Raw genomic sequence first — 119,253 nt, forward strand, 5'->3', positions numbered from 1 at the left:
CAGCCCCTCCATGTCCTTCTGGAGCTGAGGGGCCCAGAAACAGACCCAGCACTCGAGGTGTGGCCACCCCAGAGCCCAGCCCAGAAGGACAATCCCTGCCCTGCCCCGATGGCCACACTATTGCTGGTCCAGGCCAGGTGCCATTGGCCTCCTTGGCCACCTGGGCACAGCTGGGCTCAGGTTCAGCCACGGGCAGTCAGCTTCCCAGCTGGGAGCTGCAGGGGCTGAGTGTGCCCAAAGGTACAGCCTGGCACTTGGTCCTGTGTCACCTCATGCCAGGGGTCCCAGCCCATGGATCCAGCCTGTCCAGGGCCCTTCCTGCCCTGCAGCAGATCCACCCTCTGACCCAGCTTGGTGTCATCCGTGGTTACTCTTGATTCCCTCATCCACATCATCAGTAGAGATATTAAACAGCACTGCCCCCAGTCCTGAGCCCTGGAGGACTCCAGGACTGACCAGCTGCCAACTGGATTTAACTCCTCCATTCACCACCAGTCCCTTGGCCAGGCCACCAGCCAGTTTTTAACCCAGTGAAGATGAACCTGTCCAAGCCATGGGCTGCCAGCTTCTCCAGGAGAATGCTGTGAGAGACAGCATCATAGGCTTTGCTGAAGCCCAGGTAGACACATCCACAGCCTGTCTCCCATCTCTTTGGCAGGTCCCCTGGTCATAAAAGAAGATCAGATTGTTCAGGGAGGCCTTGCCTTTCCTAATCCACCCTGGCTGGCTCTGACCCCTGGCCATGCTGTAGCTGCTGTGTGGTCACTCAGGCTGACCTGTTCCATCACCTTGCTGGGCACTGAGGTCAGGCTGGCACGTCTGGAGTTGCCCAGATCCTCCTTCCAGCCCTTCCTGGGGGTGGGATCACACTGGCACCTCCAGCCCTCTGGGACCTCCCTGCTGAGCCACGACTAACAGATAATGGAGAGCATTTTAAGCTTCCATTTGAAGGAGGCAGTCATAATGGAAACATGTCATAAGAAATTGGGTATTCACCCTGCTTTCTTACAGACTGTGGCCATTTGGTTTACATTTGGCATCAATAAATGTTACAATTGGAATGATTCTAAAGTGCTTCTTAAATACTCATCATAACCTACATATTACACATAACCCTTCTCAGGTAATATCAATCATATATTGATATCATAATCACACACCTTCATGTAAAATGTTGCAATATTTTGAGATTAAAGCAAGAGAAGCATCTTGTCAGAAAAATACTGGCCTGTAAAAACATGTATTAAATATATTTCTGTGGATAAACATAAAATAATCTTAACAGTTAATAAGCACCTTCAACAAGAAGGCTAAAACAGCCCTACATGCTAAATTTTCAATGAACTCTCCTATTTAATAATTTCAAAAGTTGTATTTGCAAGTTGATTTTCTATCTCATCAATGAGATGAAGCCAGTCGGGCCCCTTTTCTCAGAAACAATCTAAATGCATCTGTAAGTGCTGCCAGCATTATTGAAAAGGCTTCATCCCATCATGACCTGAACTCACTGAGGAGAAAAACAAAAACATGATTTTAATAACATTGATTTTATCTGAAAGCTCAGAGTGCTTCATACTACATTCATTAATTCTCCCAGCAAGTCTGTGAGAGCAGGAGGTGTTATTGTAATTTTGCAGATGGCAAAAGAGATGAAAAGTGAAGAGCAGTGTGTGCAGAGCCAAGGAGCAGCTGAGGGCCAAGGACAGGTCTGTGATGCTCAGGGCTGCTCTGGCCAGGTGCTCTTGTTCGTTGGAAATTACACAGATCACAGCTGAGTTTTTATGGATTTTCAAATACAGCCTTGCAAATAACAGTAGCATAAGGGCCAGGGGGCCTATAAGCACAGCATGCTGTATTTTAGAGCAGTTGATAATATAATTATATACAGAGTACAACTGCTTTACCTCACTGGGTATTGACGTGATGACATTGAAGATGTGGCAATAAGAAGAAAAAATTGTCAGAGGCATTTTCCTGACTCTGTGTGAATAAACATTCCTGGAAAAAAAACTTCCTTATTGTTGTAAATGCATATTATGGTATTGGCTTTTCACAAATATTAGGGTGGGTGCCATATGTGTGGTGTTGAAATGGTTTTTAAGGTATAGTTTTCTTTAGCAGTAGCACAGGCTGATAAAGTGTCTGCAGTAATGAAGTGCCCTGGCTGGATAACAGCCAGTGAAGACACTGCTACTGACACAGCAGCCACCAGCACCCACTGTCTGTGCACACTGAACACCACAGCCCAAATTAAGACTGATGAAAAAAAGAAATTAAAACCAACCACAGCCAAAAATCACACACGCTCTAAAAAGGCAGATTCAAAGAGTGGATATGTGAAACAGGAATAAGAAAAATAGTTTATAGAAAAGTTTGAAAATGTCTGATAGGTCTATGAACATACAAGGGGCTGATGGATTTAAGGGGTGTCTCCAAACCAGCAGGGCTGCTCTTGGCTGAATGCCAGGCACCCAGCCAACAGAACCTTTTGCTTTATTGTGTTATTAAACCTTTCAAAACGCACCAGCAGAGCGAGCCTCGTTTTCCGCGCTGTAAAGCAAAGGGCGGGCGGGCTGAGCCGCCGCCGTGTCCGGTGTTTTGGGTGCGCTCGGGGCGTTCGTGTCCCGGTACCGGAGCCCCCGGGCTCTGCTCGCCCCGCGCCGCTAAAACAGCGCCGGGCACAAAAAGCCGCCCCGCCGGCGCAGGCACCGCTGGGATTCGAACCCAGGATCTCCTGTTTACTAGACAGGCGCTTTAACCAACTAAGCCACGGCGCCGTGCGCTGACTGCGCCCTCAGAGCGGCATTAATGGAGCTCCGAGCGCGGCCCGGCTCCGCTGCTGGGCCCTGCCCGGCCCGGCCCGACCCGGCCCTGCCCCGAACTGCCCACACGGTTCGGCTCGGCTTCGGCACAACGCACGGAGAGAGCGAGGAAAAGGCAGAAATGTCGGTCTTTCAGACATTTATAGGCGAAAGTGCTCAGCCCTGCCTCATGCCGCAGCGCCTCGGCTGGCCGCGGTTCACGGCACGGGATACAAAGGCACGATCGGGTCTCAGCTCAGCAATCGTGTATAAATAATAATGAAAAATTAAAGGCCGATATAGACATGGACACCCCGCCGTGCGCTCCGTGATCTGTGCACACACCCCGGCACGCTGTGGAAGCGACCGTGTGCCCGTACAGGCTGAATAACCAGGAAATGTGGCTTGGGTAAGTTATTACAGAGCTGGAAGGGTGGCAGGCACAGACGCGGTGCTGCTCCCAGTGTGAAAAATGGGATAACATCACAGAATTTTTTTAAGCAAGTTTAATAGGGAATAAAATAAGAGACAAAAGTCCAGCGCTGGGGTGCTCCTGGTAAAAAACCAAAGAACACACTAGCAGTCCCTATAGTGTTATCTTTATTCTGTTACATTACTGAGGTACATGCATATTCATACAGTCCATACATTACTCAAACATTCTTGTGAACTGTTTGATATTTTGGAATTCTTCTGTTTGGTTTCTTCATACTCTGGTTTATCTGCATGCCATCCTGTGTTTCGAGTGAATCTATTTTATTCTTCCTAGTGTCTCCATCTTGTCGTTTTACATCCTCTAATAAGGATTTAGTATGTCCTCTTTAAATTTAACATGGTATTTTCTAATAGTCCTCCAGTGCTCTGGTTTGTATCACGGTTATCATTTGGAGAATTTAGTCAAGGGAGAAGGGGGGGTAACATGAGTGCCTTTCACCATTTGTTTTGGTCACACAGAGGTATTTTAACACCCAGTGTTTAGTTTAGGCCTATAATATGGTAGCAGCTAAATGAAGGTATATATGATACTATATCTAAATACTTATGATCAATATGGAAACTAATATATAACTGCAAAAGCCAATATCATATTGCAGCCCTTTTTTAACCCCAGTTCCCCCCTCCCTGCCCCAGCCCACCTGCAGTACCTGTTCCAAGCATTGGCCAGCAGAACCAGGTGGGTTTCAGCCCCTAACCCAAGAAAACTGGGAGAGGATCCTGTTGGGAATAGATCTGTGGCTTCCCAGTACCTGAAGGGAGCCTACAATAAAGACAAAGACTACTTACAACAGTGTGTAGTGACAGGATAAGTGGTAATGCCTTCAGTCTGAAAGAGAGTAGGTTTAGGTGGGATCTTGGGCAGGAATTGTTCCCTGGCAGGGTGGGCAGGGCTGGCACAGGGTGCCCAGAGCAGCTGTGGCTGCCCCTGGATCCCTGGCAGTGCCCAAGGCCAGGCTGGACACGGGGACAGTGGGAGGTGTCCCTGCCATGGGATGAGCTTTAAGGTCCCTCCCAACCCAAACCATCCTGTAATTAATCCTGTGATTACTCACTTGGACTGTAACCAGAACCTGCAAAGCACAGATTGCTGTGGCAATTTAACAGGCATATTATAGCCAAATTATAGGTGTTATTCTCCAAATAACTCCTGGAGGGAGAGCAGCCATCCTGGCTGAGTCCAAAACAGCCTTACAGCTTTCTCATTATTCAAACCAGAGTGGTACAAAAGCCAGAAAAAATGCAGCTAAATCTCCATCTTGTGAATTGTCCATAATTACCAGATTCTGGAGCAAACCTACACTGCACAGAGATGTGAGCCCGCTGCTCGCAGGTGAGACCAGTACTGAGCTGGAAAAAACTCACATGGCACCCAGGCATTGAACAGGTGATGGTAATGGACAAAAAACAGCAATAAATAAAACTTCCTGCTTTTATTAAAACCAGAATGTAAGAATTAACGGTTCTCAATTTGGGAAATTTGTTTTTTCTCAATTTGGGAAATACAGAATTATTCAAAAGAAAACTTCCAAACCAGTCCCACCACTGATTCAAAATGAACCAAACCTCTAAAAAGACACTGCTTTTTCTTCCCTGTTTCAATGGGAAAAATGGAACTTTGATTTTTCTATCTGAAAAGAATAAAGGAAGAAATAAAGAACACTTCAAATTCTGATATAAGATTAATTATTTTAGGACAATCTATTCTAGCATACAGAAATTACTTCTGTATTACTAACTACATTAAAGCCAAATCAATTAATCTATAAAACAGGCATTTTTTATGTGATCCGCTTAAAAAAAACCCCCAAACAACAACATGAGGAGCATAGACTTTTTTAAATGCAGGTATTATTTGCCATCTCAAATTCTGGGTAGTATTACTATGGCTATAGAAGAAATGAGGAGGCCTAGTTCTAAAGAGGGATAACTAAACATAGCTAGCTCATTTACAGAACTGTTCACCCAAAAAATACTGTAACATGACCCTGTTCTTTAAGCACTAGGGAACTGGGCTAAGCTTGAAAACCTCAACACCAATATTTATTTTTAATTTGCATGCTTGGTTTTTAATGTTCTGTTTCTGTGGACAGAAGTAAGCATGTAAACATATGGATACACAGGAGTTACTTGCTGAGAAGAAACTCTCTCCCAAAACATAGGTACAACTCCATCCAATGTAATCCCTAAATGAGCTTGTTCCTCAAAAGACACTTGTAAAAACTTTAACAACTGACTTGACAATGATAATACCTTTATAGCTAATTGCATAAGAATATACTTTCTAGGAATTTAAATCACACAAACCCAGGATATATTCCTGCCCATATCTAAATATCTATCTATAGCTATGATTTTTTCATATATGCCAGATGGAACTGATGCTTCCATGTAAACTCTGAACACCATGTTTCAGCTTTGCTTTGTCATATAGACTAATTTAAAAGGCTCCTTCCAACATATCAAGAATTATAAAATTCAATAATTTACAAAAAAAATGTAAACCATTTGCTATTAGTCATGCCCAATCAAGAGAGTAGTTGTTCCTTTTGGCCGCTTCTTAATATTCTTAGTTTTGTAAATACTAAAATAAATACTGAATAACACACACATGGAGCAGACACACAATGTGTCAGTTCGAAAGACGGGTGTCTGCCAAGGAAGGCGGGAACCTCCCTTGGGATGAAAAATATGACCCCCTTCCCTCTGAATTATTATAACTACGGAATCACTGGGCTTTCAGGCAAAGCTACGGAAAAGGAAGGCCAGTTTTTTACTAGAACATATATCAGTATGTGTGTAATAAGGCAAACAAGCGGCAGCAGCCCCAACAAACAATTTGTTTTTATTTGGGATCAAACCCCGAGCGCACTCCCGGCCTCTGCGGCTGCGGCGCCGCCCCCGCTGCAGTTCCGCTCGCCGCCGCCAGGGGGCGCCGCGGCGGCCGGGAACAGGGGTTTCCCGTGCACGGCCCCAGGGGCAGCCGGGCCCGCGCCGCTCCGCGCTGCAACATGGCGGCGGCAGAGATGGGAGCGAGGGCGAGCAAAGACTCCGGGGCATTGCCAGAAGCTGCGGGGTGTCGCGTTGAAATGTAGCGAAAACTCGAAGCAGAGGCAGCAAACCAGCAGGGCTGGGTGGCGACAGACGGGCTGCAGCCGGGACACGCTCCCTCCGGGAAGGGATTGGGGTCGGGATCCTCTTCCCAGTGAGCTCAAATGTTGGAAAAGGTCCCAGCTGTTATAAATGGGAGACAAAAGTCTCGATATTCAGTAAAATTTAGATTGCTTTATTTGATCGAACCTCGGTTTGCAGCCTCTTCTTATACTGGGGTTTCTCGTTGTACACAAATTCACAAAGCCTTTGGGTGATAATCAGTCACAGATAGCCATCCGGTCCTTGTAGATGACCACCAGGGAAGTTCTGGAGGTCTGGTCTTTGTAGATAACCACCTGAGAAGTTCTGGGAGTCTGGTTTTTGGGATAGGCAGTATTGATCAGACAAAGGCAGGAAGGGCATTTTGGGAAGTCCGATTTTGCAAGCTGGTAGCCGATACAACATAACATATTATAATATAACATAATACAACATAATATAACAAAGTTATCTTAATCAGAATTATTTAATCATATAATTTCCTTTATCTAGTGTCCATGCTTCACTTCAGAGCTCAGTATTCTGGTTTATACAAACCCCAATGCTTTTGTGATTAACACGAATCTTTTATCAATTGTCACACAGCTCTACAGCTGCTGTTGCGGGCAGAGCTCAGCCGCAGTCATCACCCACAGTCAGTGCAGCATGGAAACGCGGCAGTGGCAGCGAATCCTGTGGGCAGCGAGTGGCACCAAACCGAGAGTGAGGGGCTGGGCCCGGCCCCGGCCAACACCGAGAGGCATCTCCGTACTGCCCACGGGAAAACGCTCCAGATAACAGCGGCCAGCTGCACTCTTCCTCCTCCTCCTCCTCCCGGCCAAATCTTCTGTCTCCCAAGTATCATCATTAATATCTCTTAGGCAGCAATGGGAGAAAATTCCCTGAGAGAAAGAAAACCCAGAAAAATCCTACTCTCCAACACGCAACGAAATGGAAAAAAATACATAATTTTATTAACCTAGAAAATTAAGGAGATCTCTTGTTCAAAAATTAAAATACAGGGACTTTGAGAATTGTTACTTCAGCTGTGATTAAAAACAAAGGGGAGTTCTGTATAGAAAGCATGCTTTCAGGTTCAATACACATAAGCCTATCTGTATTTGTATGTCTCCAAGCCACAGGTGCCTTTTCCCCCGTAGAACTGCTATTTAGTTACTTGAGTTGCTTAACTCAACAGGCACCATTATTAAGCTGGTGGCAGCAGTTCATTCCAGCATTCAGATCTGAAGTTGCAAAAGAACACAGCCAACTACATCACAATGTAGAAATCCATGAGCCCCTCGCTGTGAAGAGGAGAGGAGCTGTTCCAGAACAGCAGTGGTTTGCAGTAACATTTATTTGTTGTGGAGGGACCAAGAGTTGTCTCTGATCCAGTCATGAAACTGGGGCATAAGAAACAGCTCCCCACTACTTCCACTCAGACACAGGTAAACTGGGTAATCTGATTATTTCTCTTTATTCATCCAAGCATCAAAGACACATCAAGTTACAGATGCTGCATTGTCTTGCTATAGAATCATAAGTATCCTCTGCTTCAAATACGGACGTTCCTGTGCTCCATCAAAGCAGCTGAGAACATCCATGACATTTTCCAGATGTGAATTACTGCCATGTATGGTCTGGGCTGTGGGTACGAACAAATACATACACATTTTCCTAATTATTACAGAACAGTACAGTATTTACTGAAGGAGGGTTTTTTTAACCAGTTAATGTTAGGGGAATATCTGTGATTACTAAGTTAATCTTCTAACGTGGTGCTGTGCTTTTACTCCATTATGTTCTTCTTACACTTCTTGATAAATGTATCAATTAAGCAAGTGTTCAAGTTGCCTCATAAAGACAGAACCCAGACCATCAACTTCAATTTACTTATTTAAAGGGACATAAATGTCTCATAGTTAAACATGTTTTCCTGCAAATGATGAATTAATTACCTGCATGATTAGAGTGGTCACTCATGGTGTATCTGATGTCCTGCAGATCAGTGTTGAGATATGTCACCCACTAGTATTGAGATATCTCTGCATCTTGGCTAAAAAGAGAGGAACTAACAGAAGCCTCAAATGCTTGGTTCAAGGAAACAGGTTCATGACATTAAAATACTCCAGTCTTCATATCTCACGTTTTTAAGTTTTTGTCCCAGGTTGCTGTGCACAAGTAATGACTATCAGCAGCAAAGCAGCAATCTGATATAGCATTACTGTCCCCTGACACACAGATGAAGAACACATGAAGAGTGAGTTTTTGTAACCAGTACAAATCTCTCAAAGAGCATCCTGCAAATTTGACATCCCTGTCTCCATCCAGCAAAGCATCAGAATTGGATTCTGAATTTTAATCACATAAACAGTTCTGTGAACTCTCTGGAGCTGCTTACAATCTCGAAGCCAGCACAGGCTTAAAGCCTTATTGAAAAGTCATTTTGCAGGACTGAAACCAAGTTATTAGGGAACAAATGATCAGGTGGTTTATCTGTTAAAAGCAGTTCAACAAGAAATTGTTTGGCAGCTACAACCCACCTGCATTTTAATACATTACAAAAACAAACAAAAAAAACCTCACCCAATTTTCTTTAAATAAAAAACATCAGTCTATGCATAAATGTCAACTCAAATATTCAAAGGGAAAAGATTAAAAAATTCTAGATTAAAGTCCAATTCTTGAAGCAATCAGAAAAGAAATCTGGATGTTCCAGAACTCTAGTTCTTCCTGAAATCTACAGAGGGGGGAAAAGATTATGAGCATCTCTTACAGGAAACAATGCTGTAGTCACTGCAATTTAAAAGAAACCTTGCAGTGTTTCAGATTGAATTTCCCATCCAAAGTAATTCTCCAATAACACTTTATATGGAGTTCAGAGTTATACACTAATGCAGGACAGCATCTGAAAAATACAAAAGCGAAAATTTAAGGCATCACCACTTAAACGTTTAGTTTTGATACAGCAGCAATGAACAGACTGCTGAAGTGCTGAGATGATGACCCACACTGAATTACTGGCTCATTTAGCCTAGAATCATTTTGGTTGGAAAAGACCTCTGAGGTGATGAAGTTCAACCAATTAGCTACTGCTGCCAGGTGCACCCCTGAACCACGTCCCTTAGTGCCACATTTACAATCCCTCCCTTTAGATCCTCTGGGGATGACACCATCACTGCCCTGGGTAGCTTGATACAAGTCTTTCCATGAAGAATTATTTTCAAATATCCAAGTTAAGCCTCCCATGGGGAAATATGAGGCCATTGTACTTCTCCATCACCTTCTATCTACTTAGCCTGTTACACACAGAGTTTAAAGTGATTTCAGGAAAAGGGTTATCTTCCTGTTCTATCTGTATGATACTCAAAATATAAGGCAGTCATAACCCATAAGTAAAACTTTGAAGTAAAGCATCAAAAGAGGCATGACAGCAGGTCAAGGAAGGTGATCCTGCCCCTCTACTCTGCTCTGGTGAGATCCCACCTGGAGTACTGCCTCCAGCTCTGGGGTCCTCAGCACAGGAAAGGCATGAAGCTGTTGGATCAGGTCCAGAGGAGGCCACCAAGATGATCAGAGGGCTGGGGCAGCTTTGTTTGTGGAAAGACTGAGGTAACTGGGATTGTTGAGCCTGGGGTGACCTAATTGTGCCTTTCCAGTACCTGAAGTGAGCCTGCAAGAAAGATGGAGAGAGAACTATTTACAAGGGCCTGAAGCAACAGGAAAAGAGAGAATGGCTTCAAACTAAAAGAGGGTAATTTTAGATTGGATATTAGGAGGAAGTTCTCTGCTGTGAGGGTGGTGAGGCCCTGGCCCTCAGGTTGCCCAGAAAAGCTGCATGCATCCCTGGAAGTGTCCAAGGCCAGGCTGGACAGGACTTGGAGCAACCTGGGATAGTGGAAGTGTACCTGCCCATGGCAGGGAGGTTGGAACTGGATCATCTTTAAGGCTCCTTCCAACCCAAACAATTCTGTGTTTCTATGAAGTTCTTTAGTAAAACAAATAAAAGCACAAATCAAAATTTAAAATTGATTATGGTGCCCACTGACTGACTTACTGACTGTAAGCATCTACCACAAAATCCCATGAAATCTGACATGCAGAGTAACTCACATTTCAGAGTATCACAGGATCCAGTCATCATATCTTCACTTAGGTAAACCATCTTCCATTTCCATGATTAACCTAATTACTTCAATCAGATTTTTGTTTGTGTAAGTACAAAGACATTTTAGAATCGGTCAGAAAGTAGGCAACATAAACTCCCTTCATGATGTCTTCTTTCATTGGTCTTCAATATGAGAATAAAATCTTGTACCTCTTAAATGCCCTTTTTGACACCAAGTGTCAGACCTAGAGCTGCTCCCTCACAAGGACTTTCCCTGGAAGGAGCTATCCTGGTAACTTGGCAGCTCTTGGTAACAGACAAAACTTGCAAGTAAAACTATTTTTCACTTCTCAGTGTGTCAATGTACTGACATCAGAATGATTAGGAATGTCTCTAAGATCAAAGTAAAAAAAAGATCAAAGCTACTGTGTGTTCTTGTTCTGTCAAAAAAGTCTTGCAGTCAGAACTGCCCTTCTAGACTTACCCAGTCTTTGTCTGCTGCATGCACTATTAATCTTTGTTTTCCAGAAGATACACAGACTGTTAGTTCACAGAGACACTGTTTGTTGTCAAGAACTTCAAATTCTTTCTCAGTACAATCAGTCATTTGGTATCTACTCTTTCAAAGAGGAAAAAAAGAAAATGCCAGAGTGAAAATTGTCAGGCCTGGCCTAGTCCCCCATGAACCAAATCCACCATAGTCTCCGGAATTCTGATTGCTTCAGCTGTTCCTGTAGGGCAGGAAATTAGGCTTGTCTTAATATATATTACATAATCTTGCCTATACATTGCTGTCAGAAAGTTCCCAATACTCAGGGAAGTACTTTTAGATAGATTCTGAAAAATAACTACTGCTCAACAACTGTTAAAGAAAACTTCATTAGATAAAAATTACAGAGATAGAATTTCTTAAACAGAAATTAGACACTTGGGGCAAGTGGCACATTATAGTCTTTTCAGCAAAAAGAATATTCAAGGATCTATACTTTAAAAAAATTAATGGATCGTTTTCTTATTTCCTGGTCTTTATTTCAGTTTACTTATACTTAAGAGAGCTGAACAGCATTTCACTGAAGACAGAAAAATAAAAGTTCCAGTTCCGAGTTCAGACAAAGCAGGAAAGTTTGGAACTGTCAATCTGACAGTTATTGAATTGTACATATCGTGACTAACACACTGAGACATTTATTTTTTATATCTCCAATCTATAATATATGCTTACAGTTGCCATGTGTTTGTTTGTCATTAAAAGATGTCTTCTTCCTTCTACATTTCCTGGTTTCTTTGAGCTAGCCATCCACAGCTCTTGGCTAACATAATGCTGCTGAGCTGAACCTTGTCTGCACTTTTTATGCTTTTGGGCTTCTTGGGCCTTTTCAGTATGCCTAGAAAAACTTCTGGTTGTAGTAGAAACGTAGCACTGCACAGCAGGAAATCAACATTTTAGATACTTTATTAAGTTACTTTATCTGAATTCATATGACATTAATGCACTACTACTCACTACCAATTCTTAGATTAAGTTATGATTGCTTAATGTATGCCAGATCTCAATGCTTAGCACAGGCACAGTCATTTGCTTGCACAGCACTCACAGGTTCACATAACTCCACAGTTTAGTCCATGAGGAGGAGTATGAAAGGAATACTTTCTTACCATAGGAGAATGTATCCTAAGTTCCAAATTCTACTTGACTGGGCAAAGTTCACATCCTTGATACTACCTTGGAGCAGATTTACCAAAGCTGGTTGAGGAAAAAAAAAAAAAGCTGATGGGATGGGGACTGTGTTTTTATTTTTCTGGAAGTTTGTTTCCAAACTCTTCTTCCTCTAAAAAAAATAATTGTTAAATCTCATTAAGTCTCTCAAGACTTTCAAACATTTGTTTCCTTGATTCTGGCCCATCAAAACACAGCACATCGAGCTCTTAGGCCACATGTTTTGGCCAAGACTGTTACAAATTTTGGCAGGTATTTTGAAAAATCTTTCCTTTACTCATTTGGGAGTTTGCTCATGACTGTCAAGCATGTGTTTGTGTGAACAGAACAAACACCAGCTGCCATAAGCATGAACCACACACAAAGTGGCAGAGAGCTTTCCATCCCCGTGCTGCCAGCAGTCCCCCAGCTCCTCATGGGCACCCAGCCCGTGCCCACCCAGCCTGCTTGCCTTTCCCAGACCACCTGAAGCCAGGCCGGCCCCCGAGCTGCTCCCCACCACCTCCAGGCAGCTCACTATTATTGCATGGTTCATACTGAAATTATTCTACAATATGACAATTGCTGAGAAAAAGTAGCATGAACAGTTTTCTTTGTAACTACATCAAACGAGGCAGTTTATAATCATATATAATCTTTTTGCACATTAGCTGCAATAATTTATGTGAAATGAACTGCACAGGGCCAGGAATTTGGCTTGATGATCCTGATGGGTCCCTTCCAACTCAGCAGATTCTGTGACTCTATCAAAGCTAATTGGTTTAGAGCTGCTATAGTAAATGCTATAAAATTTGGAGAGGTAAAAATAACAGCCAGATACTCGAAAACTGCAATGTGAAATTCTGCATTAGATTCAATAAAAATACTTGCAGCCAATAAAAATTTTACACTGCTTTAGTTTTAACTTCCTAACTTAACTCAGGTTGAAACTTACTCTCCAGCATTTTAGAGGCATAAAAAATTACCACTACACAAAACTTACTTGTAATAATAAAGTTTATTAAAATGCTTTATTTACAGAGCCTACAGTATTTCTGATTATTATACTCAGAAAGGGGTCTTTTCAATGTTCTATAATCCATACATTTTGAACTCATGAAACATCATAAACATATGCACATTTACTTTCAAAGAAATTCAATATGAATACTGTATCTATAGTGCTTCACATTATACACCACTGATCTACCATCATGGAGGAGATCAAAATTTCGAGATAAGTCACACAATACTGAAGAACACAGGAGAGCTCTTCAATACTGAAGTTGTTTTAATCTAAAAGGGAGGAAAAAAAGGAAAAAGGTAACACTAAACAGTCACACACCACATTCTTAAACCTTAGTTTCAGAGAGAGATCTGAGTTGTATTACATAAAAACATTTTTTCACTGATGAGAGACATGCAAACGTGAAGATTGAAAAATAACTGCTTGGACAAAGAAATCTGTGCAAAATGGATAAAACCAGATTTTAGCTATTCAGAAATCCAAGTAGCAGTTGGTTTTTTAATATGAAAACACCAGTACATAGCTGACACTCAGTTCCAAAGGAATGGAAGGCAGAGTCCTTTCAAATGCCAGTTGGTACCTGCCCATTCCACTGCACACCTGCACCCCAGTCACTCTGCCCCTAGACCACCTGGATGTGCTGCTATTCACCAAATGCCTTGAGACATCTTCAGCTGCTAACAGACACTGAACAGAAGCCCATACAGTGACTGTTGCACATGGCACATCTTTAAGCTGACTTTGATCTGCACTAGAGACAGTTATACTTGTTCCTACTTTACTTCAAGCAGGTGTGCAAAATATTGTGAAATGTGCTTTTCTGATTTTTCACATTTATGCTAGCACTCTCTTCAAGTCTTTAGTTAAGAAAAATGCAATACAGTGTAAATTTAGAAGACATGTACATGATTCAAGTATTGTTCTGCTTGCTTCACTGTCCCTTGCTGAAGCACAGACTAGCTTAAGCATTGGTGCCACACAACAGATCTATCTGAATGGAATCTTAGCAGACAATGTTTCTTCCAAGAGAAGCAGATAAATGAAAATATGTATTTCCACCTGTAGTAGTTCAATTTTTAATTCCAGTTCAAAATACTTTCCAAAAATAACAGTCATCTTTAATTATAATGTCTGTTAGCTTTGCTAGGCCTGTGTGTTTAGTGGTCTTTACCTTAAGAGACTTGTGTCCTAAAATTAATTATCCTCTTGATTAAAGGGTTTAATATTTGAACTCTTTATTTACCAAAGTGAGCAATATTTTATCTTCATAAAGAAACTGCCTTACTGCATTTGCTGCAAATAGGTTCACTAGAATGACAACTCATAAATTGATGTTTTAATTATTCACTGTAAAATTTGCAAGTGGTTAAGTAACCTTTCTGCTTACCTTCTCAGAAGCTCTTTAGGTGACAAGCCTGTGGTATCCATATCACTAAGGCTGTCACTGCTATCTGTAGTGTCTGAGCTGCTGTCTTTTTCTGATTTTTTATTCTTGTGTTTTCCTTTGTTTTTCTGCTTCTTATGCTTCTTTTTCTATAAAAAGAACAGAAATAATCCTTTATCTCCTTGTGAAAGACTTGGATTTTTCTGAATGTCAACAAAAGAAAGAAGTTAATTTCAGTATGGATTCTCAAAGCTTAACTGAAATAGAACACTTATCAATGACTCTTTTCCATTACTCAGACTAAGCTTAAAAAAATTACAAACCAAAATTCATTTACTCCAAACACTCGATTCTCCCTAAAATAGATGTTTCATTACAGTTATTTGTATATAAGCCACAAATGCAATTCCCAGAATGGATCTGATATCTTCTGCATAGAACATGAAATTACCCACAATATTGTACCTGTAGTCACATATGTGTATATGGAAAAAGCAGCATCACAGCAGGATAATTTTCTGGTTTCAAAAAATCAGAGAAATTCTGTTGCTTAAATTCTAGTCTCAGTATATATTATTTCTACAACCAAATAATAAAACATTTTGAAAGGCAGATCAAAGAATCAAGAAATAAAAAAACCCAGTATTTGAATTTAGTACCTTTTCCTTTTTCTTTTTGCGCTCTTTCTTTGTCTTGTGCCTCTCTCTCATTTTCCTGTGTTTTTCTTTCCTACTAGGCCCAGGAAAGGTTGCTGGCACCACTGTTTGTTCTTGCCAAGTAGTGCCTAAAGTAAAAAGCAAATGCATGAAGAATTTAAAAAAAAAAAAAGACAAAACCAGAGTAATTTGGTTATTACATTCTGTATTACTTTTAACCTAATGATAATTAAACAAACAAAACTCCTAACTTTAAAAAGGAAATTACATGTCTAAAACTCCTACCTGCAACATGCCCATTGTAATTAAATGCCTTTGCAATCTGTTAAAAAATGAAATTGCAAGGCTGTACTGTATTTTCACATCCATTTGCTATCATTACCTCTACAGACTTAAAACAAAACTGGTACACAGGCAAAGAGGTTCCTGTTGGTGGGTCACAGGATGGCAACAAAACTTTTGCTGATGCCTATTGACATAACACACATTTAAGAGATAGATGGCCTATTCACAAATGCTTTTTTTAAAGAGAGATATCATGTATTTTATATACAATTTCAACATTCAGAATTTACACTCTAGTTCTTTACAGAACCTACCAGAAGAAAAAGCTGGTGGCAACTTCGGTCCAAATTCCTCTGCTGCATCCAGTTCCTGCTTTGAAGTAGGCAATGAAGAAATGCCAGAACCACTTGTGGAAGTCGCAGTCTCTATGAAAAAAACCAAAACTTGCTATATTTGAAAGGAAAATAAGAAAGTACTTTTTCCAAGAAGTATTGAAGAAAGTTCAAGGGGGCTTTCTAAAAACCTTTAAGAAAGAAAACTGATCAGCATCCTCTATGATCAGCATCTTCTATCTTTATAGACTGCTTTGACCAACTGGGTAGCTGACATTCTGAAACATGTCAACATAATCGTAGGTTTTTTTCTTTTAAATCAAAATTTACATTTTAAACTATAAAATGACTATCAGTGCATTTGTTTGCTTGCCTTTTATAACAGTAACATTTTTCCATTGCTCAGAATGAATAAGAAACTCCAAGAGATGTATAAGGTTCAAAAACACTAAAAATTAAATGTTAGTAGAAGCATGACAGTAAGTGATTGAAATATTTTCACTCTAAGTATGTTTTTACATTAGATGTTTTGTTCTCCCTCACTGTACAACAGGCATATTCCATACAGCACTTTGTTTGTAAAATCTACACAAAAGGTACATGGCAATGCTAATAACCCTGTAACATGCAAAGCCTTATTCTCTATTTGCTGTATTTGCATTTTCTACACGACCAGCTCCACCAATCTCAGATAATCTGCACAGGAGCATAGCATTGTCCTAACACTCCAAGAATGTGTGATTCAAAAAGGAAACTTTTACAGGGTATTTATTTTATGTTGCATAAAAATTAACATCTATTAAGTACTACCTTGTAAATTAGAGGAAGAACTGTCTGGTATGTCAACTTCCTTGGTGGTTTCTGACTGTCTTTCTGAAGTAGTTGGTTGCTGTTCTTCATCACTCTCTTCCTCAGAGGAAGATGATTTTTCATCTGAGGAGCTCACAAAGATGGCCTTAAATAAGTCCATGGGTGGTCGTCCACTTTCTTCCTCCTGATTCTTATCTTCATCAGCTACCTGCTAAACAGCATCATAACAAACTGTATTTAAACACTGAAGAAACTAACAGTCTCTCTCTCATAAGGAATAACTTCAAGCATGCTGACAGGTCTTTACAAAACATTTGGATGGCACAATAGCTGTGAAATAAACAAATAGTAAAGCTCTGAAACGCTGAGGTACTAAGCCAGTGTTCTATAAAGAGTTTGTAAAAATAGATCCCCAGATATTATAAATTCTAATTCGTTAATTCAAACTTCCATTATATAGAACTAAATTTAAGCAAAAGGAAAAGCAAAAGGAAAACAAAACATGCACTCTCTCCTGTGAAAAGGAGAAATAAATATATTCTGTGCCTGTGAGCAGAGTGGTGGTAACATTACTGAATTTAGTTCCCAGACTACTGAGCTACATTTTTTCTTCTTTTAAGTTCTACTTCAAGTATAATCAGAGGTAAGCTACAAACTTCTGGCATCCCAGAGTTATAACCTCAATATTCTTCCCAGTGCCATCTCATGCCTTTGCTCATCCTGAGTTGGTTCTTGTGCAAACTGACCTGTATTAGAACAATTCAGATGTTAACCCATCTTATTTCTGGGCTGTCAAGGTTTACAGCTACTCCCTTTAAATTCAAACCCTGTTGTAAACTCACCACAGTGGGAACACTTTCAGTTGTCCCAGTTCCACATTCTTCTGTTGCTGGCGCTGGTGGCTGCTTCTGAATATCAGCTTTTGATCTAGCAAGACTAATGAATTCACTGATAGAATCTTTCTTCTCCTTCTCTTTATCTGACACATCCCACCTTGAAGATTTCTTTGGTTCTAAAACATCGAAGGAAACATTCAAATCACCTGCATGCCACATTGTTCTGCATTTCATGGCCTACTTTATTTTAAATTACTCTGCTTCTTCAGTTGGACTTTTTTTTAAATCTTTCTAATGAATACTTAACCTATAAATGTCTTTTAGGTAAAATGAATTAGCTTTATATCACTAACTTCAGTTTTTATGTCACTGAATTTTTATTTTCAATTCCTTTGTTTGGGTTTTTTAAATGAAAAAAAATCATGTGGCTAGGCTCTCAAGGAAAAAGATGCTTTTTCTGTACTACTACCTCATGTATAGCTAAATTAATAAAGTAACAATAAACTTACTGTTGAGACTGTTACTCTCTTGGATCTTTTCCTTTGTTGCTTGATTTACAGATGTGGTGGGCTCAGGCACAGTTAAGAAATTAAAAACAGAATACTTGTCTCGTTTCACTTTTGGTAAACCCACTATGGAAGAACTAGAGGGAAATAAAATTGTTTGCTGATTATTGTTTTCAACACAGAAAAGTCCTCAAATTAGCTACAACAAGCTGAAGCCCTTACAGTAGTCCTTCAAATGCATACTATTTTATCAGAGGTCACCATATTTCCTGACACAAATAAAAACTTTGGGCATTTCTGTATCACCTTGTGACACACAATAAAACCCCATCAAGCCAGATTTTCCACAAGCAAATGAAAAACTGAGAATTTATAAAAAGTTTTAAAAAGACAAGTCTCAATTCTCTTACTCAGGATACGGATCACGAACATTAAATCTTTTACACAGCAGTTTATCTGGATGCCATTCAAACGTGTCTCTTGTGAGTTTGCCAAACATCTTCATCTTCACAGCTGTTTCCTTATCATCAATATCATTCTGAAAAAGTCAAACATTTACAACTGATAAATAAGGAACAACTTAATGAACTGTTGTAAGATTAATGAGCAGGACAAATCCATCAATATTTAAATGCTGTTTAACAAATCACTACTCTGCATGCATTGAGTGTTTTCAAAAGCTGCTAAACAAAAGGGCAATAAAATATCTTCATAAGGGTTTAAAAGAAAAAGGAAGTCAGGGCTAAGGCACAACTGCAGGTCCAATATATTAAAAGACTGTAGGAAGCATGTACCTCTTGATCTCGAGGAACTTCAACTTTGTCAACATCATCTTCATATTTGGCCCGGGTAAATCTGGATGACAGTGTTGAATTTGAGGATCTGTAGAACATGGCTGCACGGCAGAACTCCTCCTGTTCTCTTCCTCGCTCCCATTCTGTCATGTTCGGGTCTAAAAAGCGCTCCAGTGTATCCACTGGAAGGTAAGGACAGAAATGCTTAGCAGAGTTGACAGTTTACTTTGGCTCAACACTTTTCAAACAAAAAATAAGGTCTAAGTAATTGTTCTTGCAAGTATTTAATGAATATTTAGCTTAAGGGTAGTTATTAATCTCAACTGTGTTAATTCCTGATAAATGGAGGTAGTTTTTTAAGACAGCAAGAATGACAGCATTTGCCAAATGCAAAATGGCTATTTTAAATAATTTTGCTTGTAAAACTGATTCCTTACTCATTGCCCTTTAAAGAATGTTCAAAATACTTAATGGCTTTAACATGTGATTAAAACAAAAAGTACAACCCAAAGCTTTATCAAATAACTAAAACATAGAAAGAAAGACTGTAAGCCTGGCTAGGCTTTTGCAACTTGCTTTCTGGTCTATAAAGTGCCCACTGAAAAATACAGAGTTTGCACACTGGTTTACAGCAACAGGTTCACTTCTTCTCCCAAAAGGAAGAGGAAATAACACCAGCAAAGCAAATACACTTACAGTAAAAAAGACCTTTTTCAGTTATTTATACATTTCTACATTTTCATCATTATGACTAAGGAGGCACTTACAGTCATAACACAGTCATAATTGAGAATACTCAATTTTACCCAGGGAAAATCCCAGTCCTGAGCAGAGGGACTATGGCTTCAAAGCTCAAGTAGCCTGTCCCAATGTGGTATCCAAGAGGCTACTGACCAGGAAATACTTATTTTATTTTATATCATGAAAAGGACTTAAAAAAAATCCCCAAAACTCCAAACCACAATTAAACAATAAACCCAGGTTTTCCACCTGTCACTATATACTTCCCTCTGTCAAGTTTCTCTGGTGCCCATTTTCTTCTTCCCTAATAGGCCCAGTGTACTTGAAAATTTGAAAAAACCCAACCCTTTTTTTAAAAGTTTATGTCAAGGCAATCTAAAGTCATGGGCTAATGATCAACTCCCCACATCAATTTCAACGTTTCATGTCTTGCAGAAAAATCACAATACTGGAGAACTCTCCACAAGGCATCATAAGTACCTAGTTTAATCTAAGATACACCACAGTATAATTTAATAGCATAAACCTAAATAAAATGGAAGGAGACTGAAACAGCATGAAAAGAGATGATGAAGGAGGTTGGATGTTTTTTGATTTTGAGTAAGAGCACTGCATGTATCCTGAGTTTATAAAGGTGTAATTTTTTCTGAGAAGAACATAAGTGACAGCAGAAGTTTGAGTATCCAAAGGACATACAATACAAGTTTTGACAAATGTGAAATACTCTGTTCACTTTAGGGTTCTTATCTTCCCCTGGTGCAGAGGGTATGGGGTTTCTTTTGATTCTACTGTTACCCAATCATCTTTTTGCCTTTATATGATCTGTCAGCTTAACTCCTCGAAGAGAAACAAACTAAATTAAAAGGCTTGTTCCACTGAACAAAGCTGAAGTGTACCTTGGCAAATGAAATAAGGGAAATCCAGGAAATGAAGTAGAACTTAACTTCTGCTACATCATAGAAGTATGAAATGTAATGCCTAAAATTAGGACTTCCTAACAATTGAGTAACTGAGCAGTTTTCCTGACATCAACATGACTAAGTATCAGTACAGATTTCTGTTAACATTAATACTGAAAAGAAGTAAAAGGAGAAATTCAGGAAGAGAACTCAGAGTGAATATAAGATGCATTGGGACAAAAAAAAGGGGGAAGAAAAAAATGTAGTCAAGAAATATTTTACCTTTTTCTCCTTGTTTAAGACTTTTCACAAAATTTTCGTATCTTTTTTGTTTTTCTGGATTTTTTGCAAATGGTTTGAAGTCACTAGAACCAGCATTGGCTAACTGCCCCTCCAGCAGTGTTCGCCATTTGAGAGCAGCATCTCCTGGGGAGGCTGACTGCAATCTGCTGTTTGATGACTGCTGAGACACTGCTTTTGCTTTCATTTGCTGTTCAGATGCTTGTTTCACTTCTTTGAGTCTTTCTCTATCTTTCTCACACAGATATTCCAAAATAGAAGGAGCTGGACCTAAAGCAGAAAAAAAGCAGTAAAAGATAAAGAGAAAGGAAAATTTACTAGAACTATTTCTTCCACTTTAGTAGAGGAAAAATCCTAACCATATTCATATACATTCAGATAAAATGCTCTTCAGCAGAAATTAACAATAAAATGGCATACATGGCAAATAAAAATTTGGCCGCTATTACATCTTTTATGGTATTTACATAGAAGTTGATAAAGTTTACTACTGCAGATACAAATGTGAGGCACCGTTACAAATTATCTTTTGAGTATATTTGCATATATTTCAGTGAAACATCATTTTATAGAGAAAGTCATCACTGCCTACTATATTCATAATGGCCACAACCCTCCCCAACAAAACACAATCCAATACATACTTTTTGTCTTTAAAATATTTAAGTCAATGAAAATACAGTTATGTCAACAGTACAACTGCTGAAATGAAACTGAACAATATCATGGTAAACTAGCTATGATAACTAGATTTGATATATTTATGTTAGAAAATAAGCACTCAAGGCCAGACCAAATTCTTACTGTTCTATAAATAAACATAGAAACATGCTTGAAACACAAGCCAAGATATGGTGACATATGTTAATACCTTTCAGCTCAGTCTCTCCTAGCTGCTCCCTCCTCTGAGCTGCATTCAAACCGTGCCTACTTTGTTGTGCTGGACCACTCTCAAGTTTCCCAGTTGACTCCTCCAGTGCCTTCTGTAAATGGCAGTTCTCATTCCCAGCTATGATCACAGGTCTGAAGTAATGGAATGGTCTGTAATTTCGTGGCAGGCTAGGTGGTGGATAAATCTGGGGGGGAAAGGGGCAACAAAATAAAAAACCCACTGAGAGAGAGAGACAACTTTGTATGCAACACTTATAAATGTGTTTCAAAAAAAGTCAGCTCAACCTAAGAATTCCTCAATTTATATCTTAGCAGTAGAAACAGATAGTACAAGCTACCAATTCCTTTAGACCCAGCCAGTAAGTGGAATTGTAATACAACCTCTGGGAACAAATACATTGACAATATATTTACAACTATGAAAAAATGTGAAAACGTGCACATCAAGTGACAGAAAAATTAACAAGAGTCTTAGGATGCACTGCTTTTATTTGAGAAAATACCTCTTAATACTGCTTTACTATTTTTTTAACTCAAGTCAAATGATTCAATCAATTAATTGGACTATTGAGTACTTCCATACTTTCAATATTTTAATGTCTTTCAAAGTGCTTTTCCCACGTTCTTCATTCAAGCTGTTATTTAAAACGTTATCTCTGTGCTCCCTATATGATGAAATTTTATATACCACACAAATACATACCTCTTCCTTTGAAACAGGACCCTGTCATACAATTGTTTCTCATTCTAATTTATTCAAATATATATGGCATGAATTATGCAAACTTGAAGACAGTTCTAAGAAATTAAATTGTCACCAAAATAGCAAAGTGGACAAAGCATGAGGCCTGATTTTTACAGAAAACTGAATGTTACCCACGAAAAATCTAGAACCAAAATACTTTTTTTTTTCTTTTAAAGTTAAATTAAACCATTCTTCCAACTTTATGGCAAGTAGCAGTGAACTGAAGTGTAGAAGGCATTTGTTCAAAGCCAGTACTCAGACAAAGTTTAAATACCTTCAGGAGTCTGATAAATTTTAGGTTTCTATTGAACAGCCCCTAGTGCTACAATTTTGTTCATTCAGCAATTTTTTCTGCTGACCAAAACATTTATTTTTAAGAACAGAAAAACACCAAGAAGCAATAGAGTCTGCACAGTTCACATGATGAATGATATTATTTTTAATATATGAAATATTGCTATCTGCTTACCTTGATTGGGGCTGATGATTTTGATGCCAAAGAAAATCCAGCCACGACTTTGCCTATATATTTAAATTCTCTTTCAGGCCCTATAAAATGGTCAATAATTAAATAATTAATTCATTAAATTAAATAAATAATTAAATCCATACTTAAAACATGCATATTTGGCAAATTTTTTTTCTTAGTATTTTCCATAAGTCACTGTTTATTATCAATCATAATTGTAGTTCATCTTCACCACCTTTCATTTAAAATTAAGGTTCTGATTCTGGATTAGTGTTAAACAACTGAGAACTGCTTCCAGAGTGATTGCTGCAGGTTGAACACGGCTTCTAGTGAAGCAACAGGATCCATACTGAGCACAGCTAACACCAACAGTGCCATCAATGTGTACAACTAATGTGAACAGGTACTCCAGAAATTACAGCAAGATTTCATGCACTTACACGGTGCATTAAAAATAAAGTGGTACAAAGATACAGTTTGTAAAAATTATCTGAAAATACAGAAGTTTATGTAAAAAAAAGGTCTCTTTTTAAGTGCTGGGTCATATTTTGTAACCGCGATTCACAATCATTTGTTTATTTCAGTGAAACTGGACGCTGTAACTCACAAAGCAGCACATTTTGTCCTTTAGAAAATACACTTTGAGGGTTTAATATACACTGGGATTAGTGGAGGACTTTAGAAATTATTTCCATAATTGAACACTTCAATACAGAAGAAGGACTAGTTGAATTTTCAGATATTAAGGCTGAAAATAAAAATATATGGCAAATAGAGACTATATTTCTTTTCTTTCCCCACCTCCCCCCCATAATACAGTTGCTCTTTAAAGAGAACCACAGTTCTTACTTTTTTTGGATTTATACTGTTTTGGTGCTGTCCAGCCATACAAGCCATCTCCAGGCTCCTCATCCTTTAGAACTGTATCATATTTTGACAGTGTGTCAGTTGCATAAATATCATCATCTTCTTCCTCTAAAGCTCCTACACCAAAAGCCTAAAATATATATTGTAAATGGGAATTCAAAAGTGTAAAAATACTTTTAAGCCACATATCAGAACACATCTACATGGGTATCTATTCATCTATAGAAAACCTACAGTACAAATATATCTATATATATATACACACACACTGAGAAAAATATACAGTTTCACCACAAAAACTGAGGTGAAAAAAACCCTCACACCTCAGTGAGCACAAAAGCAAACACATTCCACTCCCTTGGCAGGGAGGGACACCAAGTTTGGTGTGTACAAGACAAGGACAGCACACCAGTTCCACCAAAATAACGTGTGCAATCTGACTGAGAGAAGGTTAAATTCTCAAAAGGAAAAAAAAATGCCAGTTAAAAGGGAAATTAAACAAGTAGAGTTCCCAGAAAATATAAACTGACAGTGCTTCTAGATAAGAACTACAAATACCCTGGAGCAACATAAAACCTCTCTAGCTGACAGATACAGCATTACTGAAAGTGTAACAGGCAAAAAACAAACTAAAAACATACTGAATATCAACTTTGATCAAAGTAACACAGAACATTTTTCAATCCAGCTACTCAGAGTCAGATAGTTTTTATACTTGTCTTTTACAGTTTCAGTAAGTGAAGGCATTTGAGAGTTCTAAGGATTTTTCCACATCTTCAAAATAAGTTTAAAAAAAAAATCCTATTCTCAAACCACACTTAACATTTCTTACAATAATACTACAATGACTAGGAGCTTTTCACTTCAGAAAAAATAAAATGTATGTAGATTTTACTGCACTAATAATAAAAAAACAGTTAAAAATATCCTTACCTGACCTGTAATACCTAGTTTTCTTCCTTTACTGTGTCTCAGATCACCAAGTAAATTGCTTGTTTCTTCAGAACCAGCTGTGAAAAGATTGAGATGTTCTCTTCCAGATGCACCAAACAAAGCTTGTGATGGGTCCAAACCCTTGTAGCCAAGTCCATGGACATTCTCTTTGGGAGTCAAGTCTACAGGCATTACATCTTTTGGTGCAAATGTCACATTCTCTGGCTGGTATTCATCCTCTTCATCCTTGGACAAAATAAAAGTTTATAAGAGCAAATATGGCTAGAAGTTCTGTACGTTGAGCTTTTACAACATTCAGTTAACACGGGCAAGTTTGCATTTCCTGAACTGTGTATGAACTATACCTGATTACATAGGAAAACAAGAAATTTAGATATTAAAATCTTTCTTCACATTAAGCACAGAAAGTAATTATAAACACTTTCAATATTTGAAACTGCATTTTAAAATACTGTTCGAGGACATGAAAGAATTTAATGTTTTGGGTTTTTTAATCTCTTATCACATATTCTTACATAAGTCAACAGAACACTTTTGCTTGTTCAATACCTCAGAACCCTCAGACAGTCCAGGTGGTAATGCACAGCCATATATTTTCACTGTAGGATCTGTAAGAGACATCATAACATTGTATTACATTAGAAAGTTGATTTTAAACCCTCTTTTTATTAATCAGTCCATGAATGTTAACTTTCAACTAACAAGAAAGTTAATTAGCTCAGGAACTTCCCTGAACTTACCAGGTTTCTGTCTGCATGGCTTTCTTTTGACTCGTGGTCCAATTCCTTGTCCTTCTTTCCAGCCCATTTTTCTTAACAGTTCAACCCCAACTGTTATTCTAAAAAGAAAACAAAACCCAAAATTACTTCACTACTCTTACTAAACCGCACCTTTATTATCTGTTGATAAATAATGTACATGTAAAATATCTGAACTTCTGGTTTTATATCCTGCTTTAAAATAAAACCTGAATGTGTCAGTGTTTGCATACACACTACCTTCCAGTTTAAAAATGTTTACTTGGTACAAGTCTGCACGTTCAAAACAAAAATTCAGGTGGAGGTCACTCAGGAAATGTAACAATGCAGGATCTTCCAGTCTCACAATTATGGCAGTCAAATGTTACTTTTCTAAGCAATACAAGACTTCTAAGTGAAAGGAAGGGTTTTGCAAACTTTTATGTAAATTTACTTACTTAGATGGTCCTATTAAATCATCAAATGCAGTGGTTCCTGGAATGGGAGCAACTACTCCTGCAATCTGTCTGGCTTTCTCCTTTATTCTGTCTTTAGCTTTAGATGCAAAATCATCTGTAGTTGTAATATCTTTTGGTGCTATCCCAAATTCACTAAGATCCTGGAAATATACACAAAATGAAAACATTTAGATTAAACATCCTTCAAATTCTTATTTACTGTAATAGTAAAATAATGAAAATGGCGTATGACCTTCATATTTGCTAATTTTCTCAAGCCACTTATACAGCTGTCTTTGCAAGAACTTTAGTGGAAATATCTCACACAGTTTCAAAAGTAATTGCATGTTCTGATAAAGTAAAAAGATTGAGTTCTGGTTTTATTTTTTAATACTGACATTACAGGAGTTTCTTAAGTGAACCTATGAAATAGTCTATATAACCTGGTAGGATAACACTGTATACAAGAAGAAATGTCAAGGTTACTTCAATTTTTGCTGTCATGGCAACTATTTACACAAGTTTTCAATTCCTTTCTCAATTTACCTCTTCATCCATGAAGTCTTCTGGTCCAAGAGTGGTTCTATCTGCTCTCTTCTGCCGTGATGATACAAAAGCTGAAGGTGTCCATCCTTTAAAGTTAAATATTTAAGTAAGATACTTAAGGCAGAATAGTATTCAAAAACAATTCAAACATTTCAACCTTACATCTTAAGGATACATCAAAGGAATATCTGTAAAATTACAGTCCAAAAACTCAAGGAGAAATAACTGAAATTGCAATACTATTTCAACTATTCACAGTTATAAGGAGCAGCAGCAACAAAAACGTTTGATGACAGTTAATTTTTTTTCACTAACACGACAATATGATTCTCAATTTAATTAATCCCAGAAGACAGGAAAATATCTAACCTTCCTTTGTACCAACAGTGTTGAAGTATCCAGCAGAAAAGCCACCAGTAAAGGCGCCATGGAAACGCTGGTATCGTCCCTTTGCATCTTTAACAGTCTGTTCTTGAAGAGGAACTGGCTTTTTAATTCGTTCACCTACAATCAAATACATCAGAAAATAAGACACAACTTTACATGAAGAAGCAACTTCCTACTTCCTCCAGAAGTCATTTCTTCCTTGCAAGTAAGAACAGAATCAAACACTAGCCACCCTGACGTGGAAATCATCAGCAGTTTACATTTACTTCCACTCCATTTTAACTATTTGTATACATCATTGATGGGCACTGGTAAAGGAAAAACATTAAGTGTTCACACCAAAATCCTTAATTGCACTGACTTCTGAGAACATGGGATTTCTTCTTGTGAAAGGAAACTCGTAGTTTTTAAGTATGCAAGACCATTGTCAGCATTCCTTCACTTCAGTAATTGCTTGAGAAATTACACATTAAAAAGTGTCTAAACTGGAACAAAACACAAACAAAACATTTAGCCTTTTTTAACAATATTTCTTGAATAAAGTGGCACAGATTTAAGAGTCACAACCGTATCTTAGTCCTTCAACGATGGCCTGTGCATCTCATCAATCTAAACATCGGGCGGTCAGATTAGCATAATGCGTACACTTGAACTGTCATATTTGTACTTTTTTTTTTTTTTTTTGAGGGGCTGGGGGAAAGGACAGAAGCAAAGACCAGCACCAGACCACCCAGGGTATCGCAGCCACAGCTACAAACAGGTGCAGTGCCGCGAAGGCCTTTCCCCACTGCGCTCCCAGGCCCTATGCTGGGCCGGATCCTCTGGGAGGACAGCACGGCTGCCGAGAAAGGCCCCACGCCAGCAGGAGGAAGGGAAGCAAGGCCCACAACCCACACCTCCCCAAAGGAAGGGCTGGAGGGCGTTCAGCACCAACCGGACCGGACCGCGCAGGCCCTTCGGGACACCCCGGCCCCTCATGCCGGCCCGCTCTCCAGCGCTCACCACAAGGCATTGACAGAGAGACGGAGGAGGAGCAGACAAACCTCCCGGGGGTCCCTTACCCTCCTGCAGGGGCTGCAGCGCGCTTCCATAGCTCACCAAATCCTCCTCCTCGCTGTCGCTGCTCTCCACCGCCGCCATCTTACACGACGGTGGCCGCGCGGGACATGGTGGCGTCACAGGGGGGAGGCGGAGCCGCCGGCCCCGCCCGGCACCTCCCGCCTCCGGGGAGCTCTGTGAGGGACCGGGACCGGGACCCTACACAGCCGGGACCCCGCCCGGCACCTCCCGCCTCCGGGGAGCTCTGTGAGGGACCGGGACCGGGACTGGGACCCTACACAGCCGGGACCCCGCCCGGCACCTCCCGCCTCCGGGAGCGCTCTGTGAGGGACCGGGACCCTGCCCGGCACCTCCCGCCGCCGGGGAGCTCTGTGAGGGACCGGGACCCTGCCCGGCACCTCCCGCCGCCGGGGAGCTCTGTGAGGGACAGGGACCCTGCACAGCCGGGACCCCGCCCGGCACCTGCCGCCTCGGGGAGCTCTCTGTGAGGGACCCGCACCCTGCACGGCCGGGACCCCGCCGGCGGGACGGCAGCGGCGGCATGGCCGAGCACCCCGGAGCCCTTCAGCGCCTCTCGCCTCATTCCTGCTTTGGGGCTGCCCGACGGGCACAGCGCGGTCCTCTCGGTCCCTTTCAGTCCCTCTCGGTCCCTCTCGGTGGCCGCTCCTGCCCGGAGCAGCGGTAAAGCGCGGAGGGCACGGCGGGGCCGCAGCCTGTCCCGGCGGAGCCGAGTTTGGCTGAAAAAGCCGCAGCGCCAGCGGTCCAGGAGCTCTGCGGAGCTGCCGTGTGCGGCTCCACAGCAACGGCCCGGAACACTGACTGGTGTCTTTAAAAATGACCAACGCCACATAACGTCAAACTCTCGGTCGTCAGCAGCCAGGTGATAACTCCCTCTAATCATCAGTGCACCAGATCAGGCCCCCTCACACTCAGGGCTAGCAAAAGGGCAGCAAAGTCTGTCTGACAAACAGGTTTTATATAAATCAAAGGGGACTCCACCCTGAATCAAAATCAGTGGAGTTGCAGATAAATACATGGGAAAGTTTGCCTAACCACGTTTTCTTACGTGCTGTTCAAGAAGAATTTGCACAGAAATCAGCGCAGAAGTCTGGGCGTTCAAACCTTCCCTCAAAGAACTTCATCCCTTGGAGGTATCTCTGTAGCTCCTGGGGAAGTCCTGTATCGAGAGAGAAACGCTTAATGAATGTATTTTGTATAAAGACCACTATTCACCAGTAGGACCCAAGTGCTCAAAATTTGGATTTTGATTTCCGGTGTTACCCCCCCTCGCCCCCCGAAAAAACCCAAAAATCAAACATTTCAATTGTGCTGAAGATTCTATCAGTCCACAACTTTTTAAAGTATCAACAGTTTCTTTGAAATACTTGAAAATAAATCAAAACTCAGTCTTCAGAGATTCTTTCCCTTAACTGGTAAGACTTCTGTGTATTCTCTATCCCAGTATTTCTTTTCATTTGTTTACACGGAAGTGGATTCTTTCAAAGTGAAACTGCCGGAGTTTATGTGATTTCTGGTTTCCATAGGAAATATTTAAACGGTTCCATGCAAATAGGGAGTACTCTGTTACATTTGGGTCTCTAATTCACTTGGAAACAATATAGTAGAAGCCACAGACACTATCTACGTGCATTATCTTTTCTCATCATTACTAAGCACTTAACTAGACTATACAATGTATTTTGTTGCATTATTTAAAACCACTTCTTGAAATAGATTTGTTGATTAGTTTTAAGTCATGCGAGTCACTGGAACTTCAGACTAAAATTGGCATAATCAATAGATAAAAGGAAAAAGCAAAAACTTGATTAATTTAATCAATATATAAAAGGAAAAAGCAAAAAATTAATTTAAAGTTGTTTTTTTTTTAAATGACATTAAAGAAAAAAACAAAATCATGAGCATAGGAAGTATAAAAATCCCATATTTTTACAAACAACAAAAAGAGACAAGCTCCTCTCTGCCTCATCTTGCATGCAATGGGAATGTTTCCCTGACTATCCGTCCTGCCAGCTCAGGGCTGTTGTATCAGTTGACAAACAGTCACCTGAAGGTCAGGCCCTGGGGCATTGCTCAGGGGCTCCTCCAAAGTGTACTTTTCATTTTTTAAAGGACTGGAAAATAAAGAGATAACACATATTGTTCTTAAATACCCAGACTTTTATCTGTCCATCTCAGTTAAAGGCAATTAGCTGGGAAAAGTGGTGATGATTTTGCCCATGTTTGGTCTTAGTTTCCACAAAAACTGCGATGTTTCGTTTCCAATGTGATTTCACAGTAGAATAGGCAAAGCATATTTAATAACTGGGATTTTTTTCAGTGAAGATAATGCTGCAGTTAATATGTGCAGTTAATACCTCTAAGGTGAAGAAGCAGCAGTGGAGCACTGCACCTGCAGCAAATCATATCGTGCTTATCCAAGGCCCTGACACTGAGTTTGTGTATTATTTTCATATAATTTTATTGTTGCTCAGTAAATTTCTTGGTAAGGAAATCTTCTACTCCATCTTGTAATTTTGTAACAGTTTCAAAGCAGATTCACATCCCTGGTGCTACTGTGACTCATGCCCCATTTTTGCAACCTTTTTTTTTTCCCCTCCCTGCAAATACTATTTGGAAAGAGAGTGGAAAAAAAATCGACCTATGATCATGTTTCCTCACTCCTCACCTAGTACTTGCTTACAGTAGGCAGACGTTTGCTCAGTAAGAACTGCAATCTTCAGAAATAAAGGATGATACTAACTCAAGTAAATCACTGCAATGGAATTTAATAACATAAAGCTACAGGCTGTCAGGATTACTGGCAAAATATCAACTGCTACCCCAGCAGGAAATAAATTTTCCAAACTGGGACTATTTCCTAGTGGCCAAAGAGAAGGCTATTGATGGGATTTCTTATATTCACATCTTTTCATATGATGGAGGAGGAGAGGAGGAGAGCATTAACAGAATGAGTGGAGTGATACAAACGTATAAGAAATATACACATATATATCATATATATGTGTCTGCCATAAGGGTGCTCAGATTCTGGTCCCAATTCTCGTCCCTCTTACCTTTACTGATGTGTGTCAAAACATGGGACAATTCAAGGTCTGCCATTACGTGTCTGTTTCCAGCATGGTCATTGTCTAGATCACCTGACTGCTTTATCTGTGAAAATGCACAAAGCCAGTTAGCACCTAGTTCTGCGAAACTAAGAGAGATTGTGCAGAGATAAGAGTCATTGTTTTCAGATTCAACACTTCATGCAGAAGTGTTTTGCCAATTAACAGGGCAACTTAAAGAACACAGACATCAATGGAGAGAATGGTCTTATTTTACTATGAATAGTAAAGCAACACAAAAGTAAAATTATACATTTAAAAAAACAATAAATTACAATTCAGCTTTAACAACAACAACAAAAAAAATAAGTACCTAATCATTACTATACAAGGAAGAGAATAGTGATTGAGAAAGATACATCACCAAGTTCCTAAATACCATCATCCAAAGTCCTCAATTGCAATTGGTGAGCCCCATTTCGCAGAGGGGACCTGGAGAACTCTTCCTGTCAATTGCGAAAGTCCCACACGGTGCATCCACCCATAGATGAGGTTTCTGAATTCGCCCTGAAAGGGAGTCCTGTTTTTATGGGTCCAAATCAGCCAGTCAAAGTGACTTGTTTATGTTTTTACACAGAAACACCTGGATCTGATGGCACACTGAGCCAGAGCCCAGGCCTTGGCTGGGTGGGTTTTCCCTAAAATATCATACAAACAAACCTCTATTAATGTCAGTTGGGAAAGTTTCTTAAAATGATACATTTCTTGCAGATAACTACACAAGACTATGTGGAAGTTTCTAAAGCAGCCCATTTGGTGTTAAAGAGCTGGGATAAGCCTCTTGGTAATTTATTTTTTAACTAAGTGATACTGATGGTGTTAGTCCCACAGTGCCCAGGGTTGTAAGTAAACTCTGGCTTAGGCCAGCTGCTCAGGCCTCAGCACATGAAGAACATACTGATATGCTTTAGATGAAAATTCTTAAGCGTTTGACCTTCCTTACAGATAGTGCATGCCCAGTACACCAGGTCACAGAATTCACTTTCTTCTAATATTAAAAATAAATGTCAAGCAAACATCTGTATCTGTACAACCCATTTTCAGAATGCATTCATCTATATTTCTAGCTTATATTTCTCAATCTTTTCAATGCAGCAATCAAGCCTTCTGATTCAGGCAGTAATCATGAGAAAGTTTGTGGTATGAAACCAACTCTATTTAGGAATTCTAATAGCAACCAAAAAGCTCTGGAGACAAGATGATGAGAAGAGCAGGGACATGGTTTTTTTTAACATAAATTAGGTTTTGGAATGTTCTAAGCTGCAATTTACATTCCAGGGTCAGAGAGCATTCCTACTCAGTCATTATCCAGCTGAGCACTGCTGAGACCATACAATCAATATGTGCCTTTTGCAAAAAAATCATGTTCACTATATGCCAAGAAACCCTGCAGTGACTTAGTTAAGAAACACTTTATCAGTGCTAATGCAGTCCTGATGAAGTAGCCTTTACTGGAGCCAGGGGAAGGCAGGGTGTAATCTGGCAGAGGGAGCGCTGGGTGATATAGCCCAGACACTAACAATGGGCAGCACTATCTTGGACTGCTATCTCGGACTCCTGGTTTTACTGTAGAAACTTGCTAGGTGTGCTGACTTTCCTCAAAGAATCCATCAGCAACGAAGAAAGGCTGCATTTTGTTACCAGCATATGTTAGAAAGTGTCTTGGGTGTTGTATCAGGCAGAAATTTCTGCAAATGTGTGTTTTACACGTAACCATGATAATCATCCTTGTTAATTGAGCCTTCGGCCTGACTGCGGGCTCTGAGGACTTCATTTGGAGTAATATCTGTAGCCTTTCAATGAGATCAGTTCTCAATAAAGCCAGTGACAGCCGTGCAAACTCAAAAGAGGGTTACATTAAAGTTACTTTAATTGGCAGATTGTATCAGCACAGCCTTCCTGGCAAATTACTCATTTACCTTAAACTAGTTTCTATGTATTGCATTGGAGTTTTACACTGATTTGCAAGATTTCAATTTTAAAATCCTTTTTGTCAGATATGTATCTCTTCTAAAAGCAGAAAATTTAAAACATTTTCACGCTCAAATCAGAAATTGGAGCAAGTTTCCTCCTTTCACCTACTTAATACATATTTTGATACATTCATCCAGTATGTTTAGAATTATTGGGGAAAAAATAGTGAGGTGAGAGTGAGCAAAATCACAATGAACAAAATTCAGCTGCTTTCAAGACAGCTAATCTTTGGATCCCAATTTCTGAGTTGCTGACTCTAGTATTCTTCCTTAAAAGCCTTAAAAGCAGTAGACATACAGATTAACCAGCCTGCCCTGTAGAACCCTTTGGATATCCCAGTGTTTTCAATAAGGATATCATTCCAAGGATATTTTTTTCTTTGATTAAAAAAATGTTCTCTCTTCAAAATTTTTTGCCTGATACAACTACACCGTAATTCAAAGCAAGCCAAAAAACGGGAAATAAGGCCGGGGGAGGTGGGGAGGAAGGTAAGTTTTGTAGTACCGATAGAAGTATTGCATCTGTCAATGCTAAATGCTCAGCAAGCTCTGTGGCTTAGTCATGGCTAGGAATAAGAACCAATACTGACGAATTTCTCACACAAGTGTCCAATAACATTTGTGAAACCGGTTACGCAGCGTTTCAGACAGGTGGTCTCTGCATCTCCAACAACTGCAGACCTCCGCAGTGTTGAGGTTGGTCCCGCAGCAGTTCCCTGGAGCACCCAGCTGTACCTTCCATTGACATACCGCTGCCCTCTTCAGGGGTCCGGGCTGGAGCACCGCAGTTCCCGGGCTCCAGGAGCTCTCCCGGGTTCCTGCCTTTACACACACCAGGGTGGGGAGGGAGAGGCCAGTGCTGCGAACCGTGCCGGCCGGTCCATACGCACCCCGGGCACCACCACCGTGACCCTCGTCGCTGCGGGGGCACCTGTGGGCTTGGGAGCACGCCTCAGAGAGGAACGAACCGGAACCTCGTGTCCCCGAGGAAAGCTGCTGGCGGCCCCACGGTGCCGGCAGTGGCCGCTCCAGGGGCTGTGGCCAGGCTCGGCGGCGCGGGAAGCGCCGGGAGGCGAGCAATGCCCCCGGGGCGGCCAGCCACACTCGGCACGCCGCAGCGGAGAGCGGCCGGGGACCGAGGAGGGGCGAGCTGAGCCGCCACCGCGCCGCGGGGCACCGGGCTCCGCTCTCGGGCAGCCACAGCCACCGCAGCCACCCCGCCAGGGCTCCTACGGGAACGGCCCCGGGGGTCGCCGCGGGGACCTCCACAGGAACACTGGGCGGCGGAGCAGCAGCGCCGTGGGGCGGGGCAGCTCCTCCCCGCCACCACCGGAGGTGGGGCCGGGCGGTGCCGTGGGGCAGCGGTGGCATTTCCGCAGGGTCGTGGCTTCGCCGAGAAGAGCTCGTCTGGTAGCAGTAGCCGAAGGACGGCTGGCCGGCCTGCCCGAAGATGACAGACGCCCTGCTGCCCAGCGGCTGCCAGGCGGCGGAGCCGGCGGGGGACGGCTACTTTCGGAAGGTGGGGGGCTCGGTGGCCAGCGCGGATTGTGTGCACTGTGGGCTGTGTCCGGGGCAGCTCCTCCCGAGGGCGGTTCAGGGCTGGGGGCTCCTTCTCCGTCCCTCACGGTCTGCTTTTTCCTGGCAGAGCGTCGTGGGCTCCGTCCTATGTTAGCCTACGGGGGTGGGGAGCAGCCTCGGGGTGCGACGGGGCACGGAGGCGAGGTGGGGAGCTGGCCCTGAGTGCCCGGCCCTGGGGGTCTGTGAGCGCCCGGCCCTGGGGGTCTGTGCGTGCCCGACCCTCGGGGTCTGTGCGTGCCCGGCCCTCGGGGTCTGTGCGTGCCCGGCCCTGGGGTCTGTGCGTGCCCGGCCCTCGGGGTCTGTGCGTGCCCGGTCCTGGGGGCTCTGCGTGCCCGGCCCTGGGGGGCTGTGCGTGCCCGACCCTCGGGGTCTGTGCGTGCCCGGCCCTGGGGGTCTGTGCGTGCCCGGTCCTGGGGGCTCTGCGTGCCCGGCCCTGGGGGCTCTGCCCGGCGCGCACTCCGGCCGGGGCACAGCCTTGAGCCGGCGGAGCGCTGTGCGGGGACCCTGGCTGCCCTTCCCTACTGCTGAGCTGGGCGTCACCCTGAAGGACAGGAGCCCTCGTAGCTTCCCAAAATGAGTCAAATTCCACTTGTCGACTTTATTTTTGCTGTCTTTATTTCATTTATTTCCCTCCTGCTCTCTTCCCCGTTGGCTACTCGCTGTGTCTTCTCGCGCGCTCTCTAGTAAATTGCCTTGTGTACCTGTAAGAAAGTTTACTGGAGTAAGGTAACGAAGTTAACAGATTCATTAGGAAGTTCCTAATGAACATCTGCCCTAATTACTTTTCAGACTGACTGGGCGGCTTATGCCATAACCTGCACCTGAATTCTTTCTTCACAACAGTAATTATAGTTAAGTGCTGCCTGTAATGCAGCCCTGTGGGGTCCTGTGAACTTCACTGGAGGTAAAGGACAGTAAGCGCCGTTTGCAGAGAGCTTTAATTCAGCCTTCCCTTGCTGTTTTTAAGTTCTCAACATCTGTATTCCATTTTCAAGGTTTCAAGTCGGGGTGTAGGTACACGGGGGTTTTGGTGTAGATTCCAGATCCAAGACCATGAACTGTCTAGTCTATGGAGGGGGTAAAAAAAAGCTGCATACATCAGGTTGTTGCTGCCCGCCTTTGCGCAGAAACAGCCTCATTATGCACTTCAGCAACCTCCTGGATTACGTGGTAGGAAGGCACATATGCTTTGCTTTGTTGCCCTCTTTACAGGCTGTTTGATTTTTTTTGCCACGCTATTTATCAACCTCACAAGCCTGCAAAAGCTTAAACAACAACATTGCCCTTTAGCAGAGGTACTGTTTCTAGCTGAAAAGAGCCAAGCTTTACCTGTGTCAGCCATGCTGCAAGGAATCACCACCTCTAGTTATTTACCACCTTGTAAATAAATAGACAGAGTGAAACAAAACTTGGACCAGATCTTGTCTAGCTTCCTCATTTGAGTAATCCTGCTATAATAGTTGGTGAGTAAATCACCTTTTTCTTAGTAGTCTTTAGCAGGACTTTCAGTCTTGAGCAGTCTGTCCCAATCATACAATGTGGCCAAGTTGTAATTATTTAGTTTTCATAGCTATATTTTCAACACTGTAGGAAGCTCTTAGGCTGCCTTGAGGCATGTTAGTAAAAAAGTTAACTTTTCATGAACTTAGGTCAAATTAACCAACTCTTCCACCTATCTGTTTTTACTGATAAGGGCTAACTAAAGTTTAGTAGCCAAGCTGTACCTCAGGTCATAAGTATAGAACTTCTACACTCAGGCTTGCTAAACGACTGAGTTTATTTTAAATTAAGTTGTTGTATGTTACAGTTAAGGTCACTGAAACAGTATTAGATCAGTGTAAAGCCTATTGGACAGTTATTAAGTTTTTCTCATATATGAAAATACTATAAGATTAATACCTAATCATGAGCATCTTACCTATTACTTACTGCTTTAGGACATAAGTAATGAAAAAGTGGGAATCTGATAAAGTCTGAGTGAGCCACATGCTTCCCCCTCTGTTCCTTTAGAAGTTCTAGGTGAAGGGGGAAGAAAACCAAAACACAAAAAAAATGCACCAAAACAATCCCACTCCTGGAATCTTTACCAGGTACAAGCTGTGAACCCAAGGAGATAGTTTAAATGTGGTATCTGCATGTCCCTGTGAATGGTGTACTTGGTGATTTCATGTGACTGCAATTAGTGGGTCTTCCCCCTTCCCCTCTGAGTTACCTCGGTATTGTTTTCTCATTCCTTTCTAAATCACACTATTTGTTTTCCTGAAAGGATTTGAGGGCTAGTTTACCACTTTGTTGGTGCAGAATCACATCAATTTCCAAGGACAGTCCTCGTGTTTTCAGGTCAAAAGACACTTAATTGACCTTTTTTATTCTGTAAGCTGTGTAGCAAGGTGAAAACACTTGCTTTGCATCAGTCCTGCTCAAACGTGTCTTCCAAGCACTACTTACACAGTGAGGTTGCCTTCCATGCTTTCTAAGAATATTGTGCACAATGAAATTTTATAATTGAGAAAAATGGGGCAATTGATACAGTATCCAATTGTTTTAGACTCTTCATAACTTTTTTTGATGAATGGATTACTATGGGAAGTGTCCTCAAAGCCTCTCTTGCTCTTCTGTGAATTATGCTTTTTGAAGTTTTAAATACAGCATACCAGAAAGCAGCCTTCAGTATCCCCAAGATGCAGTATGTAAAAGAAACGATTTACTTAATTTTCGTTTAGTGCCTTTTTTTTTTTTTTTTTTTGTGTAGAGAGGGGGCCCTGTAAAACTATGACTGGCCAGAAATGGGGTAGCAGATGCACAGACAAGTTTTCTGCTTTGACTTCTGTTATCACACTAAAAGGTTACTCTGCCATGTGAGTCTCAGATGTGATGGGTGTGAAGTCCACTTGCACACTTTCTCAGATTTACCCTCCCCATTCCCTTCCAGTGATGTCAGAGCTGCTCCGGATGGACCTTTTCCCCTTTCCCTTACCCTGCCTTTTTCCATTATCTCCTTTTTCCCCATGGCAAAGACCTATCATATATATGTGCAAAATTAAATTTTCCTTAAACCTATAAGATACTTTGAGCTGGCTCTGTGCTGGTGTGGTTTTTGTTGGTGTTTTTTCTTTTTTAATAGTCTAATTTTAAGTATATTACCTGTGCAGCCACACAGGGTATCTATAAGTCTATCACTGTTGCCCCTATTCACTTCCTCTTGTATTGGCCCTCCAAAACAACCCTCTTGAGCTGTTTGATGAGCTGCAACCAAACCTGTGAGAAGAATTTTACTTTTAAAAGCAAAACGGACAACAACAAAAAATATCCTTGCTGGTGTCCTGAGGAGGGTATGGCAAAATGAAGAAGCACCTTACTTTCCATCAAAAAGAAGGTGGAGCTTCTGCCTGAAACTTTTTAATTTCTGGGGAGATAATGTACCAGGAACTGGTTCTGCTACTGTTGTGTTTATCTTGGCTTAGTTCAGTGTACATTGCCAGGGCACACTGTACCTGTTCTCCTAGATGGTGTGAGTGCTCTTGGACCATGAGCCTCATAACTTGACCTATTCTTTATGGAGTTTCACATTCTTTCACTGTTACTGACAGCAATCTGTGAATCAACAATGCATATCCCACACATCCATCCAAATTCTGCCCCCAGGCTTTCTTCTCTATGAAAATAATGACAAAACTAATGATAAGAGCTAAGAAGAATTTGCTTTAAAAGTAGAGCAAAGCATTTAGACAGGAAGTGTTTTTCAGCAGACCAATAGTAATTAAAGCAGGTCTGTTGTCATGCGCTGCTTTGCTTACCTGAGATGCTTCTCCCAGCCATGGTTATTTTTTACACCTGCCATGGTTCAGTGGCTTGCTTGGTCTCTCAAATGTCTTCCTGAGATTTTTTTAGTTACCTTTGAATTCTTATGAGGGAAACAGCTTCCTTTTTCAAGCTGTTCTCTTTTTTTTTTTTTTCTTTTTACAGCACACCATCCCACTTAACCAGTAAGCTTTTGCAAAGTAAATATCCCTGAGACACATCAATGTATAGAACTCAGGATATTTATAATGTAATACTCCTCCAGTCACGGGATCCAGTGCTCGTGTGATGACCTATTAGTAGGGCTATGCCTGCCTTATTTTTTGTTTGTTTGTTTGGGGGTGGTTTTTGGTTTTGTTTTTCTTGTTTGGTTTTTTGGGTAGGAGCAGAGCAAGGAAGGGATGCTTAGCAAGGTCTTTCTACTCTATTTTTCCTACCTTGGCTTACTGCTTTATAACACCAGCCCATAGGTGTTGTAGACTGGCCATATTTTCAAATTTCTCACTAGTCAGAAAGTTGCAATAAATGGTAAGAAAAAGCCATAGTTAATTTTCCAAGGTTAACATTTCTGCAGCTCTCTAGGAATTGGCTAGCTCAATGTAAAGAATCCTGGCTTCAATTTGGTTGTTCTGGATAGCAGTCCACTGTGCTACACAGAGGCAGAGCATTAGGACAGCTAGCTTAATTAATCTTTAGATTTTGATCAGATGCATAATTTTTTTCCCTTTCTTAAAGCTTTGTTTCTGTCTGTGAGGCTAGATACTTATCATAGAGAGCAAGCTGATTCAGAAGGAATGACTCTATATTAGTCCCCTGTGTCAGGGAAGAAGGCTAAAAGCAGCAGCAAGCAGCTCCATAAGTGAAGCACCAGACTGAAGATGATGATGGGTATAGTAACTACTCATGAATCAGCACTTATCTAATTAACTCTGTGTGCTTCCCCTCTTTTTGGGCTTTTTCTGCAGGGCTTCCCTCCACCTGTTGTTAATGTATCAGTTTACCAACCTGCCACACCTGTCCTTCCACTGGGGTTTAGCTCACGGGGTTCTTTTTGAGTCATTAGTAGCCAGGCAACCATCAACATTAGCATTGACACAGGAATATTTATTTGGCTATTTGTTCTCTTTCCACTTGTCTGGCAGGACAGAAACAACATAGCAATGATTCATAACCCTTGTCATCGAAAATCCACTCATTATATACAAATTCATAAAACCTAAAACAGAAAGTAGGCCTTCATGTGAAACTAAGAATCATCTGAAACCTGGTTAGTCAAGAGACAGATGTCTGTGATGAAATATGAATGTTAAATTTTGCTTAGTGAGTGCTGTGACAAAGTGGAGTTCATGTAGGAAATACATATTTGGAGTCTAATACAATGATTAGTTCTTTATATTAATCTTTGGGCCAGACATTTGTTCATGGCACAAGCAGATCAGGCTCTGGGAGACCAGATCTTCTTCACCTCTTTATTAAACAAAAAACAACAACAAAACACTCAGATAAAACCTGTGCTTCTGAAAGATCTGCACTATATAGCTAGATTTTCAAAACTGAACTAGTGGTAACATGCAAGAAGAAACATTTATTATAGTACTGCAAGAAGGTAAGGAAATGACAGTTTAGCAGGACTTGGGATTAATTCTAGAAATACTGGTGTGAAATACTCTGCTACTGTTGGGGGTTGAATGCTTTGCTTTTCTTTCTGTGGAATTTCTCCCATTGTTATGCTAAGTAATTGTGGCTACACCTTAAAACGACAGATAATGTTCTCTCGTAGGGGGGTGGCTGGAGGGAGAGGGGGGGGGGGGGGGAACCGGAAAAGGAAAGGTGGGATAGGGGGGTCTGGAGCGGGGGACTGCCTCTCGCTTGGCTCCTGGAGTGGGAAGAGAACCTGGGCTCTGCTCTGGCATCTTCCCCTGTCATCCCAGCGCTGAGATCCACGCTCCCTGCCTTTGGACATCGCTCCGCTGCTCTCCCAGCTCACCCTACTACCTCCGGACACTCTGCTGAGCACCACGACCGACACCGTGAGGGGGAGTCACTTTCCCCATCCCCTCTCTCCCCTGGGCCGCGGCCGCCATCACCCAGCCCTCTTCAACTGCGCGGGACCTGCCCTGCCCCCACAGCACCGGTAACAGCACAGGGAGACGGCCTGCGGCCAGAAGGGACTGGAGCGGAGCTAGACTGTTTCTGTTGCCAATTTTTATAGCTGTTGTTGTTTTTTTTTCTGCTTTGTTAAATACCAGTAAAGAACTGTTATTCTCATCCCCATATCTCCTGCCTGAAGGTGTCTGAATTGGACCTAAAATAATTAAAAGGGAGGGGGATTGCACTCTGCATCGCAGAAAAGGGGCTCCTGCCTTTCCTTAGACCATACCTGTCTTTCAAACCGAGACAGATTTTGGCGCCCGGAACGTGGGGCATTGCCTGAGGGCATTGAGAGAGGGGTAGAAAAGGGGATAACAGTTCTTAAATTACCCAAGCTTGTGGTAGGTGACACCATGCTGTCCAGCTTACCCTGGATTGGCCTCCATGTGGTCACTGCTATATCTCTCCCATTTGCAAGCCTTTTTTTAAACATGAGTTTCATAACCAAGGTTACTGTGGCTATTATCCAGTTTATTATGTGGGTTGATCAGTTGAGGAATTCATGGATTTTTAATTTTCTCTGGAAGATGGCCACATGGATTCAGAGCTATCACACTCTAAGTGTGTGTTTCTGGGGCTACTTCAATAATGGTACTTACTGTGAGGAAGTGGCAGCAGGTGAAATTTTTTCTCAACCCATCACAGGGTTTTTGAAGTTCACCCCACCAGTCTTCAAGGGGTTCCAATCCACTTTAAATGCTAATGACATTATATTGTGGCTAGTGTTGCTTATATCCCTGTTAAACCTGTTCTATCTAACATTCAGAGATAAGGGGAGATTGACTTGGATAACAACCCTGATACCTACCCGAGGAAATAGTGATGTTACCCCAGAGCCTGATCCTGTCCCAGAGACTAGGGAGGTTACCCCAGAGCCTGATCTTGTCCCAGAGACTAGGGAGGTTACCCCAGAGCCTGATCCTATCCCAGAGACTAGGGATATTACCCCAGAGTTTGACCCGGCTCCACAGCCCACCTCGGAAAGGAACCACCCAGAATGGGTGGGGGTGCTAGCAAAGGAGATACGTGAGATGGGCCAGATGCTGAAGGAGTACCTCTCCCCAGCTGGTGAGAAACCCTCCCCCTGCCTTAAAGAGGGAGACTCTGGTGGTGCAGCAGTGGGACCCACAGATGTTACATCTGTCCAGGTTCCAGCTGAACTGCAAGGGCACTCACAGCCAGCAGCAGTTGCCCCTGTGGAAACTAGGAAGTCTAAGATGAAAACAAGGCACCTAGATAATAAGGGTCAGGAAGGGGGCCCCTCACAACCAGCAGGGGAGCCAGAAGTTGAGATCATCACCGAGTCCCTGTCATACGAGAGTCTCCGTAACCTGCGAAAAGACATTGTACGGCGGGGCCGTGAGGCTTTTACAACCTGGTTACTGCGGGTCTGGGACCTTATGGGTACAGGTGTGCAACTGGATGGTACTGAGGCAAGGAATTTGGGAGCCTTGACCCAGGACTCAGGTGTGGACCAGGTATTTGTAAGGGAGACAGGTCTCCTTTCCCTCTGGGAGCGACTTTTAATGAGTGTGAGAGAGAGATTTGTCCACAGGGAAAGAATGCAGGAGTACCACCAGAGAACACGTTGGAATACCCTTGAGGAAGGGATCCAAAAGCTGAGAGAAGTGGCAGTACTGGAGGTGCTCTTTGGGAGGGATGGACAGCATGACAATGACCCTGACAAGGTCAGGTGCACAGGGCAGATGTTGTGGAATCTGGCAAACCTGGGCCCATCTCAATATACCCCCTTTATTGCAATGATTGATGCTGATACCAACCAAGTGACAGTGGGTTCTGTTGCCAACAGGCTCAGGAATTATCAGAGTATGATGGCTGGCCCAGTGCAGGCTCATGTCTCTGCTGTGGCTAAGGACCTCAGAGAGGAGTTTAAGGAGGAGATGAAGGAGATAAGGGAAGAGGTGAGGAAGATCAGTGCAGCACCAGTGAGAGTCATGGACCCCAAAAGTAGAGCCCAACGCCCCCCAGCTAGGGAGAGAGGGTACACCCCACGTGCTGACCTGTGGTTTTTTCTACGTGACCACGGGGAAGACATGAGAAGGTGGGATGGGAAACCCACTTCTGTCCTGGCAGCACGGGTGCGCCAAATCAGGGAGGGGAACACCAACAGAGGGAACTCCACTAAAGTGAGGGTAGCCTCAGCCTCCCATGGAGGTGCAGGGTATTACAGAAGGGAGGATGATCTGTCAGATCCCCTTGAAGGAACCTCCAGTATGTATGCCCAGGAGAGAAATAATAACCAGGGCTAGAGGGGCCCTGCCTCTAGCCAGGGAGAGGCACGGGAAAACCGGATCTTTTGGACGGTGTGGATCCGATGGCCTGGCACATCAGAGCCACAGGAACACAGAGCATTGGTTGACACTGGTTCACAATGTACATTAATACCATCAGGACATGTCGGAAAGGAACCTGTTTCAATTGCTGGGGTTACAGGGGGATCTCAGGAATTGACTCTGCTGGAGGCTGAGGTGAGCCTGACTGGGAAAGAGTGGCAGAAACATCCAATTGTGACTGGCCCAGAAGCACCATGTATCCTAGGCATAGACTTCCTCAGGAATGGCTATTACAAAGACCCAAAGGGACTCAGGTGGGCTTTTGGAATAGCTGCTGTGGCAGCAGAGGGCATTAAGCAGTTGAACACCCTGCCTGGGCTATCAGAAAACCCATCTGCAGTGGGACTCCTCAGGGTGAAAGAGCAACAGGTGCCAATTGCTACCTCAACAGTGCACCGCCGGCAGTACCGGACGAATCGAGATGCCGTGATCCCCATCCACAAGATGATCCGTGAGCTGGAGAGCCAAGGGGTGGTCAGCAAAACCCACTCACCCTTCAACAGCCCCATCTGGCCTGTGCGTAAATCGGAAGGAGAATGGAGGTTGACAGTGGACTATCGTGCACTGAATGAGGTGACTCCACCGCTGAGCGCTGCCGTGCCGGACATGCTGGAACTGCAGTACGAGCTGGAGTCCAAGGCAGCAAAGTGGTACGCCACCATTGACATCGCCAATGCATTCTTCTCCATTCCTCTGGCAGCAGAGTGCAGGCCTCAGTTCGCTTTCACCTGGAGGGGTGTGCAATACATGTGGAACCGACTGCCCCAGGGGTGGAAACACAGCCCCACCATCTGTCATGGGCTGATCCAGGCTACACTGGAGAAGGGTGGAGCTCCAGAACATCTGCAGTACATTGATGACATCATTGTGTGGGGGGATACGGCAATGGAAGTATTTCAGAAAGGAGAAAAGATCATTGAGATTCTGCTGGGAGCCGGCTTCGCCATTAAAAAGAGCAAAGTCAAAGGGCCTGCCCAAGAGATCCAGTTCCTGGGAGTAAAGTGGCAAGATGGACGGCGCCAGATCCCCAGTGAGGTCATCAATAAGATCACTGCAATGTCTCCACCAACCAGCAAGAAGGAAACACAAGCCTTCCTAGGTGCCATAGGCTTTTGGAGAATGCACATTCCTGAGTACAGCCAGATTGTGAGCCCTCTTTACCTGGTCACCCGCAAGAAGAACGATTTCCACTGGGGCCCTGAGCAGCAGCAAGCCTTTGCCCAGATCAAGCAGGAGATTGCTCATGCAGTAGCCCTTGGCCCAGTCAGGACGGGACCAGATGTGAAGAACGTGCTCTACTCTGCAGCCGGGAACCATGGTCTGTCCTGGAGCCTTTGGCAGAAGGTGCCTGGTGAGACGCGAGGCCGACCACTGGGGTTCTGGAGCCGAAGCTACAGAGGGTCCGAGGCCAACTACACTCCGACGGAGAGGGAGATCTTGGCCGCCTATGAAGGGGTCCAAGCAGCCTCAGAGGTGGTTGGCACAGAAACACAACTCCTCCTGGCACCCCGACTGCCAGTGCTGGGCTGGATGTTTAAAGGAAAGGTTCCCTCAACCCACCATGCCACTGACGCCACATGGAGTAAATGGATTGCCCTCATCACACAACGTGCCCGTATTGGAAACCCGAATCGCCCTGGGATTTTGGAGATAATTACCAACTGGCCGGAAGGGGAAGATTTTGGCCTTGCCGACGAAGAGGAACAGGAACAGGTGACCCGGGCCGAAGAAGCCCCACCATATAACCAACTGCCAGCAGAGGAAACATGCTATGCTCTTTTCACTGATGGTTCCTGCCGCATCGTGGGGATGAACCGGAAGTGGAAAGCAGCCGTATGGAGCCCCACACGACAGGTTGCACAAGCTACCGAAGGAGAAGGTGGATCGAGTCAACTTGCTGAACTCAAAGCTGTTCAGCTGGCCCTGGACATTGCTGAAAGAGAGAAGTGGCCAAAACTCTACCTTTACACTGATTCATGGATGGTAGCCAATGCTCTGTGGGGATGGCTGGAAAGGTGGAAAAAGGCTAACTGGCAACGTAGGGGAAAACCAATCTGGGCTGCCAATGAATGGAAAGACATTGCCACCCGGGTAGAGAAGTTGCCTGTGAAAGTCCGTCACGTAGATGCCCATGTCCCCAAGAGTCGGGCTAATGAGGAACACCGACACAATGAGCAGGTAGATCAGGCTGCACAGATAGAGGTGTCGCAAATAGATTTAGACTGGCAGCACAAGGGAGAGGTGTTCCTGGCTCGATGGGCCCATGATGCCTCAGGTCATCAGGGCAGAGATGCCACATATAAGTGGGCACGAGACCGAGGGGTGGATCTAACCATGGACAGTATTTCTCAAGTTATCCATGACTCTGAGACGTGCGCTGCCATCAAGCAGGCCAAGCGGGTGAAGCCCCTCTGGTATGGGGGGCGATGGTCCAAATATAAGTATGGAGAGGCCTGGCAGATTGACTACATCACACTGCCTCAAACCCGCCAGGGCAAGCGCTATGTACTGACCATGGTGGAAGCCACCACTGGATGGTTGGAGACCTACCCTGTGCCTCATGCCACTGCTCGGAATACCATCCTGGGCCTGGAAAAACAAGTTCTTTGGAGGCATGGTACCCCTGAGAGAATTGAGTCAGACAATGGGACTCATTTCAAGAACAGCCTTATAAACACCTGGGCTAGAGAACACGGCATTGAGTGGGTGTACCATATCCCCTACCATGCACCAGCTGCAGGGAAAGTTGAACGGTGCAATGGCCTGCTTAAAACCACCTTGAAGGCACTGGGTGGGGGAACTTTCAAGAACTGGGAGATTAATCTACCAAAGGCCACCTGGTTAGTGAACACCCGAGGTTCCACTAACCGAGCAGGCCCTGCCCAATCTGAGCCCTTGGGAATATCGAATGGAGATAAGGTTCCAGTGGTACACATGAGAGGTATGCTAGGAAAAACTGTTTGGGTGAATCCTGCCTCCAGCAAAGACAATCCCATCCATGGAGTTGTATTCGCTCAAGGACCAGGTTGCACCTGGTGGGTAATGCAAAAGAATGGAGAGACCAGATGCATACCCCAAGGAGACCTTGTTTTAGGGTGAAATACCTATAGTACTGTGCCTATGTCTCTAACTGCATGTATGTATATATAATGTAACAGTTTAATTTGATATAGCATATTAGTATGGGAGAAATTCAGGGGTGGATAATGTTGGGGGTTGAATGCTTTGCTTTTCTTTCTGTGGAATTTCTCCCATTGTTATGCTAAGTAATTGTGGCTACACCTTAAAACGACAGATAATGTTCTCTCGTAGGGGGGTGGCTGGAGGGAGAGGGGGGGGGGGGGGGAACCGGAAAAGGAAAGGTGGGATAGGGGGGTCTGGAGCGGGGGACTGCCTCTCGCTTGGCTCCTGGAGTGGGAAGAGAACCTGGGCTCTGCTCTGGCATCTTCCCCTGTCATCCCAGCGCTGAGATCCACGCTCCCTGCCTTTGGACATCGCTCCGCTGCTCTCCCAGCTCACCCTACTACCTCCGGACACTCTGCTGAGCACCACGACCGACACCGTGAGGGGGAGTCACTTTCCCCATCCCCTCTCTCCCCTGGGCCGCGGCCGCCATCACCCAGCCCTCTTCAACTGCGCGGGACCTGCCCTGCCCCCACAGCACCGGTAACAGCACAGGGAGACGGCCTGCGGCCAGAAGGGACTGGAGCGGAGCTAGACTGTTTCTGTTGCCAATTTTTATAGCTGTTGTTGTTTTTTTTTCTGCTTTGTTAAATACCAGTAAAGAACTGTTATTCTCATCCCCATATCTCCTGCCTGAAGGTGTCTGAATTGGACCTAAAATAATTAAAAGGGAGGGGGATTGCACTCTGCATCGCAGAAAAGGGGCTCCTGCCTTTCCTTAGACCATACCTGTCTTTCAAACCGAGACAGCTACGATTGCTGTTAGAACCAAGGTTGTGTGCATAAGTTCCATATATACTTGTTATTTAAACATACATGTTTAAATACCTGGAGGATATAGCCATTTGTGTACACTGTTGGGCTTGACAAGCTGCACTGGCTGGAAAAGACTGGCTTCCTTTAAGTAAGGAGGCACACCTAGTTTCAACTCTGTGTCACCTTCAGACAGTGTGGCTCATCTTAAAAGTTCAAACCACTACTTTGTAAATCATATTTATGTTAATTTCAAATACTAACTGCTCTTACTCATTGTTTGGCAAACAGTCATGATTTTTGCATTCATCATGACTGGACTTCTGACGTGTGAACCATGTAGAAATGCTGTTTGGAAAAGGGATCTTCTACATGGAGGAAGACAAAACTAAACACTGGCTTGGATCTGTTTGCTAAATAGCTTTTTAGTACACAGAATTTGTGCATTATGTATGGGGGTATCTTTCCCAGACTGTGTATTTCTTGAGGGTTATTTTCAGATATTGGTTATTTTTGCTGTCTTCTATGCAGACTCCTACCCATCAGTTTTATGGCAGCTTGATTATAATAAAGAGTTTAAGCCTGCAAATGAGCACAAACTAGCTGAGTGTCCTCATTCTCTATGCAGGAGATGTAAAAAGAACATTTTCCAAAAAGTAAAATATTAATTCCTTATAGGCTTTGTGAAGTTAATGGAAGCCATATACTTGCAACAGGTGAGCATATCCTGAAAACAGACTCCTCTTATCAAAATTGTCACACGTGCAGGTGCACTGGAGGTTATACAGGTACCTTGGTCTGTCAGTGCCTTGTCCTGTTAGGGCCCAGGGCTGGTTTTCCTTCTTACAGAGAATAGTGCCTGGGGACCTGAAAAGCAGGGAAACATCTCTTACTCTTTTTCTCTTTTCAGAGAGTTTCAGATCACTGCAGTTTTGTACTCATTGTTCAGGGGGAACTTGATCAAAATTTAATTAAAATGAAGAGATCACTTCTATGAGCTTTATGGGCTTGGGAATCAGGCAGTTGATCTTCCTGAAAAATTTCCCAGTAGTGAAGCTGTAAAGAAGTATTTGAATGATGTCATCGAATATGTTTGACACACAGAAGGCTGTGAGGAGGAAGCTGCAGCTTTACACAAAAAAATGAAGGGCAAGGCAAGGATACATTTTAGAAGGATGCTTAAACTAAGTGGTTAAGAAAGAAGTTGGAAGGAAATACTTGTGCATAAATATGTAGATAACAGGTCTGAGATGAGAATTAAATACTCCAAATGAATGTAAGAGCACGAGGAAATAATTGGTGAGGTTCAAATGAAAAATGGCATGGATAGAATGGAAGATCAGGCTTTGAATAAGAATAGTAGTAGAAGAGATGATACAACACAAAATGAAGGAAAAGCAAAGTGGGGAAGAACAGCTGCATCCCAGATAAAGAACCAGACTAAGAGCAGAAAGCAGCTTGTGGCTGCAACACCATGTTATACACTAAAGTGTACCTTGCTTATGTCTTTGTGTATAATTGTGTGTAAAGGAGCATAAAGTACTTGGTAGTTAAAGGACTGCTTCTTATCTGAGATGAATGATGAGTTTGCTGCATGTGTGTATTCCCTCCAGTAAAAAGTTCATCTTCTGTGTGTATCATGGTTTGACACTGGCCAAGTGCCAGGCACTCAGGAAAGTCCTTTACTCACTCTCTCTTTTGCTCTCAGCTGGGCAGAGGAGAGGGAAAAAAAATCATGAAGGGCTCATCAGTTGAGATGAGAGAGAAAACACCCTAAGAGCAAAACAGTTTCAAATTTAAAGGTATAAAGGAAATTTATTAGTATCAGAGTCAGAGGAGGATAACGAGAAGTAAAATAAGCCTTTATAACACCTTTATCCTGCAGGCCCTCCTTCCTTCCCACCAACAGTGCAGGGGAGTTTTTGTCAGTTCATCACTCGAAATCTTTTTCTGTTCACTCAGGGAGAGGAGTCTTTTCTCTGCTATGCTGTGGGATGCCTCCCATGGCCAAACAGTCATCCCAAAACTGTTCTGGGCTGCTCATCCACAGGGTGCAGTTCTCTAAAGATAGGCTGCTCTGGTTTGGAAGCCAGGGCTCGCTCTGTCTCTGGAAGCAGGGGCCCTCTCTATTCGGGTCTCCCATAGCTCAGAGCTTTTCTCTGGCATCCACTCACTCCAGTGTGAGCACTTTTCCCACAGGCTGCCAGTGGATCTCTGCATACCCTGTGCACTTCAAGTATTACAAGTTTGTTTCACCATGGTCCTCACCGTGGCCTGCAGAGGAGTCTCAGCTCGATGCTTGCAGCACTTTCTCCCCCATTTTTTTTTCCACTCGCCTTGGTGTCACCGTGTTTTCCCTCACATGTCCTCACTTCCTCCTCTTCTCTGACTAGAAGAAAAACTGCTCATAGCTACCATTGCCAACAAGTTGCACTAATTCAAAGATTCTTGCAGGATCTCACAGCGCCGAGAGGTTGATTTTGTGTAAGATCTGTATGAGAATTGCTCGCCATGGTTCCTGGGCCTGCTGCTGGACGGGCAGCCCTGCCGGCATTGCACAGGCAGTGGCGGCTGTGGCACCGGCATTATTTGATCTTGACATTATTTAATGTTGGCATTATTTGATGCTGGCATTATTTAATGCCTCTCCTCAGGCGGGGCACCAGGAGGGAGAAGGCACCACGGCTGCCCCTGCCCTTCCACCCACAGCACGGCTGGCTGGGGCAGGCAAGGCTCCGTGCAGGCCGTGCTGGGATGGCCATGGCACCTGGAAAAAAACTCTGTGTGTGCTGCTTTCATTTTCTTAAATGTGTCATCACAGAGGCATTGCCAGCCTCTCCTATTGGGCCAGCAGCACGTCCATCTTCAGAGCCATCAGAGATTGGCTCTGTTGGACGTGGTGGAAGGTTCTAGCAGCTTGCCACAGAAGCTATTTCTGTGGTCTTTACCTGCTTCTAAAAAAACAGGCAGTGTGTGGGACACATATTGAGAAAGTAAGAAAATTACAGCCTGAAAAATATTCCAGGCTGGAGCTTCTCAGCTCTGTTCTCAGCCAATAAACTGGTTCAGCTCAAGGCTAGGGAGAATTTCTCCCAGGGTGATCATTTGGTCACAATAAAAAGGAATTAAGAACAAGATAGAACAGCTGTTGGGGTGTGTGCCCAGGCCCTGGCAATGGGGTGTCTTCTCTCTGAACCAATCACCTTTTCTCTACTCTTGGGGTTGCAGTCATGCTATAAAACCAAGTGTGTTTCTGAATAAACTTGGCTCTTTCTTCCTGTCATGACAGACCACCATGTAGCTGTGCATCTTATTTCTGCCTCACTTAAAGGATTAAAACCCCTTTCCACGGCTACAGCAGTGCCAAATCAACACAAAGTGTCAAGCTTGCTGTGAGAGCGTTCTCAATGAAGAGAACTGAGGGCTTGTGCTGTGAGTGGGATTTCAATGCAATAATTCAGTGTGGTGTTTTTTTTGAAGTTACATGGCAAATGGTGCTTCTGAAGATGTTTGCACAAGCTTCCTGGTGCTTTACCTATTTATTCAAACTTTTCAAACTAGATGTGTGAAATTTACATTATTGGGCTATGCGCCTTCTCAGTTGAACTAGTGTAATCTATTTTGATCAGCTCATTTCTCTGTTGTCAAGTCAATTTGCTTTCACTTGACAACAAAAACAAGAACTGAACTTCAAATACATGATCAGAATTTCATGGTTTATTTAAATACTCACTTTTGGTATGTCATTGCTTGACCACTCGCAATTAGAGCTTGTTAATAGACTTTTAAATGCTTTTGTAACAAAATGAAATTTTTCTAGTCAAAACTGAGAGGGAGAGGTCTAAAATAGTGCATAATTTAATGGCTGGAGTAGTTGAAAGAAGACTTAGAGAGATCTGAACCTCCTTCTTGTGTAGTGGACAATACAGTAGGACTGCTAAGGGTTGTAATGATACCCAGTGAGGCCACTCAAAAGGACATTTTTCCTTCAAGGGCAAGCCTTATAATAGTGATTGTATTCAGAATTATTAATTAAGGCTGCAGGGATGTGCTGGTGGACTCTTGAGTATTAAGATTCAAATGCATTTGATACTTTTTAGAAAAGGTAGCAGGGGCAAAGAATAAATTGTGGAAGCGAAATTTCTAACATATTTTAAAAAGTTGTTAAAACTGTGTTTCCCTTAAACAAAAAAAAAAAAGACAAACATGGAGTCCTATTCATCTGTAGCAGTTTTAGCTTATCAGTGCTCAGAATACAATGGCTCAGTGCTGTTCAAACATAGGTTTCAGCAGTTTGACTCTTGTACCTGTGTAAGGAATGCACATACATGGGAGCATTCTTGTGAATTCTAGATTTCACACTTGGCTTTGGAAGAGCCTAATTTGATAAGAGTCTGACAGTATAATCATTTTACCCTGTTAAGCTCTATTTTGGTAGATTTGAGATGTGAAGAGGGGAGCCTAGGAAAGGAGGGGTAGGAATTGTATTTCTGAACCACCAGAAGGAAAGGTCAGAGATCCTAAAACTGGGAGCAGGTTTTTGAGCACCAGAGTCTGTTTTGGACAGTTGTATTTCAAGGCTGCATATATCCCAGTATGGAACTCTGATATTTTGCAAGGGTTAAGCAGAAGCTTTGATGGGAGTTGCTGTCTTGCCAGATAAAATCCTAGAAACTTAATGACATTCTGTCAAATTTGGTTGCATTTACAAAATATCTTGAAAATATGTTTAGGGGAGAAGAGACTGGCTCACATGTGTACTTAAGATTTAAAACAAATATTTTCTGTCTGGATTTTGATGTTAAAATGTACTGTGGTCATGTTCTCTTTTGGTTTTCATGACCTGGTTTGAGACAAGAAATACTTTTGTTGATGTCAGATCATCATTGATGTCAAGGTAGCTAATTTGTATTCATACAGAATCTATGCCTTTAACATTGAATTTAAATGAACTTTAAAGTTCATTTAAATTCAGTGTTAGTCCCTCTTAAGTTTCTTCCAACAGCAACAAAAAACTTGTTTTCTTAATTCTAGGGATGTAATCCTCTTGCTGAGACTGGACGAAGCAAACTACAAAATCAAAGAGCTGTTCTAAACCAACAGATCTTAAGAGCAGTGAGAATGAGAGCTGGTGCTGAAAATCTTTTAAGGTATATGTCATGGTTTCTTAGTTTTCTTGTCCAAGCAACAGTTGCTTAATTTTCTTTTAATTTTGTAGATGTCTCTTAGATATTGTATTTTTCTCCTTTTTTTTCCCCAAACGTGCTGCATCTCCAACTGTAAAACAATTTGTGAATCTCCCTGAATTTTTTTTCAAGCTCTACAGAGTCATTACTTGGTTTCAAGTGCACTTTCAGTACTGCTGTGCTATAGCAAATGAGCTGAATGTTAGAATATATTTTTGTGTGTGGCTGTCCCCATGGGAATAGCCTTATGCTGACCCTGTCTTAAGGCTGTTACATCCTGTGATTTACTGCTTGGCAAACAGCCTGTAGATTCCCAATCTTACACAGAAGATCTGAAAACTGATCTGAGATCAGTTCTCATCTGCAGTAGTTTCCTGTAGTGTCTGTTTGCAACTGGAGTAATAACGGCTCTTCAAAAACAAAATCTAGTTTATATACTTAAAGAAGTGAAAATGCTTGGATAAATTAAATTTTCTTAAACTTGTCAATCAATAGGTTGCCTGTTGTCTGTTACCTGCTTTTATCTCCACTCTTGCAAGAGATGTGACAGGTTGAAAACTTAAGTAATTTTAGCCTCTGTGACTGACTTTGCTTTGTTTTCTGGTAATTGACTTAAGAAGTGAGACTTAGAATTTTACTACTTTTTGCATAGTTACCAGAATTATACCTGTTTTTGAAATTGAATGCTTCATTCAGTTAATGTTTCTGCTTGTTGATTCAGGAGTGTTTTGGAAGGGCTAAAGAGATTAGTAATATCTAATGTGAAAATTTGTAATGTTTAACTAGATATCCTGAAGTTCAGTTTCTGATGCCCACATTAACTGCTGAAATACTGAAGTTACCACTTACAGGAGTAATAGCGAATTAAATCTACTTAAGAGTAGAGGAACAGACTTATTTTTAAGATTTTAGAAATCAAAAATGAATTTTTACCTGTTGAACTATTAAAAGTTGCTAGTTCTTTGAAAGAAACAATTTTAAACGTAACCTGACCCCTGGACATTTCACATGATTAGTTGTATCCACAGTCTCCTAAGGAAAAATGTAAACAAGATTTAGGTTTGCAGATTCTATGTGAATTTCATTAAGTTCTAAAAGAAACAAACCAATTGCTGTCCACAAGAAACCTCTTGGAGCAGGATTTGAGAAAAAACTGGAAATGCAGGTTTCTTTACTTTTGGCTTAAAGTAAGTGCTAGGCTTGAAGCACATGATCTGTATAGTGCAAAGACTTTTGTACTTAGAATTTCTAAAAGTCACCCTCTCCTTTTTATTGTCTTTTGCTCTGGAAGTTGAGTTAAAATGAAATTCAGTGTAGAGTTATGTGAATCTTGACAATATCACATTGCCCCTGTAGCTGGTTGTTACTAAAATGTATGTCTACAGTGTAAAAAAACATGAAAAGGTAATCAAATTAAACTGACATGGATGTTCATAGCAATAGAGCAAATAGGGAAGTCAATCTGCATGAAACTTTGGGATTTCTGAAAAAGATATTAGAATCCCTCCTGTGGAGGATGGTAAGCTAGACTAAACATGGAGCCTTAATTTATCATAATTAAAGTTCTTGTAGCATCAAAATTTGCCCATTTATCTGAGTGGTGCTGCCTTTATCAAGGAAGATCCACCTCACCATATGTTGGTATCCAGTTTGGCTTATGAGGGCAACAGATGTTAACATTGCTTAATTTAAGCAATCCAAGGTATTCAATAAAGTACAGCAAAGAAACTTCACAGATAACTCATTTATAATATGAAAAACAAACTTAGAATTTTAGTCATGGAATAATTAGTTCTTCATCAAGATGCTCCATAAAACTAGAGAACTGCTCCAAGTGGAGCCTAGATTAATGAGATAGTTGTTCATAAATATTTATGAAGGTGAATTTTGTCTTAAAATAAAGGTAAATGCAAAATACTGTAAATTTAAGTTTGTTATTGTCTTAAGATTCAGACTCTACTATAAGGGTACAATATCTTAAGCATGGATACCTTTTATCTTAAAATCATACCTGTGGATTTAAAGATACAGATGATTTAAGTATCATGAAAAGAGTAATACTCTAATAAAACTGTCACTATGAAGAATCAGGTTAGAAATTGTGATATAAATACACAAATAAGTAATCACACAGAAGTGCTCAAGGGGTGTTAAATACTAACATCCATTGTGCTTGTAGTTCAAAGTGTTGCCATTTAAATACAAAAATGGCAAAATAAACAAGCAAACAATAATATTTACATCCAATAAAAATCAAACTACAGAGAAAATTGTCTTGTATTAAAAATATCTGGTTGAAAGATATTTCTTTCTGTAATAACTTTTGGGGAAAAGTTATTTTCCTTTATTCTTAAGGACAGAAGTCTCAACAGATCTTTATTTAGTTTAGAAGGTGGGGAAGTCTCTGTTGAAGAATATCTCCTGACTCCTCACACCTCCATCTACCTATATTCTAAGATGGGAAAAAAAATCATATAATCTGGAAAGAGGATAGTGATTCTGTTTAAGATGCTTTAGTTTTGTTAATTAATGTATCTGAAAATAAGCTCGACCCTTAGTCATACACGGAAAATTTGGCATAAAGGAAATATTTTGTGGCTGCATGCTATTATCTGGAAACTATCCCAGGCATTCTCTTGACAGAAAAACTTAATATATTCTGAGACATGAGTCATGTCTTGTATCATCTCTTAAAGGAGAAAAAGAAATCTTAAAAATGCTGAGAATGCTGGCATTGAAGGGTGAAGGGGGTCGTAGAAAACCTTTTCCTCAGCAATAAAAAATTGTTATGTCTCTGCAGAGCAACCACCAACAACAAAGTACGAGAGCAGGTACTACTGGAACTGAGTTTTGTCAACTCAGATCTGCAGATCTTAAAGGAAGAATTGGAAGGACTTAATATCTCAGTGGAAGTTTATCAAAATGCAGAGTAAGTATAAAGCTAAGTTATTCAATTATTAACAGATCTCCTTGAAAACAGAATTGTTTCTAGGTGAGTTTCCAGGTGAATCGTGTGAAAGAACAGAGACTTGATAGGAAGAGAACGTACTTGATGGTGGATTTGTTGACTAAGGGTTAGTCTGCATATTTGACCTGCTCTTGGGAAATGTATGTGCCACTAAGCCTTGGGTATGGAGTTCCCTTGAAGAGCAGAGTGTTGTGAGAAATGAAAGCTCTTGGGGCTATGCTGCAAACAGCTCAGTGCATTCTGGAGTGAACAAACTCAGTGATGCAGTAATAGCTCTTCTCAGATCTGGTGCATACAACAGTCCTCTCTTCAGCTGGAGAACAGAAACACAATGCTGATTTGATGTTTAGAGCAGACTAGGTAATCTTGAATAATTCCCTTCAGTGACAGAAAAACAGAAATTCCTTGGCTACAGCAGAGGAATTTTTAGTAGATGAAATTGGATTTTTTTCCAAGATATTTTTCTCCACTTTGAAGAGCATACTAATTTTTAAATTGCAATGGATTCCTCAAAGATAAAACTTCAAAGTTAAAGAGTATTCATTGTCTGCATACTGAAATGATTTCTGTATCAGTTCTATGTCTTGTTGCTCCTAAAACTAAGTATTTACTATTTGATTAACAGTAGCTCAAGGTACAAATTGAAATGCTTCATGTGATGGAGGAGTAATTTTGAGTCCCTCTTAGCACTGTTCTAAGTTAGGTGTTAAACTTCCAGGTGGATTACAAGGAATTCTTAATGTCAAAGGATGAAGCACATTTCCAGAGAGGTAACTTCCAACTGAATGTTGACTTGATGCATAATATCAATGCTGTAGTTTTCTCAGACAGCAACTTGTGCTAAATTTCTTACCTTCCAGTCCCATGGCAAACGTTGACAACTATTTGATGCAGGAATATTTTGGGTTTTTTTGGTTGGTCTTTTCTTTCTTTTTTTTTTTTTTTTTTGAGATTTGAGTTTCTTGTCCAAGATTTTACTGGTCTTCATAGGTGCATGTGAGCACAGACATAGTTATGGCTGTGGGAATGAGAGCAATTCCACAAGTATTTCTCTTCTAGCTAAAGAATATTAAAAATATTTGGATTCTCACCAAAGGGGAGGCCCCAGAGCAGGCAGAAGCCTTCAGGCTGGACAGCAGCATGCTTGTTATTCTCTCCTGATCCTACTTTCCCAGTCTATTTTGAATGGTGTTTTGCCTTTCTTATGCTGTTCATTCTAAGCTCTGTATTATGTTTCATCAGCTAAAATAATTAATTTCCCTGTAACTGCTCTCCAGCCTTTTAGAGCCAATAGCTATTAATAGTTGCTCTCTGACTATTGTGCATACAGTTGTCAACATAAGGTCACACCCGTGGCTTACTGGATTAGCCTGTATTGTGTTAAAACAATCTCAAGGGCTGGCCCTCCCAGTACTTGCACACATCTCAGCTGGACTGTGAAGCATGATGCTATTTCTACTCAGTTTCTACTTCTTCAGGAAGCCCAGGATCACCTCCCTAACTGTTCAATATTCTTATGACGTGTGCTCTATGGGTGTGGCACCTTGACTGTGGGAAAAAAAAAATTACTCACTTTCTTTGAATGACCAATGCTGTTATCTACAGGGACTGTGGATGGTACTAGAATGGAATAAATCAGTAAGTTAGGATTTATTTTCCATGTGTCTCACTTCCTTTTGAGGAAAAAGTATTGATATAATCTGTAATAGAAGTGTTGAGGTTTCTTTTAAATCCTCATCAGAAATCAGATGGTTTGCACCACTTGAAATGGTCTTTTGGCTCTGTATTCTGGAATTCCTTTTCAAGCTAGCACATCCACTTTTTGTATGATGAAGGACTCTTCCTCTGCTTAGGAAACTGCATTCATGCTGCCACCCTCTCAAGATGGAATTTTCACCAATAAGAAAGCTGGTTTTGCTGAAAAGACCATAAATGAATGTGGGATTTTGTAGTTGGTAATGGAATGCTCTAAACAATGATTAGAAAGTCAAGAAGTTTTCAGGAAAAATGAAAACGTTAGATGAACTTTATAATTGGTTGATACTGATCTATTAAATCTACCCAACAAACTATGTATCTGGAAGCAATTCTGATCTTTTTCTAAGTCAGTTCTCATCCTTATTGCCCTTTGATATTCTCGAGGTTGATTTGTCTAGAGGTCAAGACCTAGCATTTTCTAGAAATGAAGTAGTTCTTGGACTTCCTGCTCCTAGACCTTTCCCTGTGAAAGCTGCTGGTGTACTTTAGCCCTGCTTCTCCCTGTGTTACACACTTTACTACATATGAAGTCATTGGTAGCATGTAAATACTGATTATAACTACTGATCCTTACCGTGGCTCTGACTGTGGCAGATCTCCTAGCAGCTGTGGAGCTGAATTGCAGTTTGGCAGCCTTTGAGACTCTTTTCCTTTGCCTGAAGGAAAAATAGGCTTCAATGAAAAAAAAAAAAAAAAGAGTGCAGGCAAGTAGCTTTCTTTGCTCTCTTCTTGAGAAGTACAGGCCATTAGGCAGATTTTCTTGTGCAGGAAGGAACTGTATACTTTTATCTTTATCCCATCAGTGTATGAACTTCCTGTCATCAAATACAACAAAAGTAATTATAACAGAAGCAGAAAAAAAATTTCTGAATCTTTTTGCTTTTTTGTTCCATAGAGAGACTTTCAGTATTCCCTTGGTACCTCTTGGCCTAAAGGAAACCAAAGATGTAGACTTCACACTCCCCCTCAAGGTAAATTTTACATACACATTTCAGAATGAATAGTTAACAGAAATAACTTCCATTTCAGAATTGTTTAAAGAAACAGAAGTAATTTAGGTACAAATTATTTTTTGTTTTGCCCTAAAATCAAGATCATGACATGTTAAAAATTAACTACCAATTATTTGGGTCATTGCTCCTACCTAATTAGGACAAGAAGTCCAAAGATGTTACGAGCAATTCCACTTTGAGGGCAGCGTTAATCCAAATAATAAAAATTCCTTCCATGGTTTTGTTTCTGATAAGAGTATTGATCATTGATGTATGTGTGAAAGGAAGTAGTAATGAAGGTTTTGCTCAGCATAATGTAGTGATACAGCAACTTACACTAACCAGGATAGCTCAGCTGGGGAGCAGTGTTCAGCATTAACACTGCTTGTTTGTTGGCTAATATACTTTGCTGGCTACTGAGCCATCTTTTGTACTTTCTGAACTCCTGTGTATTGTGCAATACAGATTTTTATCTCACAGTAAACCATCTTGTATCACAGTAGCATTTGTCTCTGTTTTTACTTCTGTGGGTTAAATTCCATGGTCAGATCATGGTACCACTTCATGTCATTGCAGCTTTGTTATTTTAAGTGTAATTGCCCTAGTATAGCTCACAAGAAGTTGGCAGACTCTCTGTTAACAAGTTTTTATGGTCGCTTGATATCCTTGTCATTTTAGATAACAGAGTATGTTTGTCCCTTTGAAAACCACTAAGTGTTGTTGTTTTAAAACCAGTTGGAGCTACTGTAGCAGATGTTTGGTTCTTTACATCACAGTGAAATTTGTCTAAGATATCAAATCATAATTCTGCTGTTTTACTGTAGACTTATTGCTATGTACTACTGTGCTATTGACTAGAAGGAAGTAGATATTCAAATCACAGCTGAATCTATTTTGTACTGTTTGTAACTGCAGGAAAAATAGTTTAGGCTAATTTTAGATATTCCAACTTTTATCTTTTTTAAAATTTTTTTTAAGGACTTTATTTTGGAACATTATAGTCAAGACAGTTCAGAGTATGAAGATGAAATAGCAGATCTCATGGATCTGAGACAAGTAAGTTCAAGTATGATATACTATGAAATCTTTTAATATACAGTTGTAAATAACATTTGTATGGAATTAAAAGGTGACATTTTTACTTAGAGCTTGCTATGCTCTTAACTGACTTCATTTCTGAGACATGGTGCATGAATCTCCATTGTCCAAGACCTTTACAATCTGAGTGGAGAAAAGTGAAGAGACAGATGAAGTTATGCAAAATGATTGAGCTATTGATGTAACTGTAAATTTTGTTAATCTAAGACTTGTCTTGCCAACTGTTTTTTATTTTAAATTTAGCAGGAAGAGTGTTGAAGTGGATTAATCTGGCAAAATATTGTAGTAGAATGGTGGTTACTTCTAACTATCGTTGGTTTCCTGTACTATGCTAGAAACATAAGCTTTCTCTGTACCTTTCATAAAATACATCCAATCTTTATTTAATTAACTCTGAGACTTGCCAAACAGATTGTTTGCTTCTTAAAATAAATGTCCTACTTGTGTGCAGCTGAAAAACTTTTGTCATGAATCCATATGGCTTTAAGCTTACTGTTCTCAAACTCCATACATTTCTATGGTATGCAGCATTCCAAAGGATCTTTGGGGTTTCAGTAGCCATGCTGTAAGGGAACAGAATGAATTTCATTTTAATCCATTGTATTTCAAGGCGTGCCGCACTCCTAGCCGAGATGAAGCTGGCATTGAGATGTTGATAAGCTATTTCCTGCAACTTGGCTATGTAGAAAACAGATTTTTCCCACCCACCAGGCATATTGGAGTTTTATTTACATGGTAAGTGTGTAGTTCATGTTTCTCTTTTTTTTCTCCCCAGAACATTGGTTAATCATTAACTGTCTTTTAATCTATATATGTCAGTGTGTCTCCTCTCGAATCCCTGCAGTGTGTGTTGTCAATTTTTTTTTTTTTTTAATTTAAGACTAAACCTGAATACAATACACCCTTTACATGCTTAGAGTGAAACCATTAGCTAGATTATGATTTGGGTGACAGGTTAGTAGAAGGCAGAAAGAGAGAAAATAATCTTCATTTTGGACAGCTACAGATGTTTTTGAATTCAGAACCTAGGTGTACAAAATGAGGACAAGGAATGGGGTCAGACCTTAATTCCCTTCCTTCAATTTGTTAAGAAGACCACTTGTGCCAGAAGAGAGAAAAGAGTGACATAACTTTCTATAAAGGAGTATTTACTACATCTGTGAGCAAAATTTGACTCTGAATTCAAAATTTTTTTATTGGAAAAATGTATGTAGCCAAGAGGAACTGTTAAATTTCTAGTCAGAACTGCAAATAGAAAACTTTAAACACAAGCAGTAGAGGATCTGACCGTGCCAGTGTTGATCTTTGGCAACATCTAAACAGGAGAGGGTAGCAGCACGTGTGGACACTTCCCTGATATGCTCTTCACCCCTGTGATGTTTTATGGCTATTTCTGAGTTAAATGTAATGACCTTATGGAGGCACTACTGTAAAACCTGCTGAAAACTCTCTCAAATAGAGATGTTCCCTGGCTTGTGTTAATTATGTGGATTGTCCTTGCAGAACATAATGGTGTTTCTGTCCACCTTCATCTTCACTGTGGCAGAACAGTTCTAATTCAGAAAAACAGAACGAAAGAATTTGTTTTTTCGATGGACTTTGCTAATCTTAACACTTCTAATTTTTGTTTCCCAAGGTATGATTCCTTCACAGGTGTCCCAGTGTGTCAGCAAAATCTGTTGCTTGAAAAAGCAAGTATTTTATTCAACATTGGAGCTCTCTACACACAGATTGGAACAAGATGCAATCGTCAGACCCAGGCTGGACTTGAAAATGCTGTTGATGCTTTTCAGAAAGCTGCAGGTACACATCTTAAAATACTGGAAGGGTCTTCATGCAAATGTCCCCATTGTCATTCTGATGTCTTACAGATTTCTGCATTTTCTACTGGCCTGATTACACACACAAAAAAAGAGGACTAGGGATATTCAAGAAGCTCAGATGAAGCATTAATTCAAAACCTGGAACTAGTCTGAACATGCAGATAAGATAGTGAATACTGTGGTTAATCATTATTGAGCTGCAGTTCAAAGGTCAGAGTTGTAGCCCTAGCATTAACTGCTTCATTCCTTGTTTCACTGCCATAACTGCTTTTATCTCAGTGATTGCACATTGGTGTCAAATCTGTGCAAGAGACAATTGACAGGTTTGGTATAAACCCTGTAAGCCTAGTTTTCCATATGAGGGTCTTAAAAATTAATCTTGCTTTTTGCTCTGGTGAAGTTGCAATTCATTGGAAGTTGACTACCTGTTTTCCATAGATTCCAAAGGCAGGCAGGTTCAAAATAATCAATCTCTGTTCCAAGCATGGAGAAACAGAAATTCTAATAAAGGGAATCCTACCCCTTGAACTAACATATTATAAAAGTCTTTTGTTTTATTGGGGGCTTCCAAATAGATTTTCTAATTTATTTTTAAGTATCATCTGTGCTACACATAATATTTAAAGACATGTCCTCTGTAATTATTATGTACTATAAGATTTATTTCTGCACTAACATCTGTGACTATTGGTTTGCACTGTGTGGGTAGCTTTGTCAGCTAAAAGCTGTAGAGCAGAGAGTTGAATTTTCATAAATCCCCTCCTTTGAATACCTAGCTGTCAAAAAAAAGTGTAGTATTTCTTCATGCATATTTAAAATAAATAAATAAATAAATTTTCAACCTGTGTATTTCATCTAAAAGAAATGTCAGTAGTTGGGAAATGTCTCCATTTTACTGCTGTTCCTTCCATTTTGCAAATTGAAAAAAAAAAAAAAAATCACTGCTTTTCACTTCAGCATGTTTGCAGAACAGAATTAGGTGCCATTTGCTACCACAGTTACCTTTGCAGGGCCCCAAAGCATCGTGCTCAGGAGGCATTTCATTGTACCTGTGCATGGTGCTGTAACACTTCATTATGTTGGCAGAGGCATGACAGAGAGTCTGGGTTAACTGTTTGTATCAACTGTTCCCCAGTGCTGAATGGAAGATGTTGCACAGAATTTATTCTCAACATAAGCAGAAATATGTTGAGAACAAAAAACACCATTTTTTTCCTCCTGTACTTGCAGTTCCTTTCAGTAGGGCACTCTGTCAGTACTTGGGATATGCCTGGTAAATCTGGGATTAATTGTTTTAGTGCATAAAGGTAGGGATGGCAATGTTGCATATTAAAAATTCAGATATGAGCATAACATGGAAAATCAAAAATCAGACAACGTTTAGTAGGAAAATACTACACAACATGGCCAAAACTGAGTGTAGTGGCAAAAATTAAGATTACAGAAGCTGAAATACTTCAAAGGCAGAGGTGTTACTGTTACCCTGCTGCAGGACTGTCAGCATTAGCAAGCTAGGTGAACTCACTAAACCAGTTGGATGACATGCCTGCTGAGGGCTAGCTTCCATCCATGAAACTGTTACTTAGTATTGCACTGCAGTCAGTGTTTGTTTTAAAGATGATATGTGATAGAAATTACTGATATTTTGGTGGAACCAAATGTCTAGAGAAGAATCTTATTTTTACTCTATGAAATATATTTATATTTCTAAATAAAAAAATCTGATTTACAGACATGGAACGAAGCTTTCATTGGGACACACAATGCATTTAGCAGCATTTGAAAAAATAAAAATTAAGTTCATATTCTTGTGTCTTTCCCTTCTATCCAGAGGTTCTACTAGTGTCATCTCCTTATAGCTGTGCAAATTTTTCTCTTTTTTTGTCCCCTGTAAAAGCCACTCCCACATAAGTCACATTCAGTTCAGCACAGTCTTAGGTCAATCACAAGAACTTTTACAAGCAAATTGGAAGGCAGTGTCCTCAAAACTTGCAGTTTCTGTTGCTCCTCTGAAGTGTAATTTTGACAACTGTACTTGGGGATGGTTGATTGCAATGCAAAGCAAAACCTGTAGTCAGTTTAACTTCTTATGCACCAAGAATTCCTTCAGATTGCTGTCGTGCAATACTAAAAATATATCCTATAAATCCTAATTATTATGGTACATACTAGAATTAAGTTCACTTGTTTATTTTTGTAATTCTGACAAAACCATTTTGTAATTGCAGGAGTTTTAAGCTACTTAAAGGAGACGTTTACTCACACACCAAGCTATGATATGAGCCCAGCCATGCTGAATGTGTTGGTGAAAATGATGCTTGCCCAAGCTCGAGAATGTGTTTTTGAGCAGATTGGTCTTGCTGGAATTCGCAATGAATTTTTCACACTAGTAAAAATGACACAGGAAGTTGCCAAGGTAAAATATGGGACTTACAATCTTGTCTTTAAAATAACTGTTTACAGTGCTGTGTTACTACTTACAGCTTTTAGTAATATGAACTGAATTTGTTAAATGTAAGTGTTAACAACTGTTACTGGAAACCAAAAATAGCGTGGGGCAGCTCACAAACTACAGTGGGAAGCACAACTTTTCAGAAGATTAAAATATGAACACATGAAATTTAAATATTATTTTAGACTTGTTACGATTTTTTAAATTCCTAATTAATGGAGATGAACAGAAATAGGCAGTGAACTTGCTGAAGGTTTTTTACAAGCTATTTGTTGATCTTTCAAACACTACAGTTTTCATCCACAGAACTAAATATAAAAAGCCATGGGTTTTTTGTGTGGTTTCCTGTTAAGTATTGAACACAACCTGTCTTGTTTCCCAGCTGCTGAAGGGTATGCAAACCTAAAAAGCTTAATCTAAAATAACAGCTAAATTGTAACTGAGGGAAGGACGTTGACAAACAAAATTCAAATTGGTACCTGCAGAGCTTTCTTGGGACTTGCCAGAAAATGGTGAGATAGGCTGGCCCCAGAAGGCAGTGCTAATACAAAAAATAAATGTGCCATGAAGATATTCCTGTGCTTTCTCAGTTACTTCAGAGCAGCAGATACATAAATGGTTCTGTACTGCAAAAACAGGCAAAGCCTTTCACACCAACCCTGCAAAGCCTCTGTGACATATCTGTAGGATTGATCAGCTGCAGGGGAAAGATTTGTTGTTTCTGTCAGTTGGAGTAGTTGGATCCATTAAAGCAGCATGCACTGCTTGAAAAACTATTTTATTTCCTCTGTATAAAGGATAATATCCCAATTTTAACTAGACCACACAAACTTAGGGCTATGTATGACTCCACAGTAGAGCACAAACCTACTGTTTGAATATGCTTCACTTTTTTTAAACTGAATTAGTGAGATAGATTTGTAAATGAAGACATGTTTATTATATGGTGTTTTAATTTAACTATGAAGCCATGTAGATGGACTGATTTAGTCCATCTGTTCTTGTACAAATTTATTTACTTTTCTTGTGAGGGAAAAATCAGAGAAGACATTTCAAATCTTTTCCAAACTTAATTCCAACCCATCCTAACCATGTTTTTCCCTTTTTTGATGTGATTGTACATGAAATTATCTTAAGCCTTACTGTGATATCCCTTTCTTGAGTTCCTAATACCTCATATTATGTTCTCATACTTCAATTGTTTGCTTTATTTTAGGTGGGAGAGGTTTACATGCTGGTTAACACTTCAATGAATCAGGAACCAGTGAAAGAGAATATTCCCTATTCCTGGTCTAAGCTGGCACAAATAAAGTCAGACCATTACAAAGCTCTGGCACATTACTTCATTGCTACCATTCTGTGTGACCATGAATGTAAGAATTATACTTCTTTATGTGTTCATATAAATAAAAACAATAAACACACCAACAGTTATCATTTGGTCTGTGAATAAGGATCTAAGACTTATTCACCACTCAGATATGAGCCCATGCTCTTTTTGTCTTTTGAGAAAAATTTGAAAATTCAGTAAACTAACTTTCACAGAAGCTAAAGAAAAATTACATATCCATTATATGCTACTAAATAGTTCAGATTTTATCAATATGTTTTGACATGTAAGTATTACTTGCATATTGTAGATGTTAGAACCAAAAACTTGAAATTCTTATTTATATACACATATACAAGTATTCTACTGCATTGGGAGAGAATGTAGAAATTTGACACAATAATATACCTAAAGGAAGAGGGGACCAAGAGATGTGTCTGGTTCATGTTTTTTCTCCATTTTTACAGTGCAGCCTGGTGATGATGAAGATGAGCAGGAGAAAGCCTTGTCCCAGCTCTATGACTCCGTGCCTGAAGGGCTGATGGTTCTTGCTGTTTTAAAGGACAAAGTTCAGAGAAAACAATTAGGTAAGTGCCGATTTCACACAGCTACAATTTGAAAACGACCTTGTATTTATTTCTGTGGATGACACCCAGTGGTTTTTGTTGTTTTCAGGGAAAGCACATTTACGCAAAGCCATTGTTTACCATGAAGAAGCTCTCAGAGTGTGTGGGCTCTGCAAAAAGCTTCGCAACATTGAGGTTCTTCAGGAGGTTCTGACAGCTGCCCACAAGCGTTCCCTTCTCAAATATGCTCAGCAGGAGACAGAAGATGACTTTCTAAGCCTAATTCAGGCTCCAGATATTCTCTGTGAGTGTCCACAGCCAGAAAGAAAGGATATCCAAGCATATGCAAACAGCTTTCATGGGGATAGGCCTTTAATTTACAGATACATATATAATGTGCTTCCTTCCATATATAACATAAATAATGTTGATGTATATGCTCTACATTTGTAGAGTTCAGATTCTTTACAGATCAATGTATTTGGATCAATATATTTTGTTAGAACTGTTATACAATATTTCTGTCTCTAACAACACTGGTTTTGGAGGTAGATAACAATGGTGGTTAGTTAGAATCCAGCTTTTTTGGTGACTATCTTGTGAGCTAGAAAAAATGGGGCAACTTAAAAGTTAAAATTATATGGGGGAAAGCTACAGTAACTGTTTCTTGAGCCCAACTCTGTACTAGACTGGGTTGTTAACTCAATTTGACTGCTTTTTTTTTCTGCCTTAGTCCAGCTCATACAACGTTTTCCTCTTTGGTTGCAGTAGGAAACTCTGAGTGCTGGTTTTAAAAACTTCTCTAAGAAAAAGAAATTAAAGATGGAAATAGCATAATTTTGTTCAGATGGATTTTGAGTTTTCCATACTGATACTGTGAGCTCTGAAGATATTTTTAAGGCAGTTCTAGTATCTAAAATACTTCTACAAAAATTAATTTTTCCACAGCCCAGTAAGAATTTAGGACAAATTCCTATCTAGCTTGGAATGCAAGAAAAATAAATTTTGATGTATTTTAACTAATACTGAAAAGAAAATTAATTTTGTTTTTTTTTTTTTTATTTTATTTTAGCTAAAACAGAACATAACATAGAAACAATTGCTCCTCAGTTTTCCAAGGTGAAAGTTAAAGACTTCTTTCACAAGCTGGTATGTAACATACTAATGATGACCAACCTCTGCCATTTTGATAGCAACTATAAATTCACTCTATTGTGAGGGAAGGCACCCAAGTATTTTAGCCTGAAAAAATGATCCTGTAGTAATTGAGTTTTTTGCAGAAGCTATTGGAGAAATCACTCCTAGCTTTAGAGGTATAAGTCAGCTTGAGAGAAGCAAAGAATAAAAGTGCCATTTGTGTATGGCTTGCACAGCATTCATTCTTGAAAACCTTCATCAAAGCCCCATGAAGTCTCAACAGATACTTGCACACAGCTTAAAGGTGGGGAGAAACACCTGGTAGGTGGAGACAGGCATGCAGAACATGTGGCTTGCATGACACACAGCCAGTCTTTCAGGTGGCTCTGAATGTGTCAGTGAGCAGAAGGAACTGGGAGTTAGGTCAGGATCAGAATATGCAATGCTTCATGAATCAGTTTATCTCCTCTGAAACTGAGTAATACAGGATAGGACACATAGGGCCTTACAGCCCATGCAGCCAAAAGATTCTGCACACCTTAACAGAGATCCTGGCACAAACTGGCAGTTGCTTTATCCCACTCTGTCTGAAGTATCAACTGAACAGTCAAGAAATAGGACTTTGCATTTCCAGGGATTCAGCTGGAAGTTAACCTGAATAAAATTGACAATAGATGAACTTAAACTATTATAACTTACAAAAGCAGTAATGCTTGCTTACAAGTGACAGTAAACATAATATGCCTGCTGCTGTGTTACCTCCAGGGCCCACTGACAGTGTTCTCAGCCAAGCAGAGGTGGACAGCCCCACGTACCATTTGCCTTCACCCTGAAGCAGGAGAGCTTGGATTCAGTCTAAAAGGAGGTTCTCCAGTACAGGTTTATTGTCTTGATCCAGCTTGTTCTGCAGCAGTAAGTATATTGGTGTGATATTAACAATTTCTCTGCAGATTCTAGCATTAAAATGTACCTTTAGCTTGTTCATATTCCTGTATGGAGTATTTATTGAGTTCTATATGTTAGTATAGTCAATTCATAGAATTTGAATGCATTTTAAGTGCTATAAATGCTGCAGATTGTTAAAGTACTCATCTCTCCAATATCACATGAAACAAGAGTTGATTTCATCTTCTGTTCATTCTTAATAGTTAAAAAGTCACAAATAATAACAACAAATGTTACTTCTGTCTTATTCAGGAAATTAGAAGGGATAAATGCTTTCAAAAGTGGCAACAAGAATAAGGATGAGGAAGGGAATGCAAGGTGTAGTGTCTGCTTAAGGAAAGAAGGGCAAGAATGTTTTATTGGCTTGTGATGTTGATCTTTCAGGGAAAATCCAAAGGGATAAAGCAGCATGCAGTGATAAGCAGTTTACTTCTGGAAAAGGCAGAAGTAACCACTATTAAGTATAAATAAAAACAATGAGGAAAAGCAAATAAACACTGCAGAAAATGTCTTCTGGGGGACAATGGCGTAGCAAAAGCCAGGGTTCATTTACTTAAGGAGAAAAGTGAAAAGAACATAAAACCAGCCAACATTTGAGTATAGCAAAATCCCATCAATGGTAACTCCAGAGGTAATTTGTGTACTTGAGAAAGTTGCACCTGTGTGGCTAGAGAATGGGTTTGTAACGTGCAAGAGTGAAATGCCTTTGGGGCAGATACTATATGATGATAAGAACATTTTACATGTCTTTAAAATTCCAGATAATAACGTGTGCCAAATTTTTTGACAGTCAGCAGGCCTAAAAGAAGGTGACTACATTGTCTCAGTTGGTGGCATGGATTGCAAGTGGCTTGGTGTGAACGAGGTGCTGGAAAAATTGAGAAATGTGGGAAAGCAGCCCGTGGAGCTCGAGGTTATCAGCTGCCAGGATACAGCGGCATCTTTGGTATGTAATGAGGCAAAGAGGTTTTGCATATTTGGTATGCTAGAGTTTTTTCACTTGCCTGCCTTCAGTTCCTGATTAATGCTTACTTTCATGTAGTCAGGTATCTCACTCAACCTGTGAATATATAAAACATTCAGATATGTGTTCAGTTTTAAACCATCAGCTTAAACCATTGTGACCTAGCAAGCTAAAGTAGTCTGCATAAGAAAGGTTGGGTGGTGGGCTTTCTGGTGGTGGAGCTACTTAGATTAATTACATGAAAAATTTCAAGACCTAATTTATTTCCCCTAACTTGTCTCGGAGGATGAAGGCATTATCTTGCTCAGTACTGAAAAAACCACAATGAAACAATAATGGAATGAAACAGAACATCCAAGACCACGTTTATTTTCTATGCACTGTTATTCTAATGATCTGTGTCTTTTGTATTAGATCACAGATTATTGTATCTATTTTTTTTGTGAACTTTTAACTGTCTAGTCAGTTACTAAGCTACTGAAGAAGCTTTAGACTAAGGGAAAGTCATCACAAGATTAAAAAAATACTAAGCTCTAAATAACTTACTAGTTGTGTGAAAGAACCTGTAGCTCAGCTAAATCCACTGCTTCATGCTTTTAACATTCCCTGGCAAGCTTAGACACTCGAGTAGTGTTGCCTGATAAGCTATTAAGATGCCCCTGGTGCTGTTTAGTTTTCTTGTTTTGTTAAAATAGGTTTTCCTTACTGAAAATAAGAAATTACACATCTGCCATTTCAAGTTGCAGCTGGAAAGAAAAGGCTAGAATATAATCAAATTGCTTCAGGGCAAAGCTAAGAGGAGACAGATAAGGCTGTGCCTTTCAGATATCCCAAGAGAATGTCACACAGGAGCTTTAAGAGTTGTGATCAACACAGAACCTGTCCAAAGACAGCAAAAAGGACTCCCCATCTGTGCAAGAACTACATACTTGAGCTTTATAGGGAGGTTACTGTGTATATTAAATAGTTATGCTAGAAGGCAGTAAGTATTTAAGAGCCCAAGAAAAGATTCACAAGTTCCTTTATGCTTTGCAGAGTATACCCCTGAATGCACATTTGCAAAATACCAGGATCACAGCATTCTTGTGCTCACTTAGTAATGGCAGTAGCACAGAAAGCTTGCTGCAGTCTGCCCTGGAAAACTATTTGCACAGTAACCTTTTGTTATTGTCAAAATTTTGACCCATTTTGGATGACTGATTCTTACAATGCTTCTCTTTTTCGTACAGCACAGCAAGAGTGCAACTTACTCTATGGGAATGCAGAAGACATACTCCTTAATCTGTTTAGCCATGGACGAGGATAAAATTGATCAGACCAAGAAAGCTCCACTAAAACTCCCTTTTCTAAGCTGGGGAACTAAAAACAGACAGAAAGCTGCAAGTACACTCTGCCTGCCTTCAGCTGTGGCTGGAAGTTCTCAGATTAAGAAGAAGCTTTCTCCCTTCACACTTTTCAATACAGAAAGTTCGTTGTACTGAATCTTTCAGAAGTATCTGTTAATGTGACTTTTGTTTAAAATGTAGATAAAAATATTCATCCATTTTACCTTAATATCTGTATGTATAAACTCAGACAAATACTGTTGACTTCGTTTGCTGTGCATTGACCACTTCTGGTCAGAAGCTGGCAGAAACTGTAAAGCTGAAGTATTTGAAGGTTACAATGAAGTGTTTTGGGAGGTATGCAGTAGCCAGATGTAGATTATAGAATTGATTACACGACGACTGGATTCCTTTGGAATTTCAAAATACAGTTATGACTGATTTTTCATAAAAATAGTCATAACTGTGCTAGATGGGAGTTATTTATTACAAACCTGATGCTGAATGCAGAATATTAGGGGACACATTAAAGAATAATTTTGGTCTTAAAGTTTAGACTCAATAATAAATCACTTAACACTACTTTAAAGAATTATCTTAAACCACAGGTGAGAGGGAATAATATTATTCAGAGAAAGTAGTCTTGTGCCAAGGGGCAGTGTCATAGAGTTGTGTTTTTATGCAGAGATGCTTCCTCAGAGTATTAGGTGTAGCCTACTGAATAGGTAATTTAATTCTGGAAGGTAATTAGAAGGAATAAAATTTAAAAGGTCTTTTGAATTCCAAAAGGCTTTTACTCTGTTCTTTTTCTGATGTAGGTAACATTTTAAATGCCTGATGATTCAATTGGTAAAAATAGGCTTTATTCCAAACATTATTTAACCTACTTACCTTAAGACTTGTATCTCATTGGTCTTGATAAAATGGATAGCTGTGAAATAAATCTCAAAATGGGCCATATAATACATTGATTCAGGGGCACATAAATTACAGTGATGCTTTAAAATACGAAAAAAGAGTGCTCGTGCTAAGTGGCTAAGTGGCAGGATATTTATTTACTATCACATCAAGCAAAAAAAAAAATCCTTCTGTCCTTGGAAAAATTCATGAGCAAGCTGTATCTATAGTGAGGAGGGGGACAAAAAATAACTGGTGAGCATTTCTTAGAGATTCTTCTATTTCCTGAAATTAATTAAAAATTGCTAACACTGTAGTGTTAATGAACATTGCCATCTACAGAGTAGATAGATAGTTAAAATTTACATGAAAATCTGCATCTTGGTGTAAACTTTGAAGTTGTCGTTTATTTTTAATTTCTTATGTAGTAGGTGTAAATATCTTGACCTTATTTAAGAATAAAAATCAGATGCTGCCGTTTAGTAGTAGTTCTTTGATTCTGCTGCAGCTTGGATGGTACAGTATAATTTACAGGTTTTTGCTATTTATTGTTGCCATACCTCTTGTGTGTTTCTCTAACGTTACTAACAGAGATCTAAGAAACTTTTCTTAAATGTTCCAGTATTGCTCAATATCAACTAAGAGTTTACACTCTTTGTAAGGAAGTTGGTTTTAAACATGCTTCTAGTTTCCCCTATAAAGGTTATATAAAAAAAAAAAGTTGTAAATTACTTGTGACTTGCCTATCCATATAATTTTTGACATGTGTTGGTGCAGTAGTGTTTCTTTCACACACACAAGCAGCAGCCAGCCACTGATCTGCACACCCCTGCCATACAGCATTCCATGCACATGAGATTTACCTCACTTGTGTGCTCAAATTGTTATCCAAGTAACAAAACCCTTAGCAAAGTCACAGCAATCGCCCTTCCAGCTCTTCATTTCTCTTTAACCACTATGACAGTCTTCCTGGAAATATTGTCCCTCTTAGCTCCTGAATAACTGTCTTTCCCTTCCCATCATCACATTTGGATGGAAAGCTTGGCTTTTTAAATTTAAAATACACCCTTCAATTTAAGTAAAAATCTGGATCTCCCAGGTGCCATACAAATACTCTTAGTTTTCTGTCACCTCATTCTACACTGAGTGGTAGCCAACAGCTAACTTAACTTGCAGTGAAACGAGTGTGTGCCTTCTATTGCTCAGACCACAGGAATTCTTGTTACAAGTGTCTACCCACAAGGATGTATAAGGTTGCTGTAAAGCCCTAAAAAGAAAGGTTAGCAATAGATGAGTGGTTCAGCCTGTAACTCCATTAATATTAATTGTTATTACTTCAACTGAACTTTAATGGCCTAAGCAGATGGCCATTTGCCATAGGGAAAAGGTGTATTGCAGCATAACAGCCATATGCCTTTAGATGTGAAATCCAGTCTTCATAGTAACGTGACAAAACCTTAGAGGGAATAAAATCTGAGCAAACCCACGTATAAAGAAGCTTAAAGTACTCCCTAGATGCCTGATTAAAAAGTAGTATCTTTTTCCACACTTTTGGAAATTCTGATGTTTATTCACTAAATGAAATAGTTATGTCTAAGCCACAGACAAATTTTCATCCCAAGTACAGAATCAATATAAATAACAGGTGCACCTGCTGTCCATGCTAATCAGTGTCAGAGATGACTTTCAGAAGTGTCAAGGATCCCACAAAAGGGAGTGGAAAATCCTACTCAGCTGCCTTCCTGCTGTGATCCAAATTCCCAAGTGGTATGAAAGATGCTTTCCACACACCTCCTCAAGGAAAAAGGCAATTTTACCCTTAGAAAATAGGATATGAATGTAACTTAAAACAAAATGCAAGATGTCAGGAAAACCAATCCTCTTTACAAGTGAATTTTCAAAATATTAACACTGGAAGAGTAGTATAAATTAGGAATTTTGCTCAAAGCTTCCCATATTATTTTCTTTGTAGTGTGTATTATAGTAGAATTGATAGTATAATTAACATATTAAAGGTTGTATCAAAAGATTCTGCAGTTTATTATTATTATGCCAATCTATATTCAAAAGGATAACATGAATTAACCACTATTTTGGGTATCAGACACATGGGAATAAATTTATTAATGCCCCGTGAACTGGAGGGGTGACCAGAGAAATAAGTTAATGTAAAATCAAACCTGTATTCCAGTAGGACTTTCCAAAGGGACTCAAAAAAGTTATAAATCAAAGATGTTACTATAAAGCAATATATGCTAACTTTTAAAACACATGTAACATATTTCCAGTTACTGAGAAGTTACTATGTACATATTCATATGTTTTTTTTTTTTCTGGAAGACCAAAGTAAGCATACTGCTCTTCCATTTTTTAACACAGATGCTGAAAAAGACAGCTTTCTTGTTTTTTTTTTTGTTCCAGATAGATGCAAAGTACTTTACAGACTTCTTTCCAAGGCAATTTGCACTACTTAATTTTAAAAAAAGAAGAATCAGAGTCCATTATTACAGAAATTAGCATAATACATATTTATTAAAACCAAAATTTTATCATTCAGAAGAAAAAACCTAAGCAAAATACCAGTGCACATGCCTGTCAGGAGTGTAAAAAAGTATAAATCTGTTGTGCTACTGTCTGTCCAACGACTTGCTCCAGCTCCTGGACGGGTGTGTTACACAGGCGGTGGATGCTCCCGAAGCGCTGCAGTAAAAGCAGCGCCTTTGTTTTGCCGACGCCGGGGATGTGCTGCACTGCCTGCAGCACGGCGGGCTCTGCCAGCTGCCAGCGCTGCCTGCCACAGAAAGGGTTGGCACGGCCATCCCGGCTCTGCTCCCGCACCTGGACACAAAGAGAGCTGTCAGCGACACCCAGCGCTTCTGGGAAAGCGCTGCTTCATCTCTAAACAGTTCCATGCAGTCACTAGGCGGTTTGAAAAAACGAGCTCCCCCCTTAGGTGTGCTCCCTTCGACAAAATCTCACTGGGAAACAAGCAATTTCTTATAGCAACAGCAAATGAAAACAATTATTTTTGTCACTTTTTCGATACAGTCAGAGAAAGCGTAAAAAGAAACACTTTAAAAACAGTTTCCCTAGCGTTAGGGAAAGCAAAATCTCGAATGATTTTGACAGTAACATTTGCCTAATGCTATCTAGTGGTATCTCAGTACAAGACTACATTTAAAAAATCCAGGATCATATTCTTCATCCTTTTTCCTTTGCTCCTAAATGAGCCTTCTTTCCACTGAACTATAATACCATATCACTGTTGCAGATTCATTCCTTACATTCACATGATGATGTGTTCCTTTAAGATCCTATGTATTCTCTCTGAAATGACCATTGAAGAAATCTACCTGCTTTCCCATACATCCCATATTTTAATATAACAGAAACTTACTAGTTGAATAATAAGCTGAGAAGCTTCTCCTTGATTTGCCACAGGAAGCAACACCATTCCAAGTTCGAGTACAACAAGTTTTTGTACTCCTGAGTAGTACTGATCACTGATTTGGGTTTTCTCTACAATTACAATTCCCTTAAGACTGCTGCCCTGTATTGAAAGCAAAAAGACATTAGAAAAAAAACTCGTTAATGACAAGTTAATGCAATGTGACAGAAATTTTTTCAAGTATGAGCTGCCTGATAGCAAATCAGAGGAAGAACATAAGTTGCTGCAACAGGTCTGAGGTTTAATACAGCATTATTACACAGCTGCAGGATTTCTCAGTTTTCAGGTGAAAATTATCCCAAAAGGTCAGCTCCAATGGAATTTTATAAGAACACAAGAAGAAGGTTTTCAGAAGCATTTAATAAACAAATATCAAGTGAAAACTGTTCTCCTTACATAGCACTTACATTTCTAAATTTAACCAATCTTCGTTTGAATTCATCCCCTGCAACCAAATCTGCTTCAGAAACTAGTAAAATGCAAGTTCTGTTTGAAAGATGAAAGTCCACCAGTCCCAAGCCATCTTCAAAGGTGAGTCTAACTTTCCCTTAGGGCGAGATTATTAGAAGAAAAAATACAGTAGTTAAAAACGTATTAACAATTACTTCACAGCACAGCCTTCCTAAAGTGTCAATAATTCTAGTGACATCATAATGAACTTTATAAAAAGCCTTTTTTCCCTTTAAGTAAATTTACTACAAGCAGTCTGAACTACTATGTGATGTCTTTAATAATGCATATTAATAGCAGTTCCAATCTCCAGATTTAAAAGTAGATAGAGCTGCTCAGTAAACTCTGGGCTTGAACAAAAAATATCACATGCTTTTCTGGAGGGAATCATCATAATTTAGTTTGTTGTGCCAGCAGAGTATACGTGTCAATTCAAGGGAGGTCAGTGGAGATGCATATCCACAACAGCAGAATCTGCTGCTTCCCTACAGTGCTCTGCAACTGTGAAAACGGAGCTGCTTACAGAGACACAGGACACACAGGATCTTCCAGCCTGCTAACATAGTCTGGACCACAAATATAGGACCAGTCAGGCACAGAGTAAAGCATATTCCAGCAGCTCTTAACGCTTCTGGCCAATAGAGGGGAATGGTTTGCCCGATCTGCTTTTCCTCTTCCCATTTGTTTGTGCTTACCTTGTAGCCTTTGGGCTAACTCTGACCCTCTCCACTTCTCATTTCCGACCACATGCCCGTAAGGGACAACTATAGATCCTGCTGTCACAGGAAAGTTTGCTTTTGTTGTCATCAAACCTCCTTTAAAATCCTCCTTCGGTAGCAGTTATACCCTAGGAAGAAATGTGGAAAAATAGCAAGACATTTTACAAAGCTCTTCCAAGCTTATAAAGTTTAATCATAATCTTAGGATGCAATATTCTGGAAGACACACTATCTCCTTCCTCAAGCTTCCTTACAGTTAAGGTGAACATATCAAAATGGGCAAGCAACTCTGCTCACTTTAATACAGGCTGTTGTGTTGGCTTCAAATTCCACTTTCAGCTTTACCACCCAGTCTGAAAAACGCCTGAAGTAAAACACACAGACGGTGAAAAAACACACATTGCCTTTCCCATACCTTCATCCACCCGTGCTGAGAGAAAATCCTCCTGAATTGCAAACCCGACTGCAGAGCCACCTCCATCCCTCAGCTGGTGGAAGTCTCCAGACCAATTATTACAAGGCAGTTGCTGGGAGAGATTATTTTCAGGTTTGCCAGCTTTACGCGGTGTTCTGACTTCAAAGGGAATCGGGAGCCTTGGAGGCTAAGGCATGGTCTAAGGACAAGCACCACAGACAAGCCGGTACCGCCGCAAACACGTCCGGCAGCGGAGCCTCACTCCGAGCACCGGGGAAAACCCAGGGCGGCCGCGGGTCCTGCGCTGCCTGGCGGACAGCGGGACCGCGAACCGGGAGATCCACAAGAGACAAGGGCCCGGCACAGCGCGCCTGGCGGATAGCGGGACCGCGAACCGGGAGATCCACAAGAGACAAGGGCCCGGCACAGCGCGCCTGGCGGACAGCGGGACCGCGAACCGGGAGATCCACAAGAGACAAGGGCCCGGCACAGCGCGCCTGGCGGACAGCGGGGCCGCGAACCGGGAGCTCCGCAGGCCCGAGCGGGTGAGGAGCTGGAGGCGCGGGCGCCGCCACCGATAGGTCGCTAGGGCCGAGCGAGGGCTGAGTAAGGCCCGTGCTGATTGGAGGAGTGCGAGCCCGCAGCCAATCCGCCGCCGCGTTGTTTCCAGGCGGGTCGCGAGGGCGAAGCGTCCGACGCGGCGGGGGAGCGGCCGTCCGTCAGTGATTGGAGTTGTCCCGTCCTAATGGCGTTCCTGTTCAGGAGAGGCCGGAGGGACTCCTTCGTGAGTATCGCTGCGCCTAGCGCGGGGCTTCGTTACCGACAGCGGGGACAGCGGGACAGCGCGGTTCTGTGCGCGAGGGGGATGAGGGGTGGTCTCCGAGGCAGGCGGCCGCGCCCTGCGGCTGATGCCGGTGATCACTGAGCGCTTCGAAGTGTGAATCGGGGAGAAAAATGAAGCCCAAACAAAGACAGAACGGTGTCTGCGGGCTGGTGCGTTCCTTTCTCTGAGTCCCGGGCCTGCCCCGCTTCTTCAGGAGCGCAGAGGTTCAGCGGGGCGAGGCCAGTGCCGTGCCCGCCCCTCGGGGGAGCTCCGGGCGGGGCCGGGCGGGGCTGGGCAGGGCAGGGCAGATCAGACATATCAGACAGATCAGATCAGGCCAGACATATCAGATCAGACAGATCAGATCAGATCGCTGCTCCCAGCGGTTGCTGAGGCGATCCTCGAAGCGCCCGCTCAGTGCTGTCAAGTGAACTGATAAAAGCTCTGATGGAAGGCTCAGAGCAGACAAAAGCTGTCAGCAGTTGTGCGGGTGTTCTTTTCCAGCGTTCTTGAACTTACTGGATTTTTTTATTATTACTAGAATGAAAGTGTTGATCTGTTGTTGTCATACTTTTACTGTGGAATGGCTTTTAGTTCAGCTGTGTTCCCTGGTATTTGTAGTAGCGTCATTCATAGTCGTATCTACAACAGCCTGTAGTAAACGAAATGGTGCATGCCCGACAGATATGCAGAATTAAGGAGCAGTGCATTTGCAAGACTGGGTAAAAAGAAAGTCTTTTAATGCACCATTTGATTATCTGCTGTGCCTTCGTGTGAAAACAGAAATACTCAATTGAGATATTCATTCTCCTGTTGGGTAACATTTGCCCGAAGATGATGGACTTTATTATGGCGTAGTATTTTCTGATGCCTAGAGAGGTAATGAGCACAACCTCAAACACAGACAATTCTAGTTAAACACAATAATAAAATCCTGTGAGGTGGTTCAGCACCGGACCAGGTTGGAGAGACACAAGGCATGACTGGACCCGATACCAAGCAACCCTCTCATGCCTGACCCAGCTTTGAGCAGGAACTTGAACTAGACAATCTCCAAAGCTCCCTTCAAACAGTATATGGTTTCCTTCACAGTACTTTTCTAGGAACTCTGGTCCCAGTTTTTCTGAGCTGGTATTTAATGTTAGACCATTGAAGAAAAAGTACTGTGCTTGCTGATGAAAAAGTGTACTGTTTTTTTTTAAATTAAAGTTGAACCTTTGACTGCAAAACTTAGTGGTAGGGGTTCTTTTTTTTTCCCATCTCATACTGCTATGACTGAGGATTTACAAACTGTAGAAGAAAGGGACTAATATTGTTACTCTGAGGCAGCATTCAGATATTTTAAAAAAAGTTATTTTCTAGTCCAATTTTTCTTGTAGATACATAAAAAAGATGAGTTAGAATTCTTGTAAATTGTAATATAGTGTATAGAAAACATACATTCACAAGTCTCATGTAAATTACATTTCTAACCTTCAAGACCAGCTGTTCATAAATGTTAAATGAACTTTCCAGATTTACATGGGTTCTGACTTTAAGGGGAATGAAATGCCATTTCAAATCTTCTGTTTACATTAATTGCATGTAATTGTTCTTCCTTTTTATATTATTTTGCATTGTTAGTTTCTGTGCACATTCAGTCCTGTGGTTTTTTTTCATTGTGATCCTTAAAGTCACTGTCAACTAATTTTATTTTAAATCATTTAGAAACATATAGCTCATGGCCTGGTCCCTGCTGCTACCATAGCTCCTAAACCTGCAGTTCCCCGCACCCCTCCCCCTCGTAGTCCAAACCCTTCTCCAGAAAGGCCCAGGTATGTTTTCACCTTCTTTTTTAAAATTTTTTTTGTTGTTTTGTCAGGTATTGTGGCATATTAGAAACGCCTGATTAGAAGAATTGCATGTCTTTACAACATTTACAGAACTTTTCATAAAGAATATATTTTTAAGAGGGGCAATTTCCCCATTCTGAACTTTTTCCCCCACTCTTAAGCATGGTAAATATTTAGGACAGTAACTGTTATGAATATGTGACTTCTGAGTCAATTAAAGATGAATGGACTATTTAGTGTAATTTTTAATTTGGCTGCTCCAGTAGAGTGTAGGACTGCAGCAGCATTAGTGCTGTGAGTCAGGAAATATTAGCTCGTTGGAAAAACAAAAATTAAACCTTGCTACATACCAGGGACTTTAAAAACTGGCATGTGAAACCATGCTGGATTAGGAAAATGCAAATTATTTTTCTTTTAAGTTGTAGTTTCTTACAGTTTTTATTCTATGTTTTTTCTACATTTAGTTCAATTCTGGTTGTTTTCCATGGTCTTTCTAGTGTCTGTAACATTTCCACTTAATTCTAATTAATTTCTTTTTCCTTTTTGGTCTCAAGTTCTTGTCATTCATTTTACAGTTCTCAGCATTTCACTTCTTTAATCTTAGTTACTACTTATTTTTCCTTTTCATCATACCCTTCTCTGTACTCCACAGCATCACACAAATAGGCACTTTTGTTTGCTTGTCCTGGTTTGCAGTTTGCCAACATTTATTAACAACTTCAGAGTCATCAGTAAAAGGTTTAGAGTAGGGAATAATGGAGACAAAATGGAGACATGGGAGACCTTTTCAACACAACAGCAGGTAGTATTGTTATGGCTAAAATAAATGCCAAATTCTGTAAATTATTGATGTAAATTTTGGGAAGGTAGCTCAGCACATTCCAGGGTTTTCATGCATATGATTTGGGAAAACCAATAGATATTGTGCCTTACTCTTGGATAGCTGCATTGCAGTAGCTTGCCCCATTCTGTGCTTTACTTTGGGATGTTATAGTTTATAACCCAGGGGTATTTACACTTGTTAATTGTGAACGTTTTGCTTTGATTAAATAGCGAAGACATTTTACAAAGGAAAAGGTATAAAATGTGGAGCAGAGAGAAGGCATCAGTAGTGCTTCATTGCTTTGCTGTGTTTTGTTGCAGGTCTGCTCTAGCAGCTGCCATCCTCGTGACAGCACTCACAGGCCGCACTGTTGCTGTTCCTCAGCCCCGGCAGCGATCGCTCTCTGAAAGTGACTCCACCTACTTGGAACAAGAATCTTTTGAACCATATGCAGCAGTCTCAGAGCTCAGGATAGGGTAGTGTATGCTTTCTGGTTTGATACCTTAAATTAGAAATGGAATCTCTCAATGATCAATTTTACTAAAGAATGACAGCAGACTCCTGCTGTTACAGCTACTTACTTTTTTCTTACCACATCATAAATTCAGTCTGGAGTGTCTAACAATCCTTATTCCATTTCTTGTGAAGTGGTGTCACACATACAATCTTCAGAGAGGCGGATTTTGATTGTGTAACAGTCATAAGTAAAATCGTATACTGTTTCTGTCAATTGATGATCAGTTTTACAGAATGTGATTTGGATTACATGCAAGATATTTCTTTTGTGCTAAAACGATTATTTCAAACTATCTTTTTGGTAGAGTTAGGAACCTTCTATCTCTAACTTAGTATTTTAAGATAGAGAGGAAAAGGTAGTACCAGTATTAATTATTTATTTCAGAGTGTACACATAGACTGGACTGTCGCTATGGAAGGGAGCAGAGCCAGGATTTCCAGAGGATTTCCAGCCCATACACACAGCTGCTATCTCTGACCAGGGATCCTGCTGTTCCTGGGGGTTTTGCCTGCTTCTTTCTCTCTCTTTCTCTCTCTCTCTCTCTCTGCCGTGTTTTGGAGCCTCATTGCTGCTGCTCCCCGGCTGTCTCTCCGGGGATTTTTGCTGCACTGTCGCTGTTTTGCCCCTCCCGTCCAGGAGGTAAAAAGTTCAGCTACAGCTGCAGAGTTTCTACTGCCTCTTGCTTGCTGCCTGTGAAAAACGAGGTTTGCTTTTTTGGTAGATTATAAAAGGTTTAATAAAAGACAATAAGAGACTTATTACAAAGACACTTTATTAGCTTATGTTACACTTCTAAAGAAAACTGTTTGGTTAATAAACAGGGTTTTTTTCGCTTTTACTCCCTGGTATCCATTTCTCTCATTGAAAAGGGAGTTATTGAAGCCCTTTCTCTCTAGAGGAAGCACTCATTGCAGGGCATTTTCTCCTGAAATTTGGCTGGAAAGCAAGACAGCTACGTTCCTTGTTTGCAGCTAACAGAAGCTTAGATGTCCCTCTGTCTCTTTGGACTTGTATACATTGTAAGACTGATGGTTCTACTTCACTAGTGTTGGGTTTTTTTGAAGAGTAAGCAGCACTGAAACAGGCATTACATTTCTTTTTACAGAACTAACTGGAAACTTGATGGTAGTGACAGATCTCCTGTACAGTCCCTGCAAATATCAGGCAATTATGGTGAAGATGAGGACATGGATACATATATTTCAGATGCTGATAAAGAGGCAGAGTCCAGCTGTCAGAGTAATGAGAAAAGGGAAGGAAGCTTTAGCACCAATGCTATTTATGCTGTTCCCTGCAAAACTAAAAAGGTAAGATTTTTAAATGCATTAGTTCCTTTACCATATTTTAATATATTAATGCACGTTAATATTTCAGGTGCTTTGTATTCTCTTCTTACTCTGCAGACATGTATTCAATATTTATTTCACATGCTAATCTTTGTGATTCGTTTACTCTGACATGAATTAGGTTTGTTGGTTGTCACAGAGTCTTTCTCTTTTTTAATAGGAGCACACTGGTATTGTATATAATTATCATGCATAGTTTAGTCTTGTAAAATGCCCAATAATTTATATTGAGCATGGTACTTACATAGTAGATGATTTGTTAAAAGCACTAGTAACTTTACTGTTGAATGGTGAAAGCTTAGTTAATGGTTCAGTATTGTGATAATGAGCACAGACCTGTATAGAAATGAGGAGAATCAGAATCTAACCAAAAAAATTGACTTTTTCCTGAAGACCAGGGAATTTTTGTTTACTATAATTTTGGATTGTCTTAACCAGCAATGAACTTAATACTCCTAAGGCACATTTAAAGTTAAATCAAAAATGAACAAACAGGAGTAAGTACCTGAGTAGGAAAAAGGCAACGAAAGATCTCTTAAAAAAATACCTCTTCAAAAAAAACCCAGGACTAGTAAAGTAGAAGCATCAGTCTTAGAATATACACCCAAATCCCAAAATGTGAAATAATCCAGGAAACACCCCAAGAGACAATAACTGGTAAGAGGAGGGAAGGGGAAGAAAGAGAAAAGAAAGTGAGTGGAATGTGTGATCAATGGGAAAAGCAGCAAGGATAATGTTAAAAATGATTCATTAATCACTCCCAGCTGTGATGTGGTAGATAAATGGTGGATGATCAAGATTATTTAAGCCACAGCAAACAAGCACACAGAAAATAATTTCACAGACTCTTGTAACCAAAGAAGTTGACAGAGAATAATTGCCATGTGAATTAATCATTTCATACTGCTAACCTCCTGTTGATCATTGTAAGGTTTAGATTTTATTTACATAGAGCCCTAAACAACAACACAAAAAACCCCACAAAAAAACCCCACAAAAAAACCCCAAGAAACCAACATCAAGAGAAAAAGCAAATCTTACAATTTATTATTTTAAAATATTAGTGAACAATTCTGAATGTGGCTGGGATATTAACATGCTAAATGTGTCATACAGAATCAAGGTACCTGGGCTATTTTCACAGTGATCTCAGGGTTTAGAGAGATTTATCTTATTTTTGCATAGGAAGAATTTCCACCATCTCCTTCTCCTAATACTGAAAATAGAGAAGTTTCTTCCCATGAAACTGAGTGTCAGGTGGTGGTGGATAAGTCAAATGTGCACATAGAAGGTAAGTTAACTAACTTTAAAATGCCATGCCTTTTAATACCATTGGGAAAAATAATTTTTAAATAAAATAAATGTAGTACTATATTGTTATATATTTCTTTTTTTTAAAGGGCAGTTAAAGAAATGTACTAAATGCTTCACAATTTCTAATAGTTACAGAAAATTAAAAACCTGCATAAAGAGGATAGATAGGTCTATATTCACTGTGGAACAAACTCTCAGCCACTGTAAAATGAGAGGACAGGAAGGAAAGTTTGTGAACTTTTGTCTTGTAAAGTACAGTCATTTTCTCCTATGATTTTGTTGATGTATGTGCCAGAAGCAGTCAGGTTTATAATCTGGAACTTTTGGGAGTGTTACTGTGTTCAAAAAATAAAAGGAAAAAAGTAGAAACTATAGAAACTAGCAGTGTTCGAGGGGAAAAAACCAGCTAGGGATAGAGAAAAATATTTTTATTCAGTTATTCTACTTGTATGAAAAAATGCCATGTCTAAAAAACAGTAGTAAAAACTTCTTCAGTTTTTTTAATAATCAAATGGCATGATAGTACTGTTGTTTATACCTTCTCCAGAAGTTGCATCATTATTGCTGTCAGGATGTTTCTTCAGAACAGAGAAATAAACGTGATCATCAGTCCCAGGCTATCAACCTAAGCATTGAATTGTTAAACTTCACAAATAATAAGTAATTTCATTACATTAGGGACATTTGAGTTGTTACTGGAGCTGTCATTAGGTTATTTTCTTGTAACAACAGAATATTGTGGAGAAAAATATTATAACAATAGAGCAAGACCAATCTACTGGTTTAGCAGTTTTCTTGCATAATTATCTTGTCTGTTATTTTAAAATCAGGAAAAAGGGAAATAAGAATTAGTTTCAGAGGTGGAAAATGCAGTTTTTACAGAGGATGGTTGTAGCAATGATGAATGAAAAACAGAGACTCCCCTTAGCAGTTGCAAAGGAAAATTGTTTATTGTGAAAAACCAGGCATTTTGATGCTGTATTCAGACACTAAAGTCTTATTACCTGTTTGCATTGTCATCAGCTGAAACAAGCATGGGCTGCCACTGCAGGTGTTGCTGTTCACACCTTCCTTTACCCAGTCACCTTTTTGATCCTGCAGTGTCCACGTGTACCCTGGACCAGTTGGGATCCCAAACACGAGATGACCACACACTGGTTATATAACTTGGTTTTTAGGTTGTGTAACTTGGTTTTTGCTGTCCCATTAACTGAAGCTTTCCCAGAGTGTTTTCTGGTGAGCAGAAGTGGCAGAAATGAACAGAAGTGGACAGAGGCCTGCAAGGCCTTTATTTTATAAGATTTTTCTTATCTCCCACAGATGGTAGCACTCTGTAGCTGGTGGATAGGAAAGAGGAAGCAAAACTGAGTCAAGTTGGAAAAATTCTGTCTTTCTAAATTTTATTCATGTTGAATCCCAGCATTTTTTCAGTATTATTTCAGTGGAGTAATTTAAGAAGTTTTATAGAGAGCAATATTCAGAAAGAATGGTTGCTTTGATAAAACCATTTGAGAAGTGAAGGCATTAAACTGAAGAAATATAGGGATATATGCACTGTTTCTAATAATTTCTACATAGTAAGTGCTGCAGGTCTTGCAAGCTGTCAGAATTACACTTGTTTTGTTCAGGGATGCCATAGGATTGGAGTCCAGGAAAATCAATGCAAATATTTCATTTGTTCTTTGGTCAAATTCTAAACTTATAACAGAAGCCAACAAAACACCTTCATTTCTTCCACACTTGCACCTGTCCAGTGTGAGGTAAAGTGAGGTCTCACATCAGTGTCCTGATGCACCATGAAAGAGTTAATGGAAAGTTAATGATTTAATCTGTGGTTTGGGAAGGACTTTTTTCCATTTATTTCCATGTATAACACGTATGCATACATATCCTATGAACTCTTATAACTTATGGACTTAAAATAATTTTTGTTCTAATTGACTGAAAGATCTGTTTTTCTTTAGCAGAAGACCAAAATCTGGGCTTGGATTTAAAGGTAAGACTTATACAAAGGTTCCTTTATGATGCATTTAGGAAAACTAATTCATTGCCACTATAGAATCTTTTTCTTCTGGAGTACAAGAATGTTTAATCATTCCTTTTGAAAAAATGCGACTGTATAGGTAAATGAGCCATACAAAAGTTTGGGGTTTTTATAATAATATGAGATACTCATACTGAGCTGAGCCTGACTTTACTGCTTTTTGCTTTTTGCTATAGTTTTCTATTTGAGCTGATCTGACTACTTTCATAAGCTTCAAAAGGAATACCCAAAAATTTAGTTTCTTAGATCAGCTTTCCAGAAGATTGTTTATAAAAATGGTCAGTTCTTCCATTGTTATCATAACTTTTTTCTACAAGTTCTTAACCACATATATTTTTCTTTGAAATCATTCATGAGTTTTGTCTCATTTAGTCACTGGTGTCACTCAGTATAATCAATGTGTTAAATTACATGGCAGCAAATCCTTACAAAACTTCACTGTTGTTTTATAAAAACATGGAGAAAGTCTATATATCACCTTCACCACAAGTAAATACATTAGCATAAATGACACTATAATTCTTTCCTGGTGAAGAAACCTTCTGAAAATGTACAAATACTTGTGTTTTTTTCCAGCAAAGCAAGAACAAAGTTCTTCCACTTTGAAAAAGATTTTAATTGATTTACTGATACCCAGGGACTGCCATAATTGACTAGTCTAAAGTCTTACTCTATACAAACTGCACAAGTGGGAAGAACACCCTTCCAGTTTCCTCAAGAAGCTTTGTGTTTATGTGACTTTTATGTCAGCTGTAAAAAAATTGTTTTGAGAGCTGTACATTTCTGACTACTAAAGAAAAAAGTGAGTTTCAGGTGTCCACATGTGACTGATGGCAGTGATAATTGACAAAATGATGTCTAGATGAGGACTTGATAAGCTATGTATTATTTATCAGCAGTGAATCCACCCTTCAATTTTGTTGATAGAAAAGAAACTCCTTCAAAAGTTTTATTTCTTAAGTTCTCCAGCAATGATGCTGTTAAAACAAATTGTCTCATTTTTTATTTCTCTGCTAGGAGGAAAAATTAACAGCTGAAAATCTGATACATGACAAACCTCCACCATCCCCAGGTACTTTTGATTTTTCTATGACTTCACTACACGTTTTCACTTTATTAATATGCATATGTATATGAAAACACATTTTCCTGCTTGTCTTCTCTAAGCCTGATTTGTATGTGTGTGTGTTTGTAAGTTTTTTTCCTGTACAAGAGATGATAAAGTGCTCTGTGATATGTATAAAAATAGTAATTTCAGGCTTTTTAGGTTAGGTGGTTTAGACTTGTTTTTATTTTCCAACCTGAAGTCTAAAGTAAATAAAACATTGTGAAATGATGTAATGAAATCAGTCATATTGGACCTCTCCAATACATTAAGTTCAATCTACACTAGAAGATCTCACCATTATTAAATATCCTATTGCAACTGAAATTGTAAACAGAGAGTCATGAGACACATGGTCTAGCATCAGCTTTTTTGTGTATTTCTGCATCCACCTGACACTTCAGGCACAGGACTTCTGAGCTCTGTGTGTCTCATGATGAAATATGTGCCTGTTAGGAGTTCATGGGATTTTGTACTGTCCAAGTACCTTATGCCTTTTCACAGGAATTTAACAGTGGCCAGAATTGCCTGAGATAAAACTGAACACATGAAGTTGTTACACATCATGAGTACAAGAGATAGCTCTGTATTGGGTTTCATATATATCCTGTTCTAAGGAACTGTACTGAGTTTTATTGATGCCTGGATGCTCTTAGGCTGTGCTGCCAAGGTTAAAATCTCTGCCTCCATTTCAGCTATTTACTTATACAGATGGAAAGGAAAACTTGGAAGTGAGATCCATTATTACTGATGTAACAACATATCCACAGTTTTGCAGAAAATCTAAAAGTTTACTTTTGTAAGAATTGTTCAGTAACACTGAAGCTGTTCAGTAGGAAGGAAATGTAAAACTTTCATTGTGTGGGTGATTAAAATTTGTAGGGATCAAGAATAACGACTAGTCCATGCAGAGCATAAACACTTTGCTTATTGCAGTGGACATTTCATTTTACCTCTCCAGTCACTGATGTTTGGGAGAGACAGCTCTGCTGTAAAAGACACCATCTTTTACATGAAAAGAAAATGTTTCTAGTGTCTGAGAGAAAACTTGCAGCCACTCCACAGCTGTCTTGACAGATACACTTTTTTTGTTCTTTCTGGTCTTATCTTTGGAAGCTGTGAGCTGACTCAGATCTTATAAAGTGTCACTCATATATAATATTAATATTAGAAAAAATGGGTTGTCATTTGCTGAACCTCCTATTCCAGTCTGGATACCATTTGCATACCTTGTTTTACAGATGTGTCTGTTCGGGCAAGGCAAGTAAGGGAAAATATAAACAAAGAAAAGTTGAGAGAACTGAAACAAGAAAACTGGTCTCTGAACAAGGCATACCAAGCTGTGGTGCAACAATTTGAGGGAGCTAAACAGCAGATGAAAGAACAGCAGTTAAAGCTGAAGGAACTAGAAAAAGAAAACAGAAGACTTAAAGAAGCTGCAGAGAACTCACGTAGAGAAGGTAGGAGAAACATATAAACTATTCTGTAGTTACCTTGTTTTGATTTTTCTAATTTCTTACAACCATTTCCTCTAGTAGAAGGCTTCAAGTTACTGATTTAAGCAAGTATGGATGCAGATGTAGTTTCCAAACAAAAAATTGTAGAAATTTTGTCAAGGAATAAGTGCATCATAAGAAAAAAAAAAAAAATTACTTGTTGTTTGAAATATAATGGCCTAGTAGCTTTTCATGGGATTTTTCCCTAACAGTATTTTGAGAAAAGTTATTGGTTATTATTCTAGTTTATTTTTTTGTTACAATTAACAAACTGTTGTGAACAGTTTCTCGAATTTTTTTTTCTTGAATTTTAATGGAACTTTCTTGTTGGGTATTTGTTTTAATAGAGGAGGCAACAGAATTATTTTCTCTCAGACAACAAGCACAAGAGCTGGTAGATGAAAATGATGCTTTGAAAATGATGGTCCATCGTTTAAATGTAGAATTAAGTCGCTATCAAACTAAATTCAGGCCATTGTCCCAGGAAGAGGTGAGAATCTTGGTTATCAAGGCAGTTTCTACTGATGTGTCCCATTGGCTCTAATTTAATCTTTGAGTTTTTATGACTGTTTTCTCTAAATTTGCCATAAAGTCTGCAAATTGGCACAGGCTTTTTCTGAAATTTAAAAGAATTTAAAATAAGCATTTATCATTAAGTCTAATATTAAGAATTCAGTATTACTTTGCATCAGTAAGATACTGAACTTTAAGTTCTGTTGGGTGTGTGTTACATATACAACATATGTAATAACAACATAAACTTGTCTGGGTGATAATTGTGACTGCAGTGGACAGTCGGTGGTGCTTCAAAAAGCAGGAAGTAATGTCAGTATCTTTTAAAATATTTACTCTAGAATCTGAAGCTGAAAGGCTTACCCATGAAAGGACCACAACCACCATGGCTGGTAAGTCAAATGAGATTTTCCCTTAAGTGTTCATTCCTCTCTAAGTAAAGGAGTGGAATTTCTTTACTGGAATCAAAGTATTCAGATATTACTCTGCTGAACTATCACATTCTAATAGAATATTATAAATATTTCTTTTGTTGAAGAAAAATATGTATGGCAGAACTTTGTAATGAATGTGTGCAGTTCCAGTTGAATGTGCAGTAAGCTACAAACTGCACATAGTCACCAACTTTGAACTTTTGAAAAGTTTTGTTACACTGAGAATCATAAATGCCATCTTTTCTTAGAATTGTTTAGCACATAATTTGCTTCAAGATCTATTGCTTTATTGTTAATCTTAATTGTCAATCTTTTGCTGTTAACTTTTTTTAAGATTCCACTAAAAGAAAACAATATTTCTGATGGTAGAAATGGTCATAGATCCAGTAATAGCCTATGAATTTCTGAAAACCAAATAGTCTGTGAAAGGAAATGCATTTGTAATATGTAAAACAATTTCTCCTTGAAATACTAATTAGATCTTATATTTTCCTTCCTCACTGTTACTGAGAACTATACAGAATGGGAAAGTTCTCCTGCTCTTTTTAGCCAAAATAGCCAATAATCACACATGTATGTATTTAGTCTTAAAGATGCAGATTTGAGAGTGTAAAAATTCCTTTCTCACTTACTAATGAATTTGGGATCATTTTTTTTTGCAGTAGTACTCACTGTAGTGTTTGAATCTTGATTTGTGTTCATTTGCATCCATATTCTGCTTGTTACATATAGCAATAAGTTAAAGCTGCCTTTTAGAAGACAGAGGCAAGTGAAGCATGCATTCTTTTCCTTTCCAAAGCTTGCTGCTACCACAGCCCTAATGAATTGTTTCTGCAGCATTGTTCTGCATATGGTGGTCTGCATGCTTGTTCAGGTCCTGCACTTTAGTCTGCAAGTCATACATGAAACCCCTTTAACAGCTTTCAAAACTAAAAATCTATAGCTGAAGTAAAAAATACAGATGAAATTATGGCTTGTAATTAATTTACATGTATTTATTTTCTAATTTTCTTTTTAAGTTGGATATGAAGTATTTGTCACCTCTTCTGTTGGCATATGAAGATAGAATAAGAGAAAAGGAAGATTTTATTCTTGAACATGAGGCAAGTTGCCATTTAGAAAAAATATACACTAAAGCAGAAAGAAATTACTGATTTTTTTTTTAAGGGATTTGCCAGTTGTCTGCCTAAAATTTAAAGTGCTTGTTTTACTTTTCCATGCATAATTATTGTGCTGTCTTATCCTACCTGGCTCACTTGTATTTGTCAGCCTGTTCACATTTAGAGATAAGTAAGATGTGCTCTAAAAATGGAGCAAACCATAAACTAGTGAGTGGTAGAAAGCATTTATGACTGTCATTCCTAATGGGAACTCAGTGCTCTGTACAGCTGCTCTTGGAGCTGCTTGTGGGTTTTGGGCTAGAATAATATTTACTTCTAGGTATTAAAAGAATGGTTATTCTTTTTGCTTTTTCGAAGTATTTTTTGTCACTGAATCTTTGAAAAATAGCTATTTGCTTCAGAGTACAACTTTCCAGAAAACAGCAAGAGTTTTTTGTATTTCTGTTAATTCACTGTATTGTCTTACCATGTTCAAATCCATGTCAATCCTACTGAAAATGGATTGTCTCATCCAGTAATTTCCAGAATTCAGTTTTTTAAACCTATTTTCTGAGGATCTATGACTTACAAAAATGTGGCACAATATCAGGATTATTTTTAATCAAATATTACTAGATTAATGAAACAATTTAGAAATCCAGTATGCAGACCTGAATTAGAAATGAATGACTAGTGAGACTACTATTCTGTTCTATTACAACAAGAACTAGAAGGCACCTAAGCACGTGTACTTATAAAAATTTTTCTTGATGTAAAAATTAAAGCAAAATATAATTATAAAGAATTTTATATGAAATCCTTTGTCTTCCAGGAGGATATGAAGAATTTTAAAGCACGAGTTGAAGAGTTGGTGAAGGAGAATGAAGATCTGCATGAGCAATTAAATAACTCAATTTCCCCTACAGAATGGCAAGTTATTTTACTAGAAATGAATTTAAAAGTTAAAAATTATTTTGGTGATTTCCTGCAAACTTTTAAAATTACGGATCTTAAGGAAATTTTTTTTGTCTTCTAACATTGTTTTTTTAAAGAAACAGTAGTGTCACGATTGTCATGTTGGAGCAGTGCTGATCTGCAATGCCTGGAATAATTTTGGAGTAAAGATTAAATATGAATGTGGAGTTTTGCACTGGGAATCCGTGTAATTGTGTCCCAGATATTGCAAAGGCTGGAAAAGGACAGTGTTGCTCTCTGTATGTGCAGCAGGAACAGGAGACATGGCATATACAAAAAATTCTGCTGCAATTATGGTACTTGGGACAGTGTTACTAGAACAACAGCTGGATATTCATTCACCATAAACAGATTTAAAAGTGGGACATGGAAGAGAATTCCTAACCAGTGTAAGAGGTTTTGGAACAGCATCCACTATGAGTGAACATAAAGATTCTTCCTGCACCCATGGCTCAGGTAGTAGTTGCATGCAAGGGCTCAGACAACCCAGTGTCTACAAGGGGAGGAATTTGGAAGAGACAGCATGCATCCTAATCTTAAGTCTTTCTGCAGATTCACCCAGTGGCATAGACCTACTTTCAATGAGGCAGATATACAGGTGTTGGTATCTATAGATTTGGTGACCCCATGTCCTGATATTGCTTTCAATAAGGATTTTTAATCTGTTTTTTAGAGAGGTTCAAATTTGATTTTGTACGTTTACACTATTGAAAATCAGTAGTGTGTTTGTTCTTTGGACATAACATTTGATTTATATTTTATTTACAAGCTGGTTATCATTGCAGGCAGCTGCTGCAAACTCAGGCCAAGCTGGTCTTGGAAGAAAATGGATTGTTGATGGAGCAACTCAAAATTCAACAAGCTAAAGCAAAAGATAGTCACAGACAGCATGTTCAAGAAGGTAAAATGCTTGAGGTGCTAGTTATCTGAACTACACTAAAGAAAGTACTGCAGGTTTTGATTTTTGTAGGGTTTTCTGTTTTCTATTGTCATTTTTTTGTTTTGGCAAGCTTGGCAGAGTTTTGGTTTTGGTCAGCTGGGGGTTTTGTTGGAACTTTATATATACCTGAAAAGCATCCTGGAATGTAGGTAACATTAATAGGAGATCAAGCTCTGGATGTCAACTGATACTTAAAAAAATGTTATCACCTACTGACACTAAAAATACTCCTTTGACTTACTTCTTCTGAAACAGTGAGAAGAAATGTTAAACAGCAATACAGTCATTTGCATAATCAAAGAGCACTTTAAACTGAATCAGAATTTTTCGGAGTAAAATGACATTTCAATGAGCTTAAAGCCTTGAAAGGAAGTACTCTTGAAGTTTCTGCACTTTTTCAAAACAAGTTACTTGAGACAGCAAAAAATCAAGTCCAAACCGTTAAAACACAAACTGACAAATCCTCTGTTACATAACGTTTTAAACAACTAAGAATTAATGTATTAATGGTTTATTTGAAGTTTCACTTAGTGGTTGAATTAGTTCTACTATACACAGTTGACTTTTTTTTTTCCTTCTTCCAAAAGCTTCAAAGTTGACCAAACAAATAGTAGTCTTAGAAAATAAGAAGCAGAGTCAAGAGGAAGAAATAACAGAGTACCAGAAGCAGCTAGAAGCTTTGTGTTCTACATGTGAAGAGCTGAAAGGCAAACTGGACAGCAGAATAACAGCAGAGGAGCACTTGGCTTTGGTGACTGAACTGAAGAGGTATGAGCTTCCGTGGGCTGCATGGAGGAGCACTGGTGCAAAGCATGCATGTGACCAGAGCTGCTCTCTCTAGGTGGGAGGCCGGTGGAAACCTATGCTGCTAATCCAGGAAGGTAACTACCAAAGCACAAAGAAAGGGAAAGGACTATTTAAAAAATACTGGCTTAAGTTTTAGAGATATTTAAAATTATGAAAGGAAATCCCAGTTCTAGAAACGTTGGTAGAAGTGTTTTTGCCATAGAGTACCTACTACTAATTGTACCATTTTAAATAATAAAAGAGGAGGCATTAAAAATAACATTTTTGTCAAATCTATTTACTTCTATCAATACTGTATAAAACGTTCTCATTCTTGTGTTCACATATTTGGAACATGTCTAAAGAATCCTCTTAATTCTGAACTAGAAGTTCTGAGTTTTTTCAGTTGTTACAGTATGGAAATGACACAAAATGGCACAACTCAGAAGTGCTGCTGTGCAGCATAATCTGCAGAGCAGTGTTTCTGTCAAGACTTCCTGTACATTTGAATGCTTTCAAGCCTTTGGATAGTGCAGTTACTATTTCATGGCACAGTGCCATGCTCAGAAGTCCTCAAACCTCGAATTTTGGTGTAGATAGTAATTTCTTTGGGAATGAAAACCCACGAAGGGATTACATCTGGACTATGTATTTTTATAATTTAAATAAAATGCAGTCAGAAGGAATTACTTGAATAATTCAGTCATGATTTTGATATGAGATTGTAATACCTCTGATGTCACCAGTGAACACTGAGCATTCTTAGTGTATCTTATTTCATAGCTTCAACATGGGTGTCTTTCTGTAACTTAGCATTTTACTGATGTAGATCTATACATGATATCTGTTCTACACTTGGTTTTTGCAGCTCTTTACAACAGGAACAGGAGAAAAAGCACTCTGAGGTGGAAGCTGCAATGGGAAAGATAGCATCACTGCAAACTGAAAACAAGAAACTGCTCTTAGAGAAAAATAACTTCATGGCTGACAAGAAGATCCTGGAAACTGACATGCAAATGACTCAAAAGACAAACAGGTCTTATCAGTCTCATTTTTTCTACAGAAATACTTTTATTTCTAAAAACAACATAAATATCTGTAAAAATATTGTCTAACTTCCCATAATGTGTATTTTCTACCTACTGCAAAAAAACATGTTTCTAAACACATCTTTGTCATGTCTAGAGGCCTGGTTGTCCAGTTTGCTAACCTTTGTATGTTTGCATGCTCACTTTTCTGTGTCTATGTGCAAATTAAGAATGTATCTTTAATTTAGTAGTTACCTATAGCAATTAGTCATTAGGTGTACTTATCTTTAAATGAGCAGACATACTCTGTTTTCAGTTAGGTAAAACTTGCACTATTTGCAGATCTTCTCATGCACCTGGTTGCTTAGAGATGAGTTCACATTATTTTAAAAAGACAATATTATTCTTCTATAACTTAAGAAATACGAGCTTGTAGGCATTGCACATACTGTTCTTTTAAATGATTGTTACTGTTATTATTCAGATAACATATTATAAAGAAGAAATAGCCCCCCAAATTGGAACATGATAGTGTTGGCACTGCAAATATTCTAAGCCAGTGCATTTTTAGCAGTATGTATGATTGTTTGAGACTTGTATTTGCACATGTGATACAAGGTTTTTCAGGCCATTACTAATTCCCAATCCAATGATTTTTCCTTTTTCTATTATAGACGATTAAAGAAGAAAATAGGGCTTTTGCAGCTGCAGCTGGAGGAAGCAATGGAAAAAGAAGTTGCAGCCCATCACTATCTAACAAACCTTATTGGGCTGGTGGAGAGAATAGCTAAGGAACGTGATCATCTGGTATTTTTGGTAATTACCTTTAAATAATTAATATGACTTAATTGATATTTCGCACAATTATCATGCTACTGACACGAGTTATCAAATTAATTATCAAAGAATAAAGCTGTAATTCCAGTTTAAGGATTTAGCTTTATATAGGTAGACTTCAGCAAATAGGATAGGAGCAATGAAAGATTTAATTAAAAGCAATTACCCTTACTTCTGGAGGTAATATAATTAAGCCTTAATTCACATGAGCATTAGGATCTGCAATGGCACTTACCAAGTTTAAAAGATTCTTTTTAACCTAGTTTTAGAAGTTGATGTTGAGCTACATCTATTTAAAAATAGCACACAATCATAAAATTTTAATGTTTGTTTTTGAGTCTTAAGGGTGGACTGTCACCCTTGAAGGGGTCTGTATGGACCTTCTGCTGTGGATGCATATGAATGTGACTGCTCCTTATTGGTTAGCAGTCATTTTGACATGCTGATTGAGAGTTTTGGCACAACTTCTGATCAGTGGAAGTGCCCAGCATGGAGGTGTCTGGGATTTTTGTAAGCCCATTTTGTTTCTTTTACAAGATACTGGGCACAATTTCAATTTTTCATATTCATACTCTTGTCTTCAAATTGAATCTGAAATAATTTCACAAAACTTTGTTAAAATAAAACTTCTTTTATCGTTGTTCAGGTAGCAGACAGGTGACCATCAGCATTGGATAAAAATATACAGCAGTTAATTCCTAGTTCTAGAAGAGGAGCTATGGTGACACAAGTCAAATCCTTGTCCACTACAATAAATGCCAGTTTATAATAAATGTCTCCTAGAAACTGGGGGAACTGGTTCTTAGATCTCAATCTCTGGGATATCTGCTTTTAAATATTAAGCATACCAGATTAGAAATATCCTTGCCTCTGAACCCCTGCCAATCTCAAGGGCTTGTTTGAGAGCAGATTGCTAAATGTGACCCAAAGGATGTCTCATGATAAAAATGGCATTCCTATGTATACACACGCATATCTGTAGAAAAAAACACAGAATTGGTTGGCTTTGCTCTATGTTTCATTTCAGAATAATACTGCTTCATAGTATTCACAGGCAGTTAACAAATAATGAGCTGTTTTGAGAATAATTTCCAAGACTCTTTATCCATGTTGGTTCTTCAGACTGTTGGAGTTCAAAATGGAATTGCTGTGCCTCCCTCAGTGTGTGCATTTTGTGTGCCCTGACAAACAAACAGAATGGTTACATGTAGCTTTGTTATTGCATGGTTGCAGGCCAGATGTTTGGAAAATGAGAATCATGGTGTTCTCAAGAAAATCATAGAAGGCAGTCTACGCTTAGGAAAATTGGAAGAAAAAGTTAAGGTAAGCAGTGTTTCTAAGCTAAATGTCTGTTGTGAAATGTTTGGGGGTTTTTTCATGAGAAAAATAGTTAATCTGTGTCAGTGTCTTTATGAAAGACTTATGTATAGATTATCTTCAGAAACTTTTAAAAAACAATATAGATCATGATTATAATTTTCACTAGTGTCTTGTTCCATTGTATTTGTGCATTGCATATCTGCCAGATCATCATGTTTACATCATTACCTGGAAAATTATGACTAGTTGTAATAATATTTAAATACTATTTGTATTTCATTTTTTGCTCTATAATGTAACCCAAGTATTCTGTGTTCTGCTTACTTGAGGCTGTACCACTCCTTCAACTTGAAGTCCATTATAATTAGATTTGGAAGAATTAAAAGCATTATTTCAAGTGTACAGTTACCATCAAGCACTTTCTTGTGACCATAGGGTAGAAGGTTGAGAAACTCAGAGGATGTTCAAACATCCAGCCTAGTTAGAGAATACATTATAAGTTACAATTACAACTCTCTAAACAAATAAAAAGCACACTATGTAATTGCAATGTAACAGTGAATTAAATTTGAAACATTTATGTTTATCACCATAATTGTTTTTATTGTAATCTTAAAAAAAAAAGAAAGGAGAAAGATACCTGGTATATTGGTTTCTATATCTAGAAAGTAATGTATATATTACTTTCAAAAGTCAAGTTTGTTCAGTTTATCCTAAAGCAGAGTGTCTCTGTATTAATGCTTTGCCAGTCAAGACCTCTGCTGCTATTCCTGCATCAAATCCTGCTCAGCAGTTAGCACAGGTAGGGTTGCAGCCACTGTCCTGGTGATGGGTTGTGGGTTTTTTTTTATCCCCTCTCTATTTTCACAGCAATAGTTTTCAAATGATCAAAAGCCATTGCTGGCACAAGAAGCAGAATCCCCCCAGGAAGGACACAGCTGTCCAGGCCCCTGGCTGCAGGGAGGGTCTGAGCCTGCTGGTGTCAGAGGATAGTGCAGGAGACACCTGTGTGCAGTGTGAGCAGTGAATGATCTGCTCTGCTGGCAGAGCTTAAGGAAGAAGTAGAAGGGCTAAGGAGTATTGGGGAAAGGGAAAGGGAAATAGACTGTTGGAGTTACACCCTTCCAACCCTGAGAGAAGCCCTACAGGAATCAGAGGAGCCCCATGGCACTTAGCATCAAGCAGAAGTAGGGGACCTAGCAGATGGGGGAGAATGAAAAGGGCCCTACACTTAAGGGGTAATAAAATTCCCTCTTGACCTCCATCACCTTCCCAGGTGCCCTTAGAGAACAGGTACCAAGTCCTGGATCAGTCCCAAGGGTGGTAAGGCAGAGTCAGTCCAGTTGAAGTGCATGGACACCAAATATTCTAAAATCTTCAAATTGCAAACCCTTCACTTCTATTCAACTCTATCACTCAAATTTGGAAGCCTTCTCCAAGGCCTCAAGTCAAAAGCAGTGCTCCCTTGGGGGTCATTCTCAAAAAGCACAGAAAGTTCAAAACTCTCAGGCTTCTGGGTTCCAGCAGCTGATCACTGAGGAGCTGTGTGTTTCAGAACTCTGTGTCCTCATTGCACAACTTCCTGTTTGTATAACCAGTTGCACCTTTGAAGAAGGCAATGTTCTATCACCAGTGTTCCTTTGCCATGTTCCTATCAACATTAATCTGCACTTAGGGGAAGGTGCTTTGTGTCTGAAATCAGGAGAGCATGGATTAGATTTAAATCTTGCTGCATACATGGCTTTTCTGTTCAGAGTATTCATTCTGCTTTGTTAGACTAGATTTTTCTCCTGTGGGACCCTTGAAAATTCATAGAGCATTGCTGGTTTTTAAATGTAGCTACTTAAGAAACTGCTTCCATTGTTTTGTCAGTCCTAAAGATGGACTATTTTTTCCCCAAATCTTTTAATTATCAGGGCAAGAATTCACCCCTATTTCTGTCCCAAGTTACCAATCAGGAAATACAAGGGCCCATGCAGTACAACATACAATATTGCAACACCTATTTTTCCTTCATTCATTCCCTTCCCATTAATTCTCTTCATTCATATGTTCAAAATCTTTCACACTTTGTGATGTTAGATGATGTATACAAAGATTCTCTAAATTATTTTGGTGTATATCACTATTTTGTCTACTAGGTAGCTTATTTTCCAGAGTTAACCATGTTTGTGTAGGAAACAGAAAGCATAACCAAAATTGAAAGGAAATGCATTCATCATACTGGTAAGGAAACATTGGATTTTATTTTACACTCATAAAGTTGATCTGTATGCAGAGGAGGAAGAAATGTACCCAAATTTATGCTGGCTTTTGTCTGAAACTGTTTCAGTTTTCTCACACTTCTCCACTCAGCTGTGAACTCAGAAGGTGACTTGTACACTCTGCCACTCACACAAAAGTGTTGCCATAAATCAGGAAAAAGATTAATATTCCCAGGAAGGTTGGTTGGAAAGAACCTATCTTTCCATGACTGCAACAAAATCATTTATTTCCAAGATCTCTGAAACAAGCCCAGGAGCCATGGTCCTGCTACCTGTCCCTATGAGACTTCCAGCCATGGAAGCCAAACCAGGGAATTTGCAGAGAAACTAGAATTACCTTATATATAGAAAATTTCAAATTAGTTATTTGATACCAAAGTGATGTTAGGTTAAATCCTCAAATTTATCACAACAACTAAAATGTCATGTTTCCTACTGCAAAATTTTGTGTAATTACAGGTGCTAACAGAAATGGAATTGTGTTTGTGTGTGTGTGTTTGGATTATTTGTGGGGTTTTTTTTTTGTTTTGTTTTCATTTGTTTTAAACAACCCTTCAGTTGTATAATAAAAACTAGAGAAACTGGATTTGGTTGCTGTCATCAACATGTTATTTCTGAAATAGGAGATTGCACATGATGGTAGATCACTAAATTTATGTATTCTTAATGGATTTTTTTTTCCCAAACCACGTTTGAGATCTACTTGTATCTCCTTGAGGCAGAAGAAACTGCATTTATCAGGTCTAATAAGAATTTTTGCTACTAGAATTTGAGGAAAAAGAGCAGACTAGAAAATCTCTGCCAGAAGCAGTGGAATTACAAATAAACATTTAACATTAGCACATTGTAGTACCTTTTAGAAGTTGAAATCTTTTGAACTTCCTATGATAAATCTGAAATGTAACAACAGCAGATGCTTTCTAGAAGTTGCTGTGGTGCTATAAGGCCAGAATTTGAGTTATTCATCTCTCTTGCTATTGTAGCAGTGCTCCTTTTCATAAAATTCATTAAGACTAAGTTGCTTGCTGTGTTGCTCATAAAATGGGTTTTGCTTTGCCTTATCCTTCCTCAGCTCTCAAACACGTTATTACCATGGAAAATCCCTCTTTCCTTAGAAGTTTCTAGCCTTCCTAGTTTATAGATATTTTTAAAACTTTACAAGTTCAACCTACAACTTCAAAAAATGGGGGAAAGATTAAAGGAAACTCAAGGCTTTTGCTGTATTTATGCAAGTTCTGTACTGTATGGAATAGAATACTTCATTATACCTCTCTTTAGGGTAGGAGAAGAGAATTAAGATAAAAGTAAAGAAAAGTTAAAGAAATAGAATAAGATAAAAATAGGTTAAAGAATAGAGTAAGATAAGAGTAAGGAAATATCCTGTATAAAGTGATTTCTCTAAACTACTAATTTAAACGATAATTCCAATTTTAAATTTATTTCACAGTACTGGATTAGTTTGCAAAGTTCTGCTCATAGTGTTCATGAATAAAGCAAAGCTTAAGTAACAGATGTTTCAATTTCCTTTTCTTGTGTTGATTTTATGTTTCAAAATTCTGTTTAATATTAGATCTTTTGTCAAAGGTCATGTACCAACAATTCTCTCATGCCTTTGGACATATAGTTTTGAAGAATCTCCAATATAAATATTTTCCTTTTTTTAATTGCTTTCCCAACTATTTACTGTTCATCTCTGTGCCAATATCCATCTGCAAAAAAGGAAGCTTATTTACTCTAGCACATAATACTACAGATTAACTTTTCCCCAAGCAATTAACATTGGTTTTGTTGGCTTTGAATTAAAAAGTTTCTACAGTTTACCCACATCTTTTTCACAGAGAATAGAGGAAGTATTTTATTTCCTATTAATGCCACAATATTGTCTGCCAAAACTTTCACCAAACTTTCTGAATAAATAGGCTGTCCTTTTTGTGCAGTCACAGTCCAGTTGTACTGGGAAGGTTATAGGTACAAGCACTGTTATCCTCTACTACTAAAAAGGAATTTCCTACCCCAACCCCCATATATGATTTTTTTACACAACCCTAAAGGTAATTGTCAGTGATCTTAATTGAAGTATTTTTAGAAGTTTTTAGGTGCCATGGGAGAAAATTGGCAGTGTTCTGTAGCACACAGTAAAAATGTCATCAGTACTCATGGGGCTGTCCTGTGAGGAACAGACTTACAGCATTTTTTACAAACAAATGGGACAGTTTTTTTCAGATAGTACTTTGCTGTCTTTTTGAAGGGACATTACTAATTTTACTGGGTAAGGATGGGAGAAAAACAACACAATTGAAAGAAAATAGCTTTGTTACTTCAACAAATGACCAGATCATTACACATACCATACCCAGCAGCCTATGTTTGTAGAAATAATGTTTTGTTGGCTCTTTATTCAGAATTCTCCAACTTTCAGCATGTAATTCAATACACAAGGTGTAACAGAACTATAGTGATGAAGAGGATACCTTCCTGAAACAACTTCAGATGAGAGTAAATTACATCCTCTGCAGTACCAGCACCTGCATCCATGATCATTCCTCATCCTGTTACTATGTTTTTGGGATGCCATGACCTTGGGCATGGCATACCCTATCCAGCTCTAGAGGAAAATATTATGACTTCCAGCTATGTGTTAACATCCTTTTCCTGAAAACTCTCATCTCCACCAGTCTGTTTGCTGCTACCTGCTTCACTTCAGAGAACATTAATAGGTTATCTTGAACAATTCAAAGGTGGTAGCCTGCTGTGAAGGATCTCTGAGTGCCAGCAGCTGCATGTGGCAGTGTGCCCAGAACCATCCCAACCTGCCCAGGCTGCATTTTAAACAGACTTAATTCTAATCTGTCTCTAGAGGCAAGATCAGAACAATTATAAATCCTACCTAGTTTCAGACTATAATCATATGGCCCTAAGAAAAATGGTTCAATTTTGCTCTCTGATTTTGCAACCATTTTGCACATGGGACTCAGCTTCAGTTGGTAAAGGCAGAGTGGGAGTGCAGAGCCAGCAGAGGCAGCTGTGGGGTCTGGAGGAGCCAGAGGCCTGAAGCATCTGAGGCAGAGTGCAGCTTAAACCACAAACCTCAGCTCTAACCACAGCCCACCTTGTAGCTGGATGGTCAGTGAGACGTGATAGAAAACAGGGTTTCACCAATGCTGCAATTCAGGCTTCTCTGTGAAAAACCAGAGAGGAAGTTTTCACTTGTACTTTGAAATTATTATGGACATCTAACCTACAGAGGGCATTTCAGGCCCTGCACCTGACACAGGGGAAGGTTCAGCTGTTTCCTTATACTCTGCATTTCCCCTAGGCTGCCTCTGAGCAACCTTTTGTTCAGAAGGAACTTGTTTACTTTTAGCCTTCCATAACATTACTCTGCATTTTAAAGACTTTTCTGGGCATCTGAAAAGTTGAGTGATGTTACTGGTTAACTTGCAGGCTTCTTATTCTTCCATTAGAACTGTCAGGGAAAAGTTAGGATAAAAACGCTATGTAAGTCAGCTTTAAATATAGAATCACTAATATTCTAGGTAAATATTATCTATTACCTCTAGAAAATTAAATTTCACAATGACACATTTTGCAAGGGCTAAAAAGGAAAGAGTTTGTGGAAAGGATTATATAGCCTTATAAAAATGTCATTATTTTAATTCCTCAAAAATACAAACTCAAATCTTTCTCCCCTGATTCAGATAAAGATAACACCTTAGTGATTAACACCTGAGAGAAAACTTCATATTAGCAAGACATAAATAGCAGTATTTTCAAAGCTTCACTAAATTTACAGTTTTAGTAAAGGAGGTGTTTCCATCCCAAAACTCTTTTCTATAGCCTGTAGGAAACATCACAGTCTGCAGAGAAAATAACAGTTTTAGCATTCTATTTATAATCATGAGAAAATAAGTTAATACTGGATTTTGTTATTGTCAAGAGCAGCAACATATAGAAATGTGCAACAGTACACAAAGCAGTTTTCAGTCTCATGTGTGCTTATGCAATTTAATGGGGATGTTATTTCAGAAAGCAAAATTACTTTGTACAAAAATAATTTCTTAATTTTGACATGAGACCAGTCATTAGTTACCATTTAGGTATTACAGCTATTAATCAAAAAATCACTTGTGCTTCACTGAACAAGAGGACTGTTGTGTGAAGCAGCAAACAAAGCTGTTCTTTTCTTCCTCCTAGCATTAAGAATAAACAGCTAACAAAACAGAAACACTTTTTCACGGTATGTACTGATAAGTGTGACTGTTCAGCAAGTGGTAAGCAATGTGCTGTAAAGTGTGGCTTTGTATCTTGGAAAACAAACCTTTTTTTGCAGGTAATTGTGTTCACTTTAAAACAAACATACAGTATGGTATTCATTGTACACACTAGTTTTATTGTAGAACAAAATGAAGTGATACCTTCAAATTAACAAAGAGGTTAAAAAAATCCCATAATGCAACCTACCTGACATAATATAATTATGCAAGGCAGCACTGATGTAAAGATTCAAGGGAAAATCAGTATCTCTAACTGTTTCTTTTGTTATTAATGACTTGTCCTTATTTGTCCTGTAATTCCACTTTTTTCTATGAACTTTAACCCTTACAGATATATAAAAAGAAAGCAGCTGGAAAGCTTGGAGATATCAGTCTCAAGATGACTGAGCAGGAGAAAGAATTTGAAAGGAAGATTGCTCAGTATGAGCAAGAAAAGAAGCACCTGCAGCATCTGCTGCAAGACAAACAGGAAACTCTCAATGAAGTGCTGGAGCAAAGCAGGTGAGTGGGGCACAGGCAGGAGCAATCCAGGTAGGTGTGACAGCTAAAGGGACAAGGGAAGGCAGCTGCACACAGCCACCAGTGCTCACTTTGCAGCAGAGTCTCCTGTGATGTGTTCTGGGTCGTTTTTCTCACTCATTTTTGGTTATACTGAAAATTCTGAAACCCTGCTCACGATTCCCAGCTCCTGGAAAGATCTTTTTCAGGAGGAATTTATTCTATATGGCTGTTGCTGTTCTTAAGACTTCTTAAGAAAGATGTCAGTCTGAGAAGGATATCAATCTGAGTGAATCTTTGATAATTTGAAAGGATTCTATAAATCAAGATGTATGTTCATATATCTTAATATCATCTCTGCTAAAGGTTGAACACTTTCCTATTCACACCCCTCAACACTTTTCAGAATAGTAGGAAATGAAGGGAATCTAATGAGTACACCAAAGATCTGTTTTCTTTTGAATCTATCTTACAGATCTATTAATAAGTGAGTTAGACTGGCTATGTGCAAAATAAAGAGAAGAAAATTTAACAGATTCATAGAAGATTATGACTGCAGTGTTGAAATATCCTTTAAATATAGTCGTTTAAAGATATTTTTCCCTCTGATAGTGGAAAGCTTCATAGTACATTGACATTATCAGCATAAAAGAAAAACTGTTAACAACTGAAGCAAAGTAATAAGCAATCATTTCTCAAGTCATCACTGCCATAAATAAATAGTGAAATAGTGAAAGAATAGATTTTAGCAGACAATAGAAAAACAGGGCTTGGTATCTTCTACCTTATATCAGCACAGTCCCTCTCAGTTACTTTATACAGTGCAATTAAACAGGTGTAAATAGCAAAGTTGTACAATGAACATTCCATTAATCTCTGAAATTTGCATTAAAACCCAGATTGAACTGATCCACATTTCTCTGGAAATAGTTATTTAGGATTTTTACCTAAGCAAATGACTTTCATGTCTCTGGGTTCATATTACAATTTTTTACTGAAGAGAACAGCAATTAAATAAAAAGGATTTTTTTTCAATGTAGGATAGAGCATAGTTTGAAGTCCCATAATATGGATCCTTCAAAATTTACCCTTAAACCCCAAAGTAGGCAAACTAGTTGATGTAACACAGATGTGTAAAATAATTAATTACACTTTTCATACAGAATACTAAATCACTTTACCTTCTCAGTCTAAATCAATTCATTTTTCTTCAGTAAACACACACAATTAATACTTGCAGCTACCTTTTAAGAAACAAGATGTGCATCTGGAACTACACCATTGCAGTCCATTTAACTGTATCATGATGAAAAGTGGTTTATGGAAACAAGCCAAGATGAACCCCATCAAGATATGACTTTCATTTCTGTAGTCTCCAACATTATTGAACAGTGTAACAGGTGACTGCTTTTTTTCTGGTGCTAGTTAAATCTTAATATTAGAATATAATATAATGAACCCAGCTCTGAAAGTAAAAACTAATTTTTACAGTCATCTTCCAAGTAGTGTTTTGGTTAACCTCGTGGTTCACTATTCTCCTTTGATTACTATATAAAAAAATGTAGATTTAAAAAATTAAAATGTTACTGAGAAGTCAGCTGAATTTTGCACATATATAAGAAATTTTTATAAGAAGTTTTTATGCTTATGAAACAAAATCAATAAAACCAGCTAGCACCATGGCTGATACTAGTTTCTTCATATTCCATTATTTTTCTCAAGTACTGCAATATAATTTCCCAAGGTAATCCAAATATATATCTACTCTTTTATGCCTATCAGCCAGAAATTACACATGTATTTTGGTCAGCTTTGTGTATTTCTGATTTTACAAAGCTTATTATTTTCTCTCTCCCTTCCCTCTACACAGTCACAGGAGTAAGGAAGGGAAATTTATTAAATAATTTGTAATTCAGATGTTGCTCATCATCTGTAGCTTGGCAAACGAAGTCGTTAGGGCTATGAAAGTAGCAAACATTTAGATTTATTGTGACTAGCTCTGTTTACAGAGTAGATTTTTAGTCCAGAATACTGTCTAGCTGATATGTTTCTGTGCAAATTGCCTACACAGACATTAAGATAAATGCATACAATAAATATTTATTCTCTGATTTCTAATTTATTCTCTAATTTCACTGTTAGATAATGTAAATGAGAGTGGCATGCCACATTTTAATCAGAAAAGTCAGTTTACTTTAAAATCTAGCTGAAGGTATGATGAATCACTGTAAGCAGGTGAAGACAGAAAAATATTTCATAGAATTTATTTTTCTCTTGGATTTAGTTTAATAATATGGAATTAGGAAATTGGAGCAAACTAACATGGGCTTTCATCCATGATGTACCTTTGAAATTTTCTGCCCTCCTGCATTCTTTTACCTCATAACAAAAATCAGGAGTTCCACTGTTCACCCATTGCATCCAAGGCATGAGAATTTTTCTACTTGGTTTTCAAAAAGAAACACATATAGATGTAGTTGTACTTTTGATGAATAAAAGCTTTTAAAGGTATGCAGATTTCCCTTCCTGGAAGCTGCTCTGTAGAACCTTCTCAGTAATTAGAGCCTTTGCTAGAAAATATTACAAATTCACAGCAATCTTCCACCTAAAGCAACCATGAGAAAGCAATAGCATTTTGTTCCCCAGGCAGCTGATAATGACATCTTTATTAGTCACTGAGTGATAAGAGATATCAACATCACATAAATCACCTTAAATAAGAGGTTTGAGATATAAACAAAGTTCATGATATGATCTTAGGGTAAAAAAAAACGTTCATAAATGTTTCCAGTCTCATTTGACAGGCCACTTACCTTTATGAGTTTTTTAGGTCAGAGTTGATTTCGTACGACTTCTGCAGAGAAACAATACCTCAAGGCAGTTACAGCTGCTGTGCTTTGGATGCAGAATGTAAGTTTGAAAGTGCATTAAACTGTCCTTGGAAGAGGGTCAACAGCAGAAAAGCTTTGCACTTGTGCATAGGCAAGGGAGAGGAGCTGTCTTACCTCTGGTGATATATAAATATATATAAAATTATAACCCTAATAAAAACTGTTGACCTTTGTGATAAGGAATATTTAAATAAACTGTTATAGGATAGATAAAATGAATTCTTGAGCCAGCCCAAATAAAATTCTGAGATTAAGGCTGACTGAATTTAGTTCAATGAGGGCAGAAAATTGTCTTTTTTAAAGAAGAAACTGCTTTCAGAACCTACTTCTAGTAATTTTTTCATCCTCAAACATCAGTGGGACACTGGCATTTTGCTTACTCTCAATAAGTTATAAAATCCTACATTTTGGCTAGGCTAGGTGTTGAACAATTTTTTTTTACCTAATTAATAATAGCCTACATTAATAAGAAATTAATTTAATGCCTTTTGTCTAAAGACACCTGGAAATAGCATATGTATCTAGTTTTGAATGCCAAATGGCAAAGCCTTGTGTTTTAAGAGGCAAACCACCTGTAGAGGCAAGGAAATGTTGGTGTTGAGAAAAATGTACAGAGCATCAGCAGCTGTAGTAACCAAGCTGCTCTGTAACCCAAATTCCTTAAGGGAAGGGAGGTTGTGACCAGCAAGAATGAAGACACTCTCTCCCCAACCCATTCTGCTGAATGCATGTTTAAATTTCAGCCAGGTCAGAATTTTCAAACAAAATCCCCACGTGGGATGCTACTGCTTCTTGTCAGATGCTCAGCTGGGAAGCAGCAGAGCTGTGGAGCTGTACATTGTGCCACAGGGAAAAAAAAGCCTTACCTGTGACTGCAGTGTGCTCTGAGTGCTCATTCCAAAGCCAAGTCACTCAGCACTCTGCATGTCTCAGCTCTCCAAGAAGAGTTCAGATAAACCTCTAAAAGCAGCTCTTTTCTTGCTACTGAAGTAATTTTAACCATGAGGACACTTCTAAACTAACGTCTTTGAACTATTTTTTTTTTCTAAAATCAATGCAGTTGCCATTACACTGAACTTATGGACTGAAAATGGCAATCCTATTTGTCAGGCACACTGACAGCATAAAGTATAATTCAGAACTTGCTTTAGTTTCATAATCTTACTTCAAATATTCTATGCCTTAGGCTCATGCAAGCATTATCAAAGAAACAACCTTAAAAAACCAAAGAAGTCTCAATTTCAGAAATTACTGGATGAAATAAACCCTGGGTAATGATCTGTACTACAGTAATGATAAACCAGATTAAGCTCTCCTGTATTAATTGTCAAACATAAGAGTGCTGTGCACAGTGTCTGAAGTCTCCTATTGGAGACAAGGGACAACAGAACAGGGACATGTCCCTATCATGATACACAAGTTCACTTAAAAACAAGATGCTGAAAATATTCCAAGATCACAATACAGAGGTGAGACAATGAGTGAAACTCAGGACTGCCAGCTGTTCAGTCATGAGATGTGTGTGCCTCCCATCTCCCCCAAATGTAGGCTGAGGGTAATGGTAAATACCATTGTGTAAAGCATTTAGAAGCATATTCTGAGCACTGGTAGGATTAGACAATTTTATCTCATCTCATCTCAAGAAGTATACTTTGTAAGAACAAAGTCATATACTGTTTTGGTGTTTCAAAAATGAGAGGTTATTTCCTAATGGCTTATTAGTGACTTGGCAAAAATGGGAAGGTCCAACTCATTAACTGTGACTGCTCACATTGTTGGGCAAAGTCTTGAGCTATTAGCTAACTGTACTGCTTTCTCCTGCCACCTTTTGCTTTAATTCCATTCTCAGTGGTTACTGATCTTCTCCACTACAAAAGTTCATTCCAAACAGTATGTACAAGAATTATCTTAAGCCCTTCTCTGTAAGGTTTTTTTATCTTCCATCTATATATCCAGTCATAAGGTGTAAAACAAAGTGGGCTGGTAAACAAAAAGTCTGGGCCATTTTTCATCACTTCATTCTCTGTTTTATCAACCACAAAGGATTCTCTAAGATGTGCTGATTCTGAATTTTCCAGTGTACACCTTTTGCCCACAGTGTAGACTGACAGCATTTAATCTCAGCACTTTTATGTTCTGCATTGATTAGTTTCTCATTTTTAGAGCCTGGTATTGGGGACAATTTGTATAGAAGGCTCTATTCAATGCTTCAGGCAGCCCTCAAGGGGACTCTATTAGTCTATAGAATTAAAATGTGTGCTCATTTTCCATTTTCATTTCCTTATTATTTTGTATTTTGGAGTCAACATACATTAGGAGTCAAAGGAAACCTGAGCTCCTGAGCTTTGTCTGCTTTCTAAGTTTACATCAGTGTTGTTTGGCTCCCCCAACGATGCATTAGCTGAGCACAGAGTCTGACACTGATCAGACCCTTTGTGTGTGAGAGTGGAGAGGGCAGAGCTCTGGGCAGAAGGGGCAGTGTTCGTGGGCAGCAGAGCTGTGGTCACGACGGAGCCCCAGTCAGTGGAGTCATGGTGTTTGGGTCCCACATGCCCTGCTCTATGTGCAGACTTAATCCAACTTGTTACATGGATCCAGTAATGGGTAATTTTATGGTCATATCCTATTTAGCATTACATTTAATGAGCTTTTTCAAAAGCAAAATAGGAATGAATTTCAGTCAGATAATTGTAAGCACCTGAATACAGGCCATTTCTAATTTGCTTATCCACCTACTGCAATTCTGTGCTGCTGAAACATTGTTAAAGTTAGGATTTCTCTTCTTTTTTTTCCTAGGAAAACAGAAGGAGAACTTGAAATCATGTGGGAATCCACAGCCAAAGAAAACAGGAGAATGAGAGAACTCTTGCATAAATCCCTGAGGAAAAACAACATGTGGAGTGCTGTCACAGTTCATGAGCCATACTCTCAGAAGGACCTAGTTTATGGACATGATTTTAGTTATTGTGATGTAAAAACTTCATCCCCTACTAAAAATGAAATTGAGCAAGAATGTCAATGAGAAGAATCTGCATCCCATCCAATAAAGAGAGCTTGGTGCCTGAATTTTACTTTTTCAGCAAAACAAGGTGTATTGGAATGTTTACTGTCTTCAATATCACTGTATTTGTAAGGTCATCGAAATGACAACAGCATATTCTCTATTTGTACTGTGAATAATGTAAATCTAGCCTAAAATATTACTTTGCTACTTGAAGAAAAGGCTATTCCTTCTTAAGACAAAATGTGACCCAGCTTTAAGTTAACATGTGCAGACAAGTGAGTAGTTAACAGGATAAGTAGCTGGTAAGCTTGGTGTTTAGCACAGATGCCACAAAACAAGTGAGCAGCAAGACAGTGCTCGTTAAAATGAAAAGGACATATTTTGGTAAATTCCCCCTAAAACGCCAGATGGAATATGATCCAAGCTGAAAAAAAGTGTGTCTTGTACTTTTTCTCATGAGGAAGATGACTTCTAGATCACGTGCCGAAAATCTTGTCATCTCAAGGACAGAAAAGAATTTGACCGTGGAGCAGACAAGACTGAAACATCCTCATGACAGCTGCTGTGCCTGAATGCACAACTGTCCCCTGTGCAGATTTACAGGATCCCTGGAGGTGTTGGGAAGCTCCTGGCACTGCCAGGACAGGATGCAGCTCTCCTCCAGACTGTTTTATTTATCCTGCTTCAGATTCAGTGGCTTCAAAAGCCACCCAAAGTATTCTCTGAAGCAGTGGTTATTTTATATGCCTTTAAATTATTGACATGTATTTGTCTGAGCATTCACATTTGTTGATTTTTCACAATATTGCACATTAACTTTGTTGTAGTATGTATTACTATGATGTGACTTTATTTTGGATTTACATATAACTTGCTGGATCATCTTTTTGGTTTTGCTTAATTTTTATAATGAAATGTAAATGGTACCAAAAAATGTAACAATACAAAAAAACATGTAACTATCATAGTTCTGTAGTATTAGAAATAATGAAGAATTTCATTGGCTTTGATCAAAATTAACAAAAAGAGCAGAAAACCTAGTTAAAATACTAAAAGAAATACATAATGTTTGTGTCTGGAAAGGTTCCTGCAGTAATTTTCTTCAGGGTTAAGGCCATGACCCAGCAGAATAGCTTTATTTAGGAGAGGGTGGGGACAGCACATGACATTCAGGGACAGGTAGATGTACAGCTTTCAAAGCCAGATTCTGCAGTACAGTGCAAAGTTTAAAAATCGACGGACTTTCAAAGCACTGGCAGAACCTCAGTGCTCTCAGATACTACCCTGATTATGGGAAACCACCAAAGTAGCTGAGTCGTATCTATGCAAGTGACATTTTAAGATGTACTTTAATTACTTTCCTTTATAGCACTAAAACGAGTGCACCAACCTTACTGGGTCATGAAGATAAAACTTCGGCATGCTGTGGTCTTTAAGGCACTGATTAACAGAACTGCTCTGTAACAACACACTATCTTTTGGTCTCTGCCCAGACACTTAACAAGAGCTACACCTTCGAATCCTTTCATTGTCCTGACTTTTTCAACTTGGTTATTTTAGGACTCCATGCCTCAACATAAGAACCAGAAACTCTTTTCAAGCAAGGTCTTAAATAACTTCATTAATATTTGAAATTGTCATGGGGGTGGTCTATCATTAAACCAGTCCTGTTCTCTGTCTTGCTTGAATTTGAAAAAAAATCTGATTTGAAATATAAGGTCTGAAATATCTCTTCAGATAAGACAGGCACACACACTTCTCTCGTTTCCACACGAGCTCCAATCTGCAGCTGAGCAGACTCTGGAAGAGCATCAAACATGGCCATAGCCACAGCTTTTCATGTTTCTAAAGGCAGGCTTGGAAAATGAAGCCTTTCACATCATATTTTTTAATATAAGTATCTCTGAATATGCAAATACAACTTCAGAACTGATTTAATACTTATAATATATTATCCTCATCTGATTTCATTTGCCCTTTTGAGTATGTTTTAAGAGTTTGTAAAAATAAGCAGCTTCACAAGGAAAAGCTGTTGTATTGGAAGTAATCTTAGAAACAGAAGCATGATTTTCAAAACTCTCAATATTGGCCTAACTGTTCTTCCACTGAAGTGACCTGGGAATGTCTTAGAACTGTACTTTTCATACACCATTCATGCCCATTTTCTCATTTTAGAGTAAGTTTTAATACATGGTTCATCTTGACAGTGACACTCTTAAGGCTTTTTTCAGAAATGCTACACTTACTTTGCCATTTGTGTATCATTAAAATATGACATTAAACTTTAAATGAACTTACATTTAATCAAATCCCTGGGTGATTCTCCATACTCAGTTTCCACAGGAAGAAAACTGAGAAAAAGCTATGTCCCATGGATGACAAAGTCCTTCTGTGGCTCAGACTTTTTTAGCATAACAAAAATCCTGTTATAGGATATTTAAAATAAGTATGAACAAATTTTAAATACATATGACCCCTTTTGACATACTTGAAGAGTAAAATACTAGGAGAGTTTCAGATAACAAAAGTTAACAAGTGTGCCAAGTGTTGTTCAAATAGAATTGATTAGACAGGTGCTTCCCTCCAGTTCCTTCCAACAGGAAAGAAGTTGATTCTCTCCTTTATTAACAGCTGAAATAATTGGTTTTCCTGTAAATCTCTTTCAGATGAAACATAAATCTTATGCTCTGTATGTTTTTCATCTTGCATTAAACCACTTGGATTTTAGCATATTTCTGTGTGCAGAAAGTACACAATATAATGCTTATTGCTGACCACTGATTTTAGGACGAAAAAAACACAAAAGGCTAGCATTACACCTATAAATAGATATATTTTTAAAAATATGTTTTTTTATTAAAACATGCAACATTTAGACAAAAAGGAAAAATAAAAACCAACAGAAAAGTCCTGCTAAAATTACTAACAAAGTTGATAATTTTAGGAGCTAAATTGCGTAGCAGGATTACCACTACCTAATCAAAGCAAAATCCAATGTCTCAAAAGCTAGCTAGAAGGAAGAACTCAGAGAGGGTGTGTGCAGGGCCAGGAACTGGACTCAGTGATCCTTGTGGGTTCCTCCTAACTCAGAATATTCTGTGGTTCTCTAAGTTACCTTTCACTCTCTGGAGAAAAAGATAAGATAACCAGTTAATTAGGGTTCAGCTGTAGATGTATCTACATTTAGATTTCTTAATTATACAAGAATGTGCTATAGTGAAATGTACTATATTGTTTACTCTTTATTCTTTGCCATTATTTGCTTCCATGATTTCTTTCTCAGCTGCAGCCAGGTGGGTGGAGCTGTCTGTCACCTCAGTGCTGATCAGCTTTTTCAAGAGATGGCAGAAGGGCTTTACTGAGTGTCAGTTGGTGTTGGACCAGTGTCAATGCAAGAGTCAGCAGATGCAGGTACAGTGTAACAGTGAGTGCTTTTTCATCTAAGTAAAAGCACAACATCCATTGCAATCAAAAAAAAGTCAAAGATTTGCAAAGGTGTTAAGATCACAGGAGATCAGATACTATCTTGATATTGCAGCCCTTGACTGATTTCACATGCATTTTCCTGCTCTCATTTTTAATAGCTGTACTCAGTCTAGATGATGTTTACATCTTCTAAATGTATCCTTTTATAAACAACTCAGCATTCTGGAAGCTGAAGGTTTTAGTCTTAAGACCATTTAATGATTGATGACACTGTTATAAATCTTATTGAGTACCATCATCACATGGCACATAGGACAAGCAAGGGATCAGGCCCAGCCAGCATGGATTTAGGAAAGGCAGGTCCTGCTTGACAAACCTGATCTTTTATGACCAGAGGACCCACCTCTCAGAAGAGGGAAGGGCTGTGGATGTGATATCTACAACCAAGACTTCAGCAAGGCTTTTGGTGCTGTGTCTCAAAACATTGTCCTGGAGAAGCTGGCAGCTCATGGTTTGGACATCTTCACTGGGTTAAAAACTGGCTGGATGGCTGGGCCAAGGGAGTGGTGGTGAATGGAGTTAAATCCAGTCAGCAGCTGGTAATTAGTGGGGTTCTCTAAGGCTCAGTATTGGGGCCACTCCTGTTTAATATTGTCATAGGTGGAGTGGAAACTTCAGATAAAGTTTATTAGAGAAGCTCCCAATGAGTCATGAGATGCAGAAAGGTTTTTAAACTCCCCAGAAAGGAGCCTGGGGGCAGCTGGATCCAGTCTCAGTCCCAAACTGCCAGCAACTTAAGTCTGAGGACTTATAGAGGCGTGATTGAACATTTGTACAACTTTGTTCTGCAGAATTAAGGATGGCAAATTAGATATATAAAACTAATTATTTATTATGATAAATCATTAGACAAAAGATCTAAATCAGAATTAATTACTGCATAGTATAGAAGCTAAAACTACTAATACAGTGTAGCATAGGATAGGATAGTACACAATATCAAAGCAGTTATATTAAAGCAATAGTATCAAAGCTATCAAAAAACCAAATTCTTAAGTAGAGATTGATATAACTCACCCATAAAACTCACCCAGGCCTGGGGGCAAATCCTGTTCACTCAGTCTTGAGGAGTAATTCTGAGGGGTGTCTCCACCCAAAGGAGGAATCTCCATACACACTCCAAGAAGGGGTGGGTTAGAAGAAGCTGCCATTTGGAAGTGGGACTGAACTTCCATAGTGTAAAGTGATTGACTGCCACTAATCTGTCTCCAGGTAGCTTAGCAGCTTGTCTGCCAAGTCTTTGCCTCACTGTCAGGATATTAATTTAGGATTGATGAGTAATGCTGGTTTTAGGTCAATTCAACACCAAAAGCAGCACAAGAGCCCCTCTCAATCCACCACTGATAGCCTTGTAAATAGGCATTGTCCGAGCTGCTTGACCACATTCCAGGGCAGAGCATCCTGCTCCAAGCATCCTTTATTTTGATGAGAGGATCCAGTACACCCTCAGGCAGTTCCAAGGCACCACCAAGTTGTGTTTTGTCAGCGTGGATCTGCTGAGGGCAGGAAGGCTCTGCAGAGGGATCTGGACAGGCTGGATCCATGGGCTGAGGACAGCAGGGACAAGAGCCAGGTCCTATTTTTGAGTCACAAACCCATGCAGTGCTACAGGCTGGGGGAAGAGTGGTTGGGATGCTGGTCAGCAGCAGCTGAACCTGAGCCCAGGAGTGCCCAGGCAGCCAATGGCACCTGGCTTCTATCAAAAACAGTGTAGCTGGCCCAGGGCAATGATTGTCCCTCTGTGCTGGGCACTGGTGAGGCTGAACCTCGAGTGCTGCATCCAGTTCTGGGCCCTTCACAGCAAGAGAGATATTTTGGTGCTGGAGCCTGTCCAGAGAAGGGCAGCAGAACTGAGGAGGGGTCTACAGAGTAAGTCCTATGAGGAGCAGCTGAGGGAGCTGGGCAGGGGCTCAGCCTGGAGAAAAGGAGGCTCAGGGGGGCCCTTGTGGCTCTGCACAACTCCCTGACAGGAGGGGACAGCCGGGGGGATTTGGGATCTGCTGCAGGGAACAGGGACAGGAGGAGAGGGAACGGCCTCAGGCTGGGCAGGGGAGGCTCAGGGTGGAGATCAGGAGGAATTCCTTCACTGAAAGGACTGTCAGATATTGGCAGGGGCTGCCCAGGTAGACGGTGGAGTCCCCATCCCTGGAGGTGCTGAAGGTACTGTATATGGCACTCAGTGTTCTAGACTGCTTGGCAACATTGTGTTTTGGTCAAAGGTTGGATCTCGGAGGCCTTTTCCAACTTTAATGATTCTGGGAGAATCATTAAAGACACGGGAGAGTTCTCCATGAACCTCTCCAGCTTGGCTCCATCCCAGGAGCAGCAGCCAAAGCACACCTGCAGCACCCTGAGTCCCTCCCAGGGGCACACAGCCCTCCCAGACTGCTGGCACGGGGCTCTCTCTTTCCATGGGCTGCAGCCCTCCAAGGACAGGCTGCTCCAGCCTGGGAGCAGAGCCCTCTCTCCCCTGGCTCTGCCACTGGATCAGAGCCTGCTCCAGGCATCCACCTGCCCCAGTGTGGGCACCTTCCCCATGGGCTGGATCTCTGTGTCCCCATGGATCTCTGTGTCCCCATGGATCTCTGTGTCCCCCATGGATCTCTGTAATCCCCATGGATCTCTGTAATCCCCATGGATCTCTGCAATCCCCATGGATCTCTGCATCCCCATGGATCTCTGTAATCCCCATGGATCTCTGTAATCCCCATGGTCTGTGGTGGATCTCTTCATGCCCCATGGATCCCCATGGGATGTCCACACATTGTCCTGCTTCCAGGTAGCAGATGGGAGAAAAAAATCACTGGAAAAAAAACCAAACCCAGAATACGTGGGAAAAGTAAGGAAGAAAAAAAAACCAACTTGTAATTATTCTTCATTTTTCTGTTAACATCAAGAATGGAAAGAAATGACTTTTAGTAACCTTTGAACCACACGAAGTAATGAGATCAAGTTCACGGAATAAAATAACATCAAAAACACAATCTGACCTGTACAACTGCCTTAAGATAACTCGAAATGCTTAAACTGGCACAGGCTGCAGAGCTTCTGTCACGTACATTCATAAAGAACTTGTCACAAACTCCAGTGTACTCTGGGGACATGATATGGACATTGTAAACCTTTAAAGCTTGTACCTCCTGCAGCAGTCAGCAAACCAAAGGTCTGCTGTCTTCTCTCCAGCTGCCATGATTTGCATAGAAATCACTCCACACATACCAGAGCACATACTGGAATCAAGCTTGACGTTCACAAGCCTGAATTCAAAGCTTTCAGGGTGTCTTCTATCCACAATAGCTGAAGAGCCACAGAAGCTTTTCGTGATTCTAATATTGGGTCTTATGAAGGTGGCACACTTGTTCTCATTTCTTTCCCATGCTTGGTGTAGTTTTCAACACTACAGAAAATCCAGGATGACTAAAAAATGCCTTTATAGGAGCATTTACTGGGCACTGCTGCCAGCTGATGTTTCATTAAAGGTGTGTAACTTTATAAGAATTTTAAAATCATAGCTTTGCCTTGTTTCATAGATACTATGCTAAATTTAGATGAATAACACTAAAGAAATTATTTGACTCTTTTATTCTAGTACAATAACCCTACCCATGCCAATTTATCCTTTTTCTGTTACCCACCTGACAACAGCAACTTGTTATTTGCCCTTGGTCACAGCGTCCAGAGCATCCTGACTCTGTTACATTGCACCTGCCTTCCAGTTACAGTATCTTCCTGTGGGTAAATTGAAACCATGAAGTAGTTTCAACTTCCTTTCACAAGACAACATTAAAACATTCTTTCATTTCTGCCAAGGAAAGGAGAAAAAAACAATTCAGGATTTGTGGAACTGTGGTCACATTCAAGTTGCATTGATGAATTTACGGAGAACATTCTGTCCATAATAACCGAACAGAGTTTCGCCATAATTTGGAATAAATAATGTGATTATATTCAAAAAGCAAACATTTGCTCTCACCTTTTCAAGACCAAAACCACAGGAGAATTTGGAGTGAAAGGAATGAGGGACTTGTCTTTACAAACAAACTGGATCTGCTGGTAAATAGAGCTAGATACTGAGAGATAAAAGAAACAATGGGAAGGATTCCCCTGATTGATAAATGGAATGAGAGAGATTTGTCTTTACAAACAAACTGGGTCTGCTGATACTGAGAGATGAAAGAAACAATGGGAGGAACCACAAATTCCGTAAGGAATTCCACTAATTGACACAAGGAAAAGAAAAAGAGGGGGGTTATACTTTAGAAGGGACTCTTAGGTATTAGGTGTTTTGGGAAGTCTGTACCTCTCGAGTACCTCAGCCCATAGGGAAAGAGAGAGGGAAAAGGCCAGGAAATTAGGATAAAAAGGAAACCGTGTCTTCCTACAATTTGAGAGACTCAGGGGAAATGCCCCATGGCCTCTCTCTTTATTCAAATAAAGTTACAGAACTCCTCTCTCTCCTTTTTGGCCGTCAACCTCTGGTGTTTGTGGATTAATTTTCCTGACAGTAGTTCCAATGCATTTGCCAACTACAGCTAAAACAGTGGTATTACTTCTCACTGCATTGTCAGAACAGAGTGTTTCATTCTCTGCGTTCTGGTTGTGTGAATAGCAGAGGGAGTCTGACACTCAGCAGTCACATGAAGGTGAGCATGGACCAATGTTCTGTGAACTGGCAGAGCATTGATGGATACTTACCTTATCTTTTCTTCCAGTTTCTAGAAAATTTCCCCTGACCCTTAAGAAGTCATTTAAATCCGGCTGTTTGCTTCTACCTCTATTTTCAAGCCAGAAAGATGCTGTTTTTCAGGCCAGGAGATTGCCTTTCACCAGCTCAGAAGAGAGAACTTCCTAAGACTTTTTCACCATGAAAAATTCATGCCACTATCCTGGCACATTGCATCAGGAGTTCTAAGAGCTTTTCCCTTGAGACTACAAATCCTTCCTTGGGCAGGCATGGCTCTTCCAATTAGGAGAGTTCTAAGCACTGATCATTCTCTGCAAATCTAGTGTAAATAACTATGGTAAAAACTCCATGGTGTCAATCAGCTTGAATCTAGAAAAGCAGCTGCACTTTGAAGGCTTCTTTATGTTTAAAAATGTGGTTTCTCAGGGAGCAAGCTCTCCAGATTTTTTTAGTCCTGAACTATTTTCTTCTGTACTAAATTTATTTCAACATACAACATAAGCACATGTTCAGATATTAAATATAGAAAGAAATATATTTTAGCTGTTAGAATTGTTTTATACCTGAAATATTTGGTTTTGATAAGTGTAAAATGAAAATGAGACTTCAAAAGTAGCACAAAACATCATCACCTCAGTGGAGGCTTCAATATTCAGTGCTTCCTTCCTCAGCTAGAGATGGGCACAAGACAGATTTGTCTTCCAAAATCAATGTTGACTGGTAACCCCTCCTTGGTGGAAGGCCAGTGGAGTGCAAACTGAGTTTCAGACTCAAAAAGGAGATCAAAGTCAGGCTTTGTTTTTAAAAGAGAAAAACAGGAGTTGGTTGTTTATCAGAAAAATCATTGATTCTGATCAGACTTTGAAGCACTGTTAAAAACTTTGCAATCTTTGAAAAAAAAAAAAACTAGTGTGACATACTAAAGCTAATTTTCTCCAGATGCCAACAAAATTCCTTTAGAACATCCTTAGGAAGAGACTTGATTTTTTGGTGACCTTTTGGATAGAATGATACCCAGCATTTACAAGTTTATTAAGAGTCTCTCAACAGTTCTGCTTAAAAAAATATATGATACAAAAATAAATCTATCACTGGACTAAAAACTCTGCACTATTCAGGCAGGTCCAGTACAAGACCTTTAGCAGACCTGAATATCTTTTCAAAAGCCTTATTTTTTCACATAAGAAGAAACAATTACACTGTAACCAAGAACTAAGTAGGGAAAAATTACAGGTATTTAAACCTCATATCTTCTGTTAAGAGCTATAGTTTATTAAGTAGTTCTATTAAGAACTACAGTCACCTAATATTTTTTTATTGACTTCCAAAGATCTTTCAAACCAGCAGTATAACCCAGCATCACCATAGCTATTAAATAATATCATTTCTTTATATTCCCCTTGCAGCATACCTGCAAGTACTTAGGGAAAAAAAAAATCTTGAAAGGATGACAGTACTGAGATCAAATCTTAGAACATATCTATTAATGGTCAGATTCAGAGAAGACCAAATGCAAGGAAACACACAGATCCTCTCATTAAAATTCAATAAGCAGGGAGGTTAGAATGGAAAGTAGCCACTCTGAGATACTGCTAAGCCACAATCAAAAGCTGCAAGTTAGGATGATCCTTATCGTTTGCTTTAGTGTTGGTCAAAGCAGAAATACATTACTGGGAGCAATAAATACCAACCCTAACAAACATTAACCTTTATTCATTGTAATTTATGATAATAAAATGTGTATTTATGTACTGTGTCCTCGTTATTTCCCGAATTAAAGCTGAGAATTACTTTTTACAATTTAATTGGAAAATAGCATTTGAAAAGGTTCAAACTACAGTGCTTAGATAGGACCAGCCCTCAAAGTGTTTACCTCTGTAGTCCCTTGGAATTTGAACTCATTCATGTCTTCATTTGTGTACCCATTTGAGAGGGAAGGATTCTTTTCCCACGGCTGTAAAAGGTCACTTCTCTTGTCTATGAAGAAAATAATAATAGAATCCTTGAAATCAATGTTTATTTTTGTCTTTCAGTGGCTGAGGAAAAGGAGGATTGCTGGTAAAACTAAAAATCTTTTAATAGGTTTACAGCATCCCAAGAAGAGTAACCCCTAAAACAAAACTGGTCAATAAATGAAGATACTTTTCTGTTTTTATAAAGAAACACAGACTAGCTAAGGTCAAATCCCTGCAGAGCCCTAAGACTCCTATTGAACAGGTGGGAATTCTCCAGACATTCCAGGCTGACTAAAGAAACCAATTGCTTAGGCAAAAAGTCAAGAACATCTTTTCAATGTTGCTTTTACAGGATCTGGAGAAACAAAATGGAGTTCAGATCTGAAGGAGAAAGAAAAGACAGTTGACACATACATCTACACAAATAAATCAAAGATTGCCTGCTCTAAATCTCAGAAAAATTCCTCAGCCATACTTTACTTAACAGAACATTAACTATTACATACCCCATAATATTTTCATGAAAATTACTTTTTTTTTTTTTTTTGTTGGTCTGTAAGTTCCAGGGTAGAGATGATGTGAAAGATGTGCCTGCTTCATTTCAAGGGACAATGTTAACCCCATAATATGACACCCCCCTTCTTCCCTTCCTTTTTTTCTCTACACATTATCTATTTTAATAGTCTGTGGCATTTCAGGAACAATACAGCCATGGTAAGATTACAAAACTTGATTTCAAAATTATGGGAATAAGGAACACAGAAAGTACATTACATAATATCTGATCCCAAATGAGGCATGTGAAATTGGAGAATATGAAAATATGAATTGGCTAATTTAGTCATACATCACAATTACCGTGAAAAATATTTTAAAAATCCTTGCAAACCTTGCAGAAAAAGGAATAGATTGTTCATACCTGCCTTTTCACGTGATTGTAGCAATACTATAATTTTAAGGTGTTTTATTCTCTTTATCTGTAGGCAAATAAAACCCCAACAAAACAAAATAACAACAACAATAAAAACAACAAGGAAAAAAACCCAAAGAACCCTTTTGTTTGGCCATACTTACTGTGGTAATTTTTCATTAAGAAGTTATTAAAGATGGAAGACCTTCTCTTGTATCTTAACCCTATTTCTATGAGAATTAAACAAGAAAAACAAAGAGAGGAAAAAGCCAGTGATGAAAAAAAGTACAGTTTTGATTTTGTTTTCTGTACTGACGTTACTTTGCAACCTCAGGCTTGGAGAAAAGAATTCCCAGCCCAGTCTGGCTCAAGCATCAGCAAACATGGCAAATATAAACCAACAAGGGGTCACATGTTCTAGAAAGTCCATTTTTAGTGACAGATTTACATCATCATTGCAGAGGGAGTTCCTGTTGATCAATCCTGCATGCTTAAGAAGTTTTTTAAAAAGTGAGGAAAGCAATTGTCAAATAGTGCTTAGGGAATGTTGTTGATAGTCAGGCACAACAGTTTGGTCTTATTTCCAGCCCTGTGCTGCATTTTTTATGAGCCATTTATGAGCCAGTTTATGAGCCATTATCTCAACAAGGCAACAAATGTTAAATGTTAACATCAGGAACCAGCACCTGAACATCTCTTAGCTTTTAGCAGTAGATATTTATTGAAAAATTCAGCTGCATTTAGAGGG

General features: G+C 39.5%; 4 protein-coding genes, 1 long non-coding RNA gene and 1 other non-coding gene across 9 annotated transcripts; 3 read left to right on the plus strand and 3 right to left on the minus strand.

The window, feature by feature from the left end:
• Positions 1-2,703: 2,703 nt before the first annotated feature.
• TRNAT-AGU (transfer RNA threonine (anticodon AGU)) lies at positions 2,704-2,777 on the minus strand. Its single transcript has one exon. It is a non-coding gene; the product is annotated as a tRNA-Thr (tRNA).
• Positions 2,778-2,887: 110 nt separating this feature from the next.
• Positions 2,888-8,378, plus strand: LOC148222339 (uncharacterized). The gene is made up of 2 exons (XR_015806191.1): positions 2,888-3,210; positions 7,035-8,378. It is a non-coding gene; the product is annotated as an uncharacterized LOC148222339 (long non-coding RNA).
• Positions 8,379-13,231: 4,853 nt separating this feature from the next.
• GPATCH1 (G-patch domain containing 1) lies at positions 13,232-28,035 on the minus strand. Of its 4 annotated transcripts, none has more exons than XM_088171827.1 (20): positions 27,918-28,035; positions 26,839-26,973; positions 26,470-26,555; positions 25,924-26,084; positions 25,469-25,566; positions 25,278-25,336; positions 24,708-24,953; positions 23,757-23,904; positions 22,908-22,987; positions 21,674-21,878; positions 20,785-21,072; positions 18,863-19,044; positions 18,479-18,606; positions 18,072-18,205; positions 17,569-17,738; positions 16,727-16,934; positions 15,899-16,009; positions 15,303-15,427; positions 14,647-14,792; positions 13,232-13,528 (listed from the first exon to the last, which is right to left on the minus strand). In XM_088171827.1, exons 1-20 carry the CDS (start codon positions 27,994-27,996, stop codon positions 13,507-13,509), a joined length of 2,811 nt encoding a protein of 936 aa, XP_088027953.1. In that variant the 5' UTR covers positions 27,997-28,035; the 3' UTR covers positions 13,232-13,506. The 4 variants fall into 4 exon arrangements, with proteins under 4 accessions (XP_088027953.1, XP_014737482.2, XP_088027955.1 ...); XM_014881996.2 differs by having other exon boundaries at positions 16,727-16,937; XM_088171829.1 differs by having other exon boundaries at positions 27,955-28,004.
• Positions 28,036-34,270: 6,235 nt separating this feature from the next.
• RHPN2 (rhophilin Rho GTPase binding protein 2) lies at positions 34,271-70,756 on the plus strand. Its single transcript, XM_088171830.1, has 15 exons — positions 34,271-34,532; positions 51,868-51,983; positions 54,820-54,948; positions 57,641-57,716; positions 58,716-58,793; positions 59,446-59,570; positions 60,472-60,638; positions 62,887-63,074; positions 64,327-64,483; positions 64,908-65,027; positions 65,116-65,310; positions 66,079-66,155; positions 66,909-67,055; positions 67,879-68,034; positions 69,282-70,756. Exons 1-15 carry the CDS (start codon positions 34,464-34,466, stop codon positions 69,531-69,533), a joined length of 2,052 nt encoding a protein of 683 aa, XP_088027956.1. The 5' UTR covers positions 34,271-34,463; the 3' UTR covers positions 69,534-70,756.
• A 2,022-nt stretch (positions 70,757-72,778) lies between these two features.
• Positions 72,779-75,876, minus strand: FAAP24 (FA core complex associated protein 24). Its single transcript, XM_014882021.2, has 5 exons — positions 75,307-75,876; positions 74,868-75,019; positions 74,130-74,269; positions 73,672-73,824; positions 72,779-73,112 (listed from the first exon to the last, which is right to left on the minus strand). The coding sequence occupies exons 2-5, from the start codon at positions 74,977-74,979 to the stop codon at positions 72,870-72,872; spliced, it is 648 nt and encodes a 215-aa protein (XP_014737507.1). The 5' UTR covers positions 74,980-75,019; positions 75,307-75,876; the 3' UTR covers positions 72,779-72,869.
• A 175-nt stretch (positions 75,877-76,051) lies between these two features.
• On the plus strand, positions 76,052-108,354 carry CEP89 (centrosomal protein 89). Its single transcript, XM_088172250.1, has 19 exons — positions 76,052-76,153; positions 77,837-77,943; positions 79,105-79,260; positions 80,407-80,608; positions 81,833-81,938; positions 83,926-83,957; positions 85,023-85,077; positions 86,352-86,570; positions 86,954-87,096; positions 87,461-87,511; positions 88,573-88,656; positions 89,486-89,587; positions 90,418-90,529; positions 91,156-91,336; positions 92,223-92,390; positions 93,057-93,198; positions 94,453-94,542; positions 101,409-101,578; positions 107,263-108,354. The coding sequence occupies exons 1-19, from the start codon at positions 76,052-76,054 to the stop codon at positions 107,486-107,488; spliced, it is 2,448 nt and encodes an 815-aa protein (XP_088028376.1). The 3' UTR covers positions 107,489-108,354.
• The last annotated feature ends 10,899 nt before the right edge of the window (positions 108,355-119,253 follow it).

Source organism: Sturnus vulgaris, chromosome 12, assembly GCF_052056855.1.
Source record: "Sturnus vulgaris isolate bStuVul1 chromosome 12, bStuVul1.hap1, whole genome shotgun sequence".
Lineage (NCBI taxonomy): Eukaryota > Metazoa > Chordata > Aves > Passeriformes > Sturnidae > Sturnus > Sturnus vulgaris.

What these genes read in the sequence shown, in the direction of transcription:
- RHPN2 (XM_088171830.1), top strand. Translation starts at nt 34,464, where the DNA reads ATGACAGACGCCCTGCTGCCCAGCGGCTGCCAGGCGGCGGAGCCGGCG. An exon ending in GGTGCTGAAAATCTTTTAAG is followed by an intron (nt 51,984 to 54,819) that starts GTATATGTCATG and finishes ATGTCTCTGCAG; the next exon opens with AGCAACCACCAACAACAAAG. An exon ending in TGACACAGGAAGTTGCCAAG is followed by an intron (nt 63,075 to 64,326) that starts GTAAAATATGGG and finishes GCTTTATTTTAG; the next exon opens with GTGGGAGAGGTTTACATGCT.
- GPATCH1 (XM_014881996.2), bottom strand. Translation starts at nt 27,996, where the DNA reads ATGGCGGCGGTGGAGAGCAGCGACAGCGAGGAGGAGGATTTGGTGAGC. An exon ending in GCCATGCAGACAGAAACCTG is followed by an intron (nt 25,337 to 25,468) that starts GTAAGTTCAGGG and finishes TGTCTCTTACAG; the next exon opens with ATCCTACAGTGAAAATATAT. An exon ending in AAGTTCCTCGAGATCAAGAG is followed by an intron (nt 18,607 to 18,862) that starts GTACATGCTTCC and finishes TGACTTTTTCAG; the next exon opens with AATGATATTGATGATAAGGA.
- CEP89 (XM_088172250.1), top strand. Translation starts at nt 76,052, where the DNA reads ATGGCGTTCCTGTTCAGGAGAGGCCGGAGGGACTCCTTCGTGAGTATC. An exon ending in ATTTTATTCTTGAACATGAG is followed by an intron (nt 88,657 to 89,485) that starts GCAAGTTGCCAT and finishes TTTGTCTTCCAG; the next exon opens with GAGGATATGAAGAATTTTAA. An exon ending in AATTGGAAGAAAAAGTTAAG is followed by an intron (nt 94,543 to 101,408) that starts GTAAGCAGTGTT and finishes TAACCCTTACAG; the next exon opens with ATATATAAAAAGAAAGCAGC.
- FAAP24 (XM_014882021.2), bottom strand. Translation starts at nt 74,979, where the DNA reads ATGACAACAAAAGCAAACTTTCCTGTGACAGCAGGATCTATAGTTGTC. An exon ending in GTTAGCCCAAAGGCTACAAG is followed by an intron (nt 74,270 to 74,867) that starts GTAAGCACAAAC and finishes TCTCGCCCTAAG; the next exon opens with GGAAAGTTAGACTCACCTTT. An exon ending in CTCAGCTTATTATTCAACTA is followed by an intron (nt 73,113 to 73,671) that starts GTAAGTTTCTGT and finishes CTTTGTGTCCAG; the next exon opens with GTGCGGGAGCAGAGCCGGGA.